The sequence below is a fragment of the Salvia splendens genome, chromosome 18, assembly GCF_004379255.2.
Source record: "Salvia splendens isolate huo1 chromosome 18, SspV2, whole genome shotgun sequence".
NCBI classification, from domain to species: Eukaryota; Viridiplantae; Streptophyta; class Magnoliopsida; order Lamiales; family Lamiaceae; genus Salvia; species Salvia splendens.
Window position 1 is genome coordinate 949,752 of NC_056049.1, and position 141,369 is coordinate 1,091,120.

The 141,369-nt window shown below is 39.4% G+C and overlaps 16 protein-coding genes and 1 non-coding gene across 19 annotated transcripts; 9 read left to right on the top strand and 8 right to left on the bottom strand.

Moving 5' to 3' along the window:
- Nucleotides 1-12,348: 12,348 nt before the first annotated feature.
- Nucleotides 12,349-12,990, top strand: LOC121776374 (homeobox-leucine zipper protein ATHB-52-like). The gene has a single exon (XM_042173547.1). The coding sequence runs from the start codon at nt 12,386-12,388 to the stop codon at nt 12,899-12,901; it is 516 nt and encodes a 171-aa protein (XP_042029481.1). The 5' UTR covers nt 12,349-12,385; the 3' UTR covers nt 12,902-12,990.
- Nucleotides 12,991-17,616: 4,626 nt separating this feature from the next.
- LOC121775824 (uncharacterized exonuclease domain-containing protein At3g15140-like) lies at nt 17,617-21,376 on the top strand. The gene is made up of 6 exons (XM_042172889.1): nt 17,617-17,900; nt 17,976-18,178; nt 19,444-19,524; nt 20,044-20,184; nt 20,482-20,605; nt 20,919-21,376. The coding sequence occupies exons 1-6, from the start codon at nt 17,649-17,651 to the stop codon at nt 21,114-21,116; spliced, it is 999 nt and encodes a 332-aa protein (XP_042028823.1). The 5' UTR covers nt 17,617-17,648; the 3' UTR covers nt 21,117-21,376.
- Nucleotides 21,377-21,553: 177 nt separating this feature from the next.
- LOC121775823 (anthocyanidin 3-O-glucoside 2'''-O-xylosyltransferase-like) lies at nt 21,554-23,255 on the top strand. Its single transcript, XM_042172888.1, has one exon. The coding sequence runs from the start codon at nt 21,876-21,878 to the stop codon at nt 23,253-23,255; it is 1,380 nt and encodes a 459-aa protein (XP_042028822.1). The 5' UTR covers nt 21,554-21,875.
- Nucleotides 23,256-26,801: 3,546 nt separating this feature from the next.
- Nucleotides 26,802-28,442, top strand: LOC121777806. The gene is made up of 4 exons (XM_042175161.1): nt 26,802-27,244; nt 27,638-27,856; nt 27,961-27,986; nt 28,068-28,442. The coding sequence occupies exons 1-4, from the start codon at nt 26,867-26,869 to the stop codon at nt 28,267-28,269; spliced, it is 825 nt and encodes a 274-aa protein (XP_042031095.1). The 5' UTR covers nt 26,802-26,866; the 3' UTR covers nt 28,270-28,442.
- Nucleotides 28,443-28,549: 107 nt separating this feature from the next.
- LOC121777814 lies at nt 28,550-31,086 on the bottom strand. Its single transcript, XM_042175168.1, has 3 exons — nt 30,900-31,086; nt 29,295-29,362; nt 28,550-29,083 (listed from the first exon to the last, which is right to left on the bottom strand). Exons 1-3 carry the CDS (start codon nt 31,084-31,086, stop codon nt 28,550-28,552), a joined length of 789 nt encoding a protein of 262 aa, XP_042031102.1.
- Nucleotides 31,087-34,502: 3,416 nt separating this feature from the next.
- LOC121777815 lies at nt 34,503-36,251 on the top strand. Its single transcript, XM_042175169.1, has one exon. It carries the CDS (start codon nt 34,503-34,505, stop codon nt 36,249-36,251), a length of 1,749 nt encoding a protein of 582 aa, XP_042031103.1.
- A 3,786-nt stretch (nt 36,252-40,037) lies between these two features.
- Nucleotides 40,038-43,103, bottom strand: LOC121776499 (glutamate receptor 2.7-like). Its single transcript, XM_042173671.1, has 5 exons — nt 42,900-43,103; nt 41,607-42,808; nt 41,216-41,528; nt 40,680-40,923; nt 40,038-40,521 (listed from the first exon to the last, which is right to left on the bottom strand). Exons 1-4 carry the CDS (start codon nt 43,024-43,026, stop codon nt 40,718-40,720), a joined length of 1,848 nt encoding a protein of 615 aa, XP_042029605.1. The 5' UTR covers nt 43,027-43,103; the 3' UTR covers nt 40,038-40,521; nt 40,680-40,717.
- Nucleotides 43,104-47,183: 4,080 nt separating this feature from the next.
- Nucleotides 47,184-48,672, bottom strand: LOC121775952 (30S ribosomal protein S6 alpha, chloroplastic-like). Its single transcript, XM_042173062.1, has 2 exons — nt 48,290-48,672; nt 47,184-47,628 (listed from the first exon to the last, which is right to left on the bottom strand). The coding sequence occupies exons 1-2, from the start codon at nt 48,629-48,631 to the stop codon at nt 47,386-47,388; spliced, it is 585 nt and encodes a 194-aa protein (XP_042028996.1). The 5' UTR covers nt 48,632-48,672; the 3' UTR covers nt 47,184-47,385.
- A 517-nt stretch (nt 48,673-49,189) lies between these two features.
- TRNAI-UAU lies at nt 49,190-49,263 on the top strand. Its single transcript has one exon. It is a non-coding gene; the product is annotated as a tRNA-Ile (tRNA).
- A 1,544-nt stretch (nt 49,264-50,807) lies between these two features.
- LOC121775813 (transcription factor TCP4-like) lies at nt 50,808-51,882 on the bottom strand. The gene is made up of 2 exons (XM_042172880.1): nt 51,110-51,882; nt 50,808-50,987 (listed from the first exon to the last, which is right to left on the bottom strand). The coding sequence occupies exon 1, from the start codon at nt 51,854-51,856 to the stop codon at nt 51,113-51,115; it is 744 nt and encodes a 247-aa protein (XP_042028814.1). The 5' UTR covers nt 51,857-51,882; the 3' UTR covers nt 50,808-50,987; nt 51,110-51,112.
- Nucleotides 51,883-70,641: 18,759 nt separating this feature from the next.
- LOC121776126 lies at nt 70,642-74,243 on the bottom strand. The gene is made up of 4 exons (XM_042173267.1): nt 73,988-74,243; nt 72,874-73,517; nt 71,951-72,331; nt 70,642-71,452 (listed from the first exon to the last, which is right to left on the bottom strand). The coding sequence occupies exons 1-4, from the start codon at nt 74,218-74,220 to the stop codon at nt 70,752-70,754; spliced, it is 1,959 nt and encodes a 652-aa protein (XP_042029201.1). The 5' UTR covers nt 74,221-74,243; the 3' UTR covers nt 70,642-70,751.
- A 2,352-nt stretch (nt 74,244-76,595) lies between these two features.
- On the bottom strand, nt 76,596-78,486 carry LOC121776508 (ABC transporter G family member 10-like). The gene has a single exon (XM_042173678.1). It carries the CDS (start codon nt 78,435-78,437, stop codon nt 76,677-76,679), a length of 1,761 nt encoding a protein of 586 aa, XP_042029612.1. The 5' UTR covers nt 78,438-78,486; the 3' UTR covers nt 76,596-76,676.
- Nucleotides 78,487-79,969: 1,483 nt separating this feature from the next.
- LOC121776242 (ATG8-interacting protein 1-like) lies at nt 79,970-83,896 on the top strand. Of its 3 annotated transcripts, XM_042173402.1 has the most exons (4): nt 79,971-80,236; nt 80,852-81,702; nt 82,217-82,347; nt 83,615-83,896. In XM_042173402.1, exons 2-3 carry the CDS (start codon nt 80,881-80,883, stop codon nt 82,319-82,321), a joined length of 927 nt encoding a protein of 308 aa, XP_042029336.1. In that variant the 5' UTR covers nt 79,971-80,236; nt 80,852-80,880; the 3' UTR covers nt 82,322-82,347; nt 83,615-83,896. The 3 variants fall into 3 exon arrangements, with proteins under 3 accessions (XP_042029337.1, XP_042029336.1, XP_042029334.1); XM_042173403.1 differs by lacking the exon at nt 83,615-83,896 and having other exon boundaries at nt 79,970-80,236; nt 80,848-81,702; nt 82,217-82,520; XM_042173400.1 differs by lacking the exon at nt 83,615-83,896 and having other exon boundaries at nt 82,217-82,520.
- A 16,095-nt stretch (nt 83,897-99,991) lies between these two features.
- Nucleotides 99,992-104,103, top strand: LOC121775826 (TPR repeat-containing thioredoxin TTL1-like). Its single transcript, XM_042172892.1, has 7 exons — nt 99,992-101,192; nt 101,875-102,070; nt 102,159-102,343; nt 102,436-102,769; nt 102,850-103,054; nt 103,126-103,232; nt 103,313-104,103. The coding sequence occupies exons 1-7, from the start codon at nt 100,306-100,308 to the stop codon at nt 103,463-103,465; spliced, it is 2,067 nt and encodes a 688-aa protein (XP_042028826.1). The 5' UTR covers nt 99,992-100,305; the 3' UTR covers nt 103,466-104,103.
- A 9,868-nt stretch (nt 104,104-113,971) lies between these two features.
- LOC121776094 (ubiquitin-conjugating enzyme E2 36) lies at nt 113,972-117,071 on the bottom strand. Its single transcript, XM_042173224.1, has 8 exons — nt 116,938-117,071; nt 116,745-116,772; nt 115,885-115,971; nt 115,144-115,202; nt 114,689-114,730; nt 114,533-114,606; nt 114,320-114,417; nt 113,972-114,218 (listed from the first exon to the last, which is right to left on the bottom strand). Exons 1-8 carry the CDS (start codon nt 116,971-116,973, stop codon nt 114,181-114,183), a joined length of 462 nt encoding a protein of 153 aa, XP_042029158.1. The 5' UTR covers nt 116,974-117,071; the 3' UTR covers nt 113,972-114,180.
- A 1,094-nt stretch (nt 117,072-118,165) lies between these two features.
- Nucleotides 118,166-121,378, top strand: LOC121775773 (ubiquitin-conjugating enzyme E2 36). The gene is made up of 8 exons (XM_042172816.1): nt 118,166-118,306; nt 118,472-118,499; nt 119,272-119,358; nt 120,028-120,086; nt 120,506-120,547; nt 120,630-120,703; nt 120,819-120,916; nt 121,018-121,378. The coding sequence occupies exons 1-8, from the start codon at nt 118,271-118,273 to the stop codon at nt 121,053-121,055; spliced, it is 462 nt and encodes a 153-aa protein (XP_042028750.1). The 5' UTR covers nt 118,166-118,270; the 3' UTR covers nt 121,056-121,378.
- A 4,114-nt stretch (nt 121,379-125,492) lies between these two features.
- On the bottom strand, nt 125,493-130,345 carry LOC121777107 (phosphoenolpyruvate carboxylase-like). Its single transcript, XM_042174248.1, has 11 exons — nt 130,260-130,345; nt 129,802-129,992; nt 129,019-129,410; nt 128,825-128,909; nt 128,495-128,717; nt 128,262-128,365; nt 128,056-128,143; nt 127,728-127,882; nt 126,641-127,639; nt 126,176-126,562; nt 125,493-126,093 (listed from the first exon to the last, which is right to left on the bottom strand). Exons 2-11 carry the CDS (start codon nt 129,967-129,969, stop codon nt 125,800-125,802), a joined length of 2,895 nt encoding a protein of 964 aa, XP_042030182.1. The 5' UTR covers nt 129,970-129,992; nt 130,260-130,345; the 3' UTR covers nt 125,493-125,799.
- Between the last annotated feature and the right edge of the window lie 11,024 nt (nt 130,346-141,369).

A 141,369-nucleotide genomic window follows, 5' to 3' on the forward strand; every position in this document is an offset into this window, starting at 1 on the left:
CCGTCTCTTAACCGTCTCTATACCGTCTCTTAATTACTATTCATTCAATTTAATTTATAATTTTTTTTAAAACCCAATTCAATTTAAACAAACACACTTTATTAAAATTAAAACAATATTACAACTTAACATTAAAAAAGCGAAGACATAATTAAAATTCTAAAAAAATAAAAATGACATAATTTAATATTCTCCGCCAAAGTTTTCCCAAATGTGCTCAATTAGATCCTCTTGGAGTTGGGTGTGGGCGCTAGAGTCGCGTGTCCTTGCCCGAATAGCCAACCGTTCTTGTATAGATGGATGCGCTCCACTTCGCGGCGGACTACTTGCAGTTGAGCTTCCGGGGGATTCGGGGTCGAACCAATTTCCGGCATCGGGTCCTTCGTCTCGGACAATCATGTTGTGCAAGATTATGCACGTATACATGATGTCGACCATGCTCTCCATGAACCACGAACGAGCCGGGGCTTTGATGATGTTGAAGCGCGCTTGGAGAACCCCGAACGCCCTCTCCACATCCTTGCGCGCAGCCTCCTGCTTCTGCGCAAAAAGAGCCTGCTTTGGGTTCGCTGGCCTGCCGCACGTCTTCACGAAGGTCGGCCACTTCGGGTAGATGCCGTCGGCGAGATAGTACCCCATTTTATACCGTCGGTTGTTGGCGACGAAGTTGATGGCCGGCGCTTTACCATCCAAAACTTCGGTAAAGAGGTCGGACTGTTGGAGCACGTTTACGTCGTTGTTCGAGCCAGGGACCCCGAAGTACGCGTGCCAGATCCAAAGTCGGTAGTCGGCAACGGCCTCGAGTACAACGGTTGGGTGGGTGCCTTTGTGGCCGCTCGTGTAGGAACCCCTCCAAGCCACCGGGCAATTCTTCCATTGCCAGTGCATGCAATCGACACTGCCAAGCATCCCGGGGAATCCGTGCACTTGTTCGTGCAGGTTGAGGAGGAACTGACAATCCTCCGTGGTTGGCCTCCGGAGAAATTCGTCACTGAAGGCTGCCCGGACGCCTCTGCAGAAGTTGAGCAAGCACAAGCGCCCAGTACTGTCTCCGATGTGCAGGTATTCGTCGAATATGTCGGCCGTTTGTCCAGTCGCAAGCTGCCGGATGGCTGCAGTACATTTCTGCAGCGTCGTGTGGCTGGGACGACCGACCGCGTCGAACCCTTCTCGGAAGAACTCCTCCCTGGCCGCCAAAGTATTCGCTATGTGGAGAAATAGCGGTTTCCGCATGCGGAAACGGCGACGGAAATAGGTATCTCCCCAAATCGGGTTATCGCAGAAGTAGTCGCGTACTAACCGTGCGGCGGCTTCCTCCCGGTTCCGATTGATGTACTTCCGGGAGCGTCGTGGGGGTGGTGCGGCTTCCTCCGCCTCTCGTCGTCGATCTTCTTCGAGTGATTGTTCCATTAATTGACGCATTTGCTCAAAAGGATCCATTTGTTTGAGTTGATTGAAGATGGAAATTGGAGTGATAGAGAGGATTTGAGAGGAATAGATGTGTGTTTGTGTTTGAAATGAGTATGGAATAGAATTATTTATAGAGTAAAAAAATTAAAAATTTAAAAAATGAAAATAAATATTTAACGGTAATATTACCGTTTGAAAAAAAAAAAATTTTTTTTTATTAAAAATCGATTTTTTTTTAAAAAAAAATGAATTATTGCGTCATCAGTGACGACGCCCACTCGCGGGCCAGCGAGTGGGCGTCACGCACGCATGGGGACGTGCCACGTGTCTCGGGCGCGTGGCGAGACAGCTCGTCTCGTGTCTCTCCGAGACGAGCTACGCGACGAGCCGGTCGCGAGCTGGAGACGAGACGGCCGCTGCAATGCGTCTCGCGGGGGTCTCGTCTCTCCGAGACGAGACGCGAGCCCGGCGCGAGACGCGTTGTGGATGGTCTAAGTCACTACTCAGGGCTAGCATCTACTATTAACAACCACAAGTTAAAAGAAAAACTTGTACTTTAAGCTTTGAGTCATTAATTTAGTCAACGAATTATCCAAAAAAGAGACTAACTAATTTCTTAACTAGATGGTTAAAATTCGCCATCACATTAATTAACTAGTTAATGTCCTACCTCTTTTTTTGTGCCTAACACTAGAATTATGCTAGACCTATATATATTTTTCAACTTTTAATTTTGTTAAGTCATAATACCTCCATTGTAGTGTAGCATCATCTTCTACCCAAAAGTCAGCCATGATTTAATTTTCTTCATTTCATAACTATAATCTAATTATTCTTTAATAGTAGTACTACGTACTATATACTCCGTATTTATTTATATTGCCATATGATAAGTAAAAATAAGCTACGTACTAAAAATTCGCTAGATACTGAATTAAAATTTTAAAATTACATTTTAAATATTGAAAATTACATAATTCAATTCGAACATGCACAGATTTCCACAATGAGCTCGGAAAAGAAGGAAGCATGTCGACTCAATTACTCCATTAGAATTGAGGCAGTGCACAATTACTAAAAATGAACGAATTTATAAATGATTTGTGTTGTGAACTATCATCGAAGATTACCACAACCGAAAATACAACACCATATGAATGACGTATCAATCCTTCATATAACTACAAGTAAGTATTGTTTGTATTTTCATTATACCTCTATCAAGCACATATTAAATGCTTTAGTTATGTTCTCTTTGATGAAAAATAGGAGTACTAAAGTACAAGAAGTAGAATTATTTTTCATCGTCCATAGCTAGACACGAAACTTTAAAATCAGACATCCATTCGACCAATAGTTGACTTTAGAGAGGAGTGAGAAAAGACAAGAGATATGCAGCTGTAGCATCCAGATAATTACTTGTAAACAAGTTATATACAGATGAGAGTGAAGAGAGATATGTTATATGTATATATAGACAGAGAGAGAGATGACGACAGGTGAAGTAAGGTGCGCGCCGCCCTCAAGTTTAGGTGTGGCAGTGGACGTAAAACCCCAAATATACACAAATATTGAGTATGGCGTGACCAATTGGTATTCCACCTGCTGCTCACTGTAACGGAGCCACACCATCACACACCAGATCAACCCCTCTCTCTCCTTTTCATTTTCATTTTCTTTTAGATAAGAGTAAATCCTTGAAAAATCATGACTTTGGTTGAATCCTTGTCCGTCCTTAAAGAATTTTGTTGGGTTACAATTATTACAAGGCGAAATTTTTTTGCTGGAATTGTACTCCCTAAACCCTAAACCACTTCTTTAGACGGCACGAGATTTTATGTACTTTTATTTTGTGTGTTAAGTAGAGAGAGTAAAGTAAGAGAGGGAATAATGTAAAGATAAAATTGTTTACATTTTAAGTAATGTGTCATCTTGATTAGGACAAACCAAAAAATGAAAGTGAGTCATATTTAATGGGACGGAGGGAGTATTTGATATGTCACCCTATAGTATAGTACTCCCTCCGTCCGGCAATAGCAGTCCCATTTCTCCATGGCACGGGTTTTAAGAAAGTTTTAGAATGTGTAATAAATGGTGTGTGGTAGTGGAATTTAAACCCACATAAATTATTTTTTTTAAACCCAACAAAAATGGGATAACCTCATATCTGCAAACCAAACAAAATGAAGAACCCAACAAAATCGGACAAAATCAAAATCGAAATTTATCATCAAATTAAAACACGAAAATGACTCACAAAACTTATTCAATTTATCTGTAAATTGAACCTAGAACTTCTTCAATTTCAACTCATCAAATTTCAACTCATCAAATTGAACCCAGAACTTTTGAAAATGACTCATCAAATTTATCTGTAAATTGAACCCAGGACTTCTTCAATTTCAACTCCAAAACCAATAAACCAAACAAATAGAAACAGAAGAAGAAAACATCTGAAAACAAAAAACTCCAAAAGTGGAACCAACAAAATCGAAATCTGTAAATCCCGGCGAGAGTTGAGAGAGAGAAGCGATGGTCCTCGTAGGCGGCGGACATGTCGCCGCTGATGTCGTCGGTGGTAGCGGTGAATCGGATCGACAGCGGCGTGTCCTCGATCGAGACGTCGGCGTCGGAGTGGAAGGGGAGCTCTAACACATTGGGGTGGTGTAATTGAGAGAGTGGCGAGAAAAATTGGGGTTGGGGTGAATGTAATTGAGACAACGGCGATTGGGAGAGGAGGAGGAGGGCGGCGATTGAGAGAGGAGGATGAGGAGGGTGACCGAGAGTGAGGGTGAGAGAGTGAAATTAAAGTTGGGTGGGGTGTTTTTTTTATGGCAATTGTGTAAATTAGTGAGAAGGGGGAGGGTAATTAAATTGTCCAAATATGGTAAGTAGAACCGGGACTGCTATTCCCGGAAGTCCCAAAACGGAAAAATAGGACTCCTATTACTGGACGGAGGGAGTATCATATTTGGATATATAATCGTTAATGAGTTAAACGATATCATCTACACGTAATTTGGTTAGAAAAGAATCTTATTGTTTAATTATAGGGGGCATCTAAATAAATCCAAATTTCATGATTTTTTAAAACTATGGGACAAACTAAAATTTGAACAAATTCGATTTATTATTTGACAATGACCTGCCTCTTTGGGCTCGATTTTACTTTGTTTTAGGAGTATTATACTATTAGGTAGGGTAAACAATCGGAAAAACATAAATTTGGTTGAATTCTAGCTATGTCACGTAATTTAAAAAAGAAATTAAAAATATATAGTATGGACTTCGGATTTGTATGCATTCAACTCACAGTGACAATTCTTAGCAAAATCATACTACGTGATATGAGAATCATTAAATCATATGTGGACATCATCATTCTTCAATCAACTTCTTTACTTTTTATTTATTTTTAATTATTATTTATATAATCTTATTTCATTAAGTAGGATAAATTGCCGACAAAAAATCATGAAGTTCCGATGAATGCTGTTTCGTCAACCATTCATAAGGCCATCCACAACGCTGTCTCTATACCGTCTCTTAAACCGTCTCTTAACTACTATTTGGGCACTATTTGAGGGCCCCACTGTCCTTTTTGCCTCCATCTCTTAACTAAGAGACGGAACCTGCAACGCTCCGTCTCTTAACCGTCTCTATACCGTCTCTTAATTACTATTCATTCAATTTAATTTATAATTTTTTTTTAAAACCCAATTCAATTTAAACAAACACACTTTATTAAAATTAAAACAAAATAAAAAAACACACAAAATAAAAAAACACACAAAATAAAAAAACACACAAAATAAAAAAAACACACAAAATAAAAAAACACACAAAATAAAAAAAAATTAATCGGAAGGGCTAATCATCCTCCGGAGGCGGTCGAGGTTGAGGGGGAGTCGGAAGGCCAAGTTGTGCTGCCATATGCACAATTCCGTTCCACCAGGCCGCGTATTGGGAGTGCGAGAAGCGGGAAGTGTCCGCCATTGTGGCGGTCATGTACGCCACCATAAGTGTGTCCGAGCCTCCTCGCGAGCCCGATCCTGAGGCCGGCTGGCTTGATTCGCCTCGGCCCTTCCTTGCTCTAGCCGCTTTCGCCGCCTTCGTCCCTTGCGGCCGACGGCGCCTACTCGCGGATCCTCCTGCATCGCCGACCGTACCCGCAAACTCCTGGGATTCAGCATCATGTTGGCTGATGCCTTCAGCAGTGTCACCACCAGATGTGTATGAAGAATAGATGTGTAGTTGTGTGTAAATGAGGATGGGTTTAGGAGTATTTATAGAGTAAAAAATTTAATAAAAAACAAAAAAAATATAAAAAAAAACAAAAAAAACGGTAATAATACCGTTACAAAATTTTTTTTTTATTTAAATTCGAATTTTTTTTTAAAAAAAATATTTATTGCGTCAGCACGTGACGACGCCCACTCGCGGGCCGGCGAGTGGGCGTCACGCACGACGCCGGGCTGCGCCACGTCGCCTAGGCGCGTGGCGAGACAGCTCGTCTCCTGGCTCGGCGAGTCGAGACGCGCGACGAGACGCGGGACGAGACGGGACGAGATGGAGGCTGCAACGCGTCTCGCCGGGGTCTCGTCTCGCTGAGACGAGACGCGAGACGCCGGCGAGTCCCGTTGTGGATGGTCTAAAAGCAGCCAAAAAAATCATATAGTTTGATCTTTTTCACAGTTATTGTATACTCCATTAAAATTGACTACTACTAATTAATATGACAACAGAAAAATCATATATAACTTGATGCACTATTTATTAGCACTAAAAAATACCTGCAAGTTTACAGGGTAGAACTAGTATAGCTAAAGGTCAGTACCGGGATATCGAACACAGGGAATAAGATTGCAATTGGCTATCATATACTAAGCGTCATATACTATCTAGAGACACGGAGTTTTGGGTTTTAGTAAGATTAAACTAGAGAAAAAATATATAAAAAAAACGTATAGAAACAAAATAATACAAAGCAGGCTAAAGAAAGTAGAGTTTTAGGATCCAACTACTACGACCTAGTGATGATTAATCTCACAGAACCCTTACCTTTATGTGTCTCCAGGATTATTAGGAAAGTCGCGATTTTCAGATAAGCCTTCTCTCGAGTGCACTTATCCAGTAGATTAGAGTCTAACTATCAAAGTCTCCTTCCAATAGATTAGATTCTAACTCCTTAAGTTCCTAAGACTCAAGCCCTCACAAAGGGTCCCCTCTCTCGAGTGCAGATAAACCTATGTGTTGTACTCGTTCCTTTTACCACGTAAAACTAGCTATCTCTCGATTAATCTAGTTAAACGGACATAGTTCTAAAGTTGGCCAGACAAAAGAACAATAAAAGCACAAGAACAAGCAAAACAATCACAAGAGCTAGAAAAAGGTTCAATTCAATAAATCAAAACATATTCATAATAGTTTTCACCAAAATCTACAAATGATGTTTAACTACTCATAGACAAGTAGTAAAAACAAAAATAAAAGTATAAGACATGAAAGAAATTGATAAAACCCAAGGTTGAATCTTCAATCTTCAGTCTTTTCTTGCCTGGATCTGCAGAGCTCCGCTCCAATGGAAGATGAATGAATTATGTGTGGAAGATGGAATGGAAGAAAGTGTAGAGAGGGAATGATTGGAGGCTCTGAGATAAAGATTATGAATTAGGTTCAGAGGTATTTATAGGCTGGAAAAAGGTTTATTTTTGCTAAATTTCGTGCCCTACAAGATATAGGAGAGATTTGGTTTCACAATATAATAATTTCTTTTCTTCCGTGAATTTCCGCCCAAATTTCCGTAAGCTTTGACTGCACTGCGCAACGTTCGTAGAATTGTCATAACTTTCTCCACAGAACTCCGATTGAGACATGCAAGATATCCACGCGAAGCTCTTTCGAAGACGAAGAGAATGGAATGTAGTAAGCACTGATTGGACTTCAAAATCGCTGGCAGAATGGGCTCGAACAGAGGCTGCTGCACTTTGGCCTTTTTCACATTTTTCTATCTTTTTCTATCATTTATCAACAAACACGTCAAAAATATCAAATGTATAACATATGCAATTTAAGAACATAATTTGCATGATTGACATTTAAAACAAGTCAAATATAGTCCTTAAAAACATGTAAAATCCGTGTTTGTCAACGGATATCATCAAGAGTTAAGGTATAAAATATGAATAATATATTAGTAGTATGCCTAATTTACCAATCTGCTTTAATACCTCGTCTCATAGAGTCATAGATATTTGACTGCCAGTAGCTCTTTGGGCTCGATGTGAAATGCACTTTGAAAAAACACAGGACCCCCCCAAATTTATGGGTCCAAAACTCCAGAGATTTTTTACTTTAAATTTATTTGAAAAAACTGAAATTGTCACAATTAATGAAAAATAATTAGATGCATATTGTCATGTTTTGGATTTTGTTTGAGATAAAGTGTAATATACTGTATTTCAATTCAACTGAAGGTATTGATAAAATATTTAGTTACATATGCATCAAGTTATATGCTATAGTTAAAAAGTGAAATTATGATGGTTTATTCCATGTATAAAGTAGTACTTAGATAGGTAGTATAATCAAGAATCCGCTCTAATCGAATTTTTTGAGGAGCAATTAAAAGTCGATTTATTCTGACATGGCACACACACTTGAGTATTAAATTGCTTGAAAGTTATCTTTACTCCTTATTAAATTGTCTTTACTAAATAACAAATTGCTAGAGATTGCAAAAATAAGAAGAAATTGCATAAAAAATTAAAGAATAAATAATTTTTTCTGCAAAAGATGGGTATGAGAGAAGATTACGATAATGTTGTTCAAAATTAATCTATACGTTAACCTAATAAATAGATTATAATTAAGTTTAATGTCAGTTTCTATCAATATTTTTTATGTGTCAGTCTCAGTCCCTTTTGGCAAGGTAAATTTTGATAATTTACATGTTAACAATTTTTCAGGTAAACAAAAATGCTAGCGAATCAACAGTCAAAAATAGAAAAATTAAATAATACTCCCTCCGTTTCTCCATAATTGAGTCATTTTTCCATTTTCGAAAGTTTCCTCATAGTTGAGTTATTTTCCTTACGTAGTAACTTTTTTCTCTTTCTTACTTTACTCTCTCTTACTTTATTCACTCTCTACTTTATTCACTTTCTACTTTTTTCTCTCTCTTACTTTTTTATCTATTTATTTAACACATTCAACATCTCTTTCTTAAACTTTGTGCCGAAAAGTTTTGCCTCAACTATAAAAAAACGGAGGGAGTACAACAACAAAGAGGATTGAAGGCATAACTAAGACGAGACATAAAATAAAGTCGCAAACGCCTTTTATGTCGTTGAATTAATGGGTTCTTTCTACTACATTGAATTTAGCACAAATATGTAATTTCACAAAGTTTTCAATAATTAAAAAAAAACAATTTTTAATTGGTCCAATCAAGTTATAAATGTTCCCAATATGCAAAAATGTGGGAGCCAGTCGAAATTAATCAAACGTCAGGTAGGAAACCCTAGATTAGGACCACCTCAAAAAATATTTTGGCAGATGCCAAATTTAAGTTCGAAGTGCAATCATGGTTGCTTGCTATATTGATACATGAACTTAGCTTTTATAACATCAACTCTTACGTATTATGTGGGGATAGCATGTTTATCCACCTGCTATATATATAGCACAAATATATCATGTTGTAACGTACCTTATTTAGTGATGTCGGAGCCGCGTGCTGGTCGCACACGTGCGCTATTACGTACACGAGCTGTGCTGAACACGCAGCACCCGCGGATGTATGCCTACTTGAGCATGCGAATTCACTGGCCAGTGAGACGACACGAGATCGTCTATTTTATTTTATTTATTTATTATATCGAATTAATAAAAAAATGAAATAGCCAACTTCTATAATTTACAAACTGCTACTTTCTCAATTTTGTTTTTCATCTATATATACATTCACACTTCAAAAAAATTATGTGCCTTTGTGTAATTTTTAGTTCTTTTAATAAAATTATGAATTTATGTTTTATTCGTAACTCTTATTACAATTAAGATTTATTAAATCTTGTACTGTCCACAACTTGATAAAAAAAATTTTGAGTAGGAAGAGAGTTATTTATTTGAGATTCAATATGTATTCCTTTTATTGCAATTCAATCAAAATCTCAACTCAAAAGTTGGAATAAAAAATAAAGTAATCCATCCCCACATAAAAGTTAAATTTAGACATCAACCTAGGGGAACAATAGACCCAATATCAACTAGCTAGTGAATAACACCATTGTTTATCAATAAAATATCAAATCAAATATATAGTGGCGAAGTCATAAAACATGTAAGATTATTTATAAATTATAGCCCAAATTTAAATCTAATTATGGCGATTTCTTAGTTTGGATTTAAATAATTTATAAATATAATATTCAATTATCTTGGTATTTTTAGTTATTTATTACTATTTCACTATTACAACACTAAAAAAATTGGCTAAGCACAATTTTCTATTTAATTATATGCAATAATTTATGTTTTTAAATGCATCATACACGCTATAAAAATGTGATCATTCTTAGTGTCTAAACTAAAGTTAAAAAATATAAGTGAAATCATCCCAAAAAACAAAATATTATGGAGTGAGTGTTATTATTCTTGGCTTCTCACTTAAAATTAAAAGACACAAATGAAAGCATCTAAAAAAAATAAAATATTAAAATGCAGTTGACCAATGTGCTCTCAATTTGAAGACAATTTTTTTGTGCGTTGCATCTTTAATTTTATTTACTCTGTAGTGTTTGGTACACAAAATAATTAATGTAAAATTGAATTGTGAGATTATTTTAATTAAAAAAATATCTATATTTTATAAGATTAATTTGGTGTAATGTACATTTAATAAAATAACATATTAATATTATGTCTATCTATTCTATTAATGTGAAACGAGAAGTTAGATGTGGGTCGATGCATTTAATTTATAATAATTTAATATTATCAAATACTTACTATACAATTGGCTGTCACCTACATCAAATAAATGCAATTCCAAATTTACATGTCTATTTTGGCAAGGCTGAAGACTAATTCGTCAAAGAAGTTGTGCAATTTGATGTCAACTTGCCGGCGGCGGTGGCGTCAAACCTTCTAAGTCTTGGATCTGATTTCTGACCATTGGCTTAACCATTCGCAATCCGTACGACTTTTGATTTTCATTAAAATAGCATGAGGAGAATATAGTGCATCTTTAATTAGTTGAATATGATCATACTTTACCCATCTCTTCAAATTAAATTTAATTGGGTGCAATACGGGTTAATAAATGATCTCATTTTAGAGATAATTTTACTCTTTAATACTGATTAAAAATGTGTTGTGGGTGGAGAAAGTGATGGATCATGTGTCTACCAATGAAATTAGATTTAAGGTTTCCGTAGACGTACCAAACTAATAAAATGATTTCTTTTTTTAAGTAGTGATCAATCCAGTTTTGGTTGGGGATTGTCTCTGAGCCCACCGCCAGTACATGAGAACTTAGAAACTCTATTAAATTAGACCCTTGGAAAGTTGGGACCGTCGCCGATCCCAACACTGTGGCGCCTCTGAACCAATCCTCTTGGGTTGGGGCCCACATATGCTCTTCACTGCTGGGCATGCATTAACAACTACAGTTGTCGCACCATATCTGTCTTCACATCGTTGACGGTGATCTTCTTAATTCACTATAATCGATAAATGAAAAATAAACAAATATGCAAGAAAAAAAGAGTATAAGATAAATAAAAGGTTTTGAAGTGTGGTAACTGAATATGCTAGGAAGTGATTGGTATTCAATGGTATGTGAGAATTAAGTGCAACATTTCAATCCCTCTAATTATATGCTTTATCATTGTAATTTGTAAGTCATTGAAAGTGAGGATGACCCCACGTTGTACACTATCGGAAGCTAATTAAGTCATATATAAGGGAAAAAAGGCCACCATATATGAGTAAAACATTGAAATTCAATGGTCTAATTCTCAAACATTGCAAATATTCAGCTGTTGTTTTCTGCTTTTGGTTGGATTCCAGATACATACATGTATGAATAGTCGTAGGTTCCACACTTTTATTTATCAGAAAATTTATATTTTATACATATATGAGAACAAAGGTGCTTATAATGCCATGATGTGTATTGCTCTTTTGTTTCTGTTCCTTATTTTTGTGTGATTATAGATAAAACATTTATTTTTGTTATTCCGTTGGTTTTATACTTGCACAAAAATTCCATGCTTCACATTCAATTAGACATCATGTCAACAACTGAACCACACATTAACTTCAACTTAAAAACAGTAACACTAACTATTCAAACAGTTTTATATTATCCAATTCTCCATAAATAATGGACAAGATCTTGTTACTACAGTTGTATAACCAACTCTATTTTATGCTAGTGACAAAAGCAAACTATTAATTATAATACATATATATCCATCTTATTAATTCAAATTCATTTAAAGCAAACCAAGTTCATGCTCCAAACTTGGAACTCGATCTGTATTGCTATATTATAACCCAATTATTCATCTTAATCCCCAACTAGATAACCTATTTTATTAATTAGAATATATATATCCCAATCCCAAACCCCACCCCCAACCCCACAAACCCAAAAATCAAGAATAGAATAATAAACAAAAAAAAGGATAGACTATTTCTAGACTTTCCATTGTAGGACCAATCCCACGTGAAAACAGTTCCCTCATGCATGAGAAGTCAGCCACCACCACCTATATCTATCGATTTAATTAAATAAAACAACCCCAAATCTCTATTTTTTTCAAACCCCACTTAAATACTAATTAATTAGTACTTGCCTTCCCACAACAATCACCAATTTTGACATTCCTCCCTATTTATACACTCTCACACACGCTCCCCAATCCCACATTCAATCCCCCCAAAAAAAATATTGAAAAAAAAAGAAATGAGCCCTCACCCCTCAAAAACAGGAAAAATCCACAAGAAGCGGCTGAGCCAGGAGCAGGTGCGGCTCCTGGAAGCCAGCTTCGACTCGAGCAAGAAGCTCGAGCCTGAGCGAAAATTCCAGCTGGCGCGGGACCTGGGGGTCTCGCCCCGGCAGATCGCCATCTGGCACCAGAACAAGCGGGCGCGGTGGAAGAGCCAGAGCCTGGAGCTCGATCACGGCGCCATGCAGCTTCGGCTCGACGCGGCGCTGGCCGAGAAGAGGGAGCTCGAGAGGGAGGTCGGCCTGCTCCGCGCCGAGCTGAGGCGGGCCCAGGACATGCTGTCCGGGGGAGGGCCGCCCGTCTCGTCGCAGCTATCGAGCTGCTGCGACGATACGGGGGGCGGAGGGGGCAGCTCGAGCCTCAATGAGGACGTCGGCTGCTCGGCTAATTGGCCGAATGTGGAAGAGCTGTATGCTTGTTTGATGGCTAAGCCGGTTTCGGAAGTTGTGAATGAAAGAGATTATTGGGTATAATAAACTAACTTTTGATTTTTTTAAATCTTTTTGGTTCGAATAAAGTTTCATATAATGTTATTATATATATATATATATATATAATATAATTGAATTGATCTCACTAATTTCATCTGCCAAATTATCAGAAATTCTTACTTTAAAAGTCGAAAAAACATGATTTTATTATGTGAAATTGATTTGGTCACCATAAGTTAAACGATGTCATCATATATTAAGAAGACACGACGCTTGCTTGAAAACTCAAGAATATGTAAACGCAGGCGATCGTATTTTTTCGCAGTAGGATATTTGCGAAGCTTCATGGTTTGCGACTATTTTTAAAGTTGTGAGACGAATAAGAATTTGACAAAATTTCATGATGATTTTTTGTTGATTTGTTGGACTTAATTTGGATCACGTTTGGGTTGTTTCTTTGTTCATTCGGTTGGGAATATATATGTGGCAAGGTAGATAAGAATTTTTTAGAGTTGATTTCTATCTTAGTTAAAAGAATTCGTGGAATATTCATCATGTAAAAGTTTGGTGAACCACTATGGTATTCGATTCTATGAAGGATGCAAATTCTTTTGGTACTTGGATTCCTCTTGAATAAAGGTTGAAACTCGAGATATATTGTTATTGGTGTTTTACGTTTAGGTGACGACGATATATACGACAGATTGGATGTTTTATTTTGATGTCAACTAAAATAAGTGGGGATCGATCGAGAGTTTACAACTATTATGAATTCTCGTGTTGGGGTACTAAATTCGTTGCTGAATGATTGTTTGAGGACTGTACATGTTCGAACCGACTAGACGGTGGCTTGTTTTCAGGGTTGTGCCTCTCTCTTATAACAAAAAAAATTAAAACTAATCTATCTTTAAAAATAAAATAAAGGATTAATTAGTCAATGTTATTTTTATATATCTCGTTCGTTATACTCTTATAGCTCAGTATAAACAGAAACTTATATCAAAATAAATTAACTACTATGTGTCATTCACTTCCAAAGGCAACACAAAAACCGATCTGACAAGCTTGGAGACAGACATATTAATAAGCACATGTAGTATCATAGTATGTACTTTTACGATTATGCTCCGATCGGATTTAAAATGGAGAAAACACATCCCACATAGAATGCATTTGGATTATCAAAATCTTAATTTTGAGCCTCCATGACGGGGCGCCCTATAGTCCGGCCTATAAGGAGTCCTATGCTTCGCCACATCATCATTCTATCCTCTTACCCTTTCACCTGCAATAGGACGCCCTAAAGTCTGCCCTATAGTTTAGGGTTTAGGGTTCAAATATGTGATGAAAAAAAGCCCTAAAGTCCACCCTATGCTTCGCCACATCATCATTCTATCCTCCTACCCTTTCACATCATCACTACTATTTTGTTAATTAATTTTTTATGTTTTCAAATATGTGATGAAAAAAAAGCACCACGATGAAAGGCAAATCCTACATTACGAATTAAAAAAAAAGTTATAAGAGTTAGAAATAAAAAACAAGTTCACTACAGATAATAGGAAGATCATACTCTGCATCATTCACAGCTTGCGGCGCAGATCATTGATCATCCACTTGAGGTATTCGGCTTTCCCTGGGTCCTCGCACTGCATGAGGGCGTGGTGCGTGTCCAACAACGTCCTCCGGTTGGCGGCCGCCACCAACTCCGCATAGGCATGTCCCGCAGCCGAAGTCAGGGTAGCGATCGGGGTCGGGGCCGGGGCCTGTGAGGATGTCGCCTTCACCTTGCCCTTGTTCTTGGTAGCCTTGCTGCCAATGGGACGTCGGGAGGACATCGGTGTGCCGGAACTCTCATCCTCGTACATCGGCTGGTTGAGGTCCATCGGAGGTGCGCTGCTGTCGCTGCTAGTATAATCACCGGCGGCGGTGTTCTTTGCCCTCTTTGCCACAACCGAAAGGGGCAGAATCCCTCCTTGAAATTTCTGCTTGTCCTTCAAGAGGAGCCAGAAGTTGTAATGCTTGAAATCACCGTACAATGAAATGTACGACGCAACCGCTTTATCGCGGACATCCGTCAAACTCTCACCGCTGCCATTCTCCCCAAAGCACTTCTCGTACTCCGATGAGAACAAATTGACCTGCTTCTTCACTTGATCCCAGTGCTTGCGGAGCTGCTCCCTATGGCGCTTGTAGGCGGCCGACGGCTTGGCCTCGTTGTAGCGATCAGCGATGCGCTCCCAGTACGCGATTTGCTTTTGGTTGTTGGCAAACACCGGGTCCTCTGAAATATCAATCCAACACCTCGTCAAGACGATGGTTTCATCCGAGTTGTAGTTCGTCCTCCCTGGGGCGAACTCTTCATTCTTCTTTGGTAGAGGCAACTTCTGGGCCCTTTGCCTGTTCCGCTTCTTCTTGGTGGCGGAGCCCGAAGCGGCGGCGGCGGCAGTGGGAGTGGCGCCAGTGGCGCGGCGAGGTGGGGCGGGGGCGCGGGTGGGAGACGGCTCCATGTCTGACAGCCCGTACGAATTCGTGCTGAAATCGGGATCGTACTGGGTGTTGGAGTCGAAGGGCCGGTATTCATCAGGGTCTATACCTGGCCACCGTGTACCACCACCGAACATCGAACTATATGGACTTGGGTAATCACCGGGATTCATTGTGGTGTATGGAAGAGTGAGATAGAGAACAGAGAATAAGAGTGAAAGGAAGAGTGAAAGGGAGTATAAAATGGTGTATATATATAAATTTTGAAGAATTAAAAAAAGAGTAAAGGAAAACGCGTTGCATCGTCCGCGGTATCGTCCGCGTCGCCCGCTGTGGGGCGGACGATACCGCGGACGATGCGTGGTCGAAGGCCCATCGTCCACGGACGATGTATAGGACGCGGACGATGGATGTGCCATCGTCCGCATGGCTACAGTGGCGGACGATAGTCCGCCCGATGCAACGATAGTCCACCCGATGCATCGGGCGGACGTGGATGCTCTAAAATGTTTTCTACCCTTATTTTGTGATTTCGTGATTTGAAGATTTACAGTAAATTCATCGATCACTTTTTTTATTCCAAATAATTTTGGTTTTGAGTTCAGCTCAGCAAACAATCCAGTTGTTGAATCCATAAATTCACATTATTTAACACATATTCCATAGAAAAATAATACTACCTATTTACTTATATTCCGTTGAAAATTCATGATTTAAAAGAGATTATAATAGGTGAGCTAATTAAATTCATCTATATTTCCATCAAATTCACATTGTTCTCTAATAAATGAAGTGCATGAAGGTTTCTTAGCAAAATTTTCTTCCTCATTTAGAGTTGTCAACTGGGCCGGCCCAGCCCGACCCAGGCCCGGCCCACCAATGAAACGAAGCGGGCCTGGACTGAGCTCATTAGTTGAGATGGGCTCCAATTGGGCCATTTTGTAAACCCAGGACCGGCCCAGGACCATCTGAAGCCCAGCTCAGGCCTAAGCCGAAGACCAGCCCAGAACGGGCCCAGGCCCATTAGAGGCCCACCTTCTATAATTAGTGTTTTTCAATGTAATTAGGTGATTAATCACTAATAATAGTATATTTTTCTATTTATGCATGTCATCTTGTGCACGAGACATGTTAATTTTGTCTTTTATTCCAATTTTTTTGGTGTCTCTGAATTGATTCAAACAGTAATAGTTTAATATCAACATAAGTTTCCAACTTAAATCGTGATTGCAACATTCAAGTTTGACTACATCTAATTTTTTTCTTATATTTTTTTATCTAAGAGGTAAAAAAGATGGTTCTGAAGTTTAATTATAAGAATATTACGTATTCAAACCTTGATATTTTATGACTAATTGTAGAATTCTTTGAATTTGTTAATTAGTTCATATACTTGTAGTTCTAAAAATGCAACATCAACTCTCATGTGCCATCATTTACTAACAAAATTAACAATATTGGTTATTCCTTTAGTTATACACTTTCTTTTAAATAGAATAAAGAACATGAAAATATTGTTAATACAAAGTCAATAAAATAACTTAAACACATTATTTAAATTTAGATTTAGTTAATGAGATATAAATAAAAGTTATATGTTTTATTTTTGCATATAATACATTTACGACATTTTAAAAATACATAAACAAAAAATTTAATCAAATCCCAGCCCAGCCAAACCCGGGCCCACATGGCAAGTGGGCGTGGGCCGAGCCGGGCAAGCAAAATTAAAAAGCCCGGCCCAGCCCAGCCTGCCTTAGACATGGGCCTGGGCCGGCCCACTTGACAACTCTATCCTCATTGTTGCACATTGCAAGGTTAATTCCTCATCTTGACAAAAGTTTTATAATTCAATCATCTACGCCATATATTTTTCCAACCTTGTTAATCTAAAATGCCTAAATTTTGAATATATTTAAGCCAAATTTTTTATTGAGAAAAGTGCATGACTTTTTCATTTTGGAAATGATATAATCTCATAATTTATATTGATGGATATAAATACACATATCCGTTTCTTTTATATGCATCTTTATTACATATAAAACCAACACTTACCTAATAAAATAGTGTTGTGTTTTATGCTAAACGTTTTTATCCTACATTACGAAGGATATGAAGTACACTGGCACTGCATCAAATAAAATATTCGAAAACTGATTTTAATTTTATCATAAAATATTATCAATGTTTGACTATAATAAATTACTATTTAAATGAGGAAAACATGGTAATTTGTGTTTTAAATGAATTACTATAAATTACAAAAATCTTTGAAGCCCTCAATTTTAGCTTGACGGCTATGGCCACTCGGTGCCTGCCTCTGCTTCGCCGAGCCCCTCTTCTCTCTCCTCATCCGCCGCCCTTCTTCCACTTCTCCTCACTCTCCACTTCCATCAATCAGCCCAAATTCAAGCACTCAATCACTCGCTGCTGCGCCTCAATCGAAGAATCCGCGCTGTCTACTCTCACGCAATCAGAAATTCCAACAATGCGCAGAAATTCGAACTGGAAGCCAATGTGCTTGTACTACACCCAAGGCAAATGCACCATGGTAAACGCTCGAATACCTCCGAAACATGTTGTTAATTGATAGACTAGTTGGATAATGTGCTGTGATTTTGTGTAGATGGATGATTCTCTACATGTTGACAAGTTCTGCCATAGCTGCTCGATTGAGCTGCGGGATGGAATTCCGGAGCTGAAGAATCTCCGGGAACAAAAGTTCGATTACTTTCTGGTGCTCGATTTAGAGGGCAAAGTTGAGATTCTGGAGTTTCCTGTGATGTTGTTTGATGCGAAAACTTTGGATGTGGTGGATGTGTTTCACAGGTAACGGACCTTTTTCCTGCAATTGGATAGATGGTTGTGTGTTATTGTACCTGGTCTTGGCTTACTTTTAAGTTTTACCTATAGATAGTTAGCTTGTTAATTTTCTTTGAGGAGATGGCCACAGGGAAAAATTCTCAATTTGGGTGATTTAAGAAAAAAAGTTCTAACCTTTTTTTGTATTTATGAAGGGAAACATGTCAATGCTAACGGTGTGTTTAAAGAGACACACGCCAATGCTATTGGTGTGCTTAAAGAGAAGACGTAATTTGCTTGTTCAAATTTTAAGTAAAACACGTAAATTGGTGTGTTTCTCTTGAATACCCTCTTGCAGAATACGAAAAAAAGGTTCGCATTCAGGGAACCTTTTTTCTAAAATCATCTAAAGCGAGAGTTTTGCTGATAGATTAGATTGACGATAAATAGGGTTGGGTTTAGAATCGAACAAACTCAAAGTTAACCCAATTATGACAGGATGTGAGTTAGCACCTAATGTGAACACCTTCTTTTGTTGTTATGAGGAGCTCGGGAGATTATTTTAGTTTTTGGTTGCAATTTCTCTATTTATCAGGAGGTTTTTTAGTTTATTAGTTTTCGATGTTTTGTGGGAATTGGGAAGATGTTGTACCCTACCAGTATAATTACTTTACTTGATTGCAGTTTGTATTACTTTTCTCTCCATGAGGTGTTTATTTTGAGTGATAGATTAGATAAAAAGTACGCATGATTGAGTATTCTAAGGTTTTGGATGATCAAACAAGCTCAAAATTAATCAATCCATCACATCACCTAGAGGAAACACCCCCTCATAGTCTCCTTTTCACATGGGTATTCTTTGCTTTGAGATTCCTCCATATGCATGAACTTTGTTTCCACTCACCGTGTCTAACTCCCATGCACAAAACTTCAAGCTGCTCATGTCTCCTTCAGCCACCAACTTGCTTCCTTACTTCAATCCTTCGGCACCATCCTTCTATTATGAATAAGATGCTTTCTTTCAATCAAATGTCGAGCTGGTCTTCACGCCCACAGTCATCGAGTTTTATCAAAAGGAACTACGGCCTTTTGATGCGCCTTCATTCGGACTCACCATTGTGGCCTTTGATTTATCTCACATGATTTTGCTTGGGTACTATTTGACTTTTTCTGCTGCTAAATTTTGGGCAGCAGATGTGTTGGTTGTGTACCATACATGATGTGGTAGTATTTATTAAGATTAACTCACTAGTTACTGATCAGATTTCTATACTATCTCCTTACTTATTCAGGTTCGTAAGGCCTACAAAGATGAGTGAGAAAAGAGTAAATGAGTACATTGAAGGAAAGTATGGCGCTTTTGGGGTTGACCGGTATGGTCTCTCTCTCTCTCTCTCCCCATAACTTTGTTCTATTTTTAGTTCTTTTATTCTTCTTAGATTCAATTATTTTCTTCTGTTCCATGTTGGTGTGTGGGTGGGTGGGGGGGGGGGGGGGGGTATAACCTTCATTATGTGGATTTAAGGACTGTCTTTGCAGATTACATAGAACAAATAACTAAATTATATCATCGCCACTCAAATGTTGGTCCTCTTCTCCTTCATCAGACCCAATCAAATTTATATCTTCATGCTCATCATCTTCATCCATAAAAGTATATGCAGACCTAGAGTTTGAAGCCATTCCCTTGTATTTGTGCTACCTCTAGTATTTGTACAAGCCTTCACCGTCAGTTATCTGACATGATTATCTTTTAAGACTCTTTGTTCTTCATTCCTCTCTCTTCTTTTGGCTCCTAGCCTCCTATATTTTGAAGAGATAACCACTTGATGCATAGTTTTGATAATTGTTGCTTGCTTCAAAAACTAATCCAAAATATGTGATGTTTGCAGTGTCTGGCATGACACAGCCATAACGTTTCCCGAGGTCGTTGAACAATTTGAAAGTTGGCTGAGAGAGGAGCGAGATGGGGGTAATAGGTTATGGAACGAGGAGGGAGATGGACGTCTCAATAGTGCAGCATTTGTAACTTGGTGAGCGGCTTGCTGAAATATCTATATTCTTGGAAAATATACAAATGCAACGAGCTGTTTGGTTGATGAGTGTGCCTTTCATTATCATATGATAATATTTTAAACCTCTATGAAATATCCTTTGCTTGATAATTCATATGCTCTGTAATTCCATTTTACTTTATTTTTTTCTTTCTCTTTTACTTGAACAGGAAACCCTTGATAGTTCCAAATGACACGATTATTATCGCATTCTTGAATTAGTTTGATTCATTTGCTTATATTGTTATGACTAATGCAATTGGTCACATGCACCAGTGGGAATTGGGATTTGAAAACCAAAGTACCCCAGCAATGTGAAGTATCCGGGATGGAGCTTCCACCATATTTTATGGAATGGATCAATCTGAAGGACATCTACCTGAACTTTTACAACCGAAGGGTGAGTAACCTACATGCTATGCTCCAAGTGTCGATCTGGTAATCAAGATTCATATTTTTTTCGTTACTAGCTTGTCTTAGTGACTTGATTGACTCCCTTATATATCCAAGCTGGAAATTGATAACTTTGTGAATTCGTGCACCACTTGTTGAATCCATATTGCAGAGCCTGATCCTAGCTTATGTCCGTCCCAAAATATATGCTGTTGGTGCTGTATGCTTATGTTGTTGAAGGACGATGGCTTACCACTTGTAGACCTTGCTTCTTGCTACGTCTGTCCATATTCACTTAGATGTTGCTTGTCTGGATGCAGGCACCGGGAATGCTTTCAATGATGAGAGAACTCCGTTTAAAACCATTAGGAAGCCACCATCTTGGCATCGACGATTCAAAAAATATTGCAAGAGTGTTGCGACATATGCTCACGGATGGCGCCTTCATGCAAATTACCGCGAAAAGAACTCACAGCTCGCCTAGTGCTGTCAGATTTCTCTTTCAGAATCGCATCTAGTTTCTCGATAACTAATGAGGTCGACTTTCCCCTCAGACTGAAATCCATTTTTGTATAGTCTTGACATATTCGAGACTATAACAAGCATGTAAATAAATTACGCTAACTTATTGATTTTGTTGCACGTGACAGTTGGACCCACTACTTTTGTCAAAAAGTGAAAGTTGTAAAAAGTGGTTGGTTTAACCGTCACGTGTAGCAAAATCGCCGAGTTTGTGTAATACATGCACATGCTATATAGAATTTCCCATGAATTTGGTATAAAAAAAACTGCAGGTAATGGAGATGAGTTTCATAAAATTTTTTACAACTTGGTAGACAAGAAAATACTGGTTTGAATTATCTCTAGGCAAGTTGCAAGTGGCAAAAACAAGCAAGGAGAAAAGGAATCAGAATCTAATAGGATTAATTAGTCGTGACTTAACTAGGTTGTCAACTTGAGCTAGTTGGATATTAAAATATTTATTTATTTACTGTAGAAATCGTTAGTATTATTTTGAAATCTTTACACTAATAAAATAGATAATAAATTACTATATACCCACTTTAAACTGACAAGGACATTTATTGAACTAATAATTTAGTAACTATTGTATAATTTTTTTTGAGTAAGATCTTGGCATTATCAAATATTTTAAAGTATTTCACTAACTCTCATTGATCGGAATCACCATAGTCCAGATATATAATTATAAATACCCCCTAAACCTTTCCACTAATTGACCATATCTTTCTCTCTCTCAACACAAGAAAGAAGCTATGCCTGATTTATCACAGCCTAAGAAGCTCCACATCTTGATGTACCCATGGGTAGCCATTGGCCACATCACACCCTTCCTCCAGCTAGCCAACTCCCTCGCCGCCCGCGGCCACTCCACCTCCTTCCTCCTCCCTCCAAAGCCCCTCCTCCGCCTCAGCCACCTCAACCTCCACCCCGACCTCATCCACTTCCACCCAATCACAATCCCCCACGTCCCCGGCCTCCCCGTTGATGCTCAGACCGCCTCCGACATTGACATCACTGACAAAAACCCCCTTGCCGTCGCCTTTGACGCCACTGCCCCTCAAGTCCACTCCCTCCTCCTCTCCCTCAAACCCGACCTCGTCTTCTACGACTTCGCCGATTGGATCCCCGCCCTCGCCGCCTCTGTCGCCGCCAAAACCGTCTGCCACAACGTCATCTGTGCGTCCTGCATGGCCATCGGCGTCGTCCCGGCACGACCCATCCCGACCGACCGCCCAATGACGGTGGAGGAACTGGAGACTCCTCCCGCAGGGTACCCGTCCTCCACCGTCGTCCTCCGTGGCCAGGAGGCGTTGTCGTTGTCCTTCATCGCGATGGACTACGGCGCCTCCCGGTTCGATGCCAGGGTCGCAGCCACGCTACGCGGCTGCGACGCCATTGGCATCCGCACATGCCGCGAGCTAGAGGGCGACATGTGCGACTACTTGTCCGACCAGTACAAAAAACCGGTTCTCCTGACCGGTCCGGTTCTTCCTCCAGCTTCGGCCCATGGGCCAAAGCTGGAGGAGAAATGGGACACATGGCTTTCAAATTTCCCGCCAAAATCGGTGCTATACTGCGCCTTTGGGAGTCAGATGATATTAAGGAAGGAGCAGTTTCAGGAGATGGTATTAGGGTTTGAGATGACCGGGCGGCCGTTCCTCGTGGCAGTGTCAAAGCCGCATGGGGCGGAGACGGTGGAGGAGGCGCTACCGGAGGGGTTTATGGAGAGGGTGGAGGGGAGGGGGGTGGTGCACGGGGGATGGGTGCAGCAGGCGGAGATACTGAGGCACCCGGCGGTCGGGTGCTTCGTGAGCCACTGCGGGTTCGGGTCGATGTGGGAGGCGCTGCTGAGCGACTGCCAGATCGTGCTCGTGCCGCGGCTGGCAGATCAGATATTGAACACGCGCCTCCTCGCCGCGGAGCTGCGGGTGGCGGTGGAGGTGGCGCGTGGGGATATGGGGTGGTTCGCGAAGGAGGATCTGTGCGCGGCGGTCGGGGCGGTGATGGATGAGGGAAGCGAGACGGCGGAGGTGGTGAGGCGGAATCATGCGAAGTGGAGGAAGACTTTTGGTGAGGAAGGGTTTATGGAGAATTACATTGATGGTTTTATCCAACAGTTGTATCAACTTTAGATTTTATGTTTTTACGTATTTTACATCAAATAAGTGTTTGTCAAACTACTGGACATTCATTTCACCATCTTTAGGTTTCGGTTTAAATCTTATCTCGTGGTATGCAATCAATGAAAAAATAACACAGTTATGGACAGTCAAATCACATAATGTTGGAGTTTTGACTAATTAATTTTAATTTATTTCTATGTTACTCGCACTTTTCATTTTAGGCCGTAAATTTGGAATTGATTCTTTAGTGTAATTAAATTAGAATTTTAAGTGTAATGAGACATTACTTAATAAATGAGCTCTTAACTTAATCTAACATATTAATTAAATGCATTAATTCTAACTTAAACTATAAATAGTGTAAGGAGTTTGTGACGAGCCGAAAAGCAACAGTGCAAGTAACAACAGACTGAGGGAGTATGTAATTTCCTCGATATTGCCTGTTTTAAAATTTTGTATCAATAATGTAATTTTATGATTTTAATTATGTAATTTCTAAGTGCCTTGACATGGATTGATTGTCATGTGGTGCTTGATTGTACATGTCAAACCTAGGATCGGACGAAAATAAATATTCAGCCATATCATGGTAGCAAACAAGTTGGCATATTCAGCCATATGATTTGATAATTCCAATCTGTGTTGAGATTACCAAACATGACTTGACTTTATTTGCAACGTGCACAAGACTTTCATTTGTGGTTTTGTGTTCATTGTACAATGGCTTAGTTGTTGTATTTGGGAAGGAACTGTCCAACCATGGTTTTAAAAATGGTAGTACTTAAATAATAGGAGTATGTACTTCCTCACATCTAGTTCTATTTATGTGAAATATTTTTTTAATTGTCCTACTTAAAACGATACATTTCCTAATTTGAAAACAACATCATCTTTATTTTATTCTCTTTATACATTATTCTCTCATTACTTAACTCCCAAAACAATACTCTCTCCATCTGTGAATAGGTTTCCCGTTTTTTCATTTTGATCCGTCCCCAAATAGAAGTTTCGATTTATTATTACTATAAATGGTTAATAGGTCTTACATTCCAATAACTTATTCCACTTACAAATCATTTAAAACTAATACTATATACAAGTGAAACGCATATTCCACTACCTTTCTTTCACTTACTTTGCTTAATATTTCTTAAAATCCGTGTTGAAAGAAATGGAACTCCTATTCTCATACGGGAGGATTGCATAAAATTTTATGACAAAAAGCACATGCTTCACATTTAGTGAGATGGTGGGAATAGGTTTTACGTCCCGAAAGTAGTTTAGAAAATATCCTTAACTTCTAGTGTTTTCATACAATGTATCGATATATAAAATCTGGGTGAGGTTGTATTTTTTTTTTCACCTCAAACAAACTAACATATATAAAGGTAATACCAAAACATAGAAATTAGAAACGCATATAATGAAAAACAAATTTAACAAGTTTTTTTACAAAGTTGAGAATATAAAACCTATTAACACGATTTAAAACTGGGATTGGAATTGACTATTTAAAATGATTGAGGAAAGTTGATATATTTAAAATCATCAATCGATTTAAATAATCAAAATTTAACCGATCAAAATATTGGTTCACACAGTTTGACCGGCAGAACCGCCGGTTCAGATGGTTACAATCTTAAATTAATCATACTTTTTTGGGTACTTTTTTCCTTATTTCATACGATATACGTATATTATTCATGTACATAGATCCCGTAACATGAATATTTAAATGAAATCGAAAAATATAAACTACAATGGAGTATTTTTTATTAGTGTACTAAAATTTTTGTATAAAATTCCATTCCTATATTTTTAGATTTCTTTTAATATGCACTAAATTTATAGTATGTATATGAAAGCAATCAATAGTCGATAATGGAAATTGATTCGGTTTATTTTCTCTTCAATCATTTTTTAAATCTATCTATCAATGATGTTTTATTTCATTTATTCTCAAATGAGATGAATATATTTTGATTTGTTTGTAAATATTTCTAGTATGCCTTAATAATGATTTTTTCTTAATTTATAGAAAGTGAATGAGCAGAAAAATGATAAAAGTAAAAAATTGACAAACTTTGTGAAAAAAAAACAGAAATGGATATAAGTGACAAACTTTGTGGGACAATAAATATACCCTCCGTCCATGAATAAATGTCCTATAATCGATTGGCTTGAGTTTTAAGAAATTGTTTGACTTTGTGAAGAAAAGTTAGTATAATATGGGCCCTACTTTTATATAATAGTTTTATAAAAAATGTGAGTGGAATGCAATGTTCACTTACTAAAAATAGTAAAAGTGAAATAACGTTTATTGATGGACGGATAAAAAAGAACAAATGAGACATTTAATAACATTCAATGTTCTCATCTTTAATCCTTCAACAAAGGTTCGATTTCAATTACGCTACACACCTTGTTTGTTGTTGTTTTTTAATTCGATTCGTTTCCAATCTGAAATAGGAATATTTTGTTATAGATTTTTAGTGTTTCAACCCTAGAGATTTTGGATTTTAGTAGAAAAGCATTAATTAATTGTATGAATGTGTTATGTTAGAACAAGGATTACAGTTAATCATTTTACAAGTTATGTTGCATATACTACTACTAAATTGAAAAGATGTATGTATTGTGTTTTTGTGGATATTTGCTGAATTTTATGATTTTCAAATACTACTCCCTAAATTGGAAAAAAAATGTATGTATTGTGGTTGATCATCTGTTTGTGTCTATAAGAAGTGGAAGTTTTGGACAATGGCATCATCTGAGCATCGTGATCCGGGGATCGGCTGACTGTGACGACGACCTGCATACTGTTGTAAAGCGTGTCCGGAATTTCCTCCCTCCAAAGCTGCTGGGAAGTCAAGATTCTTAGAGATAGGGGTTGTGACTTCGTCTTTCATTATTCGGCTTATCACATGTTCTCATCAAAATGTTATTAATTAAGTATATTTTAGATAAATAAAGAATCTTGAGTCGTCCATTCTATAACTAACAATATTGTATGATCAAAGTTGGGCCATAACTTTCTTGTGTTGGGCCAGAATTAACTGAGAAAATGGGCTCAGTTTGAGTTAGTGTTTGAACTATTAGAGAAATCCCAATAACAATATTGTATGATCAAAGTTGGACCATAACTTTCTTGTGTTGGGCCAGAATTAAGTGAGAGAATGGGCTTAATTTGAGTGAGTGTTTGAACTATTAGAGAAATCCCAATCCCAATAAAAGGATTTAATAAGAATAATTGTAATGAATATAACTAGTGTACTTGTTCAGCACCTCGTTCCTTCGCATAACTAGCTAGTGTAATGGGCTCAATTTGAGTTAGTGTTTGAACTATGAGGTCGATGATTCGATTTCTATTAATGTTAACCGTGTAATTAGTCAGAGAAGAGTTACCTTGGGAAACCGATGTGTTACCACTGCCGACAGCGAAACCACACAAATTGCTCTCATGCGACGCGAGAGATACCTAGGGAAACCGATGTATTGAAATAAGCCTTTTAATACTTGTACCAATCGCTTTCAAGATAGTACCCCCTTTTTATCGCTAATGTATAGAATTTCGAAATTCAACAGCAAAATTATCCAAGACTTAAATCACCCACCACCAGATGTTGCTTTCTCAGCAGCAGCTCCGCCTCTTCTCCGCCCCAATCCACCTCCTCTCCCCCTTCCCATTCTCGCATTCCCTCAATTTTCCCCTGAAATCCACCAAACAATGCACTCGCTGCTCCGCCCGCAAATTATCGATTGCGCAGCTATCCGAAGAACCCACCGCCGCCACCGCCACCGCCACCACCACCACCGCCACCGCCAGCTCCCCGCTGGAGGAGGGCCCCGTTGAGATCCCACCCTCAATTTCCCCACTATTCGCCACCGACGACGACCCCACACCTCTCCAAACTGCCACCAGCGTTCTCCTCACCGGCGCCATCACGATTTTCCTCTTCCGCTCCCTCCGCCGTCGCGCCAAGCGTTCGAAAGAGACGGTAATGTTTCTGGTTTTCTCTCTCTAGAATTTCCTTAATTTTGCGCAGCTTCTGTTTGATAAAAGTCGCAGCAGAGTATTCTTGTTTTTTTTTGTAAATTAATCTAATTATATTAATAATTGATGATTAAAGCTATCATAATCACTAGTAGTATTGAACTGGCTAATAAATTTGTAATTCCAATGTTAGTTTATTGAATGTATTGAAATTTGAGACATGTGTTGGAATAGTTTACATAGTTAATTTTACTTGTTTTAACTTAAAATAAGTACTACTAGTAGTTTATTTTGTGAATGAGAGCATTGTTATAAATGTATATATTGTTGAATCCATATTTAACTGGTGTGCAGAGTTTGTACAGATTTCAAACAACTGGTGATTTTTTTGAAACAGAAATTTAGATCATCTGGTGAAAAGAAATCGCTCAAGGAGGAGGCTTTGGATAGCTTGAAATCCGTTACTCTTTCGCCAGCTGATAGCAAGTCTCCGCCTTCGCCTGTCCAGGCGTTTTTGGGCGCAGTAGCAGCTGGCGTGCTCGCACTCATTCTGTACAAATTCACGACCACGATTGAAGCTTCTCTCAACCGCCAAGCAATTCCAGATAATTATTCAGTATGTCTTCTCTTTGATTCTTAGAAATTGCTCGAGATGACGAATTTGGAAAGGTTCGTTTACGGGAATACTAATGCTACTGTTTTGTAATTTTCCGTTTCCAGGTTCGACAGATAACCATAACCATAAGGTGATTTCGTTGCTTTCTGCAGCTACGAGAATCATCTTATTCAAACTAAACTAATCGTTTTTCTGGTCAACTCTTGCGCAGGACGATCATCAATGGTTTGTGCTACCTTGCTACGTTTGTTTTCGGTATCAATTCTCTAGGTTTGCTTCTTTACTCCGGCCAGCTTGCCTTCAACTCGTTAATGGACGAATCCGAGAATGAGGACGAAGCACCGCCAAGACCAGATGATGACTCTGGATTAACGAGTGCCACCGAGGATCAAAGTTCCGATGAAACACAGTAATAGATACGGCGATTGGACGGCCATCTTCGTAGAATTCGAGAACTCTGTGTCGTGATACGGTAGTGGACAGGTTTGTGTCTTCTATTTGTATATGAAGAATCATTGAGCTTTCACACTAGAGAAGAATCACAAACTTCCCAATTATTTATATGAAATTTTTGGTATTATTGTTATTGCCACTTCCTTTGTGTTTTGACTATGATATGAAGCAATAATACACATGTCATAGAACAAGAAAAACACGAGAAAATCGAGTGTCCATCGATCTTCCCGCTCAGGCTCAGTGATCGTCGATCTTCTTGTAAGAGTCGCAATTCAGTGGTCGAGCATACTGAGGCAGTGGGGTTGTGTTCCGATCCAAGAACTGCAGAAGCATCACTATGACCACTGAGCTGAGAAACATCGGAATCGGGCCAAAAATCCACAGCATTAAATTGGTGGCTAAATAGAGCGATCGGAGCCCGACCACCCAGAAATTACACCCTGTTATGACTGCATTCTCGACATTGCCTGCAAGCATTACGCAGTTGGGCAAGCTTATGAGGAAACCGGCATGAAGGAAGCTCGTTGCCGCGTGGACGAAACAGACAAAGGCTATCACGAAGCTGGTGAGAATCGCAAGGTATTTAGTGTAAATAATGGTTGGACTCATGTTTCCATAGACTCTCGCGGCTACGCGTTCGTTGTTGTACGAGTTTCCAATCCACGCCACGAGCAACGAGCAGAGAACAAGGGCGATGGATGCTAGAGACATCGATGCAAATAAGTAGTTCCCTGTCACTGTAAGTGCCTGATTTCTATCCTTTACTTCAACCTGCAAATTTATTCATCTAAGCTTAGTTATTGTGCAAAATTTTATATCATTTACGTAATTTTTACCACATTAATCAATTTTTACCAAACAAAAGATTTGGAATTGAAATTAGAACACAGTTCATTCAAATTCAATTCCAATTTAAGGTACGAAATGGACCCTGATTCCATGTTTCCAACTTTTTTTTTCTTCAATAAATGTCCCAGTTTACGTTTTTCTCTTTAAAAATGGTTTGATCGATGTTATCCAACACAGAATAGCGAGTCATCTCGCCAGAATCTGAACCGTTCGATGTAAAAGTGAATAAGTAAACCTATACTCTAAGACTCTGGCAAAAGGTGACTCATTATTCTGTCGCTAAATTATGTACGTGGAACATAAATCAATCTTTCTCCCAAGTCGACAGCTTCTAAAAGAATGTACGTTGAGGACAGTTTTTCAAGACGAAAGTTGGGTACACAGACTAACTAAAAGAATATCTAACCTCCAGCAATCGCTGATGCACTATTTATTAGCACTAAAAATACCTGAAAGTTTACAAGGTAGATCTAGTATAGCTAAAAGTTAGTACCGGGATATCGAACACATGGAATAAGATTGCAACTGGCTATCATATACTAAGCGTCATATACTATTTAGAGACATAGAGTTTTGGGTTTGATTTTATAAACTAGAGCGAAATAAATAAACAAGTATAAAAATAAAATAATACAAAGCAGACTAAAGAATGTAGAGTTTTAGGATCCAACTACTACGACCCAGTGATGATTAATCTCACAAGACCATTACCTTATGTGTCTCTAGGATTATTAGGAAAGTCGCGATTTTAGGATAAGCTCTCTCTCAAGTGCACCTACCCAGTAGATTAGACTCTAACTATCAAAGTCTCATTCCAATAGATTAGATTCTAACTCCTTAAGTTCCTAAGACTCAAGCCCTCACAAAGGGTCCCCCTCTCGAGTGCAGATAAACCAATGTGTTGTACTCGTTCCTTTTATCACGTTAAACTAGCTATCTCTCGATTAATCTAGTTAAACGGATAAAGTTCTAAAGTTGGCCGGACAAAAGAACAATAAAAGTACAAGAACAAGCAAAACAATCACAAGAGCTAGGATAAGGTTCAATTCAATAAATCAAAACATGTTCACAATAATCTTCACCCAAAAATCTACAAAGGATGTTTAACTACTCATACACAAGTAGTAAAAACAATAATAAAAGTACTAGACATGAAAGAAATTGATAAAACCCAAGGTTGAATTTTCAATCTTTAGTCTTCTCTTGCCTGGATCTGCAGAGCTCCGCTCCAATGGAAGGTGGAGGAATGTAAGTGTGGAAGATGGGATGTAAGAAGGTGTAGAAGGGGGAGGAGTAGAGGCTCTGAGATGAAGAGTATGAATTAGGTTTAGGTATTTATAGGGCGGAGAAAGACTTATTTTTAATATTTTCGTGCCCTACAAGAAATGGGGAGATTTGGGCAACAATTTATTTTATTCCTTGAATTTCCGCCAGAATTTCGGCCAGCTTTGACTGCACTGCGCAATGTGTGTAGAATGGTCATAACTTTCTCCACAGAACTCGGCTTGAACTGAGGCCGCTGCACCTTGGACGTTTTGCACCTTTTTCAACCTTTTTTTCTGTAGTTTCTCAACAAACACGTCAAAATACCAAAATGTATAATATATGTAATTTAAGAACATAATTTGCACGATTAACATTTAAAACAAACCAAATCTAGTTCTTAAAAACATGCAAAATCCGTGTTTGTCAATCGCGACACCCAAAGTCTGCGGTTGTGGTTTTCGTATCCGACAACCGTGGTCGTGGCCCGATTGATGCATCTGTGGAGATGAAACAGATGATATCCGACTATGACCAGTAAACCAGCGGGGACTAGAACGAAATCCAAGTATTCTTTCGTCCATGTTGCACCCATTTCCGAATTTCCCAAACTCTGATGAAGATAGTGTACACGATCCTTCATTTATGATCCATAGAGACATCACTGTTTGCCTATGTAATTAATCAGCGGCTGATTAATATATTGGTTAGGTGTAGGTTACGTCAAGGTCCTTTCCATGCAAATCTTAAATAATACTTTCTCCGTCTTATGCTATGCTAATAGACGTAAACGTTATGTGTTTTAATATGAAATTGATAAGGTAAAAGAGATAAAAACTTGATTGAAATATTGTTAGTTACATACTATTATAGAAAAAGTGGAGGCTAATGTTATACTATAAAATAGAATGGTCCCAAAAACCCATATGTATGTTTCCGAGCAATTGAAGCTGATACGTAACATCGAAATGTGGAAGATGGACGTCTCCTGCTACCAACCCAATCTTATAAGCTAATCGGTTTGGATACACGAGTGGAGAGTTCGACCCGTAAGGTTAGAGTTGAGTTTAGAGTGACTACAATAGGTTTTATTGTCGTAACACCCAATGGATAAGAAGTAGGAAAGGAGTAGGCAGATCATAATCTGATGCTATTGTCAAAAAAAAGTTTTGTACATTAGATATGCCCAAAAGTGGTGCACCCTTAACCACAAAACAGAGCAATAAACGAGAACAATGGAGCGAGTCACCTACTTACACTAAAGTCGAAGCAATTAGAAGTGACTGACCCCATAAGACTCAAAAGTGACCAAAGCCAAATCCCATATCTCTATATTTTAGAATGTGATCATTGGAGACCTACTCTTCTATAGGAAAATTGTCTAATTTTAACTTAGTTAAATGAATTCGACACAGATTCTCTATTGTAAAGATTCTCTCAATCCTAGTTGGAAATATTAATTCTTCACACAAACCTACCTCACTTCTACAAGAGTAAGAGATCTATCATTGGTCATAATGAAGGTGATAGGTTTTTGTATCCTATCGATCAGCAATAGAACACTCGAATGATTACGAAGAACAAGAACGATTACGAAGAACAAGATAAACCCTAGTTGAGGTGCTAGGGGGCGATTTCCGCCAGAACCGGGAATGAGAATAAGTTTTAACTTTATTTCTCAATGAATCAAAATAATAAATTTATAGAATTCTAACCCTAAACCTATCTTGCTAATTAAACAAGATAATTAAAATAAAATATTACAAAAGATATGGAGAATAAATAAAGATAACTAACTAAAATAAAAGATACGCTAAAATATTGGAGATGATATTCAGCGAGATTTGCTAGATCGAGAACCCTATCAGAAGGAGATTTTTGTTAGACAGAGTCGAAATGTATATTGAGTAGTCCTATGTTTTAGGAAAATGGACGAAATATAAAATATTACTCCATGTTTGCATGGATGGATCTTTTGGCGCAGATTATTAGGAGATGGTCTCACAAAAAGGAAAAAAAAGGTCCTTTTTCTTATAGTAGTATTATTTTCACTCTAATTGGATTCTCTTTTTTTGTCATGTTATATATCAATATGGTCAAACTCGTACAAAGTAATCACATCGACCCACCAGAATCATTTTACTTATCATCTCTAACCCATTCCTAAAATCTTAACCACAATTCACACCTTTTGTGTCACGTCCAAATGCTACGACAATTGCATTAAAAATTAACGGTTGGACATAATGGCCATTTCAGGTGGGCTCCAAAGGTCGACCCATCATATCTCTAATATACCGGGATCGAAATTTTTTATTAAATTTGATTTTTAAGACTGGTGTCATCTCTCATTGTTTAATAGTTCTGCCCCAACTAATTTAGGTTTGAAGTATGCTTGAATTGCTTCGATAACTATTGATCAAAAAGTTTGCAGGGTGTCTAGCTTAAATATAGCTACCAAAAAAATTTATGAACTTAATATTTTTCGTAATTGCCCCACGTACCTTAAATCGGGTGAAGTCATACATAATGTAACAACTAAACTTTGGGTTCTGATGTCCTTGAAGATTCATATTTAAAATCATCGTTAGTATCACAACAATTAACACCAACTTAGCCACATTATGAATTTGAGACACGTATGCGCCACACACCAACAATATACTACAAATTTAACCAAATTTCCTGTTTTTAAGAAATTATTCTAATCATTTTCAAATTAATTAAGAGGTGGGTGGTGCATGTTGGTATATCCTAGAAATACTCGAGCCACATTTGTAGCCGTTCACGCGCTGACGCTGCGCGCCTTTCTATGGTCCGTGCGGTAGGGGCTGGTTTCATCATAGCGGCTCTAAGTTTTGAGAGTGGGGGAGACCAATTCGCGTCTCAAAGCGCGTGGTGATGAATTCAGCAGTCCGTAGCTGGCGGTGGCATGCAAGAACGGAAAGGAGCGTGGGATTGATAGATTCGTCCTTGTCCGAAATTAGTTCATGGTAAATAGACTCGTGTCACGTGACTTCTTGGACTCTTCTGGCTCTCACCTCGTCACTTTCAACTGCCCATGTGCATTATTTAGGCAATAAAGCCTTTCCTTCCAATTAAATTTTCACAACTGTCATTATTATCCTTTTGACCATATAAATTACTCCCTCTGTGTCCCGGCTAAGATGACAGATTCCTTGTTCGGCACAAAATTTTAGGGATTATTGGTTAATGTTTTTAATTGGAGAAAAAAAGATAAATTAGTATTTAAATAGAGAGAGAAAAAGAAATAGATATTTCAATAGGAGTTGTAAAAAGTGGTTGTGTGTATTAATAGGATAGAGAAAGTTTCCAAAAAATGAAATGTGTCATCCTAGTTGGGACAAACTAAAAAAGAAAACGTGTCATCTTAAGTGGGATGGACAGAGTACTTATTCTGAGTAGCGTTCTTTTTTCTCACACTTTAATTACTTATCTCTGAACTTTAATTTTTAAACACTAATTAATTAAATTTCGCATAAAAAACACCTCTACTAATTTAGGATGAAGACTTTGTCCGTGATAAAATGTCACATTTAGGTATTTCGAAATATCCAAGATTTAAAGTGTCACTAGTTTTTTTTTCTATTTTAGGTAAGTAGATTTTTGCCTTCGAAGAAACCACCAAAACCATATCGATCCATATAAACGAAACGAATATCAACAACCCCAGTCAACTATTATTCTCACCACCCATATAAGTTTATAAGCTATATATCAAAATTTTCCATCACTTATAGAAATTCTATGTAATAAACCCACAATTCAAGTGAAAGTGAAGCAAATCAACCGCATGTAAGAGTATCGCAGTTGATTCGGAAGGAAAAGAATTGTAATAGAGTAAAGTAGAAATCCATCCATCCTAGTGCATCCCCACAAATACAAAACACAGCTTTATCATCGTTCCCCACTCTCCCTCTCATTACCCCCACCATTCTTAACTTTTACATCAACACCCATTCGCCCCATGGCAGCAAAACACTAGCGCAGTAAAAAAAACCCACACACACACCCCACACCCATACACGCACTAAAAATCAAGAATTAGTAGAGGGAAATGGACTCAGACAGACCCCATTTCCTTACCTCCTCCTACTCCCGCCGCCCCGCTTCCTCTATGAAGCTCTCCAAATCCCTCCTCAGCCCCGGCCGCCCCGCCCGCGACGGCCCTCCCGCCCTCTCCTCCTCCCTCAGCCGCCGCCTCCGCCCCAACGGCAGCCTCAAATCCGGCCACGCCTCCCCCTTCTTCCCCACCCCCAAGAAACGCGGCTTCGACAACCCCGAGCCCTCCTCCCCCAAAGTCACCTGCATCGGCCAAGTCCGCGTCAAATCCAAGAAGAAGAAGAAGAAGAAACACCCCCTCCCCTCCCGCTCCCTCTCCCTCTCCCGCCGCCGCGAAGTCAGCTTCCGAAAAATCGATCCGCCTCCTCCTCCGCAGGAGGGCCTTCCCCAGCACCGGAATCAGAGATGGGTGCATCTCCCGATCTCGATCTGCGAGGCTCTGCGGAGCTTCGGCGCCGAATTCAGCTGCCTCTTCCCTTGCCGGAGCTCTTGCTCGAACGAGGAGAGGGGGAAGGGCGAGAAGCGGAGAGAGCACGGCTGCGGGGCCGTGCTCGCGCGCTGGCTGGTGGCGGAGAGGGAGATCGAGCTCGTGGTTGGCGACGGAGACGACGGCGAGGAAGGAAATGAAGAGAGGAGGGTTTCGATTCGAGCTTCGAGAAGGCACGTGTTCGAGGATTTTGAGGTGAAGGACGATCGGATGGAGGAGACGGCGGCGGTCGGCATTTGCATTCCGCCGCCAAATGCGCTCTTGCTGATGCGGTGCAGATCTGATCCCATGAAAATGGTGGCTCTCGCTAACCGCCTCAACGATTTAGACGCTGGCGATGATGAAAACAGCGAGATGAATTTGGTAGGAGGTGTTGAAGTTGAAGAAATTAAGGAACAAGTTACGGAATCGGAGGTGAAAGGAGATGAATTAGAGGAAAGCGCCGTCGACGGCGAAGAAGAGGTCGAGTCGAATATGTCGTCGTTCGAAGCCCTTCTCGACCAAGAAAATGCAGAACAGTACGATGACTGCTGCTGCACAGGTCAAGTTGAGGAAAGCCTTCTTTCTGCTGCCGTTACTGAACCCAATGAAGAAGTTCAAAGCCGAGAAGAAGAAAACGAAGTACAAGAAGATACAGAGTGTAGTGTTGTAATAAAAGATGGCGACGAAGAGAACGACGAAGAAATAGAGTCGAATGTTGTAATAAAAGAGAACGACGAAGAAAACGAAGAACACGAAGAAACGGAAGCCAGTGTTGTAGTACTAAACAACGACGAAGATGAGGAAGAGGAAGAGGCAGTGGAAGAGAAAGAAGCAGAGAAGAAAGAAAAAGAGGAGCCGTTATTACCGGAATGCTTGCTATTGATGATGTGTGAACCGAAGCTATCGATGGAAGTTTCTAGAGAAACATGGGTTTGCAGCACCGACTTCACAAAATGGCTGCCGGAGCGGCCGCGGAGGGCGGCGAAGGAGCCGGTAGTCAAGAGGCGGCTCAGCGTCGACTCCAAAGCCAAGCCCATGGCCGAGCCGCAGCCGCCGCGGTCGTCGTGCTCGCTGCCGGCGGCGGCGGCGATGGCGTCGATGATAGAGCGGAAGCTGGCGGCGTGCGAGCCGTTCGTGCTGACGAGGTGCAAGTCGGAGCCGATGAGGACGGCGGCGGGGAAGTTGGCGCCGGAGTCGTGCTTCTGGAAGAACGCGGTGAGGAAGCTGGAGCCGCACGCGATGGGAGTCGGCGCGGCGGCTAGAGTCGGCTTCTGAGCTGAGCTGAGCTGGCGTGGGATAATGGAGTGGTTAATTAGTGCACAGTGCTTTTGCTTCTAAGGCATGTTTCCTGTCTGTAAATCTTTTTTTGGAATTTTAAGAAATTAGGTTTGATGATACTCTATTTTTTTTATATAAATTTTAATGGAGTTTGTATCTTCTATTTTGGGTGTTGTGATGTATTAGGTGAAGGTTATCTGCTTTTAGAATGTATTGTTTGTATATACTCCTTCATAATGTTTTTGTTTTTCAAAATTATTTCATAATGAGCTTAGCCAAGCACAGCAGATTCTCTGTCCGTTTTTTCTATCGTTTTGTGCAATCCTACTCATAATAATTGAATATTCTTTCCATTTTATTTAAAGTGAATTATTTTTGGGAACAAGATTTTGTATAGCTTATACTATATCAGTCGAGAAAAAATATTAATTCTTTTTTTTTTTTTTAATTTTTATTTTGTATCATTCACTAAAGTTGGCATCTATTCTATCCATCCCATCACAAGCAGTATATTTTTTGAGCATGACATTTAAGAAAATATTGTTTTGATAGTTCAATGAATAGTGAAACAGGGGAAATATTTATCTATTTAAATTTTTTTCTTTAATATATTGAGTTTTATTTTCCATATTAATATTTCAACTATTTTTCTTATATCTCTTATTTAATACTCCCTCCGTCCCGCACTACTCGCACTTATTTTCTTTTTGGGCGTCCCAAGTTATTTGCACTCTTTCCATTTTTAGTAAAAAATTTCACCTACAGCCGTCATTTTTGACTTTCCTATACACTCATTCCTTAATTTCCGAGCCGAAAAGGAAATGAGCGAGTAGCCCGGGACGGAGGGAGTAGTAAATTTTTCATGAAAATTTGTGGTCTACTACTAAAATTTGTAGTATTACTATATTACCTATAAAAAGATTATTGTATATTTTTTAAAAAAATGCATCATCTGTAACGGTCACATTTTGTGTTGTATTGACATATGCCAAAATGAGTTAAAATTAGAATAGATTTGAACAAAATATAATATGCAATCTAGGCATGTGCCTCCATGAAAATCACTAATAAGAATGGTTTGCAATCACATGAAAAAGAATAGTATAATAAATAAGAATAAGATATGAAGAATAAGATTAGATAATTTGAAAATAAAAATGGATGAAGAATGTGGAGGGACAGTGGACAGGCTGGGGTCTTGCATTGTGTTTGTATGTATTTGTCGATTGAAGCAAAAGGAGATATCAAAGACATGTGAGGTTCAACATTGGAAAATGCAGAAGCAACAATTGTTGAATTAATAAAGATAATGATATTTGCAGTCAAAAGGGGTAAAGGCTGCCACTTACAAAAATCAATGCCACTTTGGCCTTTTTTTCACCATATTATAGCATGTATATTCTATACTATTATTATTATTATTATTGAAATTTTAGGTTTTAATTTAAAAATTACCAATATTCTTTTGATGGTTATATAATGTTCTCTATCTTCCAACGAAAATAATCCCTTTTTTGGTCCGCGTAGTATTTTATGTCGATAAAACATCAAATATAATCAAATTCTGATTTGTCCAATGCTTTATAAATTTTTTTCATACCGTGTTGATATATAATCGGAAATAATCAACATCAAGTCAATAAAATCGATAGATTTGAGATTAAATGTGAGGACACAGATCCTGAGATCTAATTAGTAATTTAGTGCTAGTAATTAGATAGACAAAGCTTAAGGTATGCACTTATGTCATAAATAGAGTGATTATTTTCCAAAGAAAAATGTGGAGGATAACAAAAACTATATACTTCGTCCGTCCGCCATTAGGAGTCCGGTCACTTTTGTGCACTCAAGTTTTTCAATCTTTGAGAATAGTTTTTCTTGAAGCACACACTCCAAATTTGTTCTTCAATCCATTAATATAATTATTTTTTTCATTGGTGGGAAATAACAAACTCGGGGGTAAAGTTCGTGATATTATTTGTCAATTTCAAAATTTGAGAGAAAAACCCAACTTTTTGAAACTTTCATGATATTAGATGCCAATATCCAATTCATAAATAAGGGAAATAATGCAATATTCATGAATTCTTATTCCTAGATAATGCAACTCTTAATCCAATAACGTTTCAATTTCAGTTTTGAAATGTTAGCACAATATATCTAAGCTATTAATTTTTATCTCATGTGAGATACAAATGACCAAAACTTATAACTTTGATATATTGTGCTTACATCTTAATAGAGTATGAAATATTGTTTAGCACACACAAGAAAAACAAAAAAAAATAAAAGAAATTATCAATTAAATAATGATAAACATTCTATTTTGTTGATGACAAAGTTCATTGAAATTCACCGAAAACATAAATAGTTCAAGAAATCCTAAAAGAAAATAATCACCGAAATTATCTAATACATTATAAATTAGACCGGTCTAATTCTCAAGATGAAACTAAGCTCCATTTATACTCAACAAGCCCATATTGCTCAAATTGGTGCCCGATGAATTTGCGTGTGATAATCATACACGAACTCCCCCACCTTTTCCCTTGGAAATAAACACACAAGAAGCCCGCAAAAGAGGGACTCCAAAAATAGGTAGAACAATGTTGAGAAACGAGTGCTCATCTTCTGCAAAATAGGTAGAACAATGTGATTATCCGAAACACTTCACTCTTCACGTCAAAGCTCAGTATAATCCCTGAGTAAAGTGGTCATTCTTGCAACGTGACACTATGGGTGAAACCAGTCTAGTCGTAGATCATAGATAACTCCATTAGCCAATTAATCCCTAGAGTTTGGATGCATGTATTTTTTTGTATAAATATTTGTATTTAATAAAATCATTTTTTCACATATGTATAAAATTTACAAGAATGTAATATTGACATTGTGGTCCGATCTAAGTGCCGAATAGTGAGAAGGCATCACTCAAAAACTTGAAATACCATTAGACGAAACATGGTTTCCCAAAGGGTTCCTATGTATGAATATGAGAAATAAGTATGTTGGAGGAGTAATTTAGTACTACTATGTAAGAAATATTTGAGAGGACAATGGTTGGAATTAAGAGATGGTGATGTGGGCAAAATAAGAAACACTTTATTTTCAAACTCGGTACAAAATGATACAACCCATCTTATTATCTAAGCATTCCTTATTTTTTCTAGAATTCTCTAATCTATTCTTTAAATTTAGATTTTTCTCTATGAAAATCTAGTTTTTATAGATAATATATATCTAGAGAATTCTATATATTCTACTAAAATTATTTAGATATTCTAATACCTAATTTTAGAAAATTCTATTGCATAATGTTTAAATTTAGATAATATATAAATATTATATATTGTAACTACGATATTGTAATTTGCAGTATATACTGAAATCTTGGTATGTCACCGTATAACGTGGTATATGAAAATTCGTACTGTAACTCTACCAAAATATTTGAGTAAGGTATCTTATCTTATCGAAAATCTCACTATACTGGAAATTTAGTGTGTTCGATATTTTTTTTCCTACGATAAGTTAGGTATATCGGTATTTCAATATTTTTATCCACCTCTATTCCTAATTTTGATTGAATATTTTTTTCCTAATTGAGATTATCAAGACTTTTGTGGTACAAAAATAAAGATATTTTTATATAAATACATCAAAATAAATAAAATATAAAAAAGTTAGAGAATTCTAGGAAAGGAAAAAATAAGAAAAAGAATACTCCTTTCCATTTCTATTAAATTTGATGCTATATCTGTAGTAGTTCATTTTAACAGTTCAACTAAAACAATGAAAAGCTCATCAAGATAAGCATAGAAACGCAACAAAATCTTGATGAATCCATCAACTGCAGAGTTGAAAGAAAAACAAACTCAACAAATACCTGTGAATCTTCCTTGTCCATTGATGGGCCTTATGCTAAAGCCATTTCTCCACTAGTTTGTGAATGCTTTGATGAATCATCTTTTTCCTTAACCATAAATGCTCTAGCAAGATCGCAAAGCTTTTTCTTGATTGAACCCGAGGAGGCTAATATATGCTGATTCCGATAGAGGAATATGGAGAAGAATATAGTTGATGATGCTAAGCCTACAATGAGAAATAAGCCCGTAAAACGATCCAGATCAAGGCTTTCCAAGCCATCACCCGAGCAGCCTTCTGGTCCGAGCCATCATCTTGTGATCGTATCGATCTTCCCATCCTCCTTGAGATTCAGTATTGCTGTTGAAAAATCGGGGACTAGTGGCGAACCCTTTATAAACGCCTGTCGTGAGTAAGATTTTAGGTTGGATTGATAATACCGATATATAAGTACTGATGCCCTTCTTGGTATAATGAAATAGAATAAGCGTGGAATGAAATGAAAATTTCTTTACATTTTCATTCCATCATACGAAGAAGGGACTAAGAAAGGCTACTTACAAATGCGAAGCCAGAAGTCCTGAGGTGTTTCGGGTCAATCATGGTATACCGTTGGAGAATCCACTGGTCAAGAAGCCAGTATGGAAGCCAACATAATCGCTTTTCTTGATCATATCGGTCGACTTGAGCTGCTGTATCGTTAGCATGGATGCCAAGTTTGCAGTGTAACTCGACGACAAAACAAGCACCACGAACACACATACAATCACCACAAATCTTGTTAGGTTGCTCTTCACTTTCTCCCCTGTCATAATAGTAGTTCAAAACTTCGAACTAGTTAAGACATGACCAAAATGAGGTCTTTAAGGAGTAAGAACTATGGAGTGGTTCAGTTGAAACTATCTTAAAATGAGAACTATTAGTTAAAAGCATAAAACATATCAGTTGATGTCACAAACCATATCAGTTTGCAACACAAAATATATTAGTTGGAGCAACTGATACGTTTTGTACTACCAACAGATAGTATTCAAAGTTCTCATTTTAAGATAGTTATAAAATGTTCCATCTCCGTAGGGACTATATGTATCACTTACTGTGTGCATAAACAAGTGTTGAGAAAGAGAACCAGAAGATCATCCCGACTTGCTTCCCAGGCGGGCCTTGGAAATGCTCGTTCACGCGATGCTCAAGAACCCACACGACACATCCAATGAAGATGAAAGATGCCCCAATCGTCAGCCATAGGGCGGTCGTTAGAGGTTTCATGAATATCCAAGCGCTCTTCCGCTCGTCACCCTTGATCGGAACGACAGTGGCGATACCAGATTCTGTGTAAGGGACGGTGAAATCGACATACTTTGTTCTGTTCGCTAAAATGGTCACGTCTCCCACAACAGCATCGTATCTCTGTCATTGACACAAGGATTAGTACTTCAATGAACAAGTGATCAATGGAAAATACATGTTTAAACAATGCTTGCTTACGTCGAGATATATTTGATAAACGAGTTCGTCGTAATATTCGACACTCCATGCATCCGTGGTTTCCAAAGGAATATACTCAAATGGAACAGCATAAGGCAATGATCTGATAACTTCTTCAAAAACATCAATGCAGAAACCAGTTGCTTCAACAGCATTAGTTTCTTGATTCCTTACAACCTTGATGTATTCATTGAATCCCTTTCTCACAGGAACTCCAACTCTCAACTTCTTCCCACTTGCTGGAATCTGCCAGCCTTTAGGCACGTTGCTCGTTTGTCCCGGCCACAAGATGCCTCGTAGATTGTCCTTTTCCGTTGAGTAAACCGGCTCATCACCATCCAACTCCACTTCCTTTGAAATCCCATATTTCTCAGTCCAAAATCCAACAGTGTTGTCCACTTTTCCAATCACATTCACTACCTCAAACGCAGACGGCTGCAGCTGACCGTTGGTTATGTTAAAATCGCCACTCAACCCTTCCGAGGCGAAGTTTCTGAGCACACGAGCAAGAGATGAATTTCCTTTAACTCGTTCGATTGCTTCTGATAACACTTTCATGCTGTCATAAGCCCACAATCCGAAAACATTGAGTTCTGTTCTGTCCATGTCAGGATTCTCCTCGTGAAACCTCTTACTGAATCGCCTAAACTCCTCGGATCGTGGAACGTAGGCCTTAACGCCTAGTACACCCTGCATCGCTTCAATACTGACCGAATCCACAGAGGTCAGAAAACTTGTTAACGGATCAGAAACCAACCAAGCATACCCTTCACTCATCATCCCAACTTCTTTCGCCATTTGGAAGAAGCGAGACGCGAGATCTGGAGGCATGTGCACGATCAAGACCCTCGTCTGCATCCCCTTCAAGCTATACAGCTCATCAAGAACTTGATCATCGTCAGCATAAGGTGGGATACAACTCAAGTTTGAGACAACAACATTGTTTTCTTGTAGCTTTGCTGTCAAATGTGGTAATAATCCACTCCCATAATTGGAATTTTCATGCACAAGCACAACTTCCCTCCAACCAAAAGCATTCACTAGTGCTGCCATTGCTTTAGCCTGAGAAAAAGACGGCCTCGTTGCTGGAGATATGACCGGAACTCTCTCCCTGTCGCCAATATCTGTCACGAGGTCCGCCTGAATGGACTTCTGTGGCCCGAGTATCGCCATTACATGCGCGTTCTTCACCAAATCGATAGCTGCAAGGAAAAAAAACTAATCAAAATTAGTCCTTTTTTTTCTTAATCCAAACTGTTTCATATCACAAGTTGAATAGCAGTATAGCATCACCAGCAGAAGCTGCTGCAACGACATCGCCCCTCGAGTCCCTGAAGTGAGGCACGATCATCACGGTGGTGTTGTGATCACGGTTGGAGTTTCTGTCCTCGACTGCCATCGATATGCAAGCCTTGCACATCTTTCCAGAGGCGTATCGAGATCAAGAATCACTCCTACGTTTATATTTCCGCAGTTTGACTTACCAATGCAAAAGCTTATCAAGAAGAGCATAGCAAAGCAACACAATCTTGAATTCTCCATTACTATAGTTGAAAAAGAGGAGATTTTTTGAGATAACTAAGATGAAATCCTCAGAGATGTGAAAGGAATCAAATTTTCCATATTCCTTCAAATAAGTGCTCAAACTTTGCTTGAATTCAGACACTTGGTGGAGATTTTATGGCGTTGGATTTGACACGAGATAAAATTACTTTCCAAAAAGGGGAAAGAGAGAGATCATGATAACGAAATTACCGACCTCTTTTTTCCTCAAAGAGACTAATTTCATGTTTCACACTGAATCTTCATATGGCTGACTAACCATATTCAAATCCATCACATAAACAAAATGTAATAGAAAATCCCCTAACTCTTCAAGATACCTTTGCATCTATCTGTTTGAGAAAGCTTCTGTATATACTCAAAAGTCCAAAGCTGAGTTCATACTTCTTCGTCCTAACATATAATTTTAATTATTCATGTTTTTGTTCGGTTAGTAGTTGACTTAGCAATTCTAAGTGTAGGTAAGTCATCCTGAACACCAAAACAGAGAAAAACTACGAATGACATGAAATTAAGACAGTGTAGGCGCGTCGCATTATCCCCACCACATTTGACCTCCCCCGGAGTGTGAGTGCACGCTCCCGGGAGTATACCTCTTAAATCAATCAACGCGAGAAGTTTTTAGCTCAACCCATTCGCATGTATTTACCAAAATACCCTTGACAGTCATATCCACTTTTCACAATTACATGTGTTGATTGTTTGCAGTTTCTGCAATTCACCATTTTAAGCACATTTACGTTCACCTCTGTTTGATAGAACTGATGAGTTAGTTATAGATGCTTCGTTTCATGGAGTGACGGTTGATTTGGTTCGTTGAAAGCATCATACTAGGACTTAAGAGAGTCTACCGGCCTTTGATACTTGTTGAGACTGTATCATAGTAGTTAATTATACATGTTGATTGTTTGCAGCTAAGTTTTGTCGATTTTGAGCATATTTACTTTCACCCTCGATTTTAAGACACGTGATATGTAAACGAGGATGTTTCCCCAAAAGCACTTTAGGTCTGAGTAGAAACTATGAGATATCGCTGATTGAAGTTTGTATCTGTTCTGTATAGACACCTGATTAGATATGGAGAATCGGAACATACACCATCCAGAAGCAGGTCAAGGCTGTACTAACTTTTCATTGAACGTGGAATATTAATTAGTGTAACAACATGTCTCAAGTTAATCTACCTAAACCGATTCACAATGAATACAACTTATTGTTTGAAATTGGATATACAGCCAGTCAAGAAGCACTCAAGAAGGAAATAGAGAGGCTGAGTAAAGTCTTCCACGAGAAAAACATGAAGAAGAATGTGGAGGCGACACCGTTGGAGCCGCCTTTGAGCAACCGGCGGCAGGCGGAGAAGGAGGAGGAATAATGATATTACTATTAATTTTGGGAGAGAGAAGCATCACGTGGTGTGTCTCTCCCTTTTTTTTTTCTCTAATCTAATAATAAAACTTTTTTCTATTTTGTTCTTTTTTAATTTAGGTGGGAGAAAAAAAAAGGAATTTCTAGGAACAAATTCTTGAAACAATTCATTCATTATTGTGTGTTTGAGTTCGGTTTGTGAGTCCGCATATAAATTTGATCATTATATCGATATTATTTTTGATATTTTGTTTAAAGGAAATGTCGTGCTACACATGTCTTGAGTTTTGTCCCTGTTGACACCAGTGGCGGACACAGTAAGGCACGGCAAGGGGCTTAAGCCCCTCCCATGAAGCTTTTTTTTTTTTTTCTATCTCTGTATTTTTAAAAATTTTGACGACTAGGTACCAGCCCATACCATTGGAATGTTGTTAAGGAGTAAATCATAGAAAGTTTAATGATAAAATGACTGAACTATAACTAAAAAAAACCAAAAATTGCAGAAGGTAAAGGACAAAGCCGCTCCCTTCGAAGAACATGAAGCAATTCAAAAAGGAAATAATATAAATATTATAAAATTACCGTTTAAGGTCGTGCATAAAAAATCGAGCCCAATTCACTTCTAATTGTATAAATTTAACACGTCTTATATTAATTTTGATAAAAGTGCCATATTAATTTTGATAAAAAGTGTCATGTTAACTTTTCATTTTGATTTACAAGACATAACCAGAATTCTAATTTCGTAGCTTAATTTTCTTCCAATTCTAAATCTTATAACAGGGTTACTTCTTCATTGCAATTTTCATCTATATTATAATCCACAAACATTTCAATTTATATATTAATTTAGTTTTACACATAAAATGTTTATGCATTTTTATAGCTATTGTGTTTGTGAGATTTTTACTCTGTAAGAGCATCCGCAGCGGAGAGCACACCGTTGTCCATCCGTCCGTGCCACCGGCACGGCACCGCTGTCCGCCGCTGCTCTCTTGCCGTTGGCACGGCGCTGCTCTTAGCTAAGAGCACGTCTGTGCCAGCGAGCAGGGCGACGTGACGCGCTTCTATTGGCCGTTGGCATTTTTTTTCTTTTTTAAAAAAAATCTAAAATAATATCAAAAATTTAAAATATATATATTTTTGGATTCCCAAAAATATACAGATTTTATTACCATTTTTTTGAAATTTTTAAAAAAATATTTAATCCCAAAATCATCTATAAATACACACATTCATCATCCATTTGGGCGAAATTCGGCCACGAGTAGTGAGTTTTTTTAATTTTATGAATATAATTATGTATTTTTTATTTTTAGGATTTAAATTATGTAATTTTTAATTTTTAAGACTTTAATGAAGAAATTTTTAATTTTTAGGATTTTAATTATGTAATTTTTTTTTTTTTTTTGTAATTTGTAATATTATTCCGGATATTTTTAATGCATTTTAATATTGTAGAAATGTTTTTATTTAAATTGAATAATAGAATGGTGGGACCCTTGAGCATGTCCTTGCAGAAGAGCATGGATGTGGGTGTTGTGCTCTTGCCTAAGAGCAGGGAGTAAAAGTGGGTCCGGACCCACATTCGTGCTCCTTGGCAAGAGCACGGATGTGGATGCTCTAAACTCTATATTATCTCTACCCATATTTTCTATTTTAATTCGTTCATTAAAACTTTTTTCAATTTATTTATGGTAAGTTTTTCTCCATTATGAAGTAGAACATATTTTTATCAACACTATTTCGAACACTTTTTGTCTTTAATTCCCTCTTTCTTTATCAATTTTGTATCGAAACTTTTATTGGCCACCATCAAAATATTTTTCATAAACGAAGGTAATATACAATGCAGCCCCTGGTAAAAAAAAATCTGCATCCGCCACACACAATTTGACTGATAAATTGTATTTATGTGACTAGACATGTAATCAAATGATAACTACATATATCTTTATATTTTTAGACTGTTGGATTTTTAGATGTGATGTCTAACTTATGATAGATAATATCAATACAAGGTCTTATTTATTCTCGGTTCGCATTTTTGTGATGCAAATTGACGACATTCGTATGTTTTAACATGGTCGACATGAACAAAGTTGATATATATATATATATATATATATATATATATATATATATATATATAGGGAGATGATCAAAATAAGTATGTGTTTAAATCCAGAAATGCAGACCAAATCTTGGCCCTAGGATTAGATGATCTAATGGTCAATAATTAACAAAAAACACGGAAGGTCATAATTAAGCAATTTTAGGTCATATTATAATATTTGGGTTTAATGTCATGCTAAGATCGTTTTAGGTCATGCTTTGTTAGCATGACCTAAAAATTACCTAATTATGACCTAAAAGTGACCTAATTATGATATTGTTCTGCGTTTCTGTATTTAAATCTAGTTTTGCATAGATCAAAACCCTATATATATATATATATATTTTAAAGTGATTGATTCGTTCTCTAAATCCAACCATCCACATTAGATTGTTATCAACAAATTAGATAGTTTAGTAGGACTCTACCTAACTATTAGTGCCAATATTGACATGTTGCATACTTATGGGTAACATATGTTGCTCTTCATATTTTTGATTTGATAGTTTTGTAACCCATCCAAAAATATGTAGAAATAAAATCCACACCATTAGCTACTGGTTTCCAAAATTCGGATTGTGGAACATGGATGTGCATTTACCTTCCAAAAATACAAAATAAATTTCTCCCTCACTATTGAAACACACAATACCTAGCTCAGGATACTGAAACTAGTATCCCGAGATAGGCTAAAACAACATTACAAACAACTTAACATCACATTCCACATACCTAGAACAACTTCCTTTTCCTGATCTTGAAACTAGACGACCGGATGACCTCATCGTCGGTAAGTAGTGTGTCAGAGAGAATTTTCAACGACTCGGGCTTTGTAAAGTAGGTGAAGAGAAGATAGATCCCATCCATGTACGTGTTCGTCTCTCCGGCCTTGTTCTTCTTCTTGATGCTGTACGCGAGTGGGATCACGCCACGGTTGAACACCTCGACGTACATCCCACCACCAGCTACCAGCAACTGCACGACAACCCACATTCAACAAAGTTTTACTTAAACCATAACTTGCTGAAATGAATATTCACCCTAAATTAGCCACGCTAAAGCGCAATTCAGTTGGTAAGATACTTCTCATTTGCTAGCTTAAAGTATTGTTTTGTTCTTAAATAAGATGAATTAGCTTTAGTTCACAATGAGAACCTTCGTGGCAATGAATTGTACGCAAAACAGATTGAATACGTACGGACAATAACAAAAGTGGAGTGTACTTCTTTTCATGTCGCCAATGTTGTAAAATTATAACATAATTCACCATAATCATCTAAAGGTCTATTTGCTAGGGTAGATAACCCCGCTATCTTAAGGTTATCTGATCTAAAATGACCTAAACTGTTTGTTCTTATCACGTTTTACCATATCTATCTTCTCTGCCAAATGACCCCTGAAGATTGTACTATACTATATTTATGACAACTATCTATCAATCGACTCAATTTCTCAGACTATGGTTGCCCTAAATACATCGATAGAATCTCATTCCTATACACCGTTCTCTAACGCCATCACTTGGAAGACGATCAACCCAACTTCAGATTCATCGATAACATGAACACAAGTATGCTTCGTTCTCGATTCACCCAAAACTTCTAAAAAAAACAACAAAATAAACAAAATTCATTACCTCTTCATATTTCTGAGTGAATGTGAGGCGCTCGTCCTCCGACATGTCGGGGCGGAGGACGACCATGGTCTCGTACTTCCGGAGCCCGGGCGGGCACTGCGGCTCCTCCTTGTCCTCCGCCTCCGGGAAGCCCGGCGTCGCCGGCGGCGCGTCGCCTCCTTCGAGGTCCCTCTCGAAGTAAGCGAGGTCGAATTCGGCTTTCACGGCCGAGACAGGCGAATTCGGCCTCGCTCTTCCCGGGGTTCGGATTTTGAGGGAGGAGAAGGCGGAGAGGGAGGTGAGGGAGGAGGGCGGCTTCGACACCGTGAGAGCACACGACGGTGGAGATGCTGAGGAAGCCATTGTTGTTTTGTTTGGATTTGGAGCGGTTGTGATTTCTAGTTGATAGATAAGGTGGTTAAAGTTATCAGCGACTTTGCTTTGCCCAAAACGCGACTTTTGTATTGGAATCTCAAACTCATTCAAAAATATAAATTTTGTTTTATTTTCGATCATTCTCGACTTCTATAGTAAAATAAAAGTACAAATTTTGAGGAAATAGAACTCGTGACATTTAGACACGATTGCAAGATTAATTACTCTGGATATACTATCATAATATGTAAATTGGTGTTGATTTTTATGTTATTATTTCATAATATGTTATTACTCTGAAAGATTAATTATTTCATAGACTAATATATTGATTTATGTTTTTCATCAGTTAAAATCAATGCCATACACCAATAGGCACTCGAACGACCCTTATGAAAATTGTATGTTACGTTATAATATTATCAAGGTTATATTATCACTATCTAACTTAAAAAGAAACAAAACAAAGAAAAAAAATCCTTAAACTGACAACTAATTGCTTTAATAATCTACAAATATCACTTTTGCACAACCTTTGTCAATCAAGGTCCCGTAGCTCAGTTGGTTAGAGCGTTGGTCTTATGAGCCGAAGGTCGCGGGTTCGAGCCCCGCCGGGACCAATCGGATCTGTTAATTTTTGTATTATAATCCGTTAATTTTTGTATTATTTTATAATAAAATATTATAAAATAATACACAACTGTAGGAAAGAAACTATATTATGTTTTATTGGGAAAGTATCATTATTTCAATGTCTAGGGATATAAAACATTTTTCATCTAAGCTTTAAAACAACGTGATAATGAACCAAAAATCTTAGGAGATCGAGCTACGAACAACAATGAATATGACTATACCACAATAGCATGATTAAAATTTCTTTAACTACTAAGTATCTCTCCTAGTACAAGAGGCTATGGATTAATGGCGGATCCAAACAACGGACGCTCATGACTCATGGAATCGGAGACAAGTTATTGCTGATGTCGGAAGACAAAGACAGTGCGATAGTCGTTGCTGGCAATAGAAGACGGATGATGAATAAAACTAAAAATCAATCCTAAAAGGTTGGGATAGAGCCACCACACCATGGGATGAACGACATCTCCAAATAACGAATTAAGATGCTCTTCTTCACTCTTCTAGGACTTATGCAGTGAATTAAGATGTACCAACAACCATTGACAGATAGTCACCATGTCTATGCAAAACATTTTATTTATCTTTTTTCAAATTTACTTCTTGTTGTTTGTGTGTGTGAGGTAAGATAGAATTTAAGCTAGAATTCAAAAAGGCACTGCAGGTAGGGGACCATTAATACATTGATGACTAAGTTCCAAATATTGATGTGTGTGCAATGAGAGGACATCTTTTTTTGCCATCTCATTTCTTAACCCACTGGATCTTCTAGTATTGTTCATTGAGGCACGATGCAGTTTCATTCATTGAGATGTACCTCATATTTGTAGAAATTAGGCGTATCTCATACGAAGATAGCTAGTCTCCTTCATTGAAGCATACCGCATACGTACGTGAATGCACATGATTCACTTTGATATCTTTTTGCTTCACAATTTGGATATAGTACAACTCAATTGGTGATATTTAAGTTGATCTTATTCGTTGAAGCATATCTAATATGTAAAACAGAGATCAATCAAACATAGTGATGTTTCATCCTAAAATCAATTGATGATAGAAGCGGTTCACTAGACTGAAACTTTGGCATCAAGTGCTCATCACCAAATAACGGAGAAATGTTTTCAACTCCCTACCCTCTCCAGCTCTCCCATCCGACTCGGAGGTTCTCATCATTGGTGGAAAACGACCATTATCCAAACACTCCCCAACACCCGAGCACGGATGGAGACGGGGAAGGATGAGTCACTTTACCTATTCCTTTTGTTGGACTAAAGAAGTTGATGAGCTTTCAAGTAGTAAAAGCAAAACACGAAATAATTAATGACTTCCAACTATCTCTTTGACACCATTAATATCTCTTCAAGAAACAATCTAATTATTCCTAGTTATCTCATCTAAATTATACTCTTACCAATAAACAGCTCAAATTAATTGTATTCCGTTTTTTTTTTCTCATAGAAAATGCAAGATTTATGGCATTCACAATACTTGACAGAGTAAATAAAATAAAATTCAAACTCACTTGATCAAACCTCAAGCAACATAGCATAACACCAAATTAAATGCAGTTATTGAGTTGAATACATGACACTAAACATACTAAAAACAAAGTAGCAAACGAGAAACGAAACAATACATTACACGTAGACGATTAGAGTATTTCGATCTTCTTCCTCGTCTTCCGCACAAATTCCCGATTGCTCTATTTAAAATTATTGTAATATCCATTAGACATACACGAATAAAGATCTAGATTTATAACAGATGTTATTACGCTAAGTATTTAAAAATTTAATATATAAACACAACAATTAGAGAACTTACCTATCAATGACGAGAGCCGGAGGAAGCGGAGCCGCCGCGCTCCTCCTCGTTTCGCGCGTGAATGGCGAATCCGGAGAAGCCGGAGGCGAATGGATCGGCGGCGGATGGATCCATCCAAGCGCGAATTGAAGGTGTGTTATTGGACTGAAGGGTTCCCCTCTGTGAAACAAATTGATTTTGACCTAACATTTGCTGAAATTGGTGGTGCTCCGCCCATCCTTCGATTCCGATCTGAATCGGATTCTGCTGCTGCTGCGGCGGCTGGTGGTGGAGGAGAATCGGCTCCTGAAACGACTGCAGTGAAAGCCTCAAATCCTGACTGCGGAGCAAATCGGAGTCGGCGAAGGTGTGAAACAGCCGCATCGCGGCGGATCCGCCCTCCGCCGCGGGGAAACACGAATTGGCGGCGTCGGCGGCGGCGGAGGGGTCGAGAGAGGGCGGAGGGAAGGCGGAATTGGAATTATCGGCGTCGGCGGAGGGGGTGGGGTGCCAGGGGGGGAGCTGATCGAGGTCGTCGATGGCGGATTTGGCGTGGCGGAGGAGCCAATCGACGGCCTTGCTGGGGCGGTCGTAGCCGAGGCGATCCTGGACGTCGTAGAATTGGATGGCGGTGTGGGCGGCGAGGCGGACGCGGCGGTCGCGGGGGCCCTTGGCGGTGGAGACCTTGCTGTGGCGGTCCTTTTTGCCGGTGGAGCGCACGATGTAGCCGCCGTCCACCGCCACGATCTCGCCGCCGGCGTTCCTCATAAGCGCGAAGAATCAGCTGTGGAGTAATGTTTGGATTATAAAATATTTCATTTAAAGGAAATGCACTTGATGGGGTGCGTACTAAACAAGCCCAACAGCAATGACGGCCCATCAGCCCAAAGCCCAAGGAAGAGTATGAGTTCGGCATTACCAAAGAGTTCGGCCTCAGCCTACAGCTCGGTAAAAGCCAACCTATCAAGCTCTGCTCTCAGGTCGGCATCAAGCTCTACTCTCAGATCGGCAACCAAAGCAGGAGTATGAGTTCGGCATTACCAAAGAGTTCGGCCTCAGCCTACAGCTCGGTAAAAGCCATCCAATCAAGCTCTGCTCTCAGGTCGGCATCAAGCTCTACTCTCAGATCGGCAACCAAAGCAGTTCGGTCTCAGTATTCGACCGAACAAGGAGTTAGTGGACCCATACAGGATGTCCAACGCACCCACTACCACGTGGTGTCAACTCAGGCCACGATCGTAGGCCATGACCTACGCTACATCCACGATCTTAGGCCATGACCTACACGACATCCACGACTTAGGGTGGTGATGCAAGCCACGATCTTAGTTCAAGATATAAATAGAACTTAGATCAGATAGAAGGAGGTTAAGCTCTCTAGAGATAAAATCATATAGCAAGTCTGTGTTGTAAGCTGTAATCCCAGATCAAGCAATACAATCTTGCCCTCCCTTCTTCCCGTGGACGTAGATTTACTTCAGTAAATCGAACCACGTAAAATTTCCGTGTCGTAATTTATTTTTACGAGCATTCATCATCATCAATAATTCGCGGATCCATCACTGGCGCCGTCTGTGGGAAGCAGAGAACAAAATTTGTGATAAAGCGAATTTTTGATCCATTTTTTTCCACCCAAAAAATGCATACCAGATCGCAGAGTACCCGTATTCCTGCCCGTGAGAACCAGGAGGAAGCCAATCCATCCCATAGGTCTGGAAAACAGCCTAGGGATAAATCCACCACCAGTTCTCATGGCGAAGGAACAGGCCGCTCCAAAAATCGTCCCACTGAGTCTTCCCAGCAGCCTGATTTGAATGAGGCTGTCAAGCTGTTCTTGGCTGAGAAGCAGGATGAGTTCTTAGCCTTCCTGCAAAAGAGCCAAGAGCCGAAGACGAAAACGGAGGATTCTCCTTCCTCATCCAGACATGAAAGTCACTACCGCAGTAGTGCCGTGTCTTCCAGGAAGAAGAATCCTCAACCCCGACATATTCCTGTTCTTCCTCGGTACCGGAATCACAGGAGAACTCAATCTCCTCCATACCGACGAGATATCGGATTCGCCGTGTACGGAGCACTGAAGACTCCGTTCTCGGACGACATCACCCGAACTCCCCTACCACAGAACTACCGAACTCCGTCGATGACTTACGACGGGCTCGTGGACCCTCACGATTTCTTGGGGCGCTATCAGTATAACATGGCGAACCAGGGTCTCAACGAGGTCCACATGTGCAAGCTGTTTCCCGAGCTGCTCATCGGGAACGCGAGAAGGTGGTTCGATAGCCTCCCCCAGGGCAGCATCAGATCTTACCGAGATCTAATGGATGCCTTCCACAGGAGGTTCTTTCAGAAAGCGGAAGCCCGAATCACTTCGGCTCAGCTGCTTTCCATTCGTCAAGGTCGCGACGAAAAAATCAGCGACTTTATGACAAGATTCCACAAGGAATGCCTGCAAGTAGACGATCTCAACGATCTGCTTGTCATCTCGGCATTCCAAAATGGAATCCTGCCCGGAGCTCTCTACAGGAAGCTCGTTGAGTGCGGTCCGCAGACAGCTCAGGAAATGTGGGACATTGCGGACCAGTACTCCCGGGCCGATGAGGCAGACCGTCGCAAACGGTCGTTAGACAGCTCATCGTCCCGAGGAGACAGGAGGAAGCCCGATCATAGCGATCAGGGACATCCTCGCCGAACTCCTTTTGGCGATCAGGGACATCCTCGCCGAACTCCTTTTGAAAGGATTCAAAGGACTCCGGTGCAAGACAGATTGGGACCCCGTCTCAATCCCGAGAAGCCGCCCGCTCAGTTCGTACCGCTGAACAAGCCGAGAGCGGAAATTTTCGAACTACACTCTGACCTGTTCGAAAAGCCAAAGCGGATGACGAAATCTGCCGCGCGCCGACCCCAGGATAACTACTGCTCCTACCATCAAGACCACGGTCACGATACCGAGGAGTGCAGAAACTTGGCTGCAGGTATCGATGTTCTTGTGAGGGCAGGGACATTGAAAAAATACCAAAGCAAGCAGTCAAAGAAGAATAAGAAGCAGAGAGGTGCGAACTGCGCTCCTCAGGATCCGAAAAGGCAGCCGGATCCCGAAGACGATGACGAGCCGCAATATGATGGAGTAATCCTGACTATTGACGCTCTCCCTGCCGGGAAGACCAAGTCGTCCCTGAAGTCAGAGCGCAGAGGCTCCAATCGAGAAGAGCCAACGCATAAAAGGCTGAAGCAGGACGAAGTGATTACGTTCTCGGATGCTGATCCCGTCCCGGCCATCTCTCCTCACCAAGACGCCATTGTCATCCAAGCCGGAGTGGCAAACAAACTGATCCACAGGGTGTTTGTGGATACAGGAGCGTCAGTCAGCATTCTTTTTAAAGAGTGCTTCGACAAACTAGAAGTGGACCCAGCTCGGCTCAGCCCGGCTCCGCTTCCCCTGAAGAGCTTCGCCCAGGAGGACACCCGCCCTGAAGGTATTATCAGCCTTCCGATCACGGTGGGGAAAGCGCCTACTAGCTCCAGTACGATGATTGAGTTTTTCGTGGTGAAAGCTCGGTCCCCGTACAACGTCATCCTAGGAAGAGACTGGCTCAACACAGTTCGGGCCGTTTGCTCCACTTATCACCTCACCATCAAGATCCCTACTAAAGGAGGGATAGCGGTCATCCGAGGTGACCAAAAGAGAGCAAAGGAATGTCTGCAAATTGCGCTTAGAAGTGCCGAGCAGTCAGATCGGCACCACCAAGCATAGCAATCACAGCAGCCGGAGTCAGAGGCAATGACCGAAGTCATACCGGAGCCGAATTCGATGACAGTTCAGCTGTACGAAGACGATCCATCCAGAACGGTTAAGATCGGTTTCGCGGGAACGCCTCTACTTCGGGAAAAAACCATCCAGCTCCTCAAGGAGTATAAAGACGTCTTTGCATGGTCTCCGTGGGACATGACCGGAGTGCCCCCCGAGGTAATCACTCATCGTTTAAATATTGATCCTTCGGTCCGGCCGATAAAACAGAAGCAAAGACTCTTTGCGGCAGAACGAAGTCAAGTCATCCATGACGAAGTCCGTCAATTATTGAAAGCGGATGTGTTATTCGAAGTGAAGTATCCTTCGTGGGTGGCCAATCCTGTCATGATCAAGAAAAAGGAAGGAGGATGGCGGATGTGCATAGATTTCACCGATCTAAATAAGCACTGTCCCAAAGATTGCTATCCCCTTCCGAACATAGATAAAAAAGTAGAAGCTCTGATAGGCTTTGAAATTTTTTGTTTTCTTGATCTATACAAAGGATACCATCAGGTTTTAATGGATGAGATTGACGCTTCAAAAACGGCCTTCATTACTGATTTCGGCATTTTCGCTTATAAAAAGATGCCATTCGGTTTAAAGAATGCCGGAGCCACTTATCAAAGGATGGTAGACAAGCTTTTTCGGCACCTGATTGGAAAGGAGGTCGAAGTATATGTTGACGATATAGTCGTCAAAAGCAAAAGCACTTCGGAGTACGAGCACAACCTCAAGTCCACTCTCAACGTGCTCAAGAAAGCCAACCTCAAACTTAATCCCCAAAAGTGTACCTTTTTGGTAGATTCGGGAAAGTTTATGGGTTGTTGGGTTTCAAAGGACGGACTCAAGGCAAACCCCTCAAAAGTTCAAGTCGTTCAGAACATGGCAATGCCGAAGTCCATACATGACGTGCAAAGGCTAACCGGATGTCTAGCCGCACTGAATCGATTCTTTTCCCAAGCAGCCGAAAAGCAACTGCCGTTCTTCAAGGTGTTGAAAAAGGCACCAAAGTTCGAGTGGGGAGCCGAGCAGAAAAGGGCCTTTGACGAGCTCAAAAGTTATCTAGCCGAGCTTCCTATTCTCTCTGCTCCAACCGAAGCCGAAGTAATATTCTTATACTTAGCGGCATCGGATCAAACCATCAGCGCGGTGCTTGTACGAGAAGAAGGCCTAAAGCAGCTTCCCATCTATTTTACAAGCCGAGCATTAAGAGGTCCAGAAACCAGGTATCAACCTCTGGAAAAGATTGCTCTAGCATTAGTAAATGCAGCAAGGAGACTGCGGCCATACTTCTATGCTCACAAGGTATGCGTCTTAACTGATCTGCCACTTCGGCAAGTGTTGACCAAACCAGAAGCATCAGGCAGAATCGCCAAGTGGGCTATAGAGTTGGGAGAGCACACAATTGAATATCTACCTCGGAAAGCCATCAAGGGACAAGCCTTGGCGGATTTTCTTGCAGAAGCGAAGTTCGATCAAGCAATTCCCGTTATTGCCGAACAGAAGAATTCTGCCAATGCCGAACTAGCACAGCCCTTGGAATCCGAAGTAGAGCCGCCGGACTGCTGGAGCGGATTCGTAGATGGAGCTTCAAACAAGATGGGAAGTGGAGCTGGTATTTTACTTGTCGCTCCCGACGGACACGAGGTAACCTACTCACTTCGTTTCCTATTCCCCACTACTAATAATGAAGCCGAGTACGAAGCCCTCCTGGCCGGACTCCAGTTAGCGCAAAGTCTGCTCGTCAAATCTCTCAAAGTCCATTGTGATTCACAAGTCATAGTAAATCACATGTTGGGTACAAGTGAAGCTCGTGACGAGAGAATGAAGAAGTATTTGGACAAAGCGCAAAGCATCAGCCGAAGTTTCTCCTATTTTCGGATAATCCGCATTCCCAGAGCGGAAAATAGCCGAGCAGATGCCTTAAGTAAATTGGCCTCAGATCCGAGCTCAAAGGCGGAAGAATTAATGCATCGAAGCATTGATGAAGCCGAGGTACATTCAGTATCCAGCTCGTCGAACTGGATGACGCCGATCTTGCAGTATCTGGATCAAGGACAATTGCCCGAGGATAAGAGAGAAGCTCGGAAGATCACGTGCCGAGCTCTTCGGTACGAACTTCATGAAGGAGTCCTCTTTAGAAAGTCTTACCTCCAGCCGTTATTGCGGTGTGTAGGACCAGAAGAGACGGACTACATCCTCAGAGAAGTCCATGAAGGATCGTGCGGTAGCCACATCGGAGCCAGAGCTTTAGCTAAAAAAGTTCTGAGATGGGGATATTATTGGCCAACCATGGTACAAGAGGCAGTGCAGCTCGTCAAGAAGTGTACGAAGTGCCAAATTCATGCAAATGTCCCAAGGATGCCGCAGACCGATCTATACACTATGCAAAGCCCTTGGCCTTTCATGCAATGGGGCATAGACATAGTGGGACCACTTCCTCAAGCTCCTCGGCAAATGAAATTCCTTATCGTTGCCGTGGACTACTTCACGAAGTGGGTGGAGGCTGAACCATTAGCTACGATAACGAGCTCAAAGGCATTGGACTTCGTCTGGAAGAACATAGTATGCCGATTTGGCATACCCCACATCCTCATCTCGGATAATGGGACTCAGTTCACCGACAATACGTTCAAGAATTGGTGCCAAGAGCTGAACATTCAACAGCGGTTCACTTCGGTCTCCCATCCCCAAGCAAACGGACAAACGGAAGTAACGAACCGGATTCTGGTGAAAGGGTTAAAAGCTCGGTTAGAACAAGCCAAAGGACAATGGGTAGAAAATCTCCCTCAAGTCCTATGGTCCTACCGAACTACACCCAAAACCTCCAACGGTGAAACTCCGTATAGTCTGGTGTACGGCACTGAAGCCGTAATTCCGGTGGAGATCGGCATACCCAGTCCCCGAACTCTAAATTTCTCCTCAGAAATGAATGACGACGGACTGAGAGCAGAACTAGATCTCGCCGAAGAAAGAAGAGAATTGGCGTGCATAAAAGCAGCCAAGTACAAGGAGCAAGTAGCCCGGTATTATAACCAAAGGGTGAAAAAGCTTCAATTTCAAGTGGGAGATCTCGTCTTGAGAAACAACGAAGTAAGCCGAGCAGAAAAGCTGGGCAAACTCGAACCCACATGGGAGGGTCCATATCGGGTGTCAGAAGTCCTCGGCAAAGGGTCTTATAAATTGACTCACATGTCAGGAGAACAAGTACCCCGAACATGGCACGTCTCCAACCTCAAGAAGTTCCACTTGTAAGAGACAAAAGTCCGGTCAGTCCGTCTCGTGTCTAGTTCGGTCATAGGGGTACATGTTTTTATTTGTTTGTTTTTTTACTTGTACCTTTTACTTGTCGTTTTTTAAAAAAAAAAGGGTTTAAAGTTTTTTTCCTTCGTCCTTTTCATTTTTTCTCTATGTGTTTTGTCTCTATGTGCTTGTCGTCTCTTACAAATGGTACCAAGGTATATCGTTCTTTAAAGACTGATCCCCTTTTTAGATCGATTATTAAAGACTATTGTGAGTCCAAGCTTCTAAGGAGGATATAAGACCACAATTCAGCTTAACAAGCAGTCCGTCTGAAACGAACTGCAATAAGCCAACGATTGTGAGTCCAAGCTTCCAAGGAGGATACAAGACCGCAATTCAGCTTAACAAGCACTTCGTCTGAAACGAACTGCAATAAGGGAAAGTCCGATCCACGCGATAAACCTCGCCGAATTAGGACGACCAAGTTCGGTCAAAGAAGTTTACCTCATAAGACCGGGGACGACCATGTCTAGTCAAAGAGGTTTACTGCATAAGACCACTTCGGTTAACTGGGAAAGTCCGATCCACGCGATAAAACTCGCCGAATTAGGACAAGGGAAAGTTCGATCCCGGCGACAAAAATCGCCAAATTAGAACACAAACCAAGTCCGGTCAAAGATGTTTATTTCATCAGACCAAAGACGAGTCCGGTCTAAGATGTTTATTTCATCAGACCAAAGACGAGTCCGGTCAAAGATGTTTATTTTATCAGACCAAGGACCAAGTCCGGTCAAAGAAGTTTACTTCATAAGACCGAGGACGAGTACGATGAAATTTTTTCGCTAAGCTGTAAATACAGTGTTAGAAGCGAAAACAAAATTTCATTTTTCAAATCTTGTTCGGCATACAACTCAGCTACCCTACAAAATGGCGTTACGCTATTACAAAGGACCATTCTACTGTCCAGGGTTGCTGAAGTTAAGCCACCTATCTGCAAAATCCTCTGGAAGCCGAGTTCGGTTGTTCCGAGCAGATGAAGAATAAGCAGGTCGACGAGATGCTATCCTCGACCCAACGCCTCTTCCCCGAGCCCGAGAAGTCCTAACACCTCGGCGATGAAGAGTCTCTGCAATAAGCATCTGCTGATCTTGCTCGCTCATAGTCACAACTCCTCGGCGAATTTCAGTCCGTCCCTGTCTTGACGATTCCGGTTGCTCCTGAGCCCGTTCTCGTCTTGACGTTTCCGGCTGTTCCGGAGTTCGTTGTTGGCTGGGAGTAGGATTTTGAACAAGGGAACCAGAGGTTTGATCTGGAGTGCGAGCATCTGTTGGCACGATATGCCGAAGGAATCTTTCTATGGAGGGGCGCCGAGAAAGAACAATGTTGTACCGAGAAGCCCAACGCCGCAGTGATGTCACAACTTGTTGGCAAGCCGGGCTCTCCAGCACATTGTTCATACGGAGTACATGATATTCCTCCCACAGTTCGTCAACTCGACTCTGAACATCCGAGATGGTAACTCCCCCGCGCTCACGGATATAATCCTCATACGCAGTCCTCTCAGCAATGGCCGTATTCAGCTCGGCCTCCAGATCCTTCTTATCGGACTCTAAGTCCTTATTATCGGCCTCCAGCTTCACTAAACGAGCCAGAAGCTCGTCATTCTTCGTCTGATCGGCTATAGCTCTTTTCTCAGCTTCGTCTAAAGCCGAAGAGTACAGCCGTTTCCAGTGAAGTATCTCCATCTCCTTTGAGTACAAAGCAGCTATATTAGTTCGGCAGCTGTACCGAGCAGATAGTAAAATACAACAGGAATAAAGGCGAGTACGAAAAGCTATACGAAGACAAGTGTAGAGAATTTTTCATTCACAAGGAAAATTTTTTACACTAGGAGGGCTTCAAGGCCATTTTACAAGGAAGAAACTAGACTAAGAGAAGGGAGACGAAATCATACTCCGTCAGCTTCGTCTCCGGCTCCTTGGTCTGGTTCAGCTTCTTTCTCCTGAGCTACCTCAGCCTCGGCCTCGCATCCTGCCGGCCTCGCCTCCGCCTCCTGATCGGCCTCCTTCTCCGGATGCCCGGCCCGCTCGACTTCGGCCTCCAGCTCCAGCGGCTCGGCCTCACCCTCTCCGTGGTAAGTCGAAGCGGGTGAAACGGGTCCCACGGAGACAAAGATAGCCTCCAGGTTCTCGTCCCGATCAGCTCGACAACTCCGGACTCGGTCTGCAGAAAGCAGGACCGAAGATGAAGCGAGCTCCTCAAGGAGCGGCAGATTCTGAAGCCGAGCCGCTATCTCTCGGCTGTACAGAGGCAGCACGACGTCGGCCCCCTGCTCGCCCTTATCGGCAATTAGCCTTACCAGACTACCGACAAAGGCCGAGAACTGGCTGCTCAAAAAGAGTTTCTCCGTGTAAACACGGAGAGCCTCCCCTTGGGCAACCACGGCAGCAGCATCCCTCCGTTTCGTCTGCTCCCGCTGGATGACGAGCTGGTTTTTGGCAAACTGAGCTTCATCCTGGGCCGAAATCCTAGCAGCTCTGGCCTTCTCAAAGTTAGCCTCAGCCTGTTCGGCCCGATGACAAGCAGCCGCCAACTTCCTCTGCATCTCAGCATAGTCATTGGACGCTTTGGAGAGTTCGACGGCGACGAGCTTGGAGAGCATATCGTTCCTCTGAAAATGAATAAAGAAAAAAGTCAACAAAGGGACCACAAAAAATACAGGAAAAAAGCAAGGCCAGAAAATCAAGAAGAGAATTCACCTCGGCGAAGTCCGTGGGCCATAAAAACGGCTCACAGATATGTTCCGAAGGAGGCGCCAAGACCACGTCTTTCTCTGGCGCTCTCGGGGGCTTCTGGGCCTTCCCCCTCCCCTTTGCCGAAGTTGACTCCGGCTTCTTCGGATCCGAAGAGGTTTTTTGCCTTTTCGGAGTCCTCTCGGCATCAGACGCCGAGCTGGTGGTTTTCGGCCTCTCCGGCTCCTTGGACTCCGAAGATTTTCGGGTAGCCTTGTTCAGCATGTACACTGCCAAAAAGCAAGAAAGCAAGGTTAGTTTTCTTCGTTAAAGCAGTAGAACATAAAGGTAAAGAGAAATCCTCACCCTCGGCCTCTTCGTCCGAAGACGAGATGTCGAACACGACGTCGCCCTTGACGAGCTCAGACTCCGTGTATTGTTTCCTAACTATGGGAATCTTGTTGAGCTCGCCATCGAGCTCGGCCAATGGTTCTAACCGAGGATGAGGAATCACGGACTTCGGCCCTCTCCAGGGGAAGCCCGGAGCCGCTGTCCTATTATAAAAAAGAAGCGGTTTTGCCATTTCGGCCACTTGGTTTTGCAGAATGCCCTAAAAGGCTGTAAGGGGATCAAGTAAAACCAAGATCCCTTCCTTTTAAATTGGAAAAAATTAAGGATTGCCCGCAGAGACAGATCCTTATCTAACCTACGGAGTTCGGCAGCAAAAGCCGACAAGTGCCTCCAAGAATTCGGAGTCACCTGACCTAAAGGGAGTTGAAAAAAATCAAGAAGCTCTACAAAAGGTGGGGGAAGAGGGAAACGAAGCCCGCATTCTAAGCAGGCTTCGTAAACGGTGGCATAACCCTCCGGCGGGTCGTTAGCCCTATGATCATCGTCGGGAACCACCGCCTTCCCCCCAGGAAAAGAGTATTTTTCGTAAAGGGATATCACAGTATCCTTACTCAAGATACTGTGAAAATACTCTACGGTCTTCTCCCCGGATTCTTTCCGGCTAGAAGACCCCTTACCCCCTTTTCTACCGCTACCAGACTCAGACGAAGAAGAAGCAGACATGGTTCTTACTCTTTGAAAGTTTGAAGAAATCCTGAGGAAATTTTTGAAAGCGGAAGGAAATTTTTCACGCAAAAGATAGAGAGTGCAGAAGAAGCCAATAGCAAAGGTGTTCAAATGATGAAGAAAGGCGGTATTTATCAGATTTGGAAAAGATTTCAAATCATCGCACCGTTTCATATTCCACCTTTTCAGGATTCGACGGCCGGATTTTACTGTCGCATTTAATGCCGCATTTAATGCAGTCACGCGCAGGGCACGTCCCCTGACTTCAGCCTCCCCCGTACCCTTTTCCAGAATGCCGAAGTGACTCGCTTCGCCGAAGTGATTCACTTCGCTTTTCGGGGGGGGTAGTGATGGGGTGCGTACTAAACAAGCCCAACAGCAATGACGGCCCATCAGCCCAAAGCCCAAGGAAGAGTATGAGTTCGGCATTACCAAAGAGTTCGGCCTCAGCCTACAGCTCGGTAAAAGCCAACCTATCAAGCTCTGCTCTCAGGTCGGCATCAAGCTCTACTCTCAGATCGGCAACCAAAGCAGGAGTATGAGTTCGGCATTACCAAAGAGTTCGGCCTCAGCCTACAGCTCGGTAAAAGCCATCCAATCAAGCTCTGCTCTCAGGTCGGCATCAAGCTCTACTCTCAGATCGGCAACCAAAGCAGTTCGGTCTCAGTATTCGACCGAACAAGGAGTTAGTGGACCCATACAGGATGTCCAACGCACCCACTACCACGTGGTGTCAACTCAGGCCACGATCGTAGGCCATGACCTACGCTACATCCACGATCTTAGGCCATGACCTACACGACATCCACGACTTAGGGTGGTGATGCAAGCCACGATCTTAGTTCAAGATATAAATAGAACTTAGATCAGATAGAAGGAGGTTAAGCTCTCTAGAGATAAAATCATATAGCAAGTCTGTGTTGTAAGCTGTAATCCCAGATCAAGCAATACAATCTTGCCCTCCCTTCTTCCCGTGGACGTAGATTTACTTCAGTAAATCGAACCACGTAAAATTTCCGTGTCGTAATTTATTTTTACGAGCATTCATCATCATCAATAATTCGCGGATCCATCAGCACTAAAATTGCATTGTGTAAAACTGCTCTGCTTTTATTCATTTGTGATATTTGGAATTTTAGAGCATGTAAAGAGAGAATCGAGAGACAGACTTGGAGTAGCATCACTGTCATGTTGAGAACGACGTGAGACAGCTTTTGTGGTATTTGTGGGCACTCTTTTTTAGTCGAAAATATCTTCAGTTTTGGCTGAAATTTGTTATTTCGGTGAATTTTGAATTGGTTATTAATAATAATCTAGGTCGCTATGTGAATTTTATGATTGGGCCGGAAATAAAAATAATGTGAACAAATTTAAGCTTACGTGGCAGTCCAGTGGCATTATATGACATGGTTTTGTTGTTAATTTTGTTCGGCTTTAAAAGCTCCATTCAAGATAATGTATGTTGTTTCGTATCTACAATATCAAGATTACATTGTACTTCATAATTCGTTATCTCACTTTTTTCTCTAAGGTTACTTAATCTTAGACAAAATCTCATATTGGATTGTCATATTACTATAGTATCTCATAATTATTTTATCTAATAAATCAAGCGTCAGATTACATCCTTCATCTTAGGTGACTGACTCGCTTCTTATTTTACTAAAGATGATCAATAATAATTCTCTATTTACCTATTTAGTAACAAGAACTCCATATTTATATACAGAGGATAAACATTTTACAAGTGTTTCACCAGCCTCTTCTTTTCCCTTTTTTTTATGTTCACTCGTTTCCCTCAATTTTTTCCTGTTATCTAATGGCAAACACCTTCTCTAAAAAGAGAAGGCACAAAGGAGCATTTACGCCAAAATGTTGACGTCATTCATCTATGCTAATTGTTATAGACATAATTTTTTCCACCTCATATGTATCTCGGGAAAGAATTGATAAAGAAAACTTGAGACTGCTGAGCTTGTAATTTCGCTCGTCAACACAATTTCAATAAAATACAAGAATCGATCGAAAGCTTATGAGCTTATGCGTAGCCTTGGAGGAGGCTTTGTGGCACGACATTACCTTGCGAGCAATCCTTAGTAATGGACGGCCCGGGTTGTTGGGCCAAGTCACATTCTCTTGGCTTGGTTGTCTTGGTTTGTGGTTTGCTCGGACTTGTTCATAACATAACCTTAAAAAATAACGTTATTTTAAATTCAAATAGACCCTGATATGACGTAGAATATAAAAATTCAAAACTTCTTATTGGAGTACATAATAAAAGGAGAGTCCAACCATAATACTATAAAGCACATTATCGGCACTTTGGGCATAGAGAGCATATTCCATCGTGTGTAAGTTGTAACAATAATATCATAGATTTTGCAGCAGAAGATAATATGGTCGGTGCTATTTTATTTAGTTTAGTGCTAGTTTCTCTTATGATATTGGTTTTCCCACGGTTAGTTGATTCTTCCCTTTTGAATGATTCCGACTACCCCAAAAAGTAATTACTTAAAAAAAAACAAGATAAGCATAAATATAATTTAATTAAGCTGAGAAAATTGAATGGGAAGATGTGATGTATAGACTCAAAGTTAGTGAAGTGCTCCGAAACCAATGCTTAATTATTCCGGTAGTTCTATTTTGGGTTTTGTTAAATTATAAAGTTATTGCCACCTTTTGTGGTGGGGATTGCATTGGTCGGCATTTTATTTCTTTGTTGAAATTAAAACTTAATAATTATCATTTACTAATTTCCCTTGCCCAATTTTCTTGGTGATTTTACATTGTTCCAATAAGGTTGGTTGAAGACTTGAAGTGCAATGTTTCTATTAAATTTTTAAGTGCATCTTTTAGTGCTAGTATTATTTAAGTGGTTCACAATGGACATAAATTCACTAACTAATAGGCTATATATGTTCTAAATTTATACATATGTCTTGCCTTTCTGTTTCCTTTGTTGTTGTGTGTAGAATAGTTATTAGAAAATCAGTATGTGAAAAAGCTTCTCTAGAATCCAAAAATCACAATGTTTATTTTAACAAACATTTAACTTTTGATTACTTTTATGTAATCTTGTCTGTCTTATTTAACTTTGTTTTGTTTACAAATTCAAAACATATTATCACTAGCTGGCATCCATATAAATTTTGCCTAAATATATTCTGAATGTTTTCTGCAACTTCCTTTTATTGGACATATTTTTATTCGTTCCATATGACAATGAATGTCTATATTTTCAAGACCAAGAAAAATATTTGAATTTGGCTTTCCTATATATATTTCTGAAGTGTAACCATCCAGTTACTATACTTGAAATTGGAGGTACATGTGCTGAGATTAATTGCGGCGTTTATTTAACTGGTATTAACTCCCGTGCTATGCACCAGTCATAAGATTTTCATATAATGAATATTAGACTAAAGTCCCAAAATGGTCCTTAACATATTGCGTTTTTTTTATTTTGATCCAAAACATTATCTTTTGAATTATTCGGTCCCTCACATTTGAAATCGGATCACATTTGGTCCATTTTGGACGGTTCCGTCAAATATTTGACGGTTTTAATTATCGGGTCACTAATCCGTCACTAACTGAGAGAAACTGATCCGTCACTAATCCGTCATTAATCCCTAAACCACGCCCTACAAAAGTCGCGCCTCCTCCCTCACACACACTCAAATCAATCGAGCATAAACAACACCTTCAATCAGATCTCCACACACACACACACAAACAATCCGCCGCATAAATGGTTGTGCCACTAGGTTCGGGGAAGTTCTACGGCAGCAGCCTGTCGCGCCTGCGCTTCTACACCGACGTCAAGCTCAACTCCGAGAGGGTCGATCCACCGCCCTCCGTCACCGATCCGCTCATGTCGTGGGCGCGGGAGGCCCACTGGTCCATGGGCGGCCTCAACGTCAAGCGCCATCCGGTGAGGAAATTGGGGGATGATTTCGAGAGAGTGGCGAGGGAGAGTGGGATGGCGAGCAGCTCCGGCGGGGAAATTGAGGGCGGCGCTGCAGCGAGGACGAGGAGTAAGGCGAATTTGAGCGGTGGTGGAGAAGGGAAAAGGGGGAGAAGAGGAAATTGGTTAAGGGAGTGAGGAAGATTGGGGGTGTTGTGGTGGCAGCCGCCGCCGAAATCAGAAGCTCGTCGCGGTTGTCGAAGATGCGTTGATTGGGTTTGGAGCGAAGGTGTTTGATGATTTGTCTCGGTGGATTAGGATTAGATTTTCTTTTTAAATTTCTTATTTAATGAATTAGTGACGAATCAGTTTCTCCCAGTTAGTGACGGATTTGTGACCCGATAATTAAAACCGTCAAAAATTTGACGGAGCCGTCCAAAATGGACCAAATGTGATCCGATTTCAAATGTGAGGGACCGAATAATTAAAAAGATAATGTTTTTGACCAAAATCAAAAAAACGCAATATGTTAAGGACCATTTTGGGACTTTAGTCTGAATATTAATACAAATGAAACTATAGAAAATAAGAATTCAAAACAATAGAAAGATTTACAAAAACAAAAAGTACTTATCATGTCCTACTCTAAATTAATAATTTATTCCTCCTAATAAATAAAAACATTTCAACTTCAGCAAACGATTTTATACAATTTTAATTTATGACATAAGTGGAGTAAAATAAATGATAAAAAAGAAATATGTGACTAATGATCAAAGAGTGTAAGTTAGTTAGAATACTATACACAAATAAAGAAAATATATAAGAGTAGAGATCAAAAGAACAAATCAAATTATTATATAAATATAATAATTAAATAGTTTAATTATGTATTATTATATAAAAAATAGAGTATAATTTTCACATATCACATGATATTAGTTAAATCTTGAAGTATGTAATAAAAAGAAGATATTTTAGCAACCTCCAATCTTCAAAAAAGATAATGTTAAAATATTCTATAAGTATATTTAAGAATTATATATATAGCAAGTATACTAAATTTAAATGCATTAAAAGGGTATAAAAGTGATTTCACCCAACTGACCCTTTTTATTAATATAGATTTTATCTACTTTTTCAATAGATCTCTATTATTCATGTGTAAATTCACCGTCTCAAATATTATCACAAACACCAACACCACCAACAATATAGCCACAGTACTAGTCATGTTATGGACATGGGCCCACTATTTACTTTTTTATATCATCACTATTTGTATTAAAACTTTAAAATAAAACATATAAACAAAACGTTAAAAACTACTTACAAAGTTAATAAAAAATACTCCATTCGCCCTAAGTTATTTGAGTCATATTCCATTTTAGATTGTCCCAAGTTACTTGAGTCATTTCTCTTTTTGGCTAAAAACAAAACATCTAATCACAATTACTTTATTCTTTATTTTACTTTACCATCTCTCGTCTCTCTTACTTTACTCTCTTTTCTACTTTATTTGACTCACTAAATACAACTTTATTAAATCTCGTACCGAAAAGAAACGCCTCAAGTAACATGGGACTGAGGGAGTAACATAATTATTTTTTGTTTCAAAAAGTATTTTGTCTACAAATCTATGTACGTATTTAATACAAGAAGTCCAAACGCTAAAATTATAATATAACTTCAAATACATCAATAGATAAACAAAAAATGGGAGCAGCTTTGGGGCGAATTGCACCATAAGTGCGGCCAACCAGCCCCACGACGCAGCCGCCAAATCGGTGCCACGTCTCCAAAATCCGGCAGCGGGCATTGCATTGCGGATCCCTTGCATGCATGCAACCCTCGATCGACCCATAAAAATAGTACTCCTTTCGTCCCCAAAGAATATGCACTTTGAGTTTAGTATAAGTTTTAATAAAAAATTGATAATGTAAAAGAGAGGTAGAGAGAAAAAATAATTATAATATTGTTTGTTGAGAATGAGTCACACCTCATTAAGGAGAAGAGTTTTCAAAATTGGAAAATACATATTTTTATGAAACAGACAAAAAAAAGGAAACTGCGTATTCTTGTAGGACGGATGAAGTAATTACTATTGGAAAATCGTGGTCCTTAATAACATGATTCATAACGTCGGCATATCTGCAAGAATTCAAACTAAATGACTTGGCAAATGCTTTTCCACTATTTATTTATACTACTTAATCAAATTTTCACGACTCTATTTAATTTCTATATATATAGGGATGAGGCAAGTGTCATGGGGAGTTGGAGTGCATTGCATATCTATCTTACTTTCACTCCTCATGGAACTTACCGTTAAAATTAATTTAAAAATATTACATCAAACTACTATGCAAAGTTCACTTTTCAACTTGCTAATGTTTATATCCTCTACCAAACAGGCTACCCTAGCTAATGCCCCTAATATTTTACTATTAAAAACAAAACAATAGGATAAAGATAAACATAAACATAAATAAAACCATTTGAACTAACTAACTTCAAGCTCACCCTATCCATGAATTATAATACAATAAATTGGCTCTCTCCACCGGAAAGGCGGCAAAATATTGGCAATTGCGACTAAAGGGAATGAATTGAATATATAACTTTTAAATCCACGTCGGCAATTGAATATACTTCATATGGCAATGATAGCCTCACCACTAACTCCACTTCATATGCATAAACTCTACACCCCAAACCGAAAGAAGTGCAAGCTTAATTATCATATCACGCTTGACGGCCGGCCGTCCATTCATCGTGACTGACTGGTGGCAGACGCAGAAAAATATTAATAGAACTTTTACTACGTTTTGTAGGTATCAATTCAATTGAGATATTTCATTTCAGTACTTATATATTTAACTAAAATGATAACTATATCAATAGCTAATAATATTTGTTGACATTCATGAATATGCGAACTAATATTGATTCAGTATATATTGTATATTTGATTAAAATGAAAACTATAACAGTTTGCCGATATAATATCAATTGGCATCACAAAACATATCAGATACTGACTTAATATTAGTTTCCATATTCATGAATGTTATTAGGGTTTTTGTAATGCCGACTTATATAAACAAGTGTAGTTTTCCTCATGAATTAGACGCAAACATGAGCCCACTTTGAATCTCAAGTGGAAAACCTTCCTCTAAATTTGGCTTCTTATTCTCTTCTCCCTCTATAAATAACCTCTCTCCAACCTCCACATTTCTACCTTCATCTCTATCTACTACACACACTTGTAATTGACACATACACACACATATACATACAATTAACACCATGGCTGCCCTCAAATTCTGGTTTTGCTTTGCCTTGATAGCATTCACATTCTCCGCCACTCAGTCGCGTCTCCTCCCTCGCGCCTCAGCACCTCCAGAGAGACTGGCATTGATCGACAATGCCCGAGAGGCGATCAAAGAGAGCTTGAAGAGGAAAGAAATGGCGGAAAACTGGTACCACGACGACCGGGTCAGCCCTGGCGGACCCGACCCGAAGCATCACTAATATATTAGCCTTTCGTGCTAAGAGTGGCTGTAAAGATGGAACATTAGATACAATGGATGTGTTTTGAGAGAGTGAGAGACATTTTTCTTCTTTTTTATTAAAGAATCAATTTTGTTTCTCCTTTTATATCATGTGGATGTGCTGATTTGAAACTCAGATTTATTAGTTGGAAGGGATTTGCTAAATGCTATAGTTTTTCATTTTCACATTACTTTTCCTTTTCCCCTTTTTCTTTTCCTTTCCTTTTGGTGTGCATTTTATGATCTTTTAGTTTGATTTAGTTATACAAAGCAGTCGTGATCACTTGTAATCAATTTAATTTTTATGTCCTTTTGGCCTATTTAAGTTATGTACATTTGGTCTTTGCATTTTTCAATTTAATTAGTTTGGAATTGCTGCCCCCATAAAAAGGGAGAATGCTTTACAGCTAAGTTAGTACAGTATAGTTTTTTTAATTCACTCGGTCTCATATATTAACTTGACACAACTTTAAAAATGGAGTACATATAAAAGTAAATAACAATTATTGGAAATTAAATCCTATATTACAATACTCTAAATTAATGAGCTTTTTGGAAATTAAATATATTACAAAACTCTAAATTAATGGGCTTTTAAGTAGATTTCAGTGCAAAATGATGATTTTATACTTCCTTCGCCCACTAAAAGATTTATCTCATCCTTTTAAATTTAACTCTCCATTTTATTATTTACTACTCCCCCGTCTCTTATTAATTGTGCACTTTTGATTTTCTTTCATCACCTATTAATTATCCACTTTTACTTTTTACCATAAACTATAAATGGGTCACTCTTTCTACTAACTCATTTCACCCATATTTTATTATAAAACAAATGACTATCTTTTCAACTCACTTTCCTTCACATTTCTTAAAATTTGTGTCGCAACCACAAAGTGGACAATTATTAAGGGACAAACGGAGTAGTATTTTTTACCGCCTTTCTCTTTCCTACATTATCTATTTTATATTTTTCATATATTTTACCAATTGCACGTTTAAATCTGTGTCATCTACTAATTAATTAGGATGAAAAAATATTATTTTATTCATATTATAGTACTCCCTCCGTCCGTGAAATGTTGTCCAATTTTGCCATTTTGTTCCGTCCAAGAAACGTTGTCCACTTTGCTTTTTTCCATTTTTGGTAAAGGGACCCACTTTCTACTAACTCATTACACTCACATTCTATTATAAAACTAATATATAAATGTAGGATCCATATTCCACTAACTTTTTCCACTCATTTTTCTTCACATTTATTAAAACACATGCCGAGTCGAATATGGACAACATTTGCATATTTAGTAGTATTTGATTACATCGCTTCTTACTAGAGGCCATGTTTGTTCTTACATGTTTATTCTTGCTCATCGTCATGAATCTTCAACAAATGTTTCTTGGCGCAGTTTTGGTGCAACCCGAAGAAACAGTTGGAGCACTCATAAGCCAAACCATCATCACCCAACTTCAATTTTTCCCCACAAGCTCCACACCGCCGCCCGGCGCAAACACCATCCTCCAGTCGAACAAGCGCGACGGGACATCCGTGCACATCCACACGCGCATCCTTACCCACCTTTATCCTGGAAAGCCGGTCGACCGAGGGAATGCAATCATAGTGGAACCACTGATCACACTCGCCGCAGCTGTAGTGCCACCGCGGCGGCCCCTCTCCCTCCAAATTCTCCTCACAGACCTCACAGAAGAACTCATCCTGACTGCTGCAGCCGCCCTTTGCCTCTCTGGGGCCGGTTGTGGTCAGCAGGAGAGGGTGCGGGTCGAATGCGTGGCGAACGGTGCGTGGCAGCAGGGCGCATCTGACGTGCAGGTTGAAATCGGTGCAGCTGCTGCAGCTGTAGCAGATTCCGGTCAGGGTCGAGCTGCAGCAGCTGCACTTTTTGTCAGTGAGGAATGTGATGGTGGGAGACATGAAGAGGAAGTGGTTGCTCTTGTGAGGTTTGTGGGTTATTGCAGGAGTGATGAGGGCGCAGACAACATCCAAGGTGAAGTCGCAGGATTCGCAAGAGTATGCAAATCCATTGCACCAAAGATGACAACCTTGAAAGATATGTAGAACTAGATTAGGATCATTTAGGACAAATACAAATAATTCAACCACATCATCAATTCGAAATACATGTAGTCCAAATCTATAATATTATAAACAGAAAATGGAAATATTTTATAATGGGAAAATTGAAAAAAAAATGTTCAAAGTCGTGATTATGACTAATTTTTTAAAGTTACGAAATAAGCCAGAATTTGACAAATTAATTTTCTCTTTGCAACAATTTGTCTTAGAATTTATAAATTTAGATTGGATTTTATTTAATTAATGTAATCAAAAGAATTTAAGTCAATGGGGATTTTAGAACATGAGAATTCAGAACACGCTTGTTCGATTAAAGATTTTTATAGATTTCTCTTATTGAACCGTATATCACAAATTATTCCAACATGTGGTGTGGTGTGGTGTGGTGTAGGGCGTACGTACCATTTATAGTAAAAAGGGCAAACGTATTAATTAGTAGATGATGACATGAATGTATAACAAACCTATGCATGAGAAGCCCGCAGAGATACTATCAGAGTTGGGTGCTTTGTGGTAGAGCTTTAGACGGTGTCCACCGTGAGCACGGTGCACGATTCGGGTTGGAAGACGAGCGCAGCAGCCGTGGAGGTAGAAATCTGGACAATCAGAGCAGCGGTAAAACGGGGGAGAAACATATTGGGTGCATGAATTGCATACGCGGCGCCAAGATTGGTTGCCATCATCGTTTTCGTGCAATGTCAATAGATGTTTGTGAGTTTCAGAGAGACCATAACTACTGCTTTCAGATGCAGTAATATCATGTCTTATATAGGGAATGAGACTCGTCCGTTCGTCTTTCATTGGTAAACGGGCGAGGTCAGAAGCTTTTGCGTCTCTCATAAGCACTGCATTTTTTTAAAACCCTATAAACTCTGAAGGAAAAAAAAAAACTAAGAAATTAAAACTAAATTTGGAACCACGATACAAAGACAATTTCAGCCTTTAAACGATTTCAGATGGCCAAATTCAACCATGCAACATTGCATATTCTATTTCACAAGCCCAATGCGAATTTCAAGTGCTTGCAGACATTTTACGCGTCAACTTAGGGGGTGTTCAGTTGGCAAGATTAAATCTCATGATTAAATATGTATCATGTTTGGTTCATAAGATTGAACCCTTCAACTTAATCCTAGAAGGATAGTCTCATAATAATTAGTCATAACCTTCCCCTCCAACTAAAATAATCCCACAACTTAATCCTAGATGGATAGTCTCATGATATTAGTCATGGCAACCAAACGTCACCTTAATCTACTTTAAATGCAACAACGCACGCACTCAAGGTGACTAATTTAAAAAAATGAAAACACTATTATCCATATATTCACTTGACGCACAACATAGTATCGCATAATTTACGGAATAAAAGTAGAGCGATACATACCTGGCTTGAAAAGTTGAGGATTCCAGCGGGCGCAACTGATGTGAACAAGATAATCAGTACATTTGAGACAAACAAATGCCCCAAAACTCCCCATATGTGATTTAGAACAGAAAAAACATTTGGAAAAAGAAGAAGTAGGGAAATTATAGATGAGAAAAAGATAATGTTGGTGATATTCATAATTTAGGGCATTGAGTAACAAAGCACAATCCGGATGAATCCAGTAACCGCAGAGGTTGCACAGATAGGAAATAGTGAGCCTCTCCGGCTTCTGACCGTGCTTCGTGTTACATGCACCGCAAGTTAGAGAAGACAACTCCCTTTGCCTGATGACAGTCAGGGCGTGGTTGTGGCTTTTGTGCTTGATCTTGAGGTGCAAAACGCACAATAAGTCAAGTCTGAAGTCACAACTAGGGTTAGGACAATGGTAGAACGAGGTCCCGCAGGTTTCGTTGCAGTTGTGGCATGTATAGGAAGTGGCATCTGGCTGCGGATCTTGAGCCAGCTGGTCGATCAGGACTAGGGGTTGGTGCGGGTGAAGCTCGTGGACATATTTAGGCGGCAGACTGAAACATTGTTCGTGCATGAAAAGCTTGTCACTGAATAGATAGAATGAAATGGATGGAGTCGAGAAGATGGGCTGCCTGCGGTAAAGATATTACGTAGATTTTAATTATTTTTTAGTTTATAAGAATATAATTCTTGATAAAACTAGAAAATTAAACAAACGCTAAAAGAAGATTAAGAAGCCAAACAGACTCTAAAAGACAATGTTTTCTGACTTTTCTCAATCCTACGGTTATCTAACCTAAAAAACAGTGTGTTCTTATCATGTTTAGTATATAATGAGCATTCTCCGACATGTAATGCTTTAACGAAAATAAGGAAGCCAATAATCTCAGTATTTACTTTCTGAATTTCAATTCTATTTTACAACACATGTACGAAAGCACGAGCATATGTATTGTTAGTACAGAATTAGCATTCGCCTGCAATTTCACAAAATATGTACAAAACCAAGAAAATATGCATGTTTTCTCGGCATAATAAAAGAATAAACATTTTGCTTAGTTTCAGTATTTACTTTCCGCATATCAATTCTACTTTACAATACCTGCAAGCGCAGCACAAAGAAGAAGTTTCGCTGTCGGGATCCAAAACTCTTTCAACCTTGAGTTTGCTGTCGGGATACAAATCTCTTTCGCTGTCGGGATACAAATCTCTTTCGCTGTCGTGATGCAAATCTCTTTCGAGCATCCACAAAGGAAGAACTTCTTCTTCTTCTTCTTCTGCTCCCGCTGGCGCTAAGCGCATTGACACTCTAGAGCGTACGCTCCTCGGAGCCATTTTAACTTGTGGATTGCTATAGGAGTGAGTTGGTCTGAATGTGGTGGATAAGGACCACGATGTTAAATTTATATTGCTATGAAAATAAATGCTTTGTTTTTTGGATTTTCAAATAACAATGGATTCCTAACCTAATTACAAAGGAAAGTCGGATTCTGTCGGGTGATGCTTCTTCAATTAGGTTTTGCTTTCTTTACTATCATTCTACGTTTAGTATATTGAATACTTTCACCATGTCATATTGACATAAATTATTTATCATAGGGAAAGGAACAAGAATTGAATGATTCCAAACATGTGTGCGTGTATTAGCCAAACGGTACAATGATTAATGCTCGACCAAAGTTCAAGACTCAAGAGTTCAAATCTAATTCCATCATAATAGAAAATCCAGAAAAAAAGTTTATTAATATTCTCGAATTTAAGTTTAGACTCCAAGTGGAGTCGGGAGGGGTTGTCTAATTATCCCTCCGTTGGCCCAGATGTTTCCGACCCCACTGCTGCGACTGAACCCCATCTCCTTTTTGTATTTCCTCAATAGGCTCGAACTAGAACTAGTGTAATCAATGGCGGATCCAGGAACAAATTATCGTGGGGTCGAACAAGATAGTAAATATTTATTTAAAATAATTGTTTAAATTAATTATTTTTATAAATATATTTTTTAATATAAATAATTCATGCGAGTATCGATATTCTTAAAACAACATACTCCACTTTCTTCGTCCCGTTATAAGCGAGACTCTTCTTTTGGATACAAAATTTAAGAAAAAGACGTTTATGGAGCTAACTGAAGAAAGAATAAAATATGATCTTAGATAAAACAAAGATGCAAATAAATAATAAAGTAAGAGAGAACAATTATGTTATATTACGTATTTTGACAAAAAAAATGACATACACATAGCATAATTTTTCTGTAACATACCAAATTTTTAAAGATTTAAAAAATTGAATATGAATAATAAGGTTGAAAATTTAAATTATAAAACTAAGAGTAGAAGAAATTAAGAAATATTTACTTTATATAAGTAGGTGGTTAATTTAGATAAATTGATTTTGATATACTGTAAAAAAAATATTTCTACTACTACTATTTAACATTAATTGATAAGATGAGAAAATATTTTTAATGGACTTCTAAGAATTAATTCAAATAAAGAAAATATTTCAAAGCCCATTTTACAATTAGATAACATATTTAAGATATTTAATCTTTTAAACTTAGTTAAATTTATTGATGCCGGTTTATTCTATTTCACGAGTGAATATAGGGATGAGAAAACAATAATGACATCGCCAATACCATTCCTCTTTCTCTTCGAAAACAAAAACCGCGGAAGGACTCTTCCCCTCCAACTCCTTCGTTCTCGACAACAGTCTACCTATCCGGCTGCCTCACTTCCTTCCTTTCTCTCTTATCAGTCTCCTCATCATCTCACACAGCGTGAGGACGTGAGGTGGGGGCGGAGACGTGAACACCGTAGGGTCGGAGGCTGAAGAAAGTAGCTTTCCGGTGCACTCCGTGGCAGGTGGTGGGGTCGGCCGACCCCGCCCGACCCCACCTGGATCCGCCAGTGAGTGTAATGGTCTGTCTTTCTTCAACATCCATCGTTCCTTCGTAACTCTTCCGTGGCTTTAGGATTAAGTATTTATTTAATTTATTGATAGCAAAAATATTCTTCTCACACTCACATATGTTGGATGTTTAACGTACAAAATATAGGAGCACTCAACAAGAATAAAATATGGAGAATAAGTATTAATAGGCTTCTCACAAAAGGGATTACAAAATACATAAAAGTGCTTCAGCACTACAAAAACTCTCACAATTTTCCTAACTTAGAGCTACGGCTCTTTCTCTCTTATCACTCGCTTCTCTTTTCTTTCTTAATTGATTGATTACAATGAACAGCAAGGACTCCTATTTATAGGTAAATAAAGTTGATAGTATAGCTAACACATCCATGCTACAGTGTCCTAATTAGTTTAATTAGGAAGATATCATATAATGACCACACTCCACCGCCTTACACGTAATGCAATTGTGGCTTCCTTTTAGCCATGAAGAACACAATGTTAATTCAAAATCCTCCACTAATCCTCAAGTTGATGATGCACCTGCTCATCACCTACTCATCGTCTCCAACAAAGCTATTCTTAACTTTTAAGTAATTGAGTTTATAAATCAACAACATATGCCGTCGATCTATAGAATTGAATAGTACTATGATAAGGTTTGGTAAGAAATTGAGTTCTATATATGAACTAATAAGACCATATATGAATTGGCATGGACCATATATAAATTAAAATATGATCATTATTAGGCTATGAGAACATAATACAAATATATATAAATAACACCAACAAAATAAATTTCACTTTATATATAACACCACCACCACCATACTAAAAAATCAAGAAAATTATATACTTATTCAATTTGATTAAAACTACAATCTTCTGGTCTTCAAACTTCTGCACCACAAGATGAAGAAACAAAGCAGTCTATATCCCACAACAAACCCAAACATCACCCCCAAATTGCTCCATTTATGTGACTCCTTCAAGCCTTGCTTCCTCAAATACTCATCCCCAGAAAACACACACTCTCCCACCACTCTCTCCACACACTCCCTCCCTCCATACTCATTGATCACCAAGCACTCAAATGGGTACTTGAACATGCTCATGTAGTGCATGAACACCCAGTACTCCGGTATCCTCTCCTCCGCGATGAAGTACCCGGAGAAGAGGAAGAAGGCGCCCATGATCCCCGCGATCAGGGACGCCCCCATGATGAAGTCGGGCACGAGCGCGGCGCAGCACGCCGTGAGCGAGCTCGACATCATCACCACCGCCCACGCCACCAGGGCGAAGTAGAGGAACCCGCCCGGGTCGCGGCGGAGGCCCACCAGCCAGTAGGCGGGCGCGCTGTACAGCAGCGCGACCGCCCCCAGGAACGGGAGGAGCACGAGCGCGTTCGCCAGGGCGTACGAGGACACCCTGTACGCGCCTCGTGCGACCTCCCGGGTGAAGATCCTCCTCTCCTGAAGGAAGATCGGAAGGCCCTCCGTCGTCGAGGAGAGGAGGAAGCTAAGTGTGAAAGCGAAGAACCCGAGGCGCGTCTGCATCACCGCCTCGGATTTTTCGCGGTCCCCGCCGTTGTGGACGTCCATATAGACCGTGCCGAGGATGGACCCCACGGCGAGGGCCTGCAAGGCCCTCGCAGTGAAGAGCTCCTTCGTGCGGAATATATTCCGCGCGAATCTCTCTCCTAGAATCGCCACCTCCTTAACATGCGAGTTCGCATATGATGAGGTGGTGGTCTTAGCGTTGACCGAATCTTTTTTCCTGCAATTACTGCAATCTCGACTATCGAGGTGGTGAGCAGCAGCAACATCGATCCGCGAATCGATGTTGTTGCTGCTGGCCACCTCAATGGCAAACTCAAGCACATTTATATGAGGGGGGATGCGGTGGCCGGAGCTAACAAGACGCTCCTCGAGCGACTCCAGGGAGCCGTTGTGGAGCGCGCGGCCGCCGGAGAGGAGGAGGAGCCGGTCGATGAGCTCGAGAATCCGGAATCCGGGCTGGTGGATGGTGAGTACAACCGTCTTGTGTTTAGTAACCGCCATTGATCTCAACAAGGAGACGATGTGAAGCGCCGAGGCGGAGTCCAAGCCGGAAGTCGGCTCGTCGATGAGGAGCGCCACCGGGTCGTGGATCAGCTCCACACCGATGGAGAGGCGGCGCCTCTCCCCTCCGGAGATGGACCCCACTCTGGACCCCGAGATGTGGTCCAACCCGAGGTCCTTCATAAGCAGCTTCGCTCTCCGCCTAGCGTCGCGCTGTTCAGGCGGAAGCCTGAGCCGCGCGCTGTAGGTTAGGGTTTCCTCTACCGTAAGGAGAGGGAACAAGGCGTCGTCTTGTGTGACGTATCCTGAAACCCGGCCAAACCTTGCAGGTTCGGCCGGGTTTCCATTAACCAGAATCTCGCCAGAGATTTTTCCCGATGGGATTTCTCCGGCGAGAATCTGAAGCAGGGTGGTCTTGCCGGCTCCGCTGGGGCCGGCGATCGCGGTGATCTCGCCGGGCCGGGCCTCGAGGCTCACGTTCTCGATTATCATCTTCGTCGCCGGGGTGAGGGCGAAGGATAAGTTGTTGGTTTGAATGGTGTAGGAAGAAACCGGCGAAGTGACTGGCAAATCCATGGATTGAATAGTGGAAAGGAGGGAAGGAAAGGGAGAAGGGATATTTAGGGTGTGAGAGAATAGGAAGGTGTTGAGCTAACATGCACCAAACCATGGATATATTTGGTTAGAGAGAGAGAGAGAAGAGTGTGGAGAAGTTGCATTGGCTTGACTTGAGAGTGTTTCTTGTGAGATGGGACAAGATTTGGGGGTGATTGAAGTTATGTGCAGGTAAACTGTATATTGACCATGCAAGGTTGGTGTTGGTGGTTTCATTTATTTTCTACCCTATAAAAATCTAACGTCTCTACTATGTTTAAACTTTTTGTTTCTTTATATTTTTTTTTATTTTTGGGGATCGATCTCCTATATGTTTTATTGATGTGTTACATTATGTGCCACCACGTCATTCTATTAGTTTAATAGTTTTTTAATATAATTATATACCAATATTATAGATTAAACAATAGAAAAGTGAGGCATCAAATTTGGTAGATTGAATCCTAAGTGATATAACCATCACCAACCAACTTATTGAATCATAATCTTAATAAAATAATGAGAACATATAGGTAAACTATGTCGGTCTATAAAAAATTGTTTGGATAATGGATATCATGAGTTTTTACTTAAAATTTGGTAAAATAAAAGCGAAATAGATAAAAAAAAAGGCGGGGTACTATAAAATAAATAAAGACTAATTTTAATAGACTTATCAAAATATAGACAAGCCTCAGTTGTGCTTTGTGCTCAATTCTTGCATTTCCACATTATGTGCATGTGTCCATTGTGCTCTTCCTTCTCCTTAGTACATTATACATACCTTCATTATTGGCGGTTTTCTCATTTCCCCATTCTTTAAAATAAACATGTAAAAATTTAGTGATTCAAGTATATGGCGAATTAATATATCTAGTCAATTATAATTGTAAAAAAGAAAAGAAAACATAGAAATAAAATATTTCTATAATTATAATTAGCTAGATACATCATTTGATTTGTACCACTGAATTTATATTCCCTAGTACTCTTGAGGTTGAATGCAAGAAACTGTGTTTGATTCTAATTATGTAATTCTCATTATTAACAAACCTTATTTAACTTAAATTTTTTTTTCCTTTTTTCATCTATTTTACCAATTTCATAACTAAATTCTCCAAAGTCTTTATTTTTTAGAAGATGGTTGAAATGAATGAAATTTGTTTCTAAATTTGAGTTATGAGACTGATTTTTTCCCCCTCTTATCTGTCTTCATTGTTTTCGATTCAACTTTATCCAATTCTTAGAAGCTAGAGGAGGATTGAGAATTCATTATATTTCGTAATTTTTTATTTAAATTCTTTTTTTAATATAAATAAACAAGAATTTAATTAAACTTCATAAATTTATATGCAATTAATCCTTTTATATTTTTACCGGCTTGATTTTTCCTCCTCTTCTTCATAACTTTTTCCCATTTTGTTCTTTATTTTTCTTCATTAGAGTATTAACTTAAAAAAAATCTCTTATTTTCCCCATTACAAATTACAAAGTGACTTTATCCAATGCACTTCCATTCCATCCCCGCGCACGCAACCGCAGTAACCGGTGGCGGCTTTCAACTGCTACGCATCGAAGCGACGCCGTTTCACCCCCACAGCCGGTAACTCCCAGCTCCTCCATCACCGGCTACGCCGGTACCTCGTAGATTCTAACCCCCTCCATAGTTATCTACAATATTCTTTTATGTCGTATTATAATACTTCTCGATAAATCTCCAATCACTATTCTCCCTCAACCTCTGTTTGTTCCGCTCGATCGTTATCTCCACTCCTTTTTCTGTAAGTATTCTCCTCCAATTCATCGGTTGATTATCTTTTTTGTGGTGATCGTGGATCCGCTTGATTGATAATTTGATGGTTTGACCTGATCCGAATTTTGTTCTGTTTTGGTCGGATTCAATCCTTAATTATGGATCTTGGATTGCTGGTTTTAGCTGTTTGGTTGATTTTAGCTGGTTTTTCACTTTATGATTCTCTTTTTTGCTTGATTGTATGTGATTACGTTTGTGCTTATGATAGAAGATTTGCTGTAGGCTATGTTGAGATTGGATTTTGGGGGAAATAGTAGTGGAAATACTCGTTGGTTGCGTTAATTGATTGATTTTTAAGATTCAGCTAGCTAACATCAAAGTATCGAAGCAAAATCGATAAGGATCGCATCACAGACTTGCTGAGAAATGAACAATCTTATGTATAACTATGCTAACTTGTCCACCATCTTGAAATATGAATAATCTAGGAGGTAGCGATCCGCGTGAGCGATACTGTACTGTTTGTTGTCGGATTCGCGTAAATGGATAATTTCCTGATCAAAATGCTGTTGTATAGTTATGTATTCTACGGTTAAGGCAATTATTGGACTAATACTTTTTGCCTTTTTCATTCTGCGGATAGGAGCTATTGGTGGGTTGGCAGTCCTGTAAATGGCCGATAATGAAGAAGCGAAGGAAATTGGCTCAAGAGGAAATGAGTGGGAAGTTGTATCACTTACTGCGTCAGCATATGCTGCTGCTCCTGGACCCGAACCAGTTGACTCAAGTGAAGATAGTGTGACGAAGTTAGATAAGCATGAGGGTGAAACGTCAAATGCCATGTTTATGTCTGGGCACTTTGTTTTTCCTCCAAACCAGCACGAGAATTTGCCAATTGAACCTGAATTTAGCGAAGTGGACAGTGAAAAGGGTGGAGAAGATGATGTTTCTCAGTTGGGTATAGAGGATAGAGTTAAATCAGATCCGAAGGATGAAGACAGTGCAACTATTGAAGAACTCATGACTGAGGAGTTTCCTGGAATTCAGGTACTTGATATAAAAGGTAGCACACTATCTCTCGGTGGAGCGGATCTGGGAAAAGATATGGCCTTTGACAAAGCGCAAAGTATTTACACCCCTTCGGAGTTTAGTTTGTTTAATAGTGAAACGACCATCGGCATATCCAATAATAGTGGGGACGGTGCAGGAACTGATGATTCAATTGAACCTCTTGATGGTTATGTGGATCCTGCTGACTTGCCAAATTTCCAGAAGGCTAAGGAGGGGGGCAAATATGATGATGCTGACCTTCCTTGTGAAGCTTGGTGGAAAAGACGGGCCTTATCTGTGTATGCTCATGCGAAAGAAGCAAATACAGTCTGGTCTATTTTCCTTGCAGCAGCTGTTATGGGACTTGTAATTATCAGCCACCAGTGGCAGCACGAGAGGTGGCAGATTTTGCACCAAAGGTTACAGTTTGGTATTAATGATGAGGTATTCCCGCTTAACTATATACACTCATTTAGTGACTGTTTTGTGTTTATTGTTGGAATTAGGCAGTGAATTGTCATCCTTATACGTACTTTTGTGCTAGACTGGTGGTTTCTGATTTATGTAGATGATTGTTACTCCTTAAGATTTTTAGTAGAACATTAATCTAGGGATGCCTTGTTATTCCTGTGGAATTTATAGCATGATGATTAAAGAAGGAAAGTAGAATGTTGAATGAAACGAGACAAATTAGGAGCAAGTGTGTCTTTGCTGAGGCATTCTATCCCTGGCCATTGTTCTATCAAAAGTATGAAAGTGTAAAACTATTGATAATGGAAAAAACTGATGAATCATAGAAAATTATTGTGGTTGGGTAAGTGAAAAGAAAATAAACATACAAGTTGGACTATCTTTCAAAATCTGATATTTTTTCCCCATGAAAGCAATATATGAGGCTGAAGATCTACCTATGCACCCTGTGTTAAATGACTTGGTTTTGTATGTGGTTCATGTGCAGAAGATGAGCAGGTTGCTTGCTCCCATATCCCGCTTTAAAGACGTGGTAATTGGTGGCCACAGACGGGGTTCACTGATTAGAGGGAGCGCCTCATCAGATCGCTAAGATGATGACGAAAAGTTTCTTTAGGGGTAAGAGTTCTACCACATGTCATAGGCAAGTTCTATCAAATTTGACTGTATATCTCTCGAGTCTCGACTAAGCTTGTTAATATTTTCTTCGTCATGCTTCCATCATGATGAGGTTTTTCTTGATATTTGAAACTGTGGTGCTAAAGTAAGTTGTCAAATTGCTTATTTTCCTACCTTCTGCGCTCTGATTTATTTATATGGCTGTTGTCTCTGCTTCTGCTGGGCTTCATATTATGCATCTATATGTTATACAACTACTCTAAGTATGTGAGATGGGATGCTAGTTTGTGCCAAATGAGGTTGAAGTTCATCATTTGAAGTATTTTAGAATTTGATCAAACTACGTGATTTTAATAATTATTATTCCTAAAATAAAGATGTGGTATTTGTAAAAACATTGGAGGAACAACCATCCTTGTCTAGCTCATGAACTAATTGTGCAACGTATATACCATAATAGTGGCATCTTTATTTGACTGTCACATGCACGTGAATTGAATAAAATAGATTGGGGGCCTAAGATTATGATTGTAGGAACAAATAATATATTTTGGAATCATGTTCATGTGAGAAAATAAAAGGGGCTTTTTATTATGATTAGTTGAGGCTTTTTCAAAAGGATCCCACAAACTCCTCACCCAAAATATATCCAAAACAATGCAAGAAACGATAAAAATGGCCATTTTTTTCTTCCAATTCCATGTGAACTTCACGTGATTTTGTAGCCCATTTCATGAAACTCCCTATCCAATATGTTTGTTCTCAATTTGTGATATTTATTATTTTGCAATATGTGGAAATATAAATTGAGAAATTCGAAATACAGAAGATTTTGTTTCTGTTTTTTTGTTGAGTTGTTTATAGCTCGATAGATAATTTGATTCAAGTTTTAACCCAAACAAAGGAATGTTTTGCCCTGCCTTAGCTCTCGATTTAAAAAATCTTATTTTAGATTACTATTGAGGATTATGAAGCACTTCATATTCATTATTCATGAGTAACACATCTACTTTTTCATTATAGGCTTCTAAGTATTATGGAGCAATTCACATATACTCCTTTAAAAGCCACGTTTTTTTTACAATTTTGGTTTGTCCCGAAATAGAATTTTCGTTTCTCATTTTAGTTAATCCGTCATTTCACTTTTATTATAAAAATAGGACACACATTACATCATCTTTTGCAATTCATGCCGGGAAAAATGGGATTCTTGATCTTAGATAAAGGGTATTATTCATTTTTTTTCTCTTTTCTTATTTAATAACAGATGTTAAAATCGAAATCGGTTGCGGAGAGATGGCGTGTACTAATGCCACATACCATTGGTCGAGGCCTGTCCACAATTGTATACGTACAAGTATAGTTGTAGAACGTACTATGTCGAAGACTCTGTAACGTTGTACACGTATATTTTTATAATACTACAAATTTGCACATTCCTTGAGAAACATTGTGTGTTCACACACAAACTCTCACTCATGTGCATAAACATGGTGGATTCTGAAACATAATTATTGGGTCTGCAAAACCATAAATATTTTAATATAAATCCGTACACCTAAACAGTAGTATTATGTTAGGTATTTCGATGCACCTACTTGCGCTTCTTTCCACATTGCTATTCCACCAGCTCAAAACATATCATTATTAGATTTATATATAGTTCACGAAAAAAAAATCTTGACAATGTAAGCCATGAATTTAATAGTATAAAAATATTAATAAAACAAGAAAAATTAATAACTAAATTAATATTAGTAAAAAATAATACTCTTTGATGGGGTGCGTACTAAACAAGCCCAACAGCAATGACGGCCCATCAGCCCAAAGCCCAAGGAAGAGTATGAGTTCGGCATTACCAAAGAGTTCGGCCTCAGCCTACAGCTCGGTAAAAGCCAACCTATCAAGCTCTGCTCTCAGGTCGGCATCAAGCTCTACTCTCAGATCGGCAACCAAAGCAGGAGTATGAGTTCGGCATTACCAAAGAGTTCGGCCTCAGCCTACAGCTCGGTAAAAGCCAACCAATCAAGCTCTGCTCTCAGGTCGGCATCAAGCTCTACTCTCAGATCGGCAACCAAAGCAGTTCGGTCTCAGTATTCGACCGAACAAGGAGTTAGTGGACCCATACAGGATGTCCAACACACCCACTACCACGTGGTGTCAACTCAGGCCACGATCGTAGGCCATGACCTACGCTACATCCACGATCTTAGGCCATGACCTACACGACATCCACGACTTAGGGTGGTGATGCAAGCCACGATCTTAGTCCAAGATATAAATGGAACTTAGATCTGATATGAGGGGGTTAAGCTCTCTAGAGATAAAACACCATATAGCAAATAGCAAGTTTGTATTTGTAAGCTGTAGAAAACAGATCAAGCAATACAATCTTGCCCTCCCTTTTTCCCGTGGACGTAGATTTACTTCAGTAAATCGAACCACGTAAATTCTTTGTGTCTGTATTTTCATTCTCTACCAGCATTTGCTAACATCAAAAATTCGCGGATCCATCACTGGCGCCGTCTGTGGGAAGCAGAGAACAAAATTTGTGATAAAGCGAATTTTTGATCCATTTTTTTCCACCCAAAAAATGCATACCAGATCGCAGAGTACCCGTATTCCTGCCCGTGAGAACCAGGAGGAAGCCAATCCATCCCATAGGTCTGGAAAACAGCCTAGGGATAAATCCACCACCAGTTCTCATGGCGAAGGAACAGGCCGCTCCAAAAATCGTCCCACTGAGTCTTCCCAGCAGCCTGATTTGAATGAGGCTGTCAAGCTGTTCTTGGCTGAGAAGCAGGATGAGTTCTTAGCCTTCCTGCAAAAGAGCCAAGAGCCGAAGACGAAAGCGGAGGATTCTCCTTCCTCATCCAGACATGAAAGTCACTACCGCAGTAGTGCCGTGTCTTCCAGGAAGAAGAATCCTCAACCCCGACATATTCCTGCTCTTCCTCGGTACCGGAATCACAGGAGAACTCAATCTCCTCCATACCGACGAGATATCGGATTCGCCGTGTACGGAGCACTGAAGACTCCGTTCTCGGACGACATCACCCGAACTCCCCTACCGCAGAACTACCGAACTCCGTCGATGACTTACGACGGGCTCGTGGACCCTCACGATTTCTTGGGGCGCTATCAGTATAACATGGCGAACCAGGGTCTCAACGAGGTCCACATGTGCAAGCTGTTTCCCGAGCTGCTCATCGGGAACGCGAGAAGGTGGTTCGATAGCCTCCCCCAGGGCAGCATCAGATCTTACCGAGATCTAATGGATGCCTTCCACAGGAGGTTCTTTCAGAAAGCGGAAGCCCGAATCACTTCGGCTCAGCTGCTTTCCATTCGTCAAGGTCGCGACGAAAAAATCAGCGACTTTATGACAAGATTCCACAAGGAATGCCTGCAAGTAGACGATCTCAACGATCTGCTTGTCATCTCGGCATTCCAAAATGGAATCCTGCCCGGAGCTCTCTACAGGAAGCTCGTTGAGTGCGGTCCGCAGACAGCTCAGGAAATGTGGGACATTGCGGACCAGTACTCCCGGGCCGATGAGGCAGACCGTCGCAAACGGTCGTTAGACAGCTCATCGTCCCGAGGAGACAGGAGGAAGCCCGATCATAGCGATCAGGGACATCCTCGCCGAACTCCTTTTGGCGATCAGGGACATCCTCGCCGAACTCCTTTTGAAAGGATTCAAAGGACTCCGGTGCAAGACAGATTGGGACCCCGTCTCAATCCCGAGAAGCCGCCCGCTCAGTTCGTACCGCTGAACAAGCCGAGAGCGGAAATTTTCGAACTACACTCCGACCTGTTCGAAAAGCCAAAGCGGATGACGAAATCTGCCGCGCGCCGACCCCAGGATAACTACTGCTCCTACCATCAAGACCACGGTCACGATACCGAGGAGTGCAGAAACTTGGCTGCAGGTATCGATGTTCTTGTGAGGGCAGGGACATTGAAAAAATACCAAAGCAAGCAGTCAAAGAAGAATAAGAAGCAGAGAGGTGCGAACTGCGCTCCTCAGGATCCGAAAAGGCAGCCGGATCCCGAAGACGATGACGAGCCGCAATATGATGGAGTAATCCTGACTATTGACGCTCTCCCTGCCGGGAAGACCAAGTCGTCCCTGAAGTCAGAGCGCAGGGGCTCCAATCGAGAGGAGCCAACGCATAAAAGGCTGAAGCAGGACGAAGTGATTACGTTCTCGGATGCTGATCCCGTCCCGGCCATCTCTCCTCACCAAGACGCCATTGTCATCCAAGCCGGAGTGGCAAACAAACTGATCCACAGGGTGTTTGTGGATACAGGAGCGTCAGTCAGCATTCTTTTTAAAGAGTGCTTCGACAAACTAGAAGTGGACCCAGCTCGGCTCAGCCCGGCTCCGCTTCCCCTGAAGAGCTTCGCCCAGGAGGACACCCGCCCTGAAGGTATTATCAGCCTTCCGGTCACGGTGGGGAAAGCGCCTACTAGCTCCAGTACGATGATTGAGTTTTTCGTGGTAAAAGCTCGGTCCCCGTACAACGTCATCCTGGGAAGAGACTGGCTCAACACAGTTCGGGCCGTTTGCTCCACCTATCACCTCACCATCAAGATCCCTACTAAAGGAGGGATAGCGGTCATCCGAGGTGACCAAAAAAGAGCAAAGGAATGCCTGCAAATTGCGCTTAGAAGTGCCGAGCAGTCAGATCGGCACCACCAAGCATAGCAATCACAGCAGCCGGAGTCAGAGGCGATGACCGAAGTCATACCGGAGCCGAACTCGATGACAGTTCAGCTGTACGAAGACGATCCATCCAGAACGGTTAAGATCGGCTTCGCGGGAACGCCTCTACTTCGGGAAAAAACCATCCAGCTCCTCAAGGAGTACAAAGACGTCTTTGCATGGTCTCCGTTGGACATGACCGGAGTGCCCCCCGAGGTAATCACTCATCGTTTAAATATTGATCCTTCGGTCCGGCCGATAAAACAGAAGCAAAGACTCTTTGCGGCAGAACGAAGTCAAGTCATCCATGACGAAGTCCGTCAATTATTGAAGGCGGATGTGTTATTCGAAGTGAAGTATCCTTCGTGGGTGGCCAATCCTGTCATGATCAAGAAAAAGGAAGGAGGATGGCGGATGTGCATAGATTTCACCGATCTAAATAAGCACTGTCCCAAAGATTGCTATCCCCTTCCGAACATAGATAAAAAAGTAGAAGCTCTGATAGGCTTTGAAATTTTTTGTTTTCTTGATCTATACAAAGGATACCATCAGGTTTTAATGGATGAGATTGACGCTTCAAAAACGGCCTTCATTACTGATTTCGGCATTTTCGCTTATAAAAAGATGCCATTCGGTTTAAAGAATGCCGGAGCCACTTATCAAAGGATGGTAGACAAGCTTTTTCGGCACCTGATTGGAAAGGAAGTCGAAGTATATGTTGACGATATAGTCGTCAAGAGCAAAAGCACCTCGGAGTACGAGCACAACCTCAAGTCCACTCTCAACGTGCTCAAGAAAGCCAACCTCAAACTTAATCCCCAAAAGTGTACCTTTTTGGTAGATTCGGGAAAGTTTCTGGGTTGTTGGGTTTCAAAAGACGGACTCAAGGCAAACCCCTCAAAAGTTCAAGTCGTTCAGAACATGGCAATGCCGAAGTCCATACATGACGTGCAAAGGCTAACCGGATGTCTAGCCGCACTGAGTCGATTCCTTTCCCAAGCAGCCGAAAAGCAACTGCCGTTCTTCAAGGTGTTGAAAAAGGCACCAAAGTTCGAGTGGGGAGCCGAGCAGAAAAAGGCCTTTGACGAGCTCAAAAGTTATCTAGCCGAGCTTCCTATTCTCTCTGCTCCAGCCGAAGCCGAAGTACTATTCTTATACTTAGCGGCATCGGATCAAACCATCAGCGCGGTGCTTGTACGAGAAGAAGGCCTAAAGCAGTTTCCCATCTACTTTACAAGCCGAGCATTAAGAGGTCCAGAAACAAGGTATCAACCTCTGGAAAAAATTGCTCTGGCGTTAGTAAATGCAGCAAGGAGACTGCGGCCATACTTCTATGCTCACAAGGTATGCGTCTTAACCGATCTACCTCTTCGGCAAGTTTTGACCAAGCCGGAAGCATCGGGCAGAATCGCCAAGTGGGCTATAGAGTTGGGAGAGCACACAATTGAATATCTACCTCGGAAAGCCATCAAGGGACAAGCCTTGGCAGATTTTCTTGCAGAAGCGAAGTTCGATCAAGCAATTCCTATTATTGCCGAACAGAAGAATTCTGCCAATGCCGAACTAGCACAACCCTTGGAATCCGAAGTAGAGCCGCCGGACTGCTGGAGCGGATTCGTAGATGGAGCTTCAAACAAGATGGGAAGTGGAGCTGGTATTTTACTTGTCGCTCCCGACGGACACGAGGTAACCTACTCACTTCGTTTCCTATTCCCCACTACTAATAATGAAGCCGAGTACGAAGCCCTCCTGGCCGGACTCCAGTTAGCGCAAAGTCTACTCGTCAAATCTCTCAAAGTCCATTGTGATTCACAAGTCATAGTAAATCACATGTTGGGTACAAGTGAAGCCCGTGACGAGAGAATGAAGAAGTATTTGGACAAAGCGCAAAGCATCAGCCGAAGTTTCTCCTATTTTCGGATAATCCGCATTCCCAGAGCGGAAAATAGCCGAGCAGATACCTTAAGTAAGTTGGCCTCAGATCCGAGCTCAAAGGCGGAAGAATTAATGCATCGAAGCATTGATGAAGCCGAGGTACATTCTGTATCCAGCTCGCCGAACTGGATGACGCCGATCTTGCAGTATCTGGATCAAGGACAATTGCCCGAGGATAAGAGAGAAGCTCGGAAGATCACGTGCCGAGCTCTTCGGTACGAACTTCATGAAGGAGTCCTCTTTAGAAAGTCTTACCTCCAGCCGTTATTGCGGTGCGTAGGACCAGAAGAGACGGACTACATCCTCAGAGAAGTTCATGAAGGATCGTGCGGTAGCCACATCGGAGCCAGAGCTTTAGCTAAAAAAGTTCTGAGATGGGGATATTATTGGCCAACCATGGTACAAGAGGCAGTGCAGCTCGTCAAGAAGTGTACGAAGTGCCAAATTCATGCAAATGTCCCAAGGATGCCGCAGACCGATCTATACACTATGCAAAGCCCTTGGCCTTTCATGCAATGGGGCATAGACATAGTGGGACCACTTCCTCAAGCTCCTCGGCAAATGAAATTCCTTATCGTTGCCGTGGACTACTTCACGAAGTGGGTGGAGGCTGAACCATTAGCTACGATAACGAGCTCAAAGGCATTGGACTTCGTCTGGAAGAACATAGTGTGCCGATTTGGCATACCCCACATCCTCATCTCGGATAATGGGACTCAGTTCACCGACAAGACGTTCAAGAATTGGTGCCAAGAGCTGAACATACAACAGCGGTTCACTTCGGTCTCCCATCCCCAAGCAAACGGACAAACGGAAGTAACGAACCGGATTCTGGTGAAAGGGTTAAAAGCTCGGTTAGAACAAGCCAAAGGACAATGGGTAGAAAATCTCCCTCAAGTCCTATGGTCCTACCGAACTACACCCAAAACCTCCAACGGTGAAACTCCGTATAGCCTGGTGTACGGCACTGAAGCCGTAATTCCGGTGGAGATCGGCGTACCCAGTCCCCGAACCCTAAATTTCTCCTCAGAAATGAATGACGACGGACTGAGAGCAGAACTAGATCTCGCCGAAGAAAGAAGAGAATTGGCGTGCATAAAAGCCTCCAAGTATAAGGAGCAAGTAGCCCGGTATTATAACCAAAGGGTGAAAAAGCTTCAATTTCAAGTGGGAGATCTCGTCTTGAGAAACAACGAAGTAAGCCGAGCAGAAAAGCTGGGCAAACTCGAACCCACATGGGAGGGTCCATATCGGGTGTCCGAAGTCCTCGGCAAAGGGTCTTATAAATTGACTCACATGTCAGGAGAACAAGTACCCCGAACATGGCACGTCTCCAACCTCAAGAAGTTCCACTTGTAAGAGACAAAGTCCGGTCAGTCCGTCTCGTGTCTAGTTCGGTCATAGGGGTATGTGTTTTTATTTGTTTGTTTTTTACTTGTACCTTTTACTTGTCGTTTTAAAAAAAAAAAAGGTTTAAAGTTTTTTTTCCTTCGTCTTTTTCATTTTTTCCCTATGTGTTTTGTCTCTATGTGCTTGTCGTCTCTTACAAATGGTACCAAGGTATATCGTTCTTTAAAGACTGATCCCCTTTTTAGATCGATTATTAAAGACTATTGTGAGTCCAAGCTTCTAAGGAGGATATAAGACCACAATTCAGCTTAACAAGCAGTCCGTCTGAAACGAACTGCAATAAGCCAACGATTGTGAGTCCAAGCTTCCAAGGAGGATACAAGACCGCAATTCAGCTTAATAAGCACTTCGTCTGAAACGAACTGCAATTAGGGAAAGTCCGATCCACGCGATAAACCTCGCCGAATTAGGACGACCAAGTTCGGTCAAAGAAGTTTACCTCATAAGACCGGGGACGACCATGTCTAGTCAAAGAGGTTTACTGCATAAGACCACTTCGGTTAACTGGGAAAGTCCGATCCACGCGATAAAACTCGCCGAATTAGGACAAGGGAAAGTTCGATCCCGGCGACAAAAATCGCCAAATTAGAACACAAACCAAGTCCGGTCAAAGATGTTTATTTCATCAGACCAAAGACGAGTCCGGTCGAAGATGTTTATTTCATCAGACCAAAGACGAGTCCGGTCAAAGATGTTTATTTCATCAGACCAAGGACCAAGTCCGGTCAAAGAAATTTACTTCATAAGACCGAGGACAAGTACGATGAAATTTTTTCGCTAAGCTGTAAATACAGTGTTAGAAGCGAAAACAAAATTTCATTTATCAAATCTTGTTCAGCATACAACTCCGCTACCCTACAAAATGGCGTTACGCTATTACAAAGGACTATTCTACTGTCCAGGGTTGCTGAAGTTAAGCCACCTATCTGCAAAATCCTCTGGAAGCCGAGTTCGGTTGTTCCGAGCAGATGAAGAATAAGCAGGTCGACGAGATGCTATCCTCGACCCAACGCCTCTTCCCCGAGCCCGAGAAGTCCTAACACCTCGGCGATGAAGAGTCTCTGCAATAAGCATCTGCTGATCTTGCTCGCTCATAGTCACAACTCCTCGGCGAATTTCAGTCCGTCCCCGTCTTGACGATTCCGGTTGCTCCTGAGCCCGTTCTCGTCTTGACGTTTCCGGCTGTTCCGGAGTTCGTTGTTGGCTGGGAGTAGGATTTTGAACAAGGGAACCAGAGGTTTGATCTGGAGTGCGAGCATCTGTTGGCGCGATATGCCGGAGGAATCTCTCAATTGAGGGACGCCGGGCAAGAACAATGTCGTACCGAGAAGCCCAGCGCCGCAATGATTTCACGACTTGTTGGCAAGCCGAGCTCTCCAGCGCATTGTTCCTCCGGAGTACATTATACTCCTCCCACAGTTCGTCAACTCGTTCCTGAACTTCTGATATGGTCATTCCCCCGCGCACACGGATGTAATCCTCATACGCAGTCCTCTCAGCAATGGCCGTATTCAGCTCGGCCTCCAGATCTTTCTTATCGGACTCTAAGTCCTTGATATCGGCCTCCAGCTTCACTAAACGAGCCAGAAGCTCGTCATTCTTCGTCTGATCGGCTATAGCTCTTCTCTCAGCTTCGTCCAAAGCCGAAGAGTACAGCCGTTTCCAGTGAAGTATCTCCATCTCCTTGGGTACAAAGCAGCTATATTAGTTCGGCAGCTATACCGAGCAGATAGTAAAATACAACAGGAATAAAGGCGAGTACGAAAAGCTATACGAAGACAAATGTAGAGAATTTTTCATTCACAAGGAAAATTTTTTACACTAGGGCTTCAAGGCCATTTTACAAGGAAGAAACTAGACTAAGAGAAGGGAGACGAAATCATACTCCGCCTGCTTCGTCTCCGGCTCCTCGGTCTGGTACAGCTTCCTTCTCCTGGGCTACCTCAGCCTCGGCCTCGCCTCCTGCCGGCCTCGCCTCCGCCTCCTGATCGGCCTCCTTCTCCGGATGCCCGGCCTGATCGACTTCGGCCTCCCGCTCCAGCGGCTCGGCCTCACCCTCTCCGTTGTAAGTCGAAGCGGGTGAAACGGGTCCCACGGAGGCAAAGATAGCCTCCAGGTTCTCGTCCCGATCAGCTCGACAACTCCGGACTCGGTCTGCAGAAAGCAGGACCGAAGATGAAGCGAGCTCCTCAAGGAGCGGCAGATTCTGAAGCCGAGCTGCTATCTCTCGGCTGTACAGAGGCAGCACGACGTCGGCCCCCTGCTCGCCCTTATCGGCAATTAGCCTTACCAGGCTACCGACAAAGGCCGAGAACTGGCTGCTCAAAAAGAGTTTCTCCGTGTAAACACGGAGAGCCTCCCCTTGGGCAACCACGGCAGCAGCATCGCTCCGCTTCGCCTGCTCTCGCTGGATGACGAGCTGGTTTTTGGCAAACTGAGCTTCATCCTGGGCCGAAATCCTAGCAGCTCTGGCCTTCTCAAAGTTAGCCTCAGCCTGTTCGGCCCGATGACAAGCAGCTGCCAACTTCCTCTGCATCTCGGCATAGTCATTGGACGCTTTGGAGAGTTCGACGGCGACGAGCTTGGAGAGCATATCGTTCCTCTGAAAATGAATAAAGAAAAAAGTCAACAAAGGGACCACAAAAAATACAGAAAAAAAAAAAAGCAAGGCCAGAAAATCAAGAAGAGAATTCACCTCGGCGAAGTCCGTGGGCCATAAAAACGGCTCACAGATATGTTCCGAAGGAGGCGCCAAGACCACGTCTTTCTCTGGCGCTCTCGGGGGCTTCTGGGCCTTCCCCCTCCCCTTTGCCGAAGTTGACTCCGGCTTCTTCGGATCCGAAGAGGTTTTTTGCCTTTTCGGAGTCCTCTCGGCATCAGACGCCGAGCTGGCGGTTTTCGGCCTCTCCGGCTCCTTGGACTCCGAAGATTTTCGGGTAGCCTTGTTCAGCATGTACACTGCCAAAAAGCAAGAAAGCAAGGTTAGTTTTCTTCGTTAAAGCAGTAGAACATAAAGGTAAAGAGAAATCCTCACCCTCGGCCTCTTCGTCCGAAGACGAGATGTCGAACACGACGTCGCCCTTGACGAGCTCAGACTCCGTGTATTGTTTCCTAACTATGGGAATCTTGTTGAGCTCGTCATCGAGCTCGGCCAATGGTTCTAACCGAGGGTGAGGAATCACGGACTTCGGCCCTCTCCAGGGGAAGCCCGGAGCCGCTGTCCTATTATAAAAAAAGAAGCGGTTTTGCCATTTCGGCCACTTGGTTTTGCAGAATGCCCTAAAAGGCTGTAAGGGGATCAAGTAAAACCAAGATCCCTTCCTTTTAAATTGGAAAAAATTAAGGATTGCCCGCAGAGACAGATCCTTATCTAACCTACGGAGTTCGGCAGCAAAAGCCGACAAGTGCCTCCAAGAATTCGGAGTCACCTGACCTAAAGGGAGTTGAAAAAAATCAAGAAACTCTACAAAAGGTGGGGGAAGAGGGAAACGAAGCCCGCATTCTAAGCAGGCTTCGTAAACGGTGGCATAACCCTCCGGCGGATCGTTAGCCCTATGATCATCGTCGGGAACCACCGCCTTCCCCCCAGGAAAAGAGTATTTTTCGTAAAGGGATATCACAGTATCCTTACTCAAGATACTGTGAAAATACTCTACGGTCTTCTCCCCGGATTCTTTCCGGCTAGAAGACCCCTTACCCCCTTTTCTACCGCTACCAGACTCAGACGAAGAAGAAGCAGACATGGTTCTTACTCTTTGAAAGTTTGAAGAAATCCTGAGGAAATTTTTGAAAGCGGAAGGAAATTTTTCACGCAAAAGATAGAGAGTGCAGAAGAAGCCAATAGCAAAGGTGTTCAAATGATGAAGAAAGGCGGTATTTATCAGATTTGGAAAAGATTTCAAATCATCGCACCGTTTCATATCCCACCTTTTCAGGATTCGACGGCCAGATTTTACTGTCGCATTTAATGCCGCATTTAATGCAGTCACGCGCAGGGCACGTCCCCCGACTTCAGCCTCCCCCCGTATTCCAGAATGCCGAAGTGACTCGCTTCGCCGAAGTGATTCACTTCGCTTTTCGGGGGGGGGTAGTGATGGGGTGCGTACTAAACAAGCCCAACAGCAATGACGGCCCATCAGCCCAAAGCCCAAGGAAGAGTATGAGTTCGGCATTACCAAAGAGTTCGGCCTCAGCCTACAGCTCGGTAAAAGCCAACCTATCAAGCTCTGCTCTCAGGTCGGCATCAAGCTCTACTCTCAGATCGGCAACCAAAGCAGGAGTATGAGTTCGGCATTACCAAAGAGTTCGGCCTCAGCCTACAGCTCGGTAAAAGCCAACCAATCAAGCTCTGCTCTCAGGTCGGCATCAAGCTCTACTCTCAGATCGGCAACCAAAGCAGTTCGGTCTCAGTATTCGACCGAACAAGGAGTTAGTGGACCCATACAGGATGTCCAACACACCCACTACCACGTGGTGTCAACTCAGGCCACGATCGTAGGCCATGACCTACGCTACATCCACGATCTTAGGCCATGACCTACACGACATCCACGACTTAGGGTGGTGATGCAAGCCACGATCTTAGTCCAAGATATAAATGGAACTTAGATCTGATATGAGGGGGTTAAGCTCTCTAGAGATAAAACACCATATAGCAAATAGCAAGTTTGTATTTGTAAGCTGTAGAAAACAGATCAAGCAATACAATCTTGCCCTCCCTTTTTCCCGTGGACGTAGATTTACTTCAGTAAATCGAACCACGTAAATTCTTTGTGTCTGTATTTTCATTCTCTACCAGCATTTGCTAACATCAAAAATTCGCGGATCCATCACTCTTCTTATTAGAGAGAAATTTACCATAAACAAATAGAGAGTAATTTAGTAGATAAAACAAATAAAAGAACATAACTATTTATATGGAAAGAGATAGTATTAAAGATATATCCAATCAAATATCAATTGATATATACTTACTTCTTTTCTTTAAAGTTATTCGATAATTTATTTTTTGATATTAGATTTTAGAAAAGTGGTGTTATTAAGTGAATAAATGAAGAGAACATAAAGTAAATAAGTGAAAAAATAAGTATATAATAATAAAATATATTAATTTTTGTCAAAATAAAAAATAATTATTTAATTCGGGACGTCCCAAAATATAATAAGTATGAAATTGATTAATTTAAAATAGAGGAAGTATAATATTAGCTACATAACTTTAATATCTATGGGGACGAGTTTGGAGAATAAATTGGGTTGGACAAAGAGGACACAAACTTTTTACATGGAACGTGGGGTTGCTTATATATTAAAAGAGGGCCACTATTTACAAAATTATTGAACAAATCATATGCCACATAATTCTACATAGTCACCTCATAATTATTTTGGCATTATCCTTGTCTTCCATATCTCTTTATCTATATTTCTTCAAGATGATGGAGTACATGTGAAGAATAGGATTATAGCTAGTGACGTGAATTCATTCCACATCCTAGTATGAATAAATTAGAAAAATAAAAATAATTTAACTTGATCGATCCATCTCGAAACTAGCCCAATAGAGATAGCATGATTAATTGATCTAGGGTTGAGGTTTATATAGGCTAGTATAAGCTATAGTCCAAAAATAATAGTGGATTCAATAAACAGAATTTATGGGATGGCAAAGTGAAGAAGGTTGTAGGTCGAAAGCAGTATACCAATAAAGTGAACGCAAGTCAAGGTGAGATAGCAACTGACGACATAACAAAGATGAACAATACAATATTACCAGTTTTTCAGATACTATTGTCATTTAGTTTAATAGAGTTAGAGTATATCTATTTATGAATAAAACTATATTATTATGAAATATCAAGAAGAATTTTACTAAATCATATATTTATGTCATTTTTACATTCTTCATCTCACTTTCTGGAATTCGAAACCGTTTGAAACTTATATTTTATAAGTTTACAAGAATAAGACGTATCAATTGATGCTTTCACTAATGTCGAACCGAACCGAAAGAATCCTCAAAATAGAACTCGCTTAGCTTTTAATTTTGGATAGCTCATTATTCCTCAAATAATACACTGCTCGCTTTCCTACACACTCATGCCATCCTGGACCCTAGCTGGCAATACACATGTTCATCTTTATCCATATACACATTTTATATTTTTATTTCAATAAAATATTTTATACTCCATCATTTAATCTTTTTCCACACATTCATTTAAATGTTGAAAAATTCTGCTGGTCGGTTTTCACTTTTCTTTAGTTTTCTAAAAATAATAATTTTTATATATCATTTTCTAATTTTATTTATATAATTTATGTCAAATTTATTTTAATTGTCTTAAATATTTTCCTCTATATGTCCCGGGACTTGGCTCAGCCACTGAAAATTTAATTTAGTATTATGTAATAACCAAATATATTTAGAAACATTGTAATCATTCTTCTCTTATGATAACTAATGTAGGTATGTGTTTTTTTAATACAAAGAGTTTAGTCTAAAGTAAATTTCCTGTTACAGTGGTTAGTGGTATTTTTTGTTGGAATTAATATGATACAGTGTTTAGTGGGCCCACAATTGATAAACAGTGATGCTACATTGACACGTTCATATGGATACATTTTAGTATTTTATTTTGGAATAAGGTTGCATTTTATTTCATTTTAGAATATGGGCACATATTGTGTTTATGCGATTTTGGATGCATCTATATATAGATAAGAAAAAATATCAAATATAGTTCAATCAAATAGAAGCGGTAATATTGCATGTATAAAATTATATTAAAATTACTCCTAAAACTTTAGTCAACCCTACACTGTCATAACTAATAAATGAATCTCGATACAATTTTAATTCTTCGATAAATATATTACTCTAGTAGATACGAATATTCGCTGATACACCAAAAATCCATTCGCTGATAATTTATTTGACTTGTTCAAGAAATTAATTTCAATTAGAATAGACAGGAGTTGAAAAATAAAATTCAAGAGTGCTGAAACGGTCAACCCATATCGTCATTAACTGAGATGAAACAAAATTAATTTATTTGGTGCATGATTATGTGTTGATCAACCCCCCACAACCGAGTATTTAATCCTCAATTATGGTTGCACTTATTTCTAAATTATCCCACTCTACTAAATAGAAAATGAAAAGATTCCATTACACTTTACGTTACTTTAACATTAACATAATTATTTTTATTTATTGTTACAATTGGTTTCCTACCGTCGTAATATTATAATGCCAGATGTTAACCTACTATTTTGTACAAACAAATAAGTCATGTACGAGAATATTAATATCCTTCTTTTATTTTTATCTTCTCATAAACCATCATCTACTCCATCCGTCTAACATTAAGAGTCCCACTTCATGGCGGCACGGATTTTAAGAAATATTAAGAAAAGTGGGTGAAAATAGTTGGTGGAATAGGAGTCCTACTTGTATATATTAGTTTTAAATGAAATGTGAGTGAAATGAGTTAGCGGAAGGTGGGACCCTATTACCATTTAATTTATGGTAAAAGTGAACCGAGACTCCTATTCGCGGACGGACTAAAATGGAAAAACGGGACTCCTATTCGCGGACGGGGGGAGTAATACATAATCGATACAATTTGGAAAATATGATTAAATGAATAAGTTTCATTAAATATAGGAGTGTATGAATTTACAGATATAATTACTATTGAAATTCTTGAATTATAGCCAAAATATGTACAATTCGTGTAATTTTGACTTTCAACCATAAAGATCACATGTGTTTTTGAATATTTGAAAAATCAAGCTAGTGGCTCAATTCAAGAATAACTTTATTAGTTTCCAAACAACCATAACTTCTACACATCAACTGAAATCGAATCGTATCATAATTTCTTGCCAATGTTCAAAAGTTCTCTCAAATATAAAAAAAATGGAAAAGAAATACCATTTGAAAGGTAGCAAAAACAAATATAAAATGTAAAAGTGGAATAATATTGATCAAAATAACAAAATCTTAGATACATTCGTTCATCAATCTTCAAATAAGATAGAGATTCCAATTTCTCATAACGTAACACACGAAAATTACTTAATCTTGTGAAACCCACAAAAGAAAAAGTAACATATATTGTATTATATTTAGTCAAATAATAATTACACATTTCATATTTACTAATCAGTTTATCTGGCTAAAGCAAAATGCCAAAATCTGTATAATACGTGTAATTTTGACTTTCAACTATACAAAATACGTGTGGTATGAATTTATGGATAAAATTAGTACCAATTTATGCAATCAGAGCCAAATACATAAATAATCTCATATAATTTTGACTTTTCAGCTATACAAAATACGCATACTCTTATTAATAAGATTCGCAATATTAAACAAACCGTGGATTTGAAGAATAACTTTAACAATAGTTTTCAAACAGTCACGTCTCCTACACATCAACTAAAATTATGATATCATTTTTTTTGACAATGTTCTAAAAGTTCACCAAAAATAAAAGAAAAATTAGATCAAAAGAAATACTACTACCATAAAAATAAAGTAGCATTATATTTCTAACAACTCTTCCTTTGAAATGAAGGATTATCAAGATGCCTTTTTGAAAAGAAACAAAGAAAAATGACCTTCAAACCCACTCAACCTATTGTAAACTATAGTATTTATTTTCTATTATATTAATATAATTAATAATACTATTATCACGTAGATGAGGCAAATTTTGTTAAATTTAGGCTTCATTTATTATTATCAAACTACCCCCACCAGAGCATATAAAAATATTAATACTCTCCCATTCATAATATATTTTTTCTGTGCTAAACTTTTCATAAAAAATAATCACTTTCTCACTCTAATAAGTTTTTTTTTATGAATTTCATGTCCCACTTGTAACACTCTAATCAATTTTTTTAATATTCATCTCATCTTTTTTATCAATTTTTGTATTAATACTCTGTACTATTATATACTCAAAACTATCAATACTTTGGGTCCGTCCAGTTTAAACATTGTATCTCATTAGTGAATATGTAAATCATAGGAGAATAATGAATCATAGTCCTACCAACTAAAATAATAGTATAAATTAATCCTAGATAGATAAATCATTTGATAATGAGTCATAGCAATTCACCGACACTTACAACTAAATTTTATCAGTATTTTTGCATTAGATAAATCATCTGATAATGAGTCATAGTAACTGAACGACACCTGCAACTAAATTTTATCGGTATTTTGGCATTAAAACTCATATTGCATAAAATTAATTTTTGTGATTGAACGTAGTAATCTCTCTATTCCACCATAAGTATTTGAGTAGAATATGTTAATGAAAAATCATACTCCCTCCATCCCACTTTCACATATACATTTTCCTAAATAATACATTTCCTAGTAGTAAGCTAATTATATCCAAATCGACGCCCACAGACTCAAAATCAATGAGAGTGGGTAGTAGTAGTAGTATAAAAAGTTGGAATATGCCAAATAACAGAAATAATTTTTAATTAATTAAATAAAAAGAGTGTGGAAGAGTGAGAGAGTAAAATTAAATGTAGAGGGATAGAGAGAAAAGAAAAAACCTCTCTCGTGAATAAGAGAAAGAAGAAGGAAAAATATATAAATAAAAAATAAAAAACTCTTCTTTTCCTCTTCCCTCTCTTCAATTCCTTCCTCTGTAAAACCCACTCTGGTTTCGTTTCTCTCTCTCCCCCATTCACCTTCATTCCTTGCTTCAACCATTATAAAATCACGAGATCCCCACCATTTCTCCCTTTCCCCTCTCTCTCCCCTTCTTCATAACTCTCTCTCTCGCCATTGCCGCCTCCGCATTGCCGGCGATAATCCCAAAGGCTTCTCCTTTTCTCCAAAACGACGACTTCCAAACCTAATTGAGCCAATGTCGGCCAAAATCAAACCCGAATTAGGGCTCGATTCGCTCTCCGATCGCCTCCGGAACACCCTCACCTACGCCCAACCCGATTGCGCCGCCGCAGCCGACGCCAACAAGCCGGATTTCCGCGAGCTCGATCTCGGCTCGCCGGTCTCCCCTCTCCGAACCCGAACCGCCGCCGCTACCACCACCACCACCACAACCACCACGAGTAGCAGCTCCAGCTCCTCCGGATCCGTTTCGGGCCGGAACCCTAACCCGATTCCGCCGCGGAAATCCGATTCCAATTCGGGAGAGCTTTCCGCCGAGAGCTCTCCCTCCGCAACCCGGAGCTTCAAACCGGGCCACACCCGGTCCGATTCGACCGGTTCCCACCCCGGTTCAGTATCCTCTCCACCTCTAAACGTGCTTCCCACCGGCAACATTTGCCCTTCTGGCCGGATTTTGAAAACCGGGATGGCGAGCCGGTCCGCTAAAACCGATGTGTTGGGTTCCGGTTCGGTTAATTACGGCCACGGCAGCATAATGCGGGGCGGTTTAGCTTCAAAACCGGGTTTAGACACCTCCCCGCCGGCTTTCTCGAGAGGGTTGATGGTGGGGGGCGAGCCGGTGAAGAGGGCGGCGCCGCCGTCTACCGGCGGCGGCGCCGATCCGGAGGAGGTAAAGAGAATGGGGAATGAGAGCTACAGAAAGGGAAATTTTGCGGAGGCTTTGAGCCTTTATGATAAAGCGATCGCTTTGTCGCCGGGGAATGCGGCCTATCATTTTAACCGGGCGGCGGCTCTGATGGGGCTGCGGCGGTTGGTGGAGGCGGCGAGGGAGTGTGAGGAGGCGATTGGGTTGGATCCGGGTTATGTTAGGGCTCACCACCGCTTGGGATCTCTGCTTCTTAGGTGAGTTGATTTAATAAAGTTTGGATCTTGATTTCCTTTTTTGTGTTAAAGGTTGAATCTTGATTGTTTTTGTGGTTGCATTGGATTTCATTAGTTGTAATGTGGGGTTTGTTTTAGAATGTATTGATTATGTGATCTTAATCTGTGTTGGCATTGATATGCACTGGCTTCTTCTAGATCTGGTTGAGTTGAGCTGGGCTTCAATGGCAAGATTGTTTTTGACTGTTTGTTTTCTTGTGGTAAAGTCACTGTCACTAGTTACCCTATTTTGCACTCCATCTTTAACTTGTGTGAGTGTACCTTTTCCCTCTCTTGTTTCCAATGGTTCTTACTCATACACGATGTGTGTTGGTGTTTGTTCTTGAGCTGCATTCAATGCGAATTGACTAATTATCTTCTCGGGTTTCATGAAGTTCTTGTAGTTACTTATCTAGGGCAGCCGAGTTTCGCTTGTGTATCATGTTTATGCATTCAGCTTTGCTGAGTTTCATGAAGTTTTGTTGTTACTTGTCTTGGGAAACCGAGTTTCTTATGTGTACTACTCCATGTTTATGTGTTCAGTTTCGCTAATGTACTACTCGTATAAATTATTGTGCTTTGGACTACTGCTTTCGAGTTTCTTGGTTGTTTATTGTGCATTATACCGTCACGTCAGCTAGCTAATTCCTTGAAAGAATCGCAGCTTAGGTCATATTGAGAATGCGAGGAAACATATTTGTTTTATCGGGCACCAACCGGATCCTGTTGAGATGCAAAAGTTGCAGTCTGTAGAAAAGCACATGAGCAAGTGTACTGCTGCACGACGAGGTGGTGATTGGAGGAGTGTGTTGAGGGAAGTTGAAGCAGCCATTGCATCTGGAGCTGATGCTTCACCTCAGGTTTGCATTTTATTTCGTCCAATAAAGTTCAATTTTTTGTCTATTAGCGCGATTGCTGTGATTGAACCGTTTGAATTGGAATTTGCAGTTTTGCTCGTGTAGGGCGGAAGCTCTTTTGAAGCTCCATCAACTAGAAGATGCATTTTTGGCATTGCCAAGTATCCATAATTCTGGTCTGTCTATCCATCTCCATTCCCAGTCAAAGATATTTGGGATGCTTTTCGAAGCATATCTGTATTTTGTAAAATCCCAAATTGAGTTTGCGAAAGGAAGGTGAGTTTGGAAATGTTTGCACGACTCCATCAGATACGGAAGATTAAATTTTTAAACTTAAAAGTATGAGATGAATCGTAAAATGTCTGCAGGTTTGAAAGCGCTGTGACAGCCATTGAGAAGGCTGGACAGATAGACCCTCGCAACGTTGAAATAGCAGTTCTACTTAGCAATGTGAGGGTGGTTGGGCGAGCTCGTGCTCGTGGAAATGATTTATTCAAATCAGAAAGGTACACCGAGGCGTGCTCAGCTTATGGGGAAGGCCTCAAACATGATCCTTCGAATTCTGTTCTCTACTGCAACAGAGCAGCTTGCTGGTTTAAGCTTGGCATGTGGGAACGTTCAGTCGATGATTGTAATCAAGCCCTCCGTATCCAACCCAATTACATCAAAGCTCTGCTTCGGAGGGCTGCCTCAAATAGCAAGGTATAATAATCTCTTTGCCTATTCCAAAATGCAGCAATATTATTACATTTCATGGTTTAACTATACATTACTACTTACAGCTTGAGCGGTTGAGTGAAGCTGTGAGAGATTATGAGGTGTTGAGACGGGAACTCCCGGATGACAAAGAGGTCGCTGAATCTCTATTCCATGCACAAGTTGCTTTGAAGAAATCTCGAGGAGAAGAGGTACATAACATGAAATTTGGTGGGGAAGTGGAGTCTGTTTCAGGTCTTGAGCAGTTCCGAGCTGCTGTCTCATCGCCTGGTAAGTGTGTGCCCTGAACTCATATATTTTTCATTGTCGCACCAGTGAATCATCAAAGCTACGAAATGCAGGTGCATCCGTGGTCCATTTCAAGACGAGCTCCAGTGCAGAATGCAAACAGATATCTCCGTTTCTGGACACATTATGCACCAGATACCCGTCTATCAATTTTCTCAAGGTCAGTCGGATTCCTCTTTCTAATTATGCTCGTCCCGACATTCTCATCCCTTACACTGTCCATTTCTCGCTCAATTGAAGGTGGATATCGAAGACAGCGCTTCAATAGCTCATGCTGAGAACGTTAAAATAGTGCCAACGTTCAAGATATACAGAAGGGGCACGCGAGTGAAGGAAATGATCTGCCCAAGCCCCGAGGTCTTGGAGTCATCGGTGAGGCATTACAGCATATAAGAAAGATGATGATTCTTGTTTGATATACCTACCTATGCATTCCTGTCTAAGAAAAAAGCCCGGGTTAGTCGGAAAAATCACGCCTTGACATTAGTTCCATCTCGTGCCTAATAACCTCAATAGGATCTGTGGAATCAACATAGAGTAGTAGCCTTTGCCCTTAAAAATTCATTCTTTCGTCCGATCCCGTCTTCGTCTTCGGCCTTCTTCTCTTCCCATTTATATCTTTTTATCTTTACCATTTGTAGTTAGACCAGAGCATGTTCCTAGTAAATGTTCACTGGAGAAAGGAGTAGTAGTGAGGGATGTGTACAATTATTTGCCTTTGGATCTTTAGTTGAAAGTTTAGAGGGAGAGAGAGAGAGAGGATGTGTATATGTACATAATGTGATGATGAAATATACACAAGATTGGAAGGGCCCCTTTGGAGGAAATGAAATTGTGTGGTGGGTACTTATGTATTGGGTTAGTGAAAGATGGATGAGGTCATTGATATTCATGTTTCTTTGTTCAATCATTTAATCAATAATAAACAAAAAAAATCTACATTTTTTTTTATCATGTTGATGTTTCTTCCATGTATTATTATTGTAGACCATGTAAACACCTTCATATTTATACAGATCTTTTTTATTTTATTGCTTCTTTAATCATTCATTATCTTACTCTTACGCATTGTACAAACAAGACTAGATCTTTTGTTCCATGTTGTATTCTATTGCTCACTCTTTTTACTCGAATCGATCTGGTTCGAGTTTTATTCAAGTTGGAGTCTTTTATCGAGTCGTATAAATGGTGCTTTGTTCCCTACTTTTGACGATGGCATTTCTTGTTTAGGGATTCGTCCTTTCTTTTGTCTATCGAGTTGTTATCTTCCCTTATGCAAATCCATCGTTGTTTTACTTTCAAATTGATCATCGACTCTTATTTTCTATTTTCGTCCGAGTGTTGTTATATTTGTGTAATCAACAACTTTGTTCCGATTGATCATGTCGATCGTACCATATGTTTCGTATACCGAGATATTAGTGAATGCTTTAGTTCTTCCGTCTATCACTCAGTATCAAGAGGGTTTATCAATACTGACACTAACCCGTCTCGTTATTTTTATTATTTTTTCTAAAGAAAAGATGAATATTAGTGTTGCAAGATACTCTCTTTGTCCTAACAAAGACTTCTTTGATGAGACGATATTTTATGAGACATTATTTGGTGTATTAAGTGGCAAGTGAAAATGTAGTTTAGCATATTAATGGAGACAAAAAAGTAATTGGAATAAAACTGAATGCCAAATAAACGAATTGACTGGATTATTGATGATTTTTTTTGAAGATAAAAAAGAAAATGAGTAATGCTGAAGATAGAAAAAATGTAGTTGGCTTACAACTGATTATTTACGGAGTAAGTATATTTTTTGAAAATAGAAGTGTGATGTCTTTATTGTGACATACTGAAATTGAAGTTATACTGAATATAGAAAAAATATACTAATATTTATTTACTCCTTCAAAAATAAAAGTGTGATGTCTTTCGTTACAACCAGGAACTACTAATTATAGTTGACGATTTGAAGTAATTTATTATAGATTGGGATGGTGAGTCAAAGCCATAATCCCTTGACAAAAGGGTTTTGCCCAAAATCACATGTGAGCAATAAATATTTGCTAACTTCCAAACAATCCCCACAAATGAATAAGTATAATAATAAATCCCATCATCGAAGGGAATTGTATAGCGGAAAAGTAGTGAGAAGACGGTGGAAATTATAAAATAAAAGAATTTAGGGTTCTTGACTTTTTATTTAATTTTTTTGGTAGTAATGTGTAGTGCATTGAATTCTTGCTGCATTTTCTAGGGGATGGGATCCCCTGCTGTGCTCTCCACCACAGCAGGGGCTGCTGCCTCTCCCATCCCAATTTTATATATTAAATTTTTTTTTTTTAATAATTCAAATATATTATTAAAAAATTAAGATGGGTGAGGCAGCAGCCCCTGCTGTGGTGGAGAGCACCGCAGGGGATCCCATCCCATTTTCTAGACTGACAAATGCTGCTGCTAACATTTATTTTGATTGGGATAATTGCCCTATATCAGAGACTTCCCCTCTTCAACTATTTTTTAGTATTAGAAATTATTATTTGAAATGTTTTATTTTTGGGTAGTTTGCTAAATAAATTATGACAAATGGTCAAATTTGGTATGATTCACACTTTAATAAAAACAATTAAATCACAAAAAATGAAAATTTTATAATTGTCCCACCCATATATGGTAGTCTGTCTAAAATACATGGACAAAATGGTAATCGACAAAAAGATAAGTCGACACTGTCTGATAATGTGACAATCATGTGTAATTGCAATATCTCAGTATTTATATGCAAGATCAACAGTCACATTATCTTTTTTCAAAATTAAAAAAATGTGGAATGAACTAGAATCTAAGCATCTTTCAAGATAAATTACCCTTTATTTTTTGATCAAGACATAAATCATCATCTTAGAAGTAGGAGTGGACATAGTTTTGGGTGAAAATATGGCGTGGATAACATAGGGCTCAAATTCATATGAGAACACGTGGTTCTACAAATATACTACTTGTAAAGATAGGGGAAAATGGCATTGTACATATAATTTGCTATGAAATGGAAATGAAGTCCAACTGAAGTCTCCAATATGGGAGAGAGGGTAATAATCAACATGGTGTTAAATTTTTTAAGGACCACTCTTGGTAATAAAGAAATTAATGAACCAAAATGGGCGTAATTTACTCTCTCTCTCCTCTCTGATTTAAAATCCCTGTCTTGATTGGACTCAAGTTATAATAATTAGTATTTCACTTTTGAAATGAAAGTGAGTAGAAAATTTAAGTGAAATATAAAGTGAAATATAAATCTCATTTTATATATTGATTTCTTAATTAATTGAACGTGAATATAGTGATTTAGTGGATTTCTCACTTTAGGAGGAGTAATAATTTTGCAACACTAGTCAAATGTGAAATGTCGAAAACGAATCCTAGTCTATTACAAGTTGCTATAAATGCAATAAGATGTTCAAAACTCCCTAAAAAAGCATAGACATCAATGACGAAAAGAAGAAATGTGAAAATGATATGTAATGATAGTAGTTTCTATGAGATAGATAGCCTTTTTCATATTTATAGAATAATTGACTGCACATAAAAGAAGAAAAGTACTAAAATTTCCCATGATAGGTATCGCCACCCAACTTTGTGTTGTGCTGCCTAATTTATTTTAGCCCTAAATTTGATTCAGTTACGCCAACGCATGCATGTGATTATCAGTATATTTTGGATTTATTATTACTACTACTACTAGGGCAACTGGTCCCAAATAACACGAACTCTGATTTCGAATTTCAATTTTTTTTTCACGAACTTAAAACTTGGTAGTAAATGTCACGAACCTCGCGTTGTTGTCGTCAATTTCTAACAATGCCCAAAATTGAAATTAGTGTGTCAATTTAGAGTTGATGTGACAATTAAAAATTTCAAAACGATATCATTTAGAACATAAAATATTTTTAAAAATCCACCTTTTTGCGTGCCGGAGTTGGATTCGTATTTGTTCGAGAGCAATGTGCGGATTAAGTTCAAAACGACATCGTTTTGATAATTTAAATTACCACATCAGTTTCGATCTACTACTACTATTATTGTAGTTGTTAGTTATTATTATTATTATTATGAATCAAATTAGCTAGGCCGCTTGTTCGGATTGTCAACAGTAACAGACGTTTGATATTGTCTGCTTTGGGTCAAGCATACACGGATTTATTTTTGGGTCACTCCCAAAAGGCTTCAAACTGATTGGAGTTGGACATGAATTATATATAGCTTCCAACTTCCCTCAGACTCTTGATGTGGGATGGGTTTGCACTCAACAAACCTCCTCCTCAAACCAGATTACATCGGGAACAGACAAACGCAATCGACACATCGAGACATTACGTGCCCGACTCGAACTTGAGTCATCATGGGCTCCACTTGATCTGACTCTGATACCACTTGTTCGGATTGTCGACTGCAACAGACGTTTGATATTGTCCGCTTTGGGTCAAGCCCGCGCAGATATGTTTTTGGGCATCCCAAAAGACCTCACACTGATTGGGGTTGGACAAGATTTATATTTCTTGTTCGGATTGTCGACTGCAACTGACGTTTGATATTGTCCTCTTTATCTTTCATACTCCTTCCGTCCCTGAAAATTTGTCACTTATTTCTATTTTCATCCGTCCCTAAAAATTTGTCACCTTTCACTTTTACCATTTTTGGTAATGGATCCTATTAACACTCAACAAGACTCACAAACTCAAGGTGAAAACCTAATTGCAGAGGCTAATCTATGAAGATGAAGAACAAGAACGAAATTGGGGATTTTTGGAGAAAAAGTAAACTCTCTTACTGAATTGAAATATCAATCTACAATTACAAGAAATCTGCTATGTATGAAGCACATATATGCAGTAACCGCTCCCAACAAATTGGAGCTAAGAAAACAACAAACAAGAGCCTCAAACAGCTCTTTTTGTAACCAACTCATCTTCAAGCCCAACGACTCTTTCCAGCTTCTTCTCTTTGATTCCTCAAGCTTAGAGCTGAGTGTGAGCTCAATCTCACAATTCTCCACCTGAGTTCACAACTCAGCTTCTGCATCAAACATTGATCAGCTTCTTGCAATGATCAAACTTGTCTCTTCCTAGAGACTTAGTTAGCATGTCAGCCGGATTGTGCAAGGTGTCAATCTTGATCACCTTCACCCTTCCCTGTTCAATCTCATCTCTAATAAAATGTAGCCTAACGTCTATATGCTTACTCCTTTCATAAAAATATTGATGTCGAGCCAAGCACATAGCTGAGCTACTGTCATAGTGAACTACCACGGTCTTTTGATCAAAACCAAAATCTGAGATGACTCATTGTATCCAAAAACTCTCTTGCACAGCTGAGGTAAGAGCCATATACTCTGCTTCTGTTGTTGACAAAGCAACAACATGCAACTCAAACTTCCAACTGACCACAGTTTCAAACATAGTAAACAAGTAACCAGTTTGAGCCTTCCTATTATCAAGGTTTGTAGTATAATCAGCATCACAATATCCCACCACAACTTCATCACTATCCTTATCACAGCCTTTAAACAGCACACCCCAGCTACTAGTACTTCTCATGTACCTTAAAATCCACCTGAGAGCATTCCAATATTCTTTCCCGGGATCTGACATGTACATGCTAGTAACAGAAATGGAATGAGCTAAATCCGGCCTTGTGCGGATCATGGTATACATGATACTGCCAACAACACTAGCATAAGGAATTGACTCCATCGGAAGTGTTTCCTGCTCAGTTTTAGGAGCTTGTTCCTTAGAAAGTTTGAAGCTTTGTGAGAGAGGAGTTGTAGCTGCTTTAGCATTCTCCATATTGAATTTCTTGAGAACCTTTTCAATATAGTCTTACTGAAATAACCACAGCCTTCTATTTCTTCTGTCTCTCTGAATATTCATTCCTAAGATCTTTTTTGCTTCACCCAAATCCTCCATCTCAAAACTGGACTGCAGATCAGCTTTTATCCTCTGTATCTTAGTCATAGATGGGCCAGCAAGCACCATATCATCAATATAAAGCAAAAGATAGGCAACTGGAGTACTTCCTCTTTTCTTTATGTAGATGCATAACCCTCTGGTTGATTCATGAAAATTGTTTCTTCAAGGTCTCCATAGAGAAAAACAGTCTTGACATCAAGTTGCTGCAATTCCCAATTCAATTGATTCACAACAGCAAGCAATATTCTTATTGAAGTGTGCTTCACAACTGGAGCAAACACCTCATTGAAATCAACACCTTCCTCATGTGTAAATCCTCTAGCCACCAAACGAGCTTTGAACTTTATTCTGTCCTTGTCAGTGGTCTCAACTTTTTTCTTAAACACCCACTTACAGTTTACTAACTTTCTTTCCTTCCCATCAACTTTCAGCAAAGATTTGTCAACCAATATCCATGTTTTATTTTTCAGCAAAGACTCAATTTCTTCATTCATGACTTCTATCCACCTTTCTCTGTCTTTGCTCTCCATAGCTTCCCTGTAGGTGAGAGGATCAGAGAGCTCTATATTCTCTGCAGCACACAGTGCATAATATACAACATCAGCCTGAGAATATCTAGCAGGAGCCTTCACATTCTGTCTCCTCACTCTATCTCTAGCAAGCTGATAGCTGCTCAAATCTTCTTCAGTCTCCATATTTCCTCCACTTTGACTGGAAGAAACACCAATATCTGGTTCAGATTCAGTATCTGAATCACTAGTTCCACCAACTTCTTGGCTTACTGAACCTGGCTCCACCTTAAACAGATCACTGTCAGCATCATCAGAATTCTTGCTTTGATTCAAGTAAGGTAACTGAGTTTCTATAAACACCACATCCCTACTAATGATTATCTTTTGCTTTCCAGGCTCAATACACCAAAGCCTATAACTCTTTACTCCCTTCTGATAACCAAACATAATGCACTTTAGAGCTCTAGCTTCCAATTTACTTTGCCTGGTATGAGCATAGGCTGCACACCCAAACACCTTGTATTTTGAGTAATCACCATGAACTCCATACCACATATAGTCTGGAGTTTCTGATTTCAGAGCAGTAGCATGACATTTATTTATTAAGTAGGTAGCACTATACACAGCCTCACCCCAAAACTTGCTGCTCAACCCAGAACTAAGAAGTAGGCACCTTACTCTCTCAAGTATAGTTCTGTCCACTCTCTCTGCAACCCCATTTTATTGGAGATTGTAAGGAGCTGTCCTATGGCGCTACATGCCATTCTCTTTACAAAACAAATCAAACTCCTTTGACAAATACTCAAGCCCATTATCTGTCCTAAGGCACTTCACACTCATGTCTTTTTCTAATTCCACTTCTTTGCACCACAATTTGAACTTAGAGAAAGTTTCAGATTTTTCTTTTAGAATATACACCCACAATTTCCTACTGTAATCATCAATGATGGACAAATAGTATCTTCCCCCACCAACAGAACTAACAGGAGCATGCCCCCACAAAATCACTGTGAATGTAAGCTAATGGGGAAGTGGATGAGTGTATACCTGTAGGATATGGGGCCTTCTTTGCCTTTGCAAGAATGCATTGCTCACATGGGTCAAGCTTGCTGCTAGCATCTCCAGGGATCAAGCTTTTCTTCACTAGTTCTTTCATACTACCCTCAGCCGGATGCCCCATCCTCATATGCCATAACTTCAGATTTTCAGAAGATATAGCATAACTTTCCCCATCCACAGCTTTAGCAATAATATAATAGAGAATGTTCTGTCTCTCAGCCTCCATCACCACTTGATCTTCTGACTTCACCAACATCTTTCTACTAGTCAGTTAAACACTGAAGCCTTTCAGCTCTAGCATGCCCAAAGAGATCAGATTCCTTTTGACTTCAAGAATAAACCTTACTTCAGTAAGGATTTTGATAGAACCATATTGCAACCTCAGCTTCACCTTCCCTACTCCTCTGATCTTGCAAATGTGATTATTTCCTAGAAGCACTGTCCCATCAGTTTCCTTGAGATCATGGAACCAACTCTTATTGGGGCACATGTGAAAACTACACCCTGAGTCCATAATCCAAGACTCACTGACTCTTCTATCCATCACATTCATGAGCCGCGCAGGAGTATCAATCCCCTCTACACAATCTGAAGAATTATGCCCTTTTCACTCAGAAGCTTGCTTCCTCTTCCACGCAAAGCAATCTTTCTTTAGATGTTCTGGTTTCTTACATTAGTGACATGATCTTGTTTCTTTAGGCACATCAGAGTTTGAAGCCTTGGACTATTCAAACTTCTTCTTGAACTTTGGCTTCTTCAATTTCTTCACATTCAAAGCTTCTGCAGCCTGCACATCAGAGTTCTTGGTGGTTCTTCTTTGTAACTCTTTTGCCATAAGAGCTGCATAAACTTCAGAGTAAGTGATTGGCTTGTCTCTGCCATATATAATTGCATCACTCAGTTGATCATAAGAGATAGGCAAGGCTTTAAGAGTCAAGATAGCCTTATCTTCATCAGAGATCTTTACATCCACTGAACCGAGATCATCAATGATCTTATTGAACTCTTCTAGCTGCTCAATGATAGATCTCTCAGCAACAAAACTATAGGAGTACAGCCTCGTTTTCATGTAGAGCCCATTTGCCAGAGATTTGGCCAAATAGACTTCATCTAGCTTCTCAAGAACCTCCACCGCAGTCTTTGCCCCTTGTACTTCCCGCAAGACTTTATCTCCTAGGCACAAAATGATTGCACTATGAGCCTTCAACTGCATCTCATCATGCTTTGCTTGAGCTTTCTCATCAAGAACTGGAGCCTTCCCCTTTTCTGTTGGAGCCAAAACCGCAGCCAGCCCTTGTTGAATGAGAACAACCTCCATCTTCATCTTCCACAGGCCGTAGTCATTCTTGCCTGTAAACTTTTCGGCATCGAGTCTTGCAGCCATAGAGATCGTCTTAACTTCTGCAAAACCAATCTTAATTTCCCACAGACGGCGCCACTTGTTAACACTCAACAAGACTCACAAACTCAAGGTGAAAACCTAATTCCAGAGGCTAATCTATGAAGATGAAGAACAAGAACGAAATTGGGGATTCTTGGAGAAAAAGTAAACTCTCTTATTGAATTGAACTATCAGTCTACAATTACAAGGAATCTGCTATATATGAGGCACATATATGCAGTAACCACTCCCAACAAACAAGAGCTTCCAACGGCTCTTTTTGTAACCAACTCATCTTCAAGCCCAACGGCTCTTTCCAGCTTCTTCTCTTTGATTCCTCAAGCTTAGAGCTGAGTGTGAGCTCAATCTCACAGACCCCACATTCCACTAACTTATTCCCATTCACATTTTATTATAAAACTAATATACAAAAGTAGGACCCACATGCCACTAACCTTTTCAACTCACTTTCTATTACATTTCTTAAAACTCATGCTCAATCAAATGGTGACAAATTATAAGGGACAGAGGGAGTACTTTATTCCTCTCTCATACTACTTTTTAACACAATTTCTTAACCTCTGTGCCCAAAAGTTTTGTATCAACTTAATTGGTACAGAGGGAGTACCATTTATAGTTTCATTTTTACTTAACATGAATTTTAAGAAATTACTTGACTTTATGTAGAGAAATAAGGAAATGAGTTAGTGGAACATGACTCTCTCCATATTTTGTAACGCGGCAAATGAAAAAAAAATTGAGTTTTCCTACCTAAATTTTCGAGAATGTGTTTGCTAAACCCTTCTTTAAATTTGCGCGAAGCTGGAAGATTCATCAAAATTTGTGGTCCAAGATGTGTTCTCCCCAAAGTTTCGTCTTTACCTAGAGTTCGACATCGGCGAGTTTTTTCCGAGAAAAATTGCGAAGGAGTTAGCGTCGCGCTTCCTAGGGTTCGGTTCAATTGGGAAAAATTGACGATGACAGGTCGACTTGAGGGGTACAATTGTAACTTCGTGTGTATTTTTTTGATATAGTTGGGCGACCATGATTTGTGAATCATAAAAATCCTCATATTTGTTTCTGGCAAAATGTGGAAGGAACAGTGTGGGCCTCCCCTTAATCAAAGGGTCGAGCAATAATGGATCAAGGAACGTGAACCTCCTATTTACCTCCTAACTAAAGCCAATTAATTTAAGAAGTAACGTCTAACCAAGTAAACGGAGTAAAATTTATTGTTGGTACAATGATTCTTGTTTGCATTCATGATGTAAAGAATCAATCCCATGTCATCCAAAAAGTGGGACATATTCATTGAGTCGAAGAGAGTAGTATAAATTTGAGGAAGATAATTTCAGGGCAAGTTCCTACATGCATCAATGTAAACAATTAGACCTAAAGCACTCCCAATAAATTTGAGAAAAGCATCAATGGTTTTAAATAGAAAGGTACTACATTTAACATGTGCAATACGCTACTGAGATTCCAAGTCAAATAAAGCGGTGTTCGATTTACTAGATAAGATAATACCAAGATATAATCTAAGATTAGGTTGTGAAATTATTTTAGTCATAGGAGGTTAGCTATGAATAATTCTTCTATGATTATTCATCTAGAATTGAAATGTAGGATTATATCTCATTAATCAAACACACTACATATTTAATCCTATGATGCAATCTTGCAAACCGATAAAAATCACTCAAAAAATAATAGGAGCCAAGCAAATATTATTGCATACAATTCTCGTTAACAAAAAAGAAAAGAATAAAGAAAGGATATGGGACTACATTTCGTCGTGCAGCTTAGATCGACATTTTTTCTGGTTCGACTTGCCTAGCAATGGCTGAGTACTTCCGAGATGTTAACAGAGAAGGCATAACTTCAAAACAAAATTACCATTCCATCTGATCAAATCGGTATGGTTTCCTACTCTGCTTTAGGCCAAGATAAACTACTTGACGAACATCAAATTCTGGACACAAGATAAGAGTGTTCTTAACTCTCACAGATCACACTTGTAAATTGTAACAGAAGCATATCATAATTCATTATACATTTTGAGAGCAGTTTAGAACAGGAAACAAGTACTACATTCTCGAGTTTAGAGCAAGATCATTCTTCCAATCTTCCATTCCAATTGAGGTCAATAGGATACAATTAGGTTATTTCTTGGGAATCCTGAGTTTTTCCATGGCTACTTCATGCACCACTTGCATATAAACGCGTCCATTCTTTAGCTGCAACATCACCAACAAAAGAACACTCTTGATTGTCTAGTGGTTGTATTTGACACCAAAGCCATTTCCATGTGAAATTAGAAACAGAAATAAAAGCGTACCTGTTTCAACAGCTTCAGCCTCATTTGATTTCCAATGCTTCGCAATATTTTCCGAGAGCGGATCATCCGGATTTGGAGCGCTCAAAAGTGCTTGAATGCTAGAAGCAGCAGAATAATGGAGTTGAGTGTTACAGAAATTGTCTCAAATTTTAAATATTTTGAAATCAATTGAAGGCTAAAATACATACTACTAAAGTGTAACCTGAGTCCTACCTCAAAAGCACAGTTCTTATCTGAAGTGCAGGACTCCATTTGTCTTTAAGAATGTCCAGGCATATTCTTCCAAGCTGCATTGAAATGTCATCAGCCGATGTGAGATATTACATGGAGATCAGTTCAGTACACAAAGAAAACCAAAATCAAGCAAACCTTGTCAATGTTTGGGTGGTAAATTTTTGTTAGGAAGCGCACCTGTTACAAAGAAAGTACATTTAGCATTGTTCTAACCCAGATCAAAAAGCAGATTACTAAAAACTTTTAAATTTAAATTGATGACCCCCCCCCCCTCCACATACACACAAACGCATATAAATCAATAGCACTGTGCGACACAATATTTAATCTTCATAGCATCATATTTATCTAAATTAGAGTGAAAATCAGGAAAATTCTGATTCATAGAATGGGCATTCAAGGTCAGAGGCAGATATTTTTTGAAGAACTTCTGTATTGCATCGTATCGTGTACGTATTTCATATTCATCCCCGTGTGTCATAGATTATACCTTATCAGCCACTAGAGTCTCCAATAACAATCTCAAGAAAGAAACAAAACATTAATCATAATCTCAATTTTCATCCCACCAAGCTACTAATATAAAGTACCTTTGGGGCAGCCATTGGGTATTCTTCTGGTAAAAATAACTCCAGCTTAAAAACACCTCCTAAGCCGAACAGAACAAACAAGAACAATTTTGAGAAAATCATATTTTCCCATTTAATTAAGAAGTAAATAATCCAATCAAAAAACAAGCTTCTGCTAAACTAAACATACAAGACATTGGACCATTAAGCTACTATATAACATCTCAAGTGAGTAAGAGGTTTTTCTGCCACACACTCAATCTATCCCTTTGACAAAGGAGCTAAATTGAGGAACAAGGCTACTAAATAAACGTGGCTACTTCCCAAGAGAGAGAGATGTAAAATATGTGCCAAACATATTCAAATAGATGAAATTCATTCCGAGATGGCAGTTTATCCAGGGGCATGAACCAATTTTTAGTGGATAAATCAGAACGTGCATAGCTGACAAGCTAGTACTTGGTCAAAGAACTTCAATTATTGTGTTAAAGAAAGAAATTATTTCTGTTGCACTCTGGAGTGGGTAGAGAAGCCATTTTTTAATTACCAGTTAAATCTGTATACTATTTTCTACTGAGGAAATCTAAAACATCAAGGGCAAAACAACGAGGAAGTATCACAAGGACCCAGAGCCATTTCTGAAAATTATAATCACTGCACGGGAATAGTGTACATTAGAATACAGAGGTATAAAATACTATAAATGTTATCAAAAGAGTATCAATCATTTATTCAGTCAACAAAAAGTCCAGCTCTAGTTACCTTCATAAGGAGACTGTGTTGGCCCAAGAATCATTACATTGAAATACCGCATATTTTCTTCTGAAGGCGAGGCACTGATTCCTGGGGCTGCATTCATACATAAAATATATCAAGAACCTCAACAAAATCTTTACTTGCTCAGTTTAGTGAACAGGAATGACATCAAATCTTTATCCCAATGACAGAACTGCACAATCACACTGCATATGACAAGCCATTCCCTCCCTTTCCTTCCCTTCACTATAAACCCAGATCATTATTAACTAGTCAAGAAAATAATGGCTCTTTTCAGTTTTTATCCTTTTAAGTATAAATAGAAAAAAGGCCACATAAGTAACATCAACAAACTCATCACCTGCATCTGTGATCAAATCTTTCACCCAATCGTTACAATAACCCACACCAATCACGCGTATGAATATATACCTTGACCTTCATATCTGTCTCTTCTTATCTTACTTTTGCATCTCATGGATTATTCTCTAGTCAAACACCTAAAATCTAATGCTACAAGACTTAAAGAGATGTGCCAGAGAGGCTTCTATATTTCATTTAATTTTTCTATAATAGGTGGGAAAATGATTAACCCAATCTAAGATTTTGTATATACCTATAATATACTATTGTTCAATGCTGAGCAACATACATATTTTATAAACTATTGAGAGATTTCACCATTACAATTTCAATTCGACCTCATCAGATAAATCCTAAATTACAATTTTTAAAATTTTTCTTCAGCTAGAAATCAAGATACACAATAGCCACAAAACTCAATACAATCAATAGACATATAGACCTCAACATTAAGTTCAATTCATTTTCTAATACATGTATGAGTAGAAATTGAGGTGTTTTACCCGGTTCGCTTAGAAGACGCTGAGTTTCCTATAACATAAAAATAGACAAAAGAAAAATACATCAATATTCACACCAATTAAACTGGAAGCACGCTGAATCGGATGAAATAAAACCAAATAGCAACGAAATACAGGATTTACAGAGAAAGAAAAGGATGGATCGGAGGTTCAAGGAGAAAATTGGAGGCTATACCTTGATGATTCTGCGCGGTAGATTGCTATTCGCCATGGCGATTGGATCTGCTCTCCTCTCTCTCTCTCTAGTCGGGGAGTTTACGCAACAGTGGGATTTCTTTGTGTTCTCACAAGGGAAAGAGGAATGGGTAAAGGGCAAAAATAGAATAAAGAAAAGAAAAAAAAATGGAAAAAAAATAAAAGAAGAAAAAAATTAAAATAAAGTAATCAATGGGATTGGGATCGGGATCCGAATCGGAACCGATGAAAATCCGCCAATTCTTAACCGGAGACGAGATGTTGAGATTCGTTCAAAACGCCTATTAGCTTGACAAGCTAGTTGGCACATATCCAATTTACGTATTTAGACTTATAGGTGTTTTAAGCTTGTTTGCACCATGACATTGCATCGTAATGTAGGCACAATTGCATTGTGTGCATTGTTGTTTCATCGCATCGTAAGATTATTGTTTCATCACATCGTAAGCACATTGCAAAGTGGGAGTAAATATTACTCCTATTATTCTTACTTTTTCTATGAAATATAGTTTTAATTGTTGATGATACGAGTTTTAATCTCAGGTGGTGAAGTAAGAGAAATAAAAAGAAAAAAAATGATTGAAAAGGTTTTCATAAATAGAATTAATACTAATTTTATTGGATAAATCAAAATAAAGAAATGATACTATTACCATGAACAAAGAAAAATACAATTACCATTCCCTCCGTTCCCTCCGCTCATAAGTCATAAATCACCTCTTCCGTAAATTTTCTTTAAAACTTATTCATGTATGGATAATGATCGCGACATTTAGTTAAAAATACAGATTGTGATTTGTGATATCAGCAAAACTTGGTCCCCTCTCGGAATGATCATCTCAGTCGAAGCCTTTTAGCACGTTGAGCCAGAGTCGTTTCCCAACAGAAATCTTTGCAGATGCACTCCGAACGAGCAATGCACACAATGCAATTGTGCTTACATTACGATGCAATGTCATGGTGCAAACAAGCTTAAAACACCTATAAGTCTAAATACGTAAATTGGATATGTGCCAACTAGCTTGTCAAGCTAATAGGCGTTATGAACCGAATGTCAACTTCTCGTCTCCGGCTATGAATTGGCGGATTTTCATCGGTTCCGATTCGGATCCCGATCCCAATCCCATTGACTACTTTATTTTAATTTTTTTTCTTTCCTTTTATTTTTTTTCCATTTTTTTTCTTTCCTTTATTCTATTTTTGCCCTTTACCCATTCCTCTTTCCCTTGTGAAGTTGTGAGAACACACAGAAATCCCACTGTTGCGTAAACTCCCCGACTAGAGAGAGAGAGAGGAGAGCAGATCCAATCGCCATGGCGAATAGCAATCTACCGCGCAGAATCATCAAGGTATAGCCTCCAATTTTCTCCTTGAACCTCCGATCCATCCTTTTCTTTCTCTGTAAATCCTGTATTTCGTTGCTATTTGGTTTTATTTCATCCGATTCAGCGTGCTTCCAGTTTAATTGGTGTGAATATTGATGTATTTTTCTTTTATCTATTTTTATGTTATAGGAAACCCAGCGTCTTCTAAGCGAACCGGGTAAAACACCTCAATTTCTACTCATACATGTATTAGAAAATGAATTGAACTTAATGTTGAGGTCTATATGTCTATTGATTGTATTGATTTTTGTGGCTATTGTGTATCTTGATTTCTAGCTGAAGAAAATTTTTAAAAATTGTAATTTAGGATTTATCTGATGAGGTCGAATTGAAATTGTAATGGTGAAATCTCTCAATAGTTTATAAAATATGTATGTTGCTCAGCATTGAACAATAGTATATTATAGGTATATACAAAATCTTAGATTGGGTTAATCATTTTCCCACCTATTATAGAAAAATTAAATGAAATAGAAGCCTCTCTGGCACATTTCTTTAAGTCTTGTAGCATTAGGTTTTAGGTGTTTGAGAAGAGAATAATCCATGAGATGCAAAAGTAAGATAAGAAGAGACAGATATGAAGGTCAAGGTATATATCCATACGCGTGATTGGTATGAGTTATTGTAGCGATTGGGAGAAAGATTTGATCACAGATGCAGGTGATGAGTTTGTTGATGTTACTTATGTGGCCTTTTTTTCTATTCATACTTAAAAGGATAAAAACTGAAAAGAGCCATTATTTTCTCGACTAGTTAATAATGATCTGGCTTTATAGTGAAGGGAAGGAAAGGGAGGGAATGGCTTGTCATATGCAGTGTGATTGTGCAGTTCTGTCATTGGGATAAAGATTTGATGTCATTCCTGTTCACCCAACTGAGCAAGTAAAGATTTTGTTGAGGTTCTTGATATATTTTATGTATGAATGCAGCCCCAGGAATCAGTGCCTCGCCTTCAGAAGAAAATATGCGGTATTTCAATGTAATGATTCTTGGGCCAACACAGTCTCCTTATGAAGGTAACTAGAGCTGGACTTTCTGTTGACTAAATAAATGATTGATACTCTTTTGATAACATTTATAGTATTTTATACCTCTGTATTCTAATGTACACTATTCCCGTGCAGTGATTATAATTTTCAGAAATGGCTCTGGGTCCTTGTGATACTTCCTCTTTGTTTTGCCCTTGCTGTTTTAGATTTCCTCAGCAGAAATTACTATACAGATTTAACTGGTAATTAAAAAATGGCTTCTCTACCCACTCCAGAGTGCAACAGAAATAATTTATTTCTTTAACACAATAATTGAAGTTCTTAGCTTGTCAGCTATGTACGTTCTGATTTATCCACTAAAAATGGGTTCATGCCCCTGGATAAACTGCCATCTCGGAATGAATTTCATCTATTTGAATATGTTTGGCACATATTTTACATCTCTCTCTCTTGGGAAGTAGCCACGTTTATTTACTAGCCTTGTTCCTCAATTTAGCTCCTTTGTCAAAGGGATAGATTGAGTGAGTGGCAGAAAAACCTCTTACTCACTTGAGATGTTATATAGTAGCTTAATGGTCCAATGTCTTGTATGTTTAGTTTAGCAGAAGCTTGTTTTTTGATTGGATTATTTACTTCTTAATTAAATGGAAAATATGATTTTCTCAAAATTGTTCTTGTTTGTTCTGTTCGGTTTAGGAGGTGTTTTTAAGCTGGAGTTATTTTTACCAGAAGAATACCCAATGGCTGCCCCAAAGGTACTTTATATTAGTAGCTTGGTGGGATGAGAATTGAGATTATGATTAATGTTTTGTTTCTTTCTTGAGATTGTTATTGGAGACTCTAGTGGCTGATAAGGTATAATCTATGACACACGGGGATGAATACGAAATACGTACACGATACGATGCAATACAGAAGTTCTTCAAAAAAATATCTGCCTCTGACCTTGAATGGCCATTCTATGAATCAGAGTTTTCCTGATTTTCACTCTAATTTAGATAAATATGATGCTATGAAGATTAAATATTGTGTCGCACAGTGCTATTGATTTATATGCGTTTGTGTGTATGTGGAGGGGGGGGGGGGGGGGTCATCAATTTAAATTTAAAAGTTTTTAGTAATCTGCTTTTTGATCTGGGTTAGAACAATGCTAAATGTACTTTCTTTGTAACAGGTGCGCTTCCTAACAAAAATTTACCACCCAAACATTGACAAGGTTTGCTTGATTTTGGTTTTCTTTGTGTACTGAACTGATCTCCATGTAATATCTCACATCGGCTGATGACATTTCAATGCAGCTTGGAAGAATATGCCTGGACATTCTTAAAGACAAATGGAGTCCTGCACTTCAGATAAGAACTGTGCTTTTGAGGTAGGACTCAGGTTACACTTTAGTAGTATGTATTTTAGCCTTCAATTGATTTCAAAATATTTAAAATTTGAGACAATTTCTGTAACACTCAACTCCATTATTCTGCTGCTTCTAGCATTCAAGCACTTTTGAGCGCTCCAAATCCGGATGATCCGCTCTCGGAAAATATTGCGAAGCATTGGAAATCAAATGAGGCTGAAGCTGTTGAAACTGGTACACTTTTATTTCTGTTTCTAATTTCACAAGGAAATGGCTTTGGTGTCAAATACAACCACTAGACAATCAAGAGTGTTCTTTTGTTGGTGATGTTGCAGCTAAAGAATGGACGCGTTTATATGCAAGTGGTGCATGAAGTAGCCATGGAAAAACTCAGGATTCCCAAGAAATAACCTAATTGTATCCTATCGACCTCAATTGGAATGGAAAATTGGAAGAATGATCTTGCTCTAAACTCGAGAATGTAGTACTTGTTTCCTGTTCTAAACTGCTCTCAAAATGTATAATGAATTATGATATGCTTCTGTTACAACTTACAAGTGTGATCTGTGAGAGTGAAGAACACTCTTATCTTGTGTCCAGAATTTGATGTTCGTCAAGTAGTTTATCTTGGCCTAAAGCAGAGTAGGAAACCATACCGATTTGATCAGATGGAATGGTAATTTTGTTTTGAAGTTACGCCTTGTCTGTTAACATCTCGGAAGTACTCAGCCATTGTTAGGCAAGTCGAACCAGAAAAAATGTCGATCTAAGCTGCACGACGAAATGTAGTCCCATATCCTTTCTTTATTCTTCTCTTTTTTGTTAATGAGAATTGTATGCAATAATATTTGCTTGGCTCCTATTATTTTTTTGAGTGATTTTTATCGGTTTGCAAGATTGCATCAAAGGATTAAATATGTAGTGTGTTGGTTCATGAGATATAATCCTACAGCTCAATTCTAGATGGATAATCATAAAAGAATTATTCATAGCTAAACCCCCTATGACTAAAATAATATCACAGTTCAATCTTAGATTATATCTTGGTATTATCTTATCTAGCAAATCGAACACCATTTTATTTGACTTGGAATCTCAGTAGCGTATTGCACATGTTGTTAAATGTAGTACCTTTCTATTAAAATTCATTGATGCTTTTCTAAAATTTATTGGAAGTGCTTTAGGTCTAATTGTTTACATTGACGCACGTAGGAACTTGCCCTGAAATTATCTTCCTCAAATTTATACTACTCTCTTCGACTCAATGAATATGTCCCACTTTTTGGATGACATGGGATTGATTCTTTACATCATGAATGCAAACAAGAATCATTGTACCAACCATAAATTTTACTCCGTTTATTTGGTTAGACGTTACTTCTTAAATTAATTGGCTTTAATTAGGAGGTAAATAGGAGGTTCAAGTTCCTTGATCCATTATTGCTCGACCCTTTGATTAAGGGGAGGCCCGCACTGTTCCTTCCACATTTTGCCAGAAACAAATATGTGGATTTTTGTGATTCACAAATCATGGTCGCCCAACTATATCAAAAAAATAGACACGGAAGTTATAATTGTACCCCTCAAGTCCACATGTCATCATCAATTTTTCCCAATTGAATCGAACCCTAGGAAGCGCGACGCTAACTCCTTTGCAATTTTTCTCGGAAAAAACTCACCGATGTCGAAGCTCTAGGTAAAGGCGAAACTTTGGGGAGAACACATCTTGGACCACAAATTTTGATGAATCTTCCAGCTTCGCGCGAATTTAAAGAAGGGTTTAGCAAACACACTCTCAAAAATTTGGGTAGGAAAACTCTTTTTTTTCATTTGCCGCGTTACAAAATATGTAGAGAGTCATGTTCCACTAACTCATTACCTCATTTCTCTACATAAAGTCAAGTAATTTCTTAAAATTCTTTGATAAACTTTGATAAATGTGTATATATAAATATACACACATGGGGTGCATGGCTTTATATTTGTTTGAATTGATTAGCTAATACCAATAGGATAAGATCCCAATTTTACAAGCTTAATTCACAAATATAATAGTAATTGTGACTATAATGCATGATATTGGAAGCACTTAAACTAGTGGAGTACTATAAATAGAGGGTGAAGAGGGAAACCAAGTACCCACAATCTCAAAGGTAAAACCCTAACCTTAGCTACCTAATATCACTATATATGGCCAAGCTTCTTCAAACCCTAGTTCCCCTCGTTCTCGTCCTCGTCCTCGTCCTCGCAAACACTGCATGATCACAGACGGTAACGCAGTTCTTCAACTACACCTTCAACGGAAATGCGCAGCCGGCCACCTTGACCTACCAAGGCAGCGCCCACTTCGCCAACGACTCCACCAACTCCAGCTCACAATCACCAGACCTCACGGTGAAGCCGGCCTAAACAGTGTCGGCAGGGTCTTGCACTCCTACCCGTTCACATTCGGCGACATGCCCGGGTGGTCGGACGCCGACTTCTCAACCACCGTGAAATTCATCATCAGACCAAACCCCGGGGCCACCGTGGCCGCAGAAGGACTCGCCTTCTTCATCGCCCCCGTGGGGTCCCGGATCCCGGAGAGCTCCTTCGGCGGGTACCTCTGCGATCTACGAGTACATCGGCTACACGCGCAACCTATTCGCCGTCGGATTCGACGTCTACGCCAACGAGGAGTGGGACCCCAAGGGGCCCCACGTGGGCATCAACTTCGAGTCGATTGTGTCCGACACGGCGACCATGATCCCCGAGGGGCTGATAGGGGAGGAGGTCACCGCCAACATCAGCTACGTCGCCGCCACTAAAACAATCACCGTCGTTGTCATCACCGCCGGCGGGAAGAGGACGGAGGTTAGTAGGGTTTATGACTTGAAGAGCCTTCTGCAGGAGAGAGTTCAATTAGGGCTCGCTGCCTCGACCGGGTATGTAGTCGCCCGCCTTGAAATCATCTCCTGGGATTTCAGTATCACCAGATCAGTCGTCGACGCCGTCGACGCCGCCCACATCCGCAAGGTTGCTTGATTAAGTTCACTGGTTTCTAGTTTATTTGCCATGTAGCTAGGGATGAATAAGGACTACTTTGAGTCCAAAAATAAAAATCTTTAGCTAATTCCCATTTCTTTGGATGTACTAGCTTTTCTTGTTATGAAATGGAATGTAATGGCATTAGTTACATTTTCTTTTATCCATATCTATGTTTTTTTAATATCATGCTTAATTTGCAAGATTAACTCTTAGTATAACATATGCACTAGATATCCAACTTAATATATTTACTAATCCCTCCACCCAATAGGGACTTTGGAGGTGGTACGAGTTTCAACGAAATTATACTAGAGATGAAAAGAAAAAGTGACTGAAGTAAGTAGTGGAAAAAGTATAAGACAAGGGAGAAAAACTTGCTAAAAATATAAGTATAATAATTTTGTGGACAGATAAAATGAAAAATAAATTATGGGAAGGAGGATCATAGTCATTTAAATCGCAAAGTTTGATAAATTTTGATCTATTCAATAAGGTTTGAACAGTGATTGTAAAATCATGAAAGACGGTTAAATTTTAGCTTGTCCTTAATTTTAAAAAAATTATAATAAATCATGAAGTTTACAATTTTTTTCGATTATCTCATCTAGTCCATTTCCGGCGTAATACATTATGATACACCAATTGATTTATAAACACGCCACCATGAGTAGTGAAATAGGGAAATCACTACTTAAATGCATAACTAGATAATACGAATTTAGTTCACTATAATAGTGATTTAGTTCACTATACGAAAGAGTGAACCAAAATGTCATTACACTGAACTAAATCTTTCACGGAATAAATACTTCACTATAATGTTGTTTTGGTTCGCTCCTTGTTTTCAAATGCATATTGTGAATTAAAAGGTCCATATAGTAAACTAGATCATTTTGATCTAAGTGAATACTCCCTCCGTCCCAAGCTACTCGCACTTATTTCCTTTTTGGGCGTCTCAAGTTACTTGCACTCTTTCCATTTTTAGTAAAAATTTTCACCTACAGCCGTCATTTTTTACTTTCCTATACACTCATTCCTTAATCTCCGTGCCGAAAAGGAAAGGAGCGAGTAGCTCGGGACGGAGGGAGTATTAGTTATATATACTTTGATTATCTCCTATTTGTCAATGAAGCTGATCGTATCCTCTTGGGATTAACTAATTAATTTTAGTTAGTATATGCTGTCATGCACCACGTGCATCTAAATACTTATATATTCACACAATTATCAACGTTTATTGCATTCCAAATTAAATATTTCATTCTCCACATTGGCTGGGCTAAATATGTAAATCTCGAGGAATAATTAAACTACTAAATGGTACTCCCTCCGTCCGCGAATAAGAGTCCCGTTTTTCCATTTTAGTCCGTCCGCGAATAAGAGTCCCGGTTCACTTTTACGCGAATAAGAGTCCCGTTTTTCCATTTTAGTCCGTCCGCGAATAAGAGTCCCGGTTCACTTTTACAATAAATGGTATTAGGGTCCCACCTTCCACTAACTCATTCCACTCATATTTAATTTAAAACTAATATATAAGTGGGACCCATATTCCACTAACTTTTTTCCACTCACTTTTATTAACATTTCTTAAAACCCGTGCCGCCCATGAATGGGACTCCTAATGGTGGACGGAGGGAGTAAAACTTATACACTACTTTGAGAGAGGAAGATCAGTTTAGTGGCAATTATCGACACAGAAATAAGATAAAAAGAGATCATCACTTTATGCATTTCGTTTTACTGTATCTGTCTGTGTGCAATTCTTTGACTATGTAAACAGAAATAAGATAAAAAAGAGAAAATTCATAGAAGAGTTAAGAAAACCTTAAATTAAGGTCCTTTTCTCAAATGTCACTTTCATAGTGTCATTGCAGACCTTATTACATTGAAATGGAAAGGCACAATAAACTAGTGTCATTTATTGAGATAGATAGATCAGACCAGGCTGAATCGACACATTGTGCAAGAACAAGAAAAAGGAAGATGATCAACACTCTTCGACGAGGTCGATCGTAGCCGTACACAGTGAAGAACGGGAAAACGTCTCAGGTTGGATGAAGCCGGGGATGAAGAAGAAGACGCGAGTTAAATTAACCGGTGTTCTGTAGTCCAGCAGCAATACCCTTCATGGTTAAGATGAGGGTGTCTTCGAGCCCTGGGGCGTAGTCGCTCGTTGGGTTCAGCTTGACGAGCTCGTCAGCAGGTTTGGATTCCATGTACTCCTTCGAGATATGCGGCCTCAGCTTCACATGGTAGTGTGGGTCGCGGATTCGCTTCAGTGTATACGCCTGGGTCACATTCAGCGTTGTGATGTAGGAGTCACGGAGACGAAGCCGTTGCTTCAGGTGCAGGTCGCCTTCGAGAAGATCCTTGTGCCCGGCAATCTGTCAAGAAACAAGGAAATTGATCAGATCTCAACATAAATTGAAAATGTTGTGGAAATCAAATCAGTATTAGATAGTTCACCTGGAGCAGAAGAGTCTGTGTTTGCTCGTAGTCGGACCTCAGTCGCTCACCAAACGACCAGAGGTCTTCAGAGACGAGGAGTTTGTCGTACAAGGCAGCAATGCCGGGGTCTCCCTTGGCGAACACCATTTCAACCAAGTCGATTTGGACTCTGAAGAAGGGCCATTTGTTGTACATGTCTTGCAGCATTTTGAGGCTTCGTATGTCCTTCTCTATGGCGTGTTTGAATCCTGCTCCGAAGCCTAGCCAGACGGGAAGATGGAATCTGGTCTGAGTCCATGCGAAAATCCAAGGAATGGCTCTCAGTGATTCGATCCCTCCACTCGGCTTCCTCTTGGATGGACGACTACCAATGTTCATTCGACCATACTCAAGCTCCGGTGTTGCCTAAAACAGTTCATAAATACCGTTATATTCACAAGTGGTATACCGTATACTGAATTATAACGTTTTGTGGACACTTACCAGGCGAAAGTATTCTACAAAACGAGGCTCCTGGAAGACGATCGACCTGTACTTCTCAGTAGCAATGATGGCAATCTCATCCAGAAGCGTCCGCCATTCTGGCTTGGGGGAGACAGGGGGACGCATACCATGTTCCAACGTGGCAGCAGTGAAACGCTGGAGTGTTCTGAAGCACAAGTGCTCCTCGCCAAACGATTGCTCGATGACTTCTCCTTGAACTGTGACACGAAGAGATCCGTTGATCGTGTCTGGTGGTTGGGACAAAATAGCAAGGTGAGTAGGGCCGCCTCCTCTGCCCACAGTCCCACCTCGCCCATGGAACATCGTCAATTTCACTCCGTATTTCTTTGCAACTTCAACAAGCTGCTCCTGAGCCTTGTACAGCTGCCAGGCGGCTGACAAACGACCGGCGTCTTTACCAGAGTCGGAATACCCAATCATGACTTCTTGCTTGCCGTTGATTCTGTTTTTGTACCAATCAATCGAGAAAAGGCGTGCGACAGCAGCTGGTGCGGCTTCAAGATCATCCAGTTTCTCAAAAAGTGGGACAACTCTCAGAGGATTCTTCACGTGGCATTCGCGTTGCAGAAGCTCAACTGCAAGCACATCAGACGCTGCGGTTGCCATGGAGATAATGTAGGCACCGAAGCAATCAGATGGAAGTTCTGCCAAGACGTGAAACGTGTCTAAAACGTCAGCAATTTCTTCGGTTTTTGGTAAATCTGGACCAAAGAGGGGCCTTTTGCTTGCGAGCTCGGACAGCAACCATTCTTGCCGTTGTTCTTCTGACCACTCTCTGTATGAACCTATCTCCAAGTATTGAGTAATGGCATCAAGGACGTCGGTGTGCCTGTCTGATTCTTGCCTTATGTCGAGTTTCACCAGTGAGAGGCCAAAAGTGGAAACTTGCCTCAGAAAATCGAGAAGGCTACCATCAGCAATTGCTCGATCACCACTAGCACAAAGAGATCTGTAGCAGAGCTCAAGTGGCTCCAAGAACTGCAAAATGTTCATGCTAATTAAGTCAGTCTACACATTCTACGTATTAAGGATGATTCGAGTGGCATCGTGAAATTTTCTCAAATACCTGGTCAATGTTGGTGTAAGTTGCCTCTTCTGGGATCTCAGACATTCCTTGAGCGAGCAAATGACGTGAACGCTCACGTGTCTGGTAGAGCTTATCCCTTACTTCACCAAGAAGGACACGGTAGGGCTCGCTCGGGGGGATTGTTTTCCAGAACTCTGCACGACAAGGAATATAAAGAGTCCTAAATTTCATACAGCGCTAGGGATGGCGTCAAATGCCAAATGGCCACGGAAACCAATAGTTATATGAAAATCAAAATGCACTAGATGCCAGTTTCACTCAAAATCAAGAAAATAGATGGAATCATTCGTGTGAGTTGGTTGGCTACCTATGTAATGCTTGGCATCTCTTTTTGAAGAGGTGAGGAATTCATCAGCTCGACCACGAAGCTCGTCACTGCAACGCCACATGGACAACTGGAGAAAGATTGCAGAGTTAGAAGAAACAGGATCTTAAATTGTCTCAAGGCATAGCTCAACATAACCAAAGATTCTAGAGTTCTGCTGAATATCTACAATTATAGTAACCATATACCTCAAACATGAGGTCCTCGATTTGTGAATAGTACAAGTTCGCAGCCATCATTCTTGCCAGCAGGCAAACATCCCTAGTGACCTCCGGAGTTACTCTTGGGTTTCCTGCAAATCGTTAAATATATAGTTAAACATAGTGAGGGGAAAATAACATAATGCCCTGTTATGTACAGTTAAATTTCATCAAATCAAGAAGAAAACATAAAGCAATAATTTGGAGCATCGGGGTTATACCATCACGGTCTCCACCCATCCAGGAGGAGAACTGAATCAGAGGAGCATTGTAAGGAACACGCTCATCGATCCCGATATTCTTCAGGGCTGTATCAACACGGCGCAAAAATTTTGGTACACCTTTCCAGATTGTTTCGTGGAAGTAACTCATCCCCGCCCTCATTTCATCTTGGGGAGTAGGGGGAGTCCTTCGGATCTCATCAGTTCGGAAAGCAGCTTGAATCTAGAAACATTTGGAAAGCACGTAAGCAATTTATACAACAATAGGCATTACGTAACATCATCACTTTTTCAAACTGCTCTCGAAAATTAAAGGCCTTGATAATTCACCTCTCTTTGTAAAGCCTCATCAAGCTCCTGTTTATCATCTGGAGTGATGTCTTTGGCATATAACTGAGCTAAGCAATTCCGAATCCTGAAAAAAAGACAGGTTAAGTCAATGAGAGTCAAAGAGAAGATTCATCCAGATCATGAGAAAAATGCAATTATTAGTCCAAAAGCACATAGCAATCAGCAGATCCAACCTTCCGTGCTTCTGAAGCAGCGACCTTCGCACAGACTGAGTAGGATGAGCGGTGAAGACCAGATCCACAGTTTGATTCTTCAACGCGTCGAAAACTTCCTGAGGAGACTTCTTCAAGTCAACCACAAGTCTCTTGAGAGTCTCTTCGATGTCGGACTCAGTGGTGGCAGAGTTCTCGTCGGTGTAATCCCCCTTCTTCTTCTTGTTCCGCCTGCGGTAAGCAATCTGGACCTCCTCGGCCAAGTTGGCCAAGCTAAGCATGTGAGAGAAGGCCTTCGCCACAACAATCGAATCGCCCGGATCCAAACTTGTCAGCACATTCCCAAGCTCCTCCAGCTTCTTCGGATCACGCTTGTTCTCGTACTCGGCTGAAAGCTCATAGCACTCTTGCACCTACAGTGATGGAAGAGATACATGTTTCAATTCACTCCATCAAACCAAAACACTCTTAACAAGTTCATACTATTCCCAAATCACAAAAGAAAAAGTGGAATTGATAAATAAGCTTCTAGAAACTTCCAAGACCTGTGTTTACTCATTGTCAAATCAAATTCAATCACAACAAACCACTCTTTTCAAATAAAAAATCCTCAAATTCAAAACATCGATTATCAGAATAATCACAAAGCTCAATCTTCATAACATTTGTCGCATCAACAAACCAACAAAACACACAAGATCAGATTTTTACACTAAAAAAACACTCAATTTAGTCAAAACCGCCAAATCCAGATCTCCAAAACCAAATCGAGAACAAAACAAAGCCAAAAACATGGTGTTGTACCGTTTCCTTGAGATCCTCTCCATGCAAATCCTGAAGAATGTCGAGAAACCGATCCAGAAGCAGAGCGTCATACTCAACAAGCTTATCATCTTCAGAAACTTTCCCAGGAACCAAGAGACGCAGCTGGGCATCAATTGATGCCATCTTCTCCAGATTCCTCGTAGCCATCGCCGCCGATTCAACTCCCAACTCTATTAAAATACAGAGAGAGACAAAAAACGAAGTCAATTTGAGAAAACCTAGAAAAAAAATTGATCGCTCAAATCACGGATTCAATCAATCAGCGTGAATGTAGCGTCAATGGAAGTTGCAAAAGGTGATCTTCATGCAAAATGTTTGACAATCGCAATCAAAATTGATCGATTTTACTAGTATTTATGTAGTATGATTGCGGATTTTTGTGCTGGTGTGATAGTGGAAATTGAAATTGAGGTGAGTAAGAGTCCATCACAGTGTACCTGAAGCTGGGATGGTATATTCTTGAGCAAGAAGGGGATCCAAAAGTGAGAGTGAGGAAGTGAGTGAGTGAGAGAGTGTGTGATTTAAGGACAAAAGATGCAGGGACAAGAGCAGTTATATATAGATACAAAATGATGCTTTTTTTGGTGGTGAATAAATAAATGGAGTACTTTTCTTGGACAATTCAAAACAATTAAATAAATTACTGGAAAAAAAATTATGGAATTTTGTTAAATTTGGTGAGTCCTGGGATTTTAAAAATCAGATAGAAATCATTAAATTGGATTTATTATTATTTTTTGTAAAATCAGATAGATGTCATGAAATTGGATTAGTTATCAATTATTTTATGTGCAGTAGTATATGATATGAAAATTACGTGTGGATGTCATCGTTGTCATTGTTGATGTGTTAAATAATTGTCTATTCATAATGAAAACAATATTATTTGCTAGTAAATTACTTTCTCCGTCACTCATTAATTCACACCAATTTTTTCTTTTCGTCCGTCGCTGATTAATTGACACTCTTATTTACTATACTTTAATGGACTCGTATATCACTAACTTATTCCACTTATATTTTATTATAAAATTATATATAAAAGTAGTACTTATGTTGCATGAACTTTTTTCACGTACCTTTCACTATTTTTTTTTTATAATTTATGTCAAGTGAAACGGTGAGTGTTAATCAATTGAGACGGAGAAAGTATGAATTAATAAATTATCCATAGATGATGGAAACTTATTTTAATTGAAAAAATTTAAGCTTATATTGTTTTAACTGATTTTCAATTATTTTTTGGGACACAAGAAAAAGAATTCGGTGGGTTGTATTGTTTATATCCGTACACAGAGTTTCATGCAAATTTTGTAGATTTGGATCTTGATCTCTATCCGTTTCAAAACTCCATTTTTTTTATATATACATAAATTTAAATAAAAAAATTCTATTAAAAAAATTACTCCTAGTATATTAAATTGAGGAAAATTGTACAATTCAAAGCAAATGCAAATTATTCAATAAACATTTGTTTCCACAAATAGTAGTAGGTTACATATTCAGACTCTTGTGCAAATACTAATATTTAGTTTCTTGTATTGTCACAATTCGACTGATCACCATACTGAATAATATTATAAATACAAAACTAGGGAGTTTATAATCTAAAGTGTTTGGTTTAAATATAATGCACGATTTAGTTTTAATCTACACGAATTTCGATTTCGGAACTTTTTGTTCCATATCAATTTTAATTTCCATTAGGCCACCCGCACGCGGGTGGCCCGTATTCCGTCACTAAGGGACGAGACGGCGGCGTGACGCGTTGCAGCGCCCCGTCTCGCCCCCAGCCCGCTCAGCGTTCCGTCTCGCCACGCGCCGAGACGTCTCGCCACGCTCCGGCGCCATGCGTGACGCTCACTCGCCGGCCCTCGAGTGGGCATCGTCACGCTGGCGCAATAAATCATTTTTTTAAAAAAATAAAAAATAATAAAAATAAAAAACGGTAATATTACCGTTATATTACCGTTTTTTCCTTTTTCCTTTTATTTTTTTTATGGCAAGACAACTTGGTATTCCTCCTCCAGGTGGCTTCAGTGCACCTCCACCCTCCACCGCTTTCGGGAGATGATTTGCCAGCGGAGTAGTTTTTTTTATTTTCTATAAAATTGCATTTTAAATTATGTAATTTTTATTTTTTTAGGATTTTAATTATGTATTTTTTTTTATTTTTTTGAATTCTAAGTTGTATTTTTATTTTGTGTTGTAATTTTATTTTATTTTTAATGAAGTATGTTTTTATTAATTGAATTTGTTGGAAATAAAAATAAAAAATGAAATTGAATGAATAGTAATTTAAGGGACGGATAAGAGATGAAGGGTTGCAGGTTCCGTCCCTTAGTTAAGAGATGGAGTAAAAAAGTACAGTGGAGCCATAAATAGTAATTTAAGGGACGGTTAATGGACGGATAAGTGACAGCGTTGCGGATGGTCTTAATTGCTCTTTTCGAATCGATATTTAAGTGAGATGTTTTCAATATTTTCTGTTCATTTCACTTTAATAATTTGACTGATTAAAGAATATGCCTTGGGAGATGCTTCAAGGATATTCTTCGTTGTCGACAGTTTAGATATGATATTAAGGGCTCAATTTCCACTTTGATTTGTGAGAACAACTGATGTGGGGTATATAGACTAACTGAGCTATCTCTCCTAATAGGCTAGTCTTTTGGGATGCGTTCTCATGTTTGGTTTGTATCAATTGATGCTTTCATTCAGGGACGGATCTAGGAATTTATATGAAGAGGGGCAAAAATATACGTAGATAATATTTAAGAGATTCAAGAGGGGCAATTAGTGAGAAATTAAAACAAATTTATTTTATAATGTATAATTTATGTATATGTGATGAAATTTGAGGTGGGGCATTTGCCCATGCTAACTATTAGCTGGATCCGTCCCTGCTTTCATTGAGATCCCAAACGGCTTGGAGTGGTTGCCGGGCAACGAACTTGCCGTGACCAACGAGTGCGTTTGGGACCGCTCGGAGTGGTAACCCACGGAGTAGTGGTCAGACAAAGAATCCGCTGTGACCAACGTGGCCGTGACCAACGAGAACTTAGAGTGGAGGCCCACGGAGTGGTGGCCTGGCAAAGAACCAGCCGTGACCAACGTGGTCGTGATCAACGAGGACGTTGACTCTTAAAGGAAGGTCGAATGTTACGGACTCAATTCCCACATTAGTTATGTGAACAACTGATGTGAGGTATATAAACTAAATGGGTTCTCTCTCCTAACAGACTAGTCTTTTGGAATGAGTTCTCCTAACTGTGTGGTCTGTATCATATAACTTTAACAATAAGAAGAAAATAGTGTTAACCTTTGGCATTGTTATGTACTAGGAATTCAAAGTCAATTTTGTCTTAACTTTGAAATAAAAATATTATTCCATATATATGCATTTATTCTTATAATAAAAGTAAATAATGTACATGCATATATAAATTTAGGAAGAGTAGATTACTTTTAGTTTGTCATGCACTTTTTAAAATTTGACTGATAAATTATGGAATTAAATCAAGCTGAAAAGGAAACTAAAGGGGAAAATACATATAGATCGAATCACTTTCAATGAGGATTGCAAACTCTATCTTGTTGATAAAATTAAATTTATTAACCGAAAGACAAAAAAGTAAATTTTACAGTTATATATCATAAAATCTATATATTCCTTGTTATTATATATAATTAATTGTTACCTATAAAAAATATAGAATCTCGTAAATACAAATATACGGAATTATATACTTTTACTCCCCCGCACCAAAAGAATATGCACTTCGGGTTCGGCATGAATTTTAATGCAAAATTGGTAAAGTAAGAGAGTGGTAGAGAGAAAAAACAACTAAAGTATTATTAGTGTAGAATGAGTCTCACTTCCAAGAAAAAGAAGTATAAAAATTAGAAAATGCATATTCTTGTGGAACGGACTAAAAATGAAAGAGTGCATATTCTTATTGGATGGGGAAGTATTTTCGTTGTGAACCGAATAATCTTGTGTTTAAAAATAAGTGCAACATCTTAATTTTGGTAAATGAGAATTACAAGTATATATAAATGTGATATAATATGTACTCCATATGATTTATTAATTGTTTCATCCAGACCCCTATATATTTGTCATGGCTGAGAATTAAAGGATTACTTTGATTTGTGCTAGTTTTGGTTTCTTGTTTCTGTAATACAGTAAATTTTAGTAGAACGCATACTAACATTATATTTTGTTGTTATTTATATTTTGAATTGTTTATGTATAACTACACTGATCACTCACTATCTATTTGTCAGATCATTTTGTTGTGTATAAAAGAACCCATTATATATGTAAACAACCGTACAAATATATATGCACAAATGTGTCCACTAAATGCTACCTAGATTCTTTGCTATTGGGTAATTGGAAGAACTATATTAGTTAAAATAATACAAATAAATTGATTAAAAAATAGAATATCCAATTTAGTGTATACCTTTATTCCCTAGTGGGACTGTCCTTTCTTTTCCGCTCGAGTCATTAATTTTTTAATAATTTTCATATTTCGTAAAGACTAAGATTAAAACCTTTTTTCTTACTTTTAAAAAAGTACTAGCTAATAAAATAAAAACACGATGCATAATCCGTAATTTACAAGTTGAATTGATTACCTCCTCAAAGTTTGTCACTAGGGTCTCATTTATTCCTTTTAGGAGGAAAATAAAAATTTAATTATAGGTATGTTAATTAAAATATTTAATTATTTGAAGTAAGATGCTAATAAATTGATTATAATCGTGCAATCATCACATAATACATGATGAAGGGAATATATCCCTCCTAGCATAAGGCCATCCGCAATGGGCGGACGATGGCACGCCCGATGGCGCGCATCGTCCGCGCCATCGATCGTCCGCGCCCATTGCGGATACGGACGATAGGTCGCGGACGATCGTCGCGGCCGATACTAAGGGCGCGGAGGATGGCGCGCCCGATGCCTATCGTCCGCGCCATCGTCCGCCCCATTGTGGCGTACACGGACGATGGCTGCGGACGATAGGCATCGGGCGCGCCATCGTCCTCCCCATTGTGGCGTACACGGACGATAGGTCGCGGACGATGGCACGCGGTTTGGTTGTTTAATAAATAGAGTTCATTCGTTTTACATTTCAAGGTGGAATTCTGCACACTAGTGCGCCAAAGAGGATGAAGACCACCGAAGTTGGTGGTTACACGAGCAGCGGCAGCGGCAATCAACCGGTTGACCTCAACCGGTTGTACGTGGACGACAGCGGTTCCGGCACACCGATGTCCTCCCGACGTCCTCCCGGCGTCAAGGCTGCGAAGGCCAAAGGGAAGGCGGCCGCGACCTCATCCTCGACCGCTGCAACCCCACCTCCGCTCCCGGAAATGCTCCCGCCCCAGGCAGCCGAAGTGTATTCGTCGTTGGCGACAGCGTCGATGGCGAGGACGTTGTTGGAGACGCACAAGGCCCTCAAGAAGTGTACCGACCCCGACGAAGCCGAATACCGGCATTGATAGATGAACTGCGTCGGAAGTTGGGAATTGCACCGACTTAGTTTTTTTTTTTGTAAGTTGAACGGTGTAACTTCTTTTTTTATTAATGTGTCCCCGTTTGTTATTTCGACCTTTTTATTTACTCGTTATTAATTGTTAGTTGAAAACATTTAAATCAATTAAACAAATAAATAAAATGATGATGTGGCGCGCCATAGGGCGCGCCTTAGGGCGCGCCTTAGGGCGCCCCACTGCAGGTGGGGAGGTAGGAGGATAAAACTGCTGACGTGGCGCGCCATAGGGCGCGCCTTAGGGCGCGCCTTAGGGCGCCCCATTGCTAATGCCCTAAGGACGAAGATTCTCTTGTTACAAGCAATTATTTAATATTTTCCTACCCATGAATCGTGATGTACAAGTGTCACGCTTAGAGACCATTTGTCTACAAAATCATGGTTTAGAGGAAATTATAAATATTATGCCAACTTTGAAATTTTTAAACCATTACTCCCTTCTTCCCCATTAATTGTTCATTTTAGTGTCCTCATGAGTTTCAAGAAATGTAAAAGAAAGTTAGTTAAAAAGTTAGTGGAATATGAGTCTCACTTTTGTATATTAGTTTTATAATAAAATGGGAGTGTAATGAGTTATTGGAATGTGAGACCTACTTACCATTTATAGTAAAAAATAAAAGTGGACAATTATAGAAAACAGATGAAAATGACAAAAGTTGACAATTAATAAGAAACATAGGGGCTATTATACAACGATTAGCAAGTAACCAAAACCAATCAAGGAACAAAAGCAACTTGGAGTGACTCAGAGCATCCACAATGGCGGCGAGCGGACCGGCTAGCCGATTCCCGGTGCTGGCCGGTCTGCTCGCCGAACCATTGCAGCCGGCGAGCGGCAGATCGGCGAGAAAAACGGCGAGCGCACGCCGATTTGCGGGCGCTAGCCGATGCGCTCGCCGATCGGCTGGCCGCCATTGCAGGCTCCCGATCGGCCAGCCGATTTTGTATTTTTTTAATTTAATTTTCGAAACACTATATATACCCGATTTGGTCCTTCAATTATCAGAAATTACATTTCCGGATGAAGATTTCTGTATAGCAACTTTAATGGAAATAAAAAATTTCCAAGCTGACCCCAGCCAGGGGCTCTGCCCCTTGGACCCCGCTCTCGGGGGCGCTGCCCCCGAACCCCCGTCCAATCATAACGAATTCAAACAAGTGTGCACTCCGCACTTCCAACTTATTTGATGTCTCATTATGATCATATTGATCAATCAAGTTAATCCAATTACACTAAAATATCCAACACCAGATAGCGGCGACGACGGCGAGGAGTGAGGCGGAGGCGAGGGGGAGGGGGGCTCGAGTTAATGTACTTTTTTTAATTTTAATATTATTATTCAATTTTCCCGTATCTGTGTCGTAAATTTATTTCTGTATTTTGTGTGATTGTTAATTATTTGTTTTTATAATTTTGTTTATTGTGGTTAGGCTATGGCTGTGCTATTGCTTGTCCAGTTGCTTGTCCTGAAGATGTGGCAGGATGAATTTTAGTGCTGATGATGTGGGAGAATGAGTTTGTGGCTAGGCTATGACTGGACTATTCTTATTGTGGAGGCTCTCATAGACAACCAACAAAGTAGACAAACAAATTAAATAAATAACAAACTAAAATTACTCGGAAAATCAAGCCACGACTGCTGAACCGCACTAGTGTCACTCTATCAAGACACAAAAACGAAGATAAAAGTCACCTCAGCAACTATCCTTGAGAGAAGCAATTGTTCTTTGATTATTTCCAGACCATTTTATATATTTGATAAAATCTAACACATTTGTTCTTATGAAACGGAGAGTTTTGACATTAATCTTGAATCAGAGTGAGTTTCTTCTCGACACCTCGTACTGGCTCCATCTTTTGAAATATAATGTTGTTTCTAAGCTACCAAATGGACCATGAAATGACGTAGAAAAGAGAGCTTCAAATCCTCTTATTAAACTGCACGGAAGGTGCATTCATCCACGTGATAAATTACAAACAAATTATCTTTACTACCCCTCTAAAATCATAGGAGTAATATTAAAACTCTAAAAAAATAAAATTGTAACCTAATATAGAATAAAATTTAGAGAGACTAAACAAAACATATTAAACAATTATTTCTAAGTAGGATTATCGTGTGACAACGCCAACCGGCCGACAATCTTTGTTTAACTCAATTTAGATTACACCATAGATCAAATTATGACAAAAAAAAAGTGAAGTAAACTGCGTCAAATGTTCTTTTAGTACATAAATTCAAAGTCGTGTCAGTTTCAACAATAAATTAAAGATTAGGAAGATGGAAGATGCGTGGGTAGTGGTTTTACTTTTATTTCATTTGTGTTTGTGGTGGAGATCCTCGTCGGTTGATCAATTATTGTCTTTTTTTATACTATGTGCTTTATGTTCATCTCATTTTAAACTATAGTCTACAACCAATAAAATTCCATCTCAATCTATTCCAATTTTAGCCTTTTTAGGTTTTAGTCTCATGTGTGATTTGAAGTAGAGTTGTTAATTGGGCTGGGTTGAATTAGCTCATGCTAGTTGACAATTCTAATCTTGAGTTTAATCTTATTTAAGTGAAGTGTAGCATATTTGTCACCTTTGTATGATGATACAACTAGGGATGTCAATCTAGTCCGAAACTTGCGGATTGATCCGAATAATCCAGTAAAATCATAGGGTAGGGCCGGAAAATCGCAACCCAGATATATAATAGGGCTACATGGGCTGACCCGTTTGGGTCGGCGGGTTATATGGGCTGGCCCGACTGGGTTGCAGATTAGCCCATGGGTTAAGCATTTAAAATAAAAATATAATTAATATTTTAGGTTATATACTTAGAGGAAGTATATATGGTAATTATAATATCAAACACAACATTTTTATGAAGTATATATGGTAATTATGTCTTCTCTATCAAATTGAAAGTTAAGGTTATATGGAATATAAATGTTATTAATATTTACTCTGTTAAACGCCGCATTACGTCTTTCCTCTCGAAGACAATGATCTGATTGAAGCTCCAAAAGTTATTGATGTAGAAGAATGTCATTCAACTCCATGGAGTTTATCAATACTATCTTTTTCAACTACTTAGAATTTATTTTTTGGGTATAGAATTAAGAATGTCATTCAACTCCTTTGAAATGCATTATTTCCGTTTAGTTGTAGTTGGATTCACATGTGCTACTAATTAGCGATATGTTTATGTATTTTGTTTCAATTTTCAATTGCTACTATTTTTTTTTCTCTTGATCACTTTGATAATACTTTACTTATTTGCGACAATCTGTTTTTTTATAAGTTAGAATATTGGATTGGATAGAAAGTAACACATCCAGGGACGGAGATAGCATAGGCCAAGCCGGCGCTCCAGCGGGGGCTTGGCCGGTGCCATCATCTGAGAATCGCCTATAGTGTTTTTGTGCTTTTTGTGCTTTCTTTTTTACAACAGAAAGCTTGAGAAAGAAGAAGAAATGGAGGAGAGAGTGAGGGAAGAGAAAAGGGTGTTGAAAAGGAAATGTAATTATGACCTAGATAACAAGAGATACATTTAAATCTGATTTCTTGTTTTGTGTTATTATTAATTTAGGAATATTACTAATATTTGTTCTTCTTGAAAGATGTTTCAAAATCAATTACTGAACGATTTAAAATTTTATTATTTTTATTTGTATAATAACATTATTGATTAATATTTTGGCAGCAATTATTCATCTCATATTTTATTTTTGGTCTATCCGCTGTACATATCATTTATTATCTTTCATTAATTTTGATAAATAGATTTCACAATCTACTCATATTATTTTATAAAATTACTATATAAAATGACGCATATTTTTCTAATATTTTTCTTTCTACATTTTTAATACTATTAGAAACGAGTGAAAGTAATTGCAAATGGATAATACTAGTATTACGGAAGCATCGCGCATTTAGGCATATATATCGTTAAATTTCAGCACCGGCTCATTTCGATTTCTAGTTCCGTCCCTGAACACATCAGATCACTTTTAACCCGAATAGCATGTGGGTTAGCTCGAAACCCGAAGATTTAGGATTAGGGCCAAAAATTTATAACCCGAAAAATTCACAACCCGAATAGCCCGACAAACCACGTGGAGTGGCCCGAACCCAAGTGAATTAGTCCAATTGACATCCCTAGATATAACCTTACACTTTGTTAGAGATTTTGAAGACGGATAGAATGAGAAAATATAATAGTATTCTACTATTTCTAAACTGGATAGTATCGAGAGCAATCACATAGTTAAAAGGAGGGAGTTTTGAGTATTCCCAACAACATAGAAATCTCAATTAAATGTCTTTCTCGTTTCGTTGAACGGAATACCGAATATAGTAGTAATTAATTAGATACTAAAATACTCCCTCCATTTCATATTATTTATATTTTTATTTTAATACGTAATTTGAGAATGATTTTTTAGTGTAATTAAATTTGAATTTTAAATGTAATGAGATATCACTTAATAAATGAGTTCTTAACTTAATCTAATATATTAATTAAATATATTAATTTTAACTTAAATTATAAATAATAGTATAAGTAGTTTGTGACGAGGTAAAATGGAATAGTGTAAGTAAGATGAGACTAAAGGAATAGTAGAAAAGCATGTTATTCCCTATGTAAGGTTATCACCTCACATTTCAATTTGCAAAATTATTTATCAAACCATACATATCCAACTATTGGGGTCCTAAATTATATGCACCTTGATATCTGAAAATAATTTCATTAATTTATAGATTCCTATTTAAATATAAGTAATAATCGAACTGGTGGGATGAACAATGAGATGATGTCCAAATACACTTGAAATTATTACATTAAAAAACCGTAATAATAATAAATAAATTCATGAAAGCGAAAGTCCGAATCTCATAGCATATCGATAAGTCATACCAATTCTTGAACGCATGGGTTGTTATATCACGGTTTTTGAATAATGGACTTAAATTAATAAAATTAGTCAATTTCAACCTTTTCATTTTTGACTTGTTTGTATCTTTCAAACTATTATCAAACTTTTTGAAATTTTATTTTGGATCAATGAAAGATTCCTAACTAGATCCATATATTCTTGGGTGCATCGTTTGTAATCTAGGGAAGGGTGTATTTTTCCACTTTGGTAATAATGGTCAACGCCTTTTGATTGCACCTCGACTTAGGTGATGGTTAAATTAAAAATATTTTACTAGCAAATGTTGGGGGGGAAATTAATACTTCAAATCCTACATTATGGGTTGCAATAACTATGTTTTAGAATTAACTGAAGTTTCGTGATCGAGTGACAGAGACTCGTTTATCAACATTTAAAGTAGGCCCAAATATTTATTGGGCTTATTAAATGAGTCAATATATGTTGCAAATTAGTATTACTACAAACTATATTTAGGAAGCAAATGTTACTATATTGGTTCCTCTATGTAAAGATAATAGTACTGGACTTTAGAAGATAAACAAATGGTGGATCCACCCACTGCAAATTCTATTTTTTGGCATTCATAGCATTGAAATTATTCTTAGACCTCTCTACTTATACTTATTGTCATACATAATTCATAATTTAGACATCAATAATATGCAGATATTCTAAGATAACCTTACCAGTTATCCAAATGCATATTAATATCAATTTAAATTATAGTACGAGATCATTTTCATGTAGGATATATATTAATTAAAATTGGATTGGCTGGATATACCACCCTTTTCCTTTGTGGCGTATAAAATTGTGTCCACGTTAATAAAAAAAAGTAGTACTCACAAAACATCTAGCTGTTTCCTTTGTGTAACGACTTAATTTGTTTAAAATGGGAATATAGCATAGACTCATAGTTAAGGTATCATATTTTTAAAATTAACTCCATTTTACAACGTATAAGAGTAAATTAGAAAATTAATTTATTGATAATTATAAATAATCTATTATAATTCAATGTTACTAATATTGAACTCGATTCATTAT

Coding starts and splice junctions, on each gene's coding strand:
- LOC121776242 (XM_042173403.1), top strand. CDS start 80,881: ATGGCCGATAATGAAGAAGCGAAGGAAATTGGCTCAAGAGGAAATGAG. Junction 81,703..82,216: donor AGTTTGGTATTAATGATGAG/GTATTCCCGCTT, acceptor GTTCATGTGCAG/AAGATGAGCAGGTTGCTTGC.
- LOC121776499 (XM_042173671.1), bottom strand. CDS start 43,026: ATGTGCAAGGCTTGCATATCGATGGCAGTCGAGGACAGAAACTCCAAC. Junction 42,809..42,899: donor CGTTGCAGCAGCTTCTGCTG/GTGATGCTATAC, acceptor TTTTCCTTGCAG/CTATCGATTTGGTGAAGAAC. Junction 41,529..41,606: donor TTTATCAAATATATCTCGAC/GTAAGCAAGCAT, acceptor TGTCAATGACAG/AGATACGATGCTGTTGTGGG.
- LOC121775823 (XM_042172888.1), top strand. CDS start 21,876: ATGCCTGATTTATCACAGCCTAAGAAGCTCCACATCTTGATGTACCCA.
- LOC121777814 (XM_042175168.1), bottom strand. CDS start 31,086: ATGTCTCTATGGATCATAAATGAAGGATCGTGTACACTATCTTCATCA. Junction 29,363..30,899: donor TCAATCGGGCCACGACCACG/GTTGTCGGATAC, acceptor CGAACGGTTCAG/ATTCTGGCGAGATGACTCGC. Junction 29,084..29,294: donor CCATTTTTAAAGAGAAAAAC/GTAAACTGGGAC, acceptor ATAAATTTGCAG/GTTGAAGTAAAGGATAGAAA.
- LOC121776126 (XM_042173267.1), bottom strand. CDS start 74,220: ATGGCTCCGAGGAGCGTACGCTCTAGAGTGTCAATGCGCTTAGCGCCA. Junction 72,332..72,873: donor TCCTCAACTTTTCAAGCCAG/GTATGTATCGCT, acceptor AAAAAAATGCAG/TGCTTATGAGAGACGCAAAA. Junction 71,453..71,950: donor TGCGGGCTTCTCATGCATAG/GTTTGTTATACA, acceptor ATATCTTTCAAG/GTTGTCATCTTTGGTGCAAT.
- LOC121775952 (XM_042173062.1), bottom strand. CDS start 48,631: ATGGCTTCCTCAGCATCTCCACCGTCGTGTGCTCTCACGGTGTCGAAG. Junction 47,629..48,289: donor TCACTCAGAAATATGAAGAG/GTAATGAATTTT, acceptor GTTGTCGTGCAG/TTGCTGGTAGCTGGTGGTGG.
- LOC121775813 (XM_042172880.1), bottom strand. CDS start 51,856: ATGAGGAACGCCGGCGGCGAGATCGTGGCGGTGGACGGCGGCTACATC.
- LOC121777815 (XM_042175169.1), top strand. CDS start 34,503: ATGGACTCAGACAGACCCCATTTCCTTACCTCCTCCTACTCCCGCCGC.
- LOC121776374 (XM_042173547.1), top strand. CDS start 12,386: ATGAGCCCTCACCCCTCAAAAACAGGAAAAATCCACAAGAAGCGGCTG.
- LOC121775824 (XM_042172889.1), top strand. CDS start 17,649: ATGGCCACTCGGTGCCTGCCTCTGCTTCGCCGAGCCCCTCTTCTCTCT. Junction 18,179..19,443: donor GTGGTGGATGTGTTTCACAG/GTAACGGACCTT, acceptor TTACTTATTCAG/GTTCGTAAGGCCTACAAAGA. Junction 20,606..20,918: donor TGAACTTTTACAACCGAAGG/GTGAGTAACCTA, acceptor GTCTGGATGCAG/GCACCGGGAATGCTTTCAAT.
- LOC121775773 (XM_042172816.1), top strand. CDS start 118,271: ATGGCGAATAGCAATCTACCGCGCAGAATCATCAAG. Junction 118,307..118,471: donor TACCGCGCAGAATCATCAAG/GTATAGCCTCCA, acceptor TTTATGTTATAG/GAAACCCAGCGTCTTCTAAG. Junction 120,548..120,629: donor ACCACCCAAACATTGACAAG/GTTTGCTTGATT, acceptor ATTTCAATGCAG/CTTGGAAGAATATGCCTGGA.
- LOC121777806 (XM_042175161.1), top strand. CDS start 26,867: ATGTTGCTTTCTCAGCAGCAGCTCCGCCTCTTCTCCGCCCCAATCCAC. Junction 27,245..27,637: donor CCAAGCGTTCGAAAGAGACG/GTAATGTTTCTG, acceptor TTTTTGAAACAG/AAATTTAGATCATCTGGTGA. Junction 27,987..28,067: donor CAGATAACCATAACCATAAG/GTGATTTCGTTG, acceptor ACTCTTGCGCAG/GACGATCATCAATGGTTTGT.
- LOC121775826 (XM_042172892.1), top strand. CDS start 100,306: ATGTCGGCCAAAATCAAACCCGAATTAGGGCTCGATTCGCTCTCCGAT. Junction 103,055..103,125: donor AGCTGCTGTCTCATCGCCTG/GTAAGTGTGTGC, acceptor TACGAAATGCAG/GTGCATCCGTGGTCCATTTC. Junction 103,233..103,312: donor CGTCTATCAATTTTCTCAAG/GTCAGTCGGATT, acceptor GCTCAATTGAAG/GTGGATATCGAAGACAGCGC.
- LOC121776094 (XM_042173224.1), bottom strand. CDS start 116,973: ATGGCGAATAGCAATCTACCGCGCAGAATCATCAAG. Junction 116,773..116,937: donor TACCGCGCAGAATCATCAAG/GTATAGCCTCCA, acceptor TTTATGTTATAG/GAAACTCAGCGTCTTCTAAG. Junction 114,418..114,532: donor ATAAGAACTGTGCTTTTGAG/GTAGGACTCAGG, acceptor TGCTGCTTCTAG/CATTCAAGCACTTTTGAGCG.
- LOC121776508 (XM_042173678.1), bottom strand. CDS start 78,437: ATGGATTTGCCAGTCACTTCGCCGGTTTCTTCCTACACCATTCAAACC.
- LOC121777107 (XM_042174248.1), bottom strand. CDS start 129,969: ATGGCTACGAGGAATCTGGAGAAGATGGCATCAATTGATGCCCAGCTG. Junction 128,910..129,018: donor CTGCTTCAGAAGCACGGAAG/GTTGGATCTGCT, acceptor TCTTTTTTTCAG/GATTCGGAATTGCTTAGCTC. Junction 127,640..127,727: donor CTTACACCAACATTGACCAG/GTATTTGAGAAA, acceptor AACATTTTGCAG/TTCTTGGAGCCACTTGAGCT.